The sequence below is a fragment of the Drosophila sulfurigaster genome, chromosome 3 (genome assembly GCF_023558435.1).
Source record: "Drosophila sulfurigaster albostrigata strain 15112-1811.04 chromosome 3, ASM2355843v2, whole genome shotgun sequence".
Classification (NCBI taxonomy): domain Eukaryota; kingdom Metazoa; phylum Arthropoda; class Insecta; order Diptera; family Drosophilidae; genus Drosophila; species Drosophila sulfurigaster.
Window position 1 is genome coordinate 32,172,288 of NC_084883.1, and position 102,654 is coordinate 32,274,941.

The 102,654-nt window shown below is 41.4% G+C and overlaps 2 protein-coding genes across 5 annotated transcripts; one reads left to right on the forward strand and one right to left on the reverse strand.

The window, feature by feature from the left end:
- Positions 1 to 6,224: 6,224 nt before the first annotated feature.
- On the reverse strand, positions 6,225 to 102,374 carry LOC133840869 (putative uncharacterized protein DDB_G0277255). Of its 4 annotated transcripts, none has more exons than XR_009894219.1 (8): positions 102,125 to 102,374; positions 100,143 to 100,253; positions 69,596 to 69,650; positions 58,416 to 58,462; positions 10,466 to 11,684; positions 8,552 to 9,925; positions 7,772 to 8,475; positions 6,225 to 7,523 (listed from the first exon to the last, which is right to left on the reverse strand). XR_009894219.1 is itself a non-coding variant. In XM_062272997.1 (7 exons), the coding sequence occupies exons 5-7, from the start codon at positions 11,080 to 11,082 to the stop codon at positions 7,980 to 7,982; spliced, it is 2,487 nt and encodes an 828-aa protein (XP_062128981.1). In that variant the 5' UTR covers positions 11,083 to 11,684; positions 58,416 to 58,462; positions 69,596 to 69,650; positions 100,143 to 100,497; positions 102,125 to 102,374; the 3' UTR covers positions 7,718 to 7,979. The 4 variants fall into 4 exon arrangements, 1 of the variants encoding a protein (XP_062128981.1); XR_009894218.1 differs by having other exon boundaries at positions 100,143 to 100,497; XM_062272997.1 differs by lacking the exon at positions 6,225 to 7,523 and having other exon boundaries at positions 7,718 to 8,475; positions 100,143 to 100,497.
- LOC133842856 (V-type proton ATPase 116 kDa subunit a 4) lies at positions 60,233 to 62,989 on the forward strand. Its single transcript, XM_062276132.1, has one exon. It carries the CDS (start codon positions 60,307 to 60,309, stop codon positions 62,917 to 62,919), a length of 2,613 nt encoding a protein of 870 aa, XP_062132116.1. The 5' UTR covers positions 60,233 to 60,306; the 3' UTR covers positions 62,920 to 62,989.
- Positions 102,375 to 102,654: the final 280 nt, after the last annotated feature.

The following is a 102,654-nucleotide window of genomic DNA, read 5'->3' on the forward strand; positions in this document are numbered from 1 at the left end:
CCACTTGACTGTTGACAGTGCAACACGCCGAGTGTGCATGGCTGTGTGTGTGTGTGTGTATGTATCTGTGTGTTTGCCTGTGTATTGGGCTATTGATTTTATACGCATTTTGCCCTGCAGTTGTCGTCATCGAAGCTGCCTCTTTAACTCATTTCGCCCTTGCACCAAATGAAATTTCCATTTAAACAGTTTAATCATTCGCAGAAATACACTGAAGCGAGGATGGAACGGAGTGGAGAGAAAGAGTGGAGAGGGAACAAAAAATAATAAAAAAAAATATTATGCCTGCAAATAGCGCTGACTCATGCGCCGACAACAAGTTCAACTTACAACTTTACAACGTAGCATCCATTAAGAAAACCCATATCACAATTTGTGCATGTAAATAAATATTTACATTGAGTGCGAAGGTCATAAATTATATAACCAAAAGCACAAGCACAAGCACAAGCAAAAGCAAAAGGGCAGGCGTTTCGTGTTTGTTTAAACAATTACTTAAATCAGTTCAACAAATTGCTGACATTCTGTTCACATGTTTAACTCATATTTTGTTTATGCATTTCATATTCACAAGTCAAGTTCATTGATTGAGTTAAATGTTTTATTACGTTTAATGAATGAATGAAAGTAAAGTAATTTAACAAAGGTTTTTATTTTACCATGTGTAAATTCTTGTTTAAAATTGTCATTAATTGATTATTATTGTATAATATTCTAAGATACAATATAATATTATTGATGGAGTTAAATGTTTTATTACGTTTAATGAATGAATGAAAGTAAAGTAATTTAACAAAGGTTTTCATTTTATCATGTGTAAATTCTTGTTTAAAATTCTCGTTAATTGATTATTATTGTATAATATTGTAAGATACAATATAATATTATATTTTATTTTATAACTTTTTTTTGTATTTTAGATAAAGATAAATTTTATAGCCCTTGATTAGCACTTTAATTAGAGTAAAGAACGATTGCGGAAATTTGTTTATTGTTTTAATTTTAAATTGAAAAGTACACAAATTTATATATTTCATCGTAAAACAGAAAAAGTTATAATCTATAACTTTAAGAATAAACCTTGATTATTTTAAAAATTGTTTCAGTCTATTTTTTTTTCATTGCAAACAGTTTCGCTCGGGTCAATTTTCGGAAAATTATCTAAATATAAGATTTTATATCAATTTGTGTCCATTAAAAATGACTTTGATTTTAAAATTTCAAGCAACATTTACTATACATAAATTTCATAAACCTTCTTTAAGGATATTTCATATTAATTTTGAATAATTTAAATGATATTAAAACTATAATTTTAAAGTAATCGTTACGATGCTAAAATTGAAATTCTCTATAGTTTTGCTTTTAAATAAGAACAATCAATCCAATTGACTTGAAGTTTAAAATGAATTTAGTAAATTGAAACTAATTATAACGATTATTATTATTAATTATTATTAACTTATGTTAAAGTTCCTCTTTAGATTTGCTTAGAAAGAGTCAATCAATACAATATGGACATTAATTAATCAAATGAATTGTAAATGAAAAGTATTTATTACGATTATAAGGTATAGAAAAGCGTATCTTACCGTTTCACTTTTGCTTTGCTTTTAATGAGCTACAATCAATTTATTTTCAATTCCATGTGCAGATATTGATATGTAGTTATTTCTCTCGTTCCACTCTCCCTATTATAGCCTTATCGGGGTTCTGGCGAACTGTTTAATAGGACAAGCCGCAGCGAATGGATTCGCGTCCCGCGGCCCAAATCTCATTGTCAGGGACTGAATATGATTGAAGTACTACACTGCTGTACACAACGAGCGAGCAGTTGTTGCAGGCAGAGTCGTAACGAGCTGGCATCTATCATGGCCATATCAACCTGGCATCAAACAATTTCAAATGGATCGAATGAAAAATCAACTGGCGTTCAAAATGGCCAGGCCAATTGCGAGTAACAAACAGAGTCAGCAACAGCAGCAGCAGCAGCAGCAACAGGAACAACAGCAGCAGCAACTGCTTTGTATGCAAGCGGCGAACGTGATCGGTTACCTAACAGCAATTTAAGCTGCAAGAGATATCGCTCCAGAACAAAGTGGCCAACGCGCAGTGACTATGTTGCAGCAGATAGCAACGCACAGCAGCAGCAACAGTTGCTAGTTGCTAGTTGCCAGTTGCAGTTGCCAGCCAACTAAACAAATCAACAAACAGCAGCTGCCATGGATTCTGCATTCGAATGAGTGGAAGAATCATTGGCGCATTTCACTTGGCCAAAGTCAATGATTGAAATTCTATGACCAACTTGTTGCTGCCGCTGCCGCTGTCGCTGCTGCTGCTGCTGCTGTTGTTGACCTTTTCGCATGAGAATCGCATGCTGATGATTGATACACTGTGCTGCAGTTGTGTAGTGATCTGGGCACACTGTCAGCCAAGCAGTTGCTCAGCTGTCAGCTGTGCACAGCTCGTCATGGGCAATTTAAGTGGAAGTGGAAGAAAGGTTTCGGCTGCATTCGCATTCGCATTCGCATTCACATCGACAAGCACATCAAGAACATCGATGGCAGAATGCCAAAGTCACAGTCGCAGTCACAGTCAAAGTCAAAGCAAATACGCGATGGATAATTGCGCTCAGAGCCCAAAAACACCCATAGAACAAGCCATAGACATAGCAAACAAATCAAATAGCAAGGCAACAAACCAACAAGCGACCATGGAACAGCTTTTCGTCGTCGTCGTCGTCGTCTTCGTCGTCGTCGCATCGTGGAATTTCACAGCAGCATGGAAATTTGTTCGATGCCTTGTCGCTTTCTTGTTTGGCTGGAGAGAGACTGTTGGCGACTGTTCTTCGTGTGTCTCCTCAGCTAGCAGTTTGTTTTGTTTGATTTGGATTTGATTTGATTTCACCAGCAGCACTCGCTCCCTTCTGCTGCTCCCCTTTCTCTGCTCCTCTTGCTCAATCCAACTTATTCAAATGACGCTCACAGTTTCTTGACCTCTCCGCGTGCCGTGTGACGCAGTCGCAGTTGCAGTCGAAGTCGAAGTTGCAGCAGTTGCAGTTGCAGTTGCACTCGTAACTGCACATGCGCGCATCAGACGCCCTCACCCACCGCTTCAGTTGCCATCCTTTGCTGCTGCAAAAGGTTGCCAACAACATTGCCGGGAAATGCGATTGACGGTAATTGTTTGACGTTTGTCTTATTTAAATTTGTTTTCTTTGGGTTTTCGCCTGCTGCACCCGCTAACCGCCACCCCTCACTTGCCACTCGCTTGTTGCACGCTCTCATGCCACCCGTGTCTTCCTCATGAGCTAACCTAAAGCTGGATACAGGCCCATGCCTATGCACTTTGCTACACTTTACTCAACTAATTTAATAAGTGATAATTATGCACAGCATAAAAATTGTATTATATATTAGTTTTAGTTTCAAGTCAGAAGATTTCCTTTCCAAAGATTATGCTTGTTCTATAGACTATATCACCCTTCTTTGGCACCTGTTTTGCAGGGTATTTGCCTGCCTCTCTATGTCTGACTACGATCATTTCTTGTTTCTTTTTCTCAGGAGTCGAAGTTGTAGTCGAAGAGTCGAAGACGGCGTGCAACTTTAATTGAAATGAAATGAGTTTCGTCGATTTGTGTTCTAGGAATTTGTTTTTGATTGTTTTCTTGTAAATTTGAATGATTATCGAGGCAACAGTTGCAACAGTTGCGCAATTGGCAGCGTAGAAGTCGTCGACCCGCCGCGTAATTGCAGATCAGTCTGTGACCAAGACCCAAACCCTAACCAAGCCAAGCAAAAAGGGGAAGTGGCTGGCACTCTCAGCTTCAGCTTCAACTTCAGTGTAATTGAACTGTGCATCGCACTTTTAATTGTGTGCATGTGACGCGGAAGCGACTTAGAACTGGGCCAGGATCTGCATCGAGTCCAGTGGAGTGGAGTGGAGTCTGCGTAGCAAGAGGAAGCCAATAAAGGCGGCCCGGCCAATTTGTTACCGCTACAAAACGCATATCGGGTACGAGAGTATATCGCGATAAAGTTGCACGAAACCACTTCCTCAACTGACTGCAGAGCGCAGCGTTTAAATAAACATATTGAGGGACGCATGACTACATCTAAGAAGAAGAGGCATAGAGGGAGAGGAAGAGAGCAAGTTCAAGATTGAAACCGAAACTGATGCGTAGTTTAGGGCGATTTACACAGTTTAAACAGACGGCGATACAAATCGCCGGCACATGAGCCGTTCAACCGATCTCAGCGGATGGGGCAGCTGCTCAGAGCCAGTTCTTTTCTTTTCTTTGCAGTCTTTGCAGTCTCTTCCTGTGTGCCATAACTGTAGCAAATGGCTAAGCAACATGCAGACGGCGACCGAAACAGAGACTGAGACTGCGACTGCGACTGATACGCAGCTCTCTACACTCAGGCAAATAAGGAAGTGCTTGTAAACCGAAGACTATATATATTTATATAATGCTCTTAAGTCGCATGACTTTATATCTTAATTGAGACTAATTGTTTCTTGCGCAAAATTCTACGCTGAAATTTATTGAGCAGCAAATTTCGCTTTTCTCAAAGTTTTCTCCTTTTGCCTTGCCAATTTCTTAAAGTGCAGACTTCGAGGATCTCTGGTGCCTGAGATTTTGGCGTAGGCGTCTGCTGTTGGCTCTTTGGTTCCGCGGTTTGCCGCGCATAGGAAAATGTTATAAATTGCACATTTGATGAGCAGAGAAACGTTTATGGTTCTTGGTACAAAGTGAAGTCAAGTCAGGCCAGCTGTGCGTCTTTTTGAGCTAGAACCAGAACCAAAGCTAGATTTAGACTTGCAGTTCGAGTTGTAGTTGTAGTTGTAGTTGGAGTGGAGTCTGCCTTTTAGCGCTTGCATGTCGGCTGATTAATTGTGCCAGCGTCATAAACGTGATGATATCGCAATGTAAGCGCATTTTTCATGTTATTCAATTCGTTGCCGCCAGCTCGAACGATAGCTCCACCACCATCGCAACGGCGACGGCAACGGCAACAGCAACAATAACAGTCAATCTATTTGCATAGCATTTTTGCTATACGCTCGCGCCACAAAACAAAAGACTTAGGCAACAAACTTGATCGCCTCGCACCGTTTTGGGTTCGCTCGCGTTCGCCAGTTCAAATTAAATCTTTCGATATTACCAACTAATTACCAGCATTAACGCAATTGTGCCTCCTCTCTACATACATACAATACAAATGCTTTCCGCATTCGCCTGTTGCTCTATGGAAATCTATTGCAATTCAGATTTAATTCTTTGCCCAAATGGGATCAATCACAGTCGCTGTGTTCCTGCCAGGTGTCGGGCAGGCGCTTTTGGCAGGTGTTTCGCCTCATTGTTTTTTGTAGTTGTAGTTTCAGCTTGGCAGGAAGCATTTGCCATGTTTCCATAAATAATCGAATTGTTGTTGCTTTATTGAAATTTTGCGCTATTGCGTTGCGTTCAACTAAATGCCAGGCAATTGCGCAGTTTTCACCTGATGTTGAACCCCAATTTGGTAAAAGCTGGTTTAATCAGTTGTCAGAGCAATTCAATGATCTAGCTAACGCTGATTTTGAATACTTATTATTTTGTATTTTCACACGAGTTCTACATAAAATCACTTACTTTATCCGCTGTGATTGCTGCCTATTTCCATATTTATATTAATATTCATATTCTCTCATTCTTACTTGCTTATTTACGATTTCAGTTAATTTCTATTCCCATGCTAACTAACAGCTGGAATCGATTGCAATGCAGTCGACAATATTATTTTGTAATTAACTATGATTGACTAATGACTAATTAACCTCAGTGTTAAGTAGTTGTAATTTATGCCTCATAAACTGATCGACCAGAATAATACATACCTTAGAGAATGGAAATTATTTTGAAATAAATTGCTGTTCATAAATTGTTTTATCTTCAAGAATTACAACATTTAATTGTAGTATATTATGAGAACTTTCAGTCTCAAACAACTGTTACTCATAAAGTGCAGGGTATCTCTGCATTGTTTACATAATAATAGCGCAGTTAAAGCATTTATAGTCCGATCAACTTGGTGACTATATTTCCAGATGAGATGATGCCAAGTTGCCAATAGAAATTGTTCCCGTTTTGCTTTCATTTGATTGCGCATATGCACGCGCCCACACTTCATTCTACTCGTTGCCATAATGGGGGAGAAAAAAAAAGTGTAATAAGAACAACCAGATTTTTGCATATACAATTTATATTTTCTGAGACATTTATTAGACACAAATAGAATGTAGTTATAGTAGGTAATAATGTACTCTAGATACTCGTATGCTATGTAAGCGATATATAATTGTAATAACTAAAATGTACATACTAAACGACTAAGACAATGCATTTGCCAGAGCGGGGAGAGTAAAAAGAGCAGAGAGTGAGAGAAAGAGTGCATCATTCTCTTGCTCTTTCACTTACGATCTCCTCTGAGCTCTGAGCAAACTAAAGACTAATAAGAGTAATAGTTAAGTGTACTATAATTGTAATTAAATTGCATAATTCGAAACAATTGCGCGAATACAATTACGCGAATACACATTCACAACATGCACAACGAACAACATTTAAATTATGAGGAGAAATTAATAAATTCATTTCAACTATTTGTTATATAACATTAAATATGCTTGTTAATCGGCTTGTTGTTGTTGCTGTTGCAGCTGCTGTTGCATAACTTCTTCTAGGTAAATAATGTTCGATATTTTGTGTGATATTGCTTATCTATAGTATATAGTATACACACACATGTGTGTATATATCTCATTTATATATGCTTGTGTGTGTGTGTAAGTGTCTTTTGATATCTTGCTGCTGGAGGCGCCAATCGCCTTTTGCAGCTTTTGCAACTCGAGCTTTAGGTCCAAGCTTAATTAATACACCGTTTCGTTAATTTGCCGTTTCTTGTTGTTGTTTTTTTGTTGTTTTTTTTGCTTTTATAAATTTGTAATGTGACTGAAAACTGAAAGCGACAGCTAAATGAAAAATGGCTTTTTATTTATTCACTTTTTTCTTGTTTATGATTATTTTGTAGTTTTTTTGTTTTTTTTTTTGCTTTGCCTTGTCGCCTATTCGTATTAAATATTAACTAAAAGTGTCGCAATATTAAATTAAATTAAACATAAAATTAAAATCACAATTTTATAGACTTGACGTGTGAGTGTGTTTGTGTGTGTATTTTGTGTGTTTATTGTATTGTCTGTGTCTGTTTCTGTTTCTGTGTGTGTGTCATCAGCGCTTCATGTGATTGGTTTTCTTGTTTTGTTATGTTTTGTTTGGTTCTTCTGCTCTCTTCTTCTTCTTCTTCTTCTTCATTTTCATCTTCATCTTCTTCTGTTCTCCCTCTCTTTCACATTCATCCTTGTCCATCCAGGCAAAATATTCTTCAAAAATATTTCATTGGAATTTTAAAGCATAGTTCTAGGCGCAGGGGAAGGCACAATTCAATGTTAATTAAAATTGCTGCTGCAAGCTAAACTGGTGAAAGCTGCAAGGGAGAGAGAGAGAGAGAGAGAGAGGAAGACAGCAAGAGAGAGAGAAGGGTAGGGAAGAGAGATAGAGAGGGAAACAGATAAAGAGGAAATTATTTTAGTTTTAGCTGCACGAATTTAATAAGCAAAACAATCAGAGGGCAGCACGATTTGCATTGCCACACCTCCCGCTCTGCGCTAGACGCTTGTCCCCCCCATCTACTGTCTGCGCCCCCTAATTCTCATCCGCCCGTCGTCTGCTCACCTGCAGGAACACACACAGCGTTAAATGTTGGTGTTGCTTCTTATGGTTGTCTGTTGTCTGTTGTCGTGGTTGTTGTTGTTGTTTGTGGTTGTTGATGGCAGCGAAACGATTTGGCAACGAATCTCTACTCCGAACCCGAGCATCGCATCCTCTTCCTCCACTTCCTCTGCCTGCTCCTCCTTCCCATTCTCATCCTCTTCTACATCGTCTACAGATAGAGCGTCGCCTGCTGACGCTGATCGAAATGGTGTATATAGAGTTTCTTCTTGGACTTCTCCTTCGATGGTCGCAGATCCCACACCAGATTGGAGAGGCTGCGTGGCCGCGACAAGCGTCGCGTCTTCTTCTCCGGCAGCTTCTGTGAATCGCCCGAAGTGCGTCCCCCGCTGCGCGACGAGTCCAGCGTGCCCTCCCTTGGGTTGTTGTTGCTGCTGTGGTGATTGTTGCTGCTCGAGCTGCGGCTGTGACTGTGCGCCAAATAGCCATGCGAATTGAGTATGCTGCCGCACTTGAGCACCACATCGGGCGGCGACTGTGAGCCAGTTGATGCTGCTGCTCCCGCTGCCGCCGCTGCTGCTGAGGCTGCTTGGGCCGCTGCCGCTGCTGCTGCTGTTGACTTGGCATGCGCTGAGATCATCGGCGGCGTCATTGCGCCCGTGTTGTTGCTGTCCGGTGTCAGCTGCAGACTGCTGTGACTCTTGTATCTGCCAAAGATTTACAACATTCAGTATTTCCCCCTCGAAGTTTATTGTTCCCCCCCCTCGGTTATCGGTTACTCACCTGATATGAAAGAGCGGCGACTGCGGCTCAAGGGATTCCTTGACTGGCAAATGATTGTTGGGCGTCAGCACCTTGCTATGGTGATGTGGATGCGGATGCGGATGGGGATGTGGATGTGGGTGTTGATGCTGATGCGATGCATGTGCATGTCCATGGGGATGATGGGCATGGGCGTGCGCGTGGGCGTGGTGCGCTGCTGCCGCTGCACTGGCAACAATTGCTGCCGTGTTGCTGCTGCTGCTGTTGTTGTTATTATTATTATTGTTGCTGTTACTGTTGTTGCTGCCCGGCGTTGGCGGCAACTGTTGCTGCTGCTGCTGCTGCTGCGAATGGCTATGACTGTGGCTGTGACTATGGCTGTGACTGTGACTGGTGCCGCCGGTTGAGTTGCCATTGCTGCTGCTGCCGGCGCTGTGCGCATTCGCATTCTTGATGTAAAGCTTTGGTAGTGTGGGACGCTGTCGCTTCTCCGCCGGCTTCTTGCCCGGAATCGTCTCAATTGGCGGCGGCACCGGCTTAATGTCCTCCTGTATATGGCTGTGATGATAGTGATTGACCAGCAATGCCGACGAGTGATGAACCAGCGACTGCTGTTGCGACTGTGACGAGTATTGCTGATGATGATGATGATGGCCACCGTTGCTGCTGCTGTGTTTGTTCGACTCCAAACTGCTGTAGTTGTTGTTGTTGCTCGTCTGTTGCTGCTGCTGCTGCTGCTGGTGTGGTGTTGCTGCTGCTGTTGTCGGTCCCCTGATTAGGCTGCAATAGTTGCCATTGCCGCTGCTGTCCGTGTGATGTGACTTGAGTGTTGGCGACTCGCAGATCGGCTCGAAGCGAGCCAATCCCTTGGAGAGCGGCGTCAGACCGCGCACATAATCATAGATGTGATCAATCTCCTTGTATTCCTCAGCAAACTCGCTGCTGCTCAGCGCCTGCTGCTGCTGCTTGGACCACGAATCACAGCTGGCGCTCTTGCGCAGCACATAGCCGCTCTCGGCCAGACCGCTGGCCACGCCCGCCGCCGAGGGCAGCATGACGATGGGCAGCTTGTTGCCACTATTGCGACTGCTGAACTTGGAGTCCTTCTTCTCCTTTTCGCTCAGCTTGAGATCGACAATCTGCAGGCGATCGCGCGCATCCGCGAGCAGACGCTGCGCCTTGTCCAAAAAGCGCGTGTACTCAATGAAATGCTCCAGCTGCTCCATGTTCTTGGCCCGCTGCAGCTTGATTTTCACGTTCAACGGCACCGGCACCAGATCCGTGTCCTTCTGCAGCGGCAACGCAAAGATCCGATCGATTTCCACGCAACCCAGCAGTCGCAGCTCTGGCACAAAAGGCTGCTTCAGTCCCTTGGGTCCGCTGCCATGCACAAGTCTACAGAAGAAAGCGAGGAGATAATGCAAATATTTATATATTAACGCCAAATAAAGACATTCGATCTACATTAAAAATAGCAAATTTAAATTGTTGTAAATATATGTAAAATCTAAACTAAACTTTTATAAAAAAAATCGTAGAAATAATTAGTCATAAAATCAATAAAGTTTCGTGATAAATTAAATTGAATTGAGAGTTCAAATTGAGAATAGTCTGTTCGATATTATCAATATTAATATACCAAACATATATACCTACAAAATACTTAAAATTGTATATTTGGTTTTTTCATATATCTATTGTGAAAGTATAAAACCAGTTATAAATAATGGGTAAGTATAAATTATTAGTAAATTCTTTAGTTATCGTTTGTGGAAAAAACAGAAAAACAATCGGATGAATGATTCCTCATGATTCCTACTCAGTAATTCCAATACTCTTGATAAGAATTGTTTTCATTTAACTACTAAAATTATGAAGGCTTGGAAAAGAGTAAGAAAAGGGCTTGCATAAAGCATAGATTACTGCGAAACTCACCTCACGATGACGGGCATCCGCTTGAGCAGCAGATTCTTGACGGTGTGCACTCCGCTGATGCTGTCCTCGCGTGCAATCGGCGAGAACTTGGCTTTGGTATCGAGTGGCAGATTGATGATCTCGTCCTTGATGTTGCGGCACTGCAGGTACTTGCCATTGTCGTTCATCGTGGTGAGCAGCTCTCCAGCGTGAATGGTGCGATTGAGCTGCTGGCAACGGAAAGTCTCGCGGACCAGGACACGAGCATTGCGCCGACGTGCCAGCTCCAGGACAGAGTCAATGCAACGCGTGGAGCGGCCATCCTCGCTGAGGAGCTCAAAGTAGCCGCCATAGGTCTCCGGTATGAGCACCTTGGCACCCACATTCGTGGGCTTGCGTCCCTCCTTGATCTTAATGGGTTGCGCCAGAATCTGATACTTTTTGCCGGCACTCAAAAAGAGCGCTGTGCTCTGCAGCGATGGCGCCGATAGCGTTGGGACGCCGAGGGCCTGATGCTGACCCTTCAGGATCTTGGCCACCGCCGGCAGCGGTTGCTTGGAGAAGTCGCGCAAATAGACGGGCGTCGCATCCCCGAAACGGGAGGCGGCCAATATGATTTGGCCATCGGTGGCGGCCATGTCGCGGTTGAAAAACGATAACAGCTTGCTACGCGCCAGTTGCACATTAAATGAGAGTAAATTTCATTGGACTGGCTGCGGCGCCGACTCGCTGGATTTCTGGATGTGCCGCCTCTCTGCTGCTCCCGACTCCGCCTCCAGATGTCCCCCAACTGCGCCTTCCTCTGTCGCGCTGGATGCCTCGCTATCCTCGTCGTCGTCGTTGTCGTTATCCTGGGCACAGTTGATGGCGTTGGCGTTCAGCTGATCCTCTAGCTCAAGGGCACGTCGCTTGGCTAGCTCCTGGTGGCGCAATCTCAGCAATTGTGCGCCTCGACTGCAACAGGCGTGTGCTATTTGCTCCTCTTCAATTTCTTTCTGTTGTTGTTGTTGCTGTTGTTGTCTACCCACCGCCGCCGCCTTGGCTGCCGTCTGGCTCTGACTGTGGTTATTGCTATGGCTATTGCTATTGCTCTGGCTGGTCAGCAGTCGCGTGGATGTCTGCAGTGCGTAGTTGAGATACTGCATTCGGTTTGCTGCTCGTCTCCCGCTGGCCACAGTGTGCGAATTGTGATGGCGACTTCTGTTCCTCCTAGTCCTCTGCTTCAACTTGGCTTTGATTCCTGCAAGATTGTTGTAGGAGGGGAAATTAGTCGAATGGCATTTAATGTCGCATCGAAAATGCAGTTAATATTATTACACACACACATTAAGGGCTGGCTTATTTATGGCACCCATAAAGTTGAAATGCAGCCAGCAAAATAAATGCATGTAAATATGGCCAATGCCAAACATGCCATTAAGACCATTAGGGGGAGGCACGAACACGAATACGAACAGCGAAAAGTAAAGAAGAGAAGTGTGGAATGCAACTCGGGACTTCTCTGTGTGGCAGTAAGCCAGGCCAACAAATGGCAAGACATTAAAAGTACTTACAGGATATTTGCATATTTATGAGCCCACATAAATGTGGCTGATTACCACAGACAGACAGACAGACAGAGAAAGAGAGAGAGAGAGAGCTTGGGAAGGAAAGACACCATTCCGCAGAGATGTTCAGTTCTACTAAATTAGTTGACAATTAGAATAAGTGAAAGAAGGTGAATGTTGAAGGTGTATCGCCCACTTTTCAGCCAATGGGCGTGACCAAGAGGCCATTTCAATTGGAGTTGAGTGCTCATCGAGAAAAGCGGCCCATAAAGAATTTTACGAGCCTTTTGGCTAAAATGCGCTGCCTCCAAGCCAAGCCAAGCCAAACTGGCCAAGTGCAGTTCGGCAAAGTTATAAACATTTCGAGCTGCACACATAAAAAGCCAAGATTTAATTGAAATTTTTATGAGCTCGCCCCAGTGTTGGAAAAGTCATTGTAAGTAGTTTGTAAAATAAAACCGAGCTCATCAATTTCTGAACTATTTTGCAGCATAGTTTTGTTTCGTTATTTTTCGATTTTTTTTCTCTCGATTTATTTGTTTTATTTGCAGTTGTTTTGCTATTTCGCTGTGCTTTCCAATTAATTGTTTGGCCTGATGTTGTGTGTTGAGACGACGATAACACGGCTTGCAATTAATTTTCACCATGGAAAGTACCTTTTCCTGCGACTGCCAGAGAGCAAAAAAAAAAAAAAAAAAAAATACAGAAAACGAACAACAAACTGGCGCGCAATTCTCACGCTTGGTAACTTATGTGGAAACGTGACATTTTCTCGGCTACTGGACAAAAATTGATGCCACTAACAGGCGGAGGATTGGCTAACCGACTTGTGTGGATCTGTTGTGGCTACCAATGTGGATCTGTGGCTTTGGATCAGATGCTCTGCTCTGCTCTGACTCGGCTTCCTGGCGCGTACGTGTCTGGAGTTTAAGTTGCTGTTTTTATTATTTCGCTCGGTGCATGGCCTGACACAGTTTCAGCATTTGCCTTGCATTTAACTTGATTTCATTGAGAATGTCTTAATTAATTAGTGGCGCCCCTGGACTGACTGGATGCTTGGCTGCCTGGAAAGTGGCACAGGCATTTGCGAGTCTCGCTCAGGGCTGAGGCACTTGAGAGAGTCAGCTGCTAGCTGCCTCTTCACGCCCCCCTTCCGTGTCAGTGTCTTCAACGCTTAACAACTTCCTGTGCAGAAAGGCACAAAAAATAAAGAGAAGAAACTCATTTAACTTGTAGCTGACACGTTGCACACAGCAGCATCGAAGAAGCCTCACAAAAAGTTTTTCGTTTTCATTTCTTTTTTACTTTTTTTTTTTTTTTTTTTGTTTATTTGCTGGTTTTATTTTTTAATAAGCAAAAAACTTGCAATAAACATGAAATCCTTTTCAAGCTCCTGCCACAGGCGCGTTGCCAATGATGACGATGGCGATGACTATGGCTATAATACTGAGGCGATGGCGATGACGATGACGTTGGCATATGTCGAGCTCAACCCCTTTTGGCCACGGCCAGTTGCTGATGCTTCCTGTCCCCGAGGGGAACACACAAAAGCCGCAGGCAAAACACTTGAACAAATGAGGTATCATCCGAGTCGAGTCCCAATACGAGTTGACTGCGAGCCACAGGAAAAGTGACAACGTTTCTTTACCCCCTTCATCCCTCCATCGCTCCTTCATCACTGTAACCGCCTGCGGTTATGACTACGAAATATGAAATATGTAACCCAAGACGTAGACAACAAGTACCAAAAAAAGAAAAAGACAAAAAAAAAAAAAAAAAATAACACAGAGAAGAAGAAGCCTGACGCATAATGAGATACACAAAAACAACAACTTGTGAAAAAGAAACGAAACGGAAAGCAACAAAAACACAACATAAAAAGCAAAAGTTAATAATGATGCAACGAAGCTTAAATACTCTTGCTAATGATGATATCATAGGCGATTATTGCTGCCGTAAGAAGGTAAAGGATGTTCTTGCCTTTTTACAGGCAAACCAAGTTATCGAAAAAGCTCATTAAAGTTTTTATGAACTGCAGTCAAATTTTATTAAAAAAAGAACTCACTCCTTACTAAAGTTAGTTTTGAGAAAAGGTTGCGAAATTAAAAATAGTATCTATCATTCTTAGTTTTATACTTTCTTTTCGATCATATAAATACTTTTTATTTTAATAAATATTCAAAAAATTATATTTTTTTTTAAAATAATTTATTATCTTCTTAATGTAAATTAAGGCGTACATTTTTAGTTAAATTTTCTATAGAAAGAACTTCTTTTAAAAGTGGTGCTATATTTAATTTAGTGTTGTTAAAAAAATCAATTGCAATTTTAATTTGTGTTGAAAAGTGTCACATGTAAAGCTGTTAAAATTGTGTTATCGATAAAAAGAATTTTAGTCCAGACAAAGCGCTGCGTAGTATATAAAACATTCTGGTAATAATATTCAAATGAGTCACTATTAAGTCCGCTATAAGTCTGGCTAAAATGCGAATTAATATGTATAGAAATAGAAATTTACATACACAATATCATATAAGCAGACATCCAAGATATGTAGATAGATAGCAGCGCATTCACACTCGATGTCATTATGCAAGCGCAAAGAAGTTGCAGCTATAACTTGCTGGATTTACTTTGGGGTGTTTGTGAGCACATATGTATTTGCCCCAAATATGCCCCAACAAAAGAGAGGAACGACGCTGTTGTTGTTGTTTGCCAGGGTAAATACAGCATAGAGGGTGTCTGCTTAATGACCAAGTTATTACAACCCGGGGTAAGTGTATAAGTAGAAGTAAGTGCGATAAAAGCAGCGTTCAAAAGGATTAGGGCAGCTATAGCTCCACATACGTAGAGCGCTCCTCCTTCTCTCTCCACAGCGAGCAAACAGAATCTGTGCAAAGGTGTGTGCACACACACAAACACACACATACGAAGGTGGGTGGCTTTTGTTGTGCTAACAAAAGCAACAGACGAGCCAAAAAGGAAAAAGGAAAAGTGTAAGGAGCACGTCCAGGTCGCAGGTCAGGCACAACACACATCGCACAGCACAGCTCATAAAAGGAAGCAAACACATACGCACACACAAACATACACTCTCATATGTGTTTGCATAGTTTGAAGTGTGTGCGTGTGTGTGTTGTGTCGTGTGGTGTATATGTCTGGGCACATTAATCACACTAAAGAGTTTTACAAAATGCAACTCAACTCTGCTGTTGCCAGAGCCAAAGCGCGAACCAAAGCCACAGTCATAGTTGTAGTTGTTGTTCTTGTTGCTTCGTTGCTGTGATTGTTGTTGTAGTTGACGCCGTTGCTGTTGTTGTCACCACTTTAAGCTGCGGCTTAAAAATCGCGGCCCCGTCTTTGCGGCAAGCAGCTTACCCGGCTAAGAATTTCGCATTGCCGCGTTGCCAAGTTGCCTCTTTGCTCTGCCTCAACGCCAACGCCAACGCAGCAGCAACAGCAGCAGCCACAGTCGCGGCAGCAGCAGCAACACTTGATGCAATACTGAAGTCGACGCCAACGTCGACGCTAGGGCATATAATGCAATATAATACGAGACTCAGAAACTCCTTCATGCTTTTCTTTATTTAATTTCATTTCCGTTTTGTCAAGCTGCTGCTTCGGCTGCTTCTGCTTCTGCTTCTGCTGTTGCTGTTGCTGGGAACACCTTCAACTCGAGCTGCTGCCTCATCTAGAGTCTCATCTCCTGTTGCCCATTCTCTTGGCATCTCGGCATCTCATCTTCGACTTGGACTAGTCCTGCGCTCAGTTGCCTTATTATGTCGTTCTTAGCGCTTTTGATTACTTTTTATCCGCTTTTGCACGCGGATCTGCCTGGCAAACAACTTATTGTTGTTGCTCTCTTCATGCTGCTGTTGTTGTTGTTGTTCTTGTTGTTGTCTTTCATATCTACCCCTTGGTGTGACTAATGACGTGCCGGCCAAACGGACAACGCTCGCCACTTGCCACTTTCCGCCCGCCGCTGCTGCTCGTTTGCTTAGCCCCCCCCTCGACTGTCTCGGATGTAAATAATGAAATAATATGGTTTTTCTCTTGTCTACCATGAAAAATTAACGTTTTGCCCATTCTTGACTTCTTTTTCGCTTTTTTTTGTTTTGTTTGCAAGATTTTTATATGGTGGACAGTTGGTTTTTGCTTTCATTTGTCAAGTCGAGTTAAGCGTTTTTTTTTTGCGCTTTTCGCTTTGCTTTTGCTTTGCACTGGATGTTCGCTTTAGAGTTTTGTTTTGGGTTTCGTTTTTGGCCTTTGGGGTTGCGAAGGTTGTTGAGTTGACCATTGTGGGTGTCTTCTATAGTATAGTGTGTATTTGTGAGGTTATTGCACCGAAAACAAAAGTGTTATGAATTCCCTGGCTCACTCACTCTCTTGCCACCTCATTCTCTGATTATCTCCGAGGGGGAATAAAAACTCTTCTTGACTTTTGAGTAATGAGACAGTAGCAGCTTTTGATAGGCTGCAAACCCTTTGAGCTTTGTTTATTTTTCCGATATATTTATGGCCTAAACAGTTGCCCTCTAACTGAACTTGTTTTGTAAGCCTCCAAAAATGAGAAGAGCATTCAGTCTGAGCTGACAAATGTGTATGCGACAAAAATGTGTGTGTAGCTAGAACCTTGGCGATGTCAATGCCATTAAATGAATCCATACATCTGGTATGTAAATATAGATATGATGGCTCATCGTGCTCTATATGTGTATAGGCAGACAGACAGACAGACAGACAGAATGTAACGTATTTTTCCCCTGTCTCGCATTCGTATTCATATGCTAAATTTAACAGTCGGAACGCGCCCAATTCCAATTCCAATTCCGATTCATAAATGGCGGGGGCAGCAAATCAAAAGCAATTAAAATGCAAAGCCACAGAACGGCAAAGGGTAACATTATTATAGTTGTTGTTTGTGTTGTGTTGTGACGTTGATGAGATTGCCCGCGCCAATGATTTCTGTATTTCTGTGTGCTTTTTTTTATTTCTTATTGAAATGTTGACGTGCTTACTAATCAACGAAGCGGTCAGAGTGGGAAACACATTGCTGGTATTTTATTAATCATGCGCTGCATGCACAAACACACACACCACACAAGAACTAGGAGAGGTAGAGCCACAAGCAGAAGCAGTTATAGGAACAGGGACAGATATGTATTGGAGTTGGGGTTTCACAAGAACCACAGGAAATCGAAACCGAAATGCAACGACATTTGCTGTATCATATTTGGAACTCTTTAGTGATGCCCTCTTGTTTACTCCTCCTCCTCCTCCACCTCCAACTCCTTTGCTGACACTAAAGAGAAAGAACCGTTGACTGCCTTTTGAAGTCCAATCGAATGTCGTATAAAGTGCTTGTTGTTGATTTTTATTCTTTTTTAGGGTCTGCAGTTCATTGAGCATTCCATGCTTAAATTTATGCTCGACGAGTGCTTGATTGTTGTAGGGTTCTGCCGTCACCTTGGGTTAGCTGACACTTTGTAACCGTTCTGTATTCTGTTTACCTTAAGCAGACCAAACGAAAGTATCTTTTCTTCACATTGATTGACTGCGCAGTAAATGTGTGTGTGTGTGTAAAAGGGAAATCCCTTTTTGGGGCTGCCTCATTGCCATTTATAAACAAATGCAGCAACTTAGAGAGACAAATAGACAAGGGGCTGGGCCCAGGCACACTGCAAGACTGGGGACTTGGGACTACGATTGGGGACTGCGGACTGGAGCTGGGGCTAGGCCCAAGCCTGGGTCTGGGCTTGGCAATGCCGAGGATGGGCTTTTGTTGCTTTGCTTTTGACCCAGAAAATGAAAATACAATAAGAAAATGTTGCGCCCGTCTTTTGTAAGTGAAATTTTCAGCTATCTGCTGCATGTCTTTGTTGTTCTTCCATATTAAAAACTACAGAAAAGAAAAAAAAACCCAATACAAAATGGTAATGGAGAGTGTTGAGCATTGGCAGATGCCTTACGGAGTTACGGTGAGAAGTGCGTTGGTGTCAACTCAGAGAAAGAGAGAGAGAAAGAGCGACAGTCCATTAACTTGTCAGCCCCCATCGAAGATGAGTGGGCAGCGATGGGCATATAATCGAGCTGATAATGAATAAGCGAACAAATTTCTTTAGCATCTTATATTCCTATTCATTTGCAAGTAGTGAAAGGCAGTTGAAAAGTGATAGAACTTTTTATACGAAAACACTTTCCAACTAAAAGATTTTGGTATAATAATTCCTCTCATAGAGTCTTATTTCTCATCATTATTATATTTGCATTTATGTTCATTTATTTTATTATATTTAATAGATAATTATTTAACCTTTACTTTACGATTGATGACTAATACTTGAATGAATTTGTATTGCTTACTTAGCGGATACAAATTTTTAGCCTTGTCATCTCATAATTATTATTAATTTATGTTATTTTAAGTCTTTATTTAATTGATTTATTTTAATTGATTGGCTTCCGAAAGAAATTATCGAATTATACCCATTTTGTTTTACCAATTTTGTTATATAACTTTTGAATTATTTATATGATTTTAATCAATGTTTTTTTCTATCTTATTTTTTTATGGTTATAAATGTATTTATATTTAAATCATTTGTCGTTAAAATTCGCTATATTTGCTGTCTTTGTCACCGTTAGCTTTTTATAATTCTTCGAGTTCTTTTCATTTATAATGTCGAGAATCACACTCGAGTGATTTCGGAAGTCTCGCACATAAATTCATAAACCAATTTTGACACTTAATAGGGCCGGCAATTAGCAGTCGAAAATTTCACAGAGGCCACACAATAATAATATCCACACTTAACCCAATTTATAGAGCATGACGCTAATTACCCATTAAATGTTACTATATGCATTAATAATAATATTATCGTATTCATATTAATATTTAACGTGTTGTGTGTTTTACGTTATTATTTATGGATTGCTCACCTAGTATGTGTGTTATGTATGTGGACAATGCAAATAACGGTAGAATTTGCTCCAAAAAAGTTGCCGTTAAATGTGCACAATAAACATTTACATTTACACCTTTTTTTTGGCAATCAATTAACAGCACACAGACACATGCACAGAGAGCGAGACACAGACACTGAATAAACTCTCATTACTCATTTCTTGACTTGGATTTTGTTTTCTATTTGCTTATGTTGTTGTTGTTGTTATTGTTGTTGTCGGTGTGTTTTCTTGTGGATTTGCTGTTGGTTACGCGAGTTTTACGATCATTTCGTAATATTCGCAGTCAGAGCGAAAATCTCTTTTGTTGTCGATGCTGTTGCCACGAAACTATGAATAACTGTGAATTTCACAATACCAAATGAGGCACAAAGAATTTTTACTTTCACGCCAGTGACGAAATGTGACTTAAGTTTGTTACTTCTTCGTCTTCGACTTCTCGTTCGTCGTTGTCATCTCCTTTGCATCGTTTCACCGTTCTACACTTTTTGTTGTTGTTGTTGTTGTTGTATTCACTCATCCGCGATTTGCATAAAAAACGAAACGAAACGCGTTGAATTTTGCCGGAGTATTCCCCAAATCGCAATCGCAATAGCAATCGTATATGTGTTCGGTTATTCTCTTCCTCTAACTCGTTGAGGTGTCTCGCGTGGGTTGCTCTTGTTGTTGTTGTTTTTGAAGCCGCGCACGCGCACACAGATCTCGCTGGGAGCGACGACGATTGTGGAATGAACCGGTCGCTGGATGCGAAGCTAATGAAATGCGAGCTACGGTTCTGAGAGCCGTCGAGTTGAGTGCCCAGAACATGCGCAGTCTCTGCCGACGTCGCTGTCGCTGTCTGCGTCGCCGTCCCCATCGGAGCTGGCGTCGTTACGTTACCCTGTTCGTTAACAGTCGCTTAGCAGAGCGCTGTTAAACCGGTCTAAGGTCTAGCTTACGCTTGACTCCACAGAGGAAGGCGAGGTGGGGAATTTCTTTGCTCAACTTTCGGGCATTTGTTTTGGGCTCTAATTTCTAAGCAAACGTTGTGCGCGAAAGACCGCGAGAAAGACAGAAAGAGTCAGAGAGAGAGAGAGAGAGCGAAAGAGATTCTCCGCGATAAGCGACGGACAGTTGTTTAATAGTTTTCTTTCGAATTTTGAGGATCTTTTTTCTACGTTTAGTTATTTATTTTTTTTTTTTGTTGTCTTCTTCTGTCGTTGATTCTTTCTTTTTATGTATTTTGGATGTTTTTTGCCTCTGTCTCAAATGTTTGCTGAGAAAAACGCGACTCCCAGCAAAGAGTCAACTGTTGATTTGCTTTGTTAGCATCTCTTTAAGTTTCATTAACATTTCCATTGGGCCGCGGCCGTCTCGCTGAATGTGGATTGTGTGGTGTCCCTTGTCCCTCTGTGTCAACCACTGTGTCTGCAGAGCAGAGAAGAGTCGTAATATTTTTGTTTGGCTGTGCGTGTGAATTTTTATGGTTCATTAAAATTAAAAGCAAGCGCTGCCTTCTCGTTGTATTTTTAATGTTTTGTTTGGCTTTATTTATAGCCGACCGATTGGCATTTAGAATGTGAGTTTGTTTGGATAGTTTTGAGTCTAGATTTCGGGTTGATTGAACCAAAAACGATGCGACTGTTAGTTAAGTAGCTTTTGCCATTCTCAATCTGATTTGTATCACAAGAGGCGGAAGAGATGACAGCTCCACAAAGTGAAATTCCAATGGTGATGTAACAACAACAACAACAACGGGAACACATATACATATGCATATCATCGTGCAGTGTTTCGGTTTTGCCAAAAAGGGTTAAGAACAGGAACAACATGAACATGAGCTCAACAGAGAACTGCGAGCTGTCCGGGCCGATGATTTACGACAAAGTTACTTTAGAATATTCAATCAGAAAACCTTTCAAAATGCCGCAAGGCCAAAGTTCTACTCGTAAAAGCTGGACCATAAAAGCCAAAGCCAAAGCGAAAAACCAAAATAAAAATAAAACGAATATAACGAAGGCAAAGGCCGCTTGCATAGCACATGAAATATGAGCGCAAATTATAAACAGACGTCACGTCAAAGGATTAACAAGCAGTACCTTAGTCCCCCCCTTCGCTTGTCCAAACCAGCTATCAACAACAGCCCCAAAGCGAGTCCGAAATAAAAATCAAATGAATCAAACGTCGAGCCGAGGCGACTTTGATTTCAAGGAAGTCTTCATCGTTGTCGTCGTCGTCGTCGTCCGATCCGCTGATTTGATTTTTATGACTGCCAACCTGAACCTTTTCTCTTTATTTTTGTTATTTTTCAAGCGAAAACGCAGCAGAGCGATTAAAATCTAACAAATTTTTCTCAGCCTCGCAACGCGACAAGGGCCGCCATTTATTCCAGGCGGGGGAGCGCAGAGGAGGAGGCGGAGGGACAAGTGAACAAGACGCGTTAAATGGTCAACACCCAACACGGACAGCGCCTGAAGCTTCAGTTTCAGGTTAAGCTGAAACTCATACTCATACTCGAGACTCAAACTCAAACTCAAACTCAATTTTAAAATGCAGATTATGTGCGTTGATTAAATATTGTTTTTTAATTTCTTTCTGCGTCTCAATGGGAAATTAAAAATGCAAAGCCAAATGCAGCCAAGGGAAATGCAGTCAACTTGTTGTTCTTGCTGTTGTTGTATTCAGTTTGTTTTGGTTTTTGTTGTTGTTGTTGTTGCTGTTGTTTTTTTTTGCGTTTTGTGCATGCTACGCACGTCGCGCTTAATAATAAAAAAACATTTATAAAATTGAAAAAGAACAGCGCGGCGTTGGGTTGGGTTAGTGTTGTTGTGGTTGTTGTTGCGGTTGTTATTGCTGTTGCTGTTGCTGTTGTTGTTGCTGGTGTCGGTGTCGGTCAAGGCGTAGCCAAAGCAGCGCCGCCTATCGAAAGGTTTATGGCTCGAACATTCGCCTTTCGACTTGACCGGCAACAGACGCGAGTACATCAAACAAACGTCAAACTGATACCCTGCACTCTACAGTGTTCTATGGGGTAGATTCGTGTCTGTGCTATAAACTGATTTAGTTAATGTAGAGTCGTAAGGTATTTTCTTGGCAGGTCAAGCGTAATTGGCTTAAGTTAAAGTTCTTTTACTGCTCTGGCTGCTATCTTATCAAGCTCAAGTTTGTTGCCTAAGTCTTTTGTTTTTGACTGCGTTTGCCGCATCGCTCTTTATCAACTTTGTGGAAATCGCACTTATAACGGTCTGCATGTGAGCGTGTATATGAGTGTGTGTGTGTGTGTGTGCATTTATCAGGAAATTGTTTGTCGGCTTAAAGATTTGCATAAGACACAGCGACGAATCAAGACTCAAGAGTCTGAGCAGAGTCTTTGTGCGTGTGCCAATTTTAGCTACAGCCCACGCCAAAATCTCATCCATAACTCAAACGATGTTGTATGTAAATGAGCTGCAATTGGAACTGAGACTGCATATGGTTCTCCAAAAAAGAAAATAAAAAATTAGCTGCAACTTTTGTTAGCTTGCACTTTTTTGTTTTTTGTTTTTTGTTTTTGGGGCGGCCTTTCTTTGGAAAGCAGCGCGCGCGTTGCACGTTGATTGATTGCCTTGGCCATTGTATGGAGGCAGTGTGTGGCAAGTACTGGTTGGTAGATAACTGCGTACTTACTATATAGTATATACATATATGCGGGCTCTGCTTCCCTGGTGCGGGCCTAACCTTTTGCACTGCACTCGCTTCACTGTGAGTTGTGCGTTGTGAGCTGTGTCTTGACTTTGACGCTTCGTTTCCTGCGCAGCATTTTACGCTTAATTTGGCTGTGATTGATGTTTTAGGCTGGCTTTCGGCTTCGGGTTTATTTTGCGCGCTCACTCGCTCGCTCGCTTCACTCGAACTCTCTTACGAAAATTAGTTAATTTTACTGCCTGCTTTGGTTCACTGAACTCCACTCGCACTCACAATACACAGCTGCAATGGCCGATAGTTTGCTGGGTTGGAGCTGCCCTCAGTAAAGTGATAATTTTCATATTGGAGCCTGACAAACATTTAACATTTATTTGTTGCAGCCTCGCATTCTGATGTCTTGTCTCTTGTGTCTCTCTCAACAGCTTTGACCCAGTTAACTGTGCGGGCTGCCGCATTGTAGTTTTTGTTGGACACTTTCCAGCTAGCTGACACACAGGTTGGAAAGCAATTAATTACATTGCCAACTTGTACGTGGCCACAATGAAATTGTTAACAGCAAACAGCTCAAAGAGCGCGCGCGTCAATCAATCAGTCCGTCACTCTCTCAGTGAGTCAATCCAAGAAATACAGTCAATGGCCTCAACAGCAGCCGGTTGCTATATATATTTTGCTTTTTTTTACTTTTGGGTAGTTCCCAGTTCCCTGTTCTCAAACTGTTTTTCTAGCTGTCATGTTGGCGCTCCAGGTGCCATTATTTATTTGGCAAACGCGACAAACAGAAAATAAAATCTAACAAAACAAAAGATATGAAATGAATAGAAAACAAAACAAAACGCTGGCCACACCAATTAGGACACACAAACGCGAGCACATTTTTCATTCGATCTCCTCTGCGGAAAGTTGCCAATTTGGCTTTCATTTTCAGGGGGACCCTTTCGGTGGAAAGTTCTCATGTTACGCTACGATTCGGGATATATACCCTTAATAGGTCTCAGGTCCCCAGCTAACAATGCTGCACTCGAATAACAAGGACAGTTCAGCATAGAGCAGCATTCTAATAGGAGCAAAGTCACTGCCATTGCCATTGCCACAGACATAGACGTAGACGTAGCCATAGACGAAGACGAAGGCATTGCCACTGACACTGGCTGCGTTCGCATCCTAAAGAAACAAAAAAACAATAAGCAAGGGCAGCGCAGGCGAAATCGAGGAAAGAAATTCAGGCAAATAAACCAAACAAAAAAAACCGAACAAACAAACATAAAACGACTTGCAGCATCACGTTTCACGAATTCGCGGCAGAACACGTCCCTGTTCCTGGGCGCATTAAATGCAAACAGGCAAACCGACGACACCAACAACAGCAGCCACAACAACAACAACAACAGCAACAACAACAACACCCATGCCTTAACCCCAAACCGAAACTCAAACCAAAATTGAAATAAACAACTGCGCGGACAATAAGTAAAAGTTGCTACAGTTGCAACGACTCCAGTTGCAGCCGACGAGGCGACTCCTCACTAATCTTTGCAGCGTATGCGCAGAGATGCGGCTTATTCTCATTGTTTGCCCCACCTCCCCCTTCCCCTCTCCGCCTTCATCTAGTACAATTGGCAGTCAGTGCCCCACAGTGCACCGCAACGTACCGCACCACCCGCTGCACGCTTTGGGGGCGCACGTTCGCATCCAGCCAAAGAAATATGGAGAGAAAATTGCCATGAACTCGCACATTGCACATCGATTTTGCTTCTATTGGCTTGGGAGCAGCAGCAGCAGCAATATTCTATCTACTATTGTACGATGTGACGGGTATTATAAGTTGAGCCAGTTGTTTGTCAATACAAAGCACAGCCAATTTGCTGTAAGTAGCCCCCAAATTCCACAGCTTACATGTGGAATGTTGCATAAGCAGCAAGTAAATGATGGAGAAAGTTTTGTCAGTACTTTCTGGGCAAACTCCATTTTAAATGACTAGAGAATAAAAGTGGCATTTTAATTAAATTCAAGTCAAATATTGTAATTGTTTTCGCGATACATTTAAGCATTATTCTTTTAGAGGTATACCTAGAATATTTTGTTATTAAATGTTTTTAAATTTTGTTGTTGTTAATAGAACTAAAAGTTGAAAAAAATGATGTGATGTATTTATACATATCACATTAAATCCTGCGCCTGAACAAATTGCATATCTTTTTTTATATTGTTTAAGAATTATAACATAGAAAACAAAAAGTGAAAAAGGAAATAAAGTTACATATTCACAAATCAGATATCTTTCTTATCGATTTGTGCTGGCTGAAATAAGCTGTGATCTATTGTATATAAAACATGCAAGTGAAATATCTTTATATTTCTTAGTAATACATATTGAATGTATCATTAACAATCTATGCAAATGTAATTTCTCAGTCAAAAAAATGCATTTGAAAAATAAAATTATATTCTTAATAATGCCTTAAAGAAATGTTCATATTCTTCATCAAAAAATACATTTAAAATGCATATTTATATTCTCAATAATTTATTTAATGCCAGCTCATTCAACTCTCTTGCGATTTGAATACTTAAATTGCTAAGGGTATGCCATGTTCATCCTTTGTCTGGCTTTCTAATCTTGTTCCTGGATAAAGTGAAAATGGTGCGCAGCTTTCCTTCTGTTCTGCAATTTACTTTTGTTTTTTTTTTCTTTTCAATCAGCTTTGCTTTTTTTCTTGTGGTTGTTGTTACCCTTTATTTTTTGGGTTTTTTCTTTGTAGTGATTCAGCTTTCAGCTTTTGCTCTGCGCTAATTTATCACTTGCCCACGTGATGCATGTGGGTTGTGTGCTGCTTTTGGCTTTATTGCTACTGTGGATGCTGCAGTTGTTGGTGTTGTTGATGTTGTTTGTTGTTGTTGTTGCTGCTGGGGCTGTGTTGCAGTTGCACAGTTGCATTGAACTTATCGAAACCGCACAATCAGCACTGGCAAAAAGAGGCACAAAGCCCAATCACTGAAAGGCAGCTGGCAACCGCTGATGATGATGATGCTGCTTCTGCTGCTGCTGCTGCTGCTCCTGATGCAACTGCAACAGCAACTCGAATGCGACTCCAGTTGGCTGCTGCTCCTGCGGATGCGGATGACTGCAGAGTTACAATTTCAAAACAAATAAATTCATGCTGCAGGCTAAAAAGGGCAGCCCAATGGACGAGCCACAGACACTGAGAACTGCAAACTGAAAACTGAGAACGCTCAACGGAAAATCGAGAACCGAGAACCGAGAACCGAGAACTGAAAACTGAGCTAAGCCCAAAGCAAACAAATCAAGGAGCAGCCAGTCAGCCAGCCATAGACATGGATCTGAACCTCTGGATTTGCCTGCAGTTAAAGGAACGCAACGAGGAAAAAAAGAAAACATTGAGGCTTGACTGCAATTGTTCTGCTTGCTGTTTGTCTTGCCCCCGCCGACTGCTGTCTGCTGTGTTGCCATTTAAAAAAAACAGCAGCAATTATTGCTAGATACACACACACACACACACACACTCACAATGAGACACACACTCGACACTGCCAGCGGTGCTAGTTTTTGTGCTCATTTCAGCAAACGGCGGCTACAATAATAATTCCCCCCTCTAAACGCCCACAGAGCACTTCTTTTTTTTTGGGATGGGACTTGGTCTGGGTGAAATGGTGGCTGCCAAAGGGGGTTGCAGCTCATTTGCATGCCGCTTGGCCATGGCAATGTCGTGTTCAATGCGCTGCTGCAGCTGCTCCCAGTTCACAGCTCTCAGCTCTGAGCTCTTGATTTCATTTCATTGCATGCTTAAATCCCAAAGTCAATGTGGGATTCGTTTTGCGAACTGTTGCTGACCCGAACGACGACACAGGACACATCCATATGCATGCTTTGATTTCGTTTTCGATTTCAATTTCATTTGTTGGATTTTTGCATGGTTGTTGCTGTTGGTTGCAGGTTGCAGGTTGCAAGTTTGCATTGTTGCCGCTCTCATGAAAGTTAAGAGCAGCTTTTGCATGTTGCCCTCGAGCTGCAGCTTTTGTTGGCTGCTGTTGATGTTACGACGGTTGTCGTTGTTTTGGTTGCTGTTGTTGAGTATCTTTTGTTCTGGCATTGCCATTGTCAACATTTTTGTTGTTTTCTTTTTTGGCGTGCTTAGACCATGACCATGCCCACATGACAGCCTCTTCTAGTCGCAGTACCTTTGGCTTTGTTTATCTATGCAAAACTTTCGTTCTTTCGCATAAGTTTTGCTTCTTTGCGTTTTGTTTACCTTTTGCTTCCTCCCCACCCACACTTGTTGTCTTGTCTTTTGCCAACTTGTTTAACTTGTCAAAATGCTTGTTTGTCTGTCGTTGTCGTTGTCACTGATGTTGTTGTTACAGCTGTGCGCTAGTGGCAATTACATTTAAAGCTTGTTGCAACTTAAGCACATACCAATAGTAAGTTGCACCAATTTCAATCTCATAAATATCACCTTGAACCTCACAGCAATAGTCTCCGCAAAATCTACAGCTGGGCAAGGTCATGGCTTAAAGACACACACACACACATACACATAAACACAAATAAACAAACGACCATTTGGCCAACAATGATGCAACAAATTCGATTGGCTGCTGCCCCTTTGAACAAAGCATCGACTAACGTAATTTAATAAAACGTTTAGACGATTAGATTCGTTTGTATGCACTAAAATGTAACCATTAGATACGCTATCTACACACACACACACACACACAATAACACACATACAAGCACACTCACACAGACACAAGTGCAGGCGAAGCAAGTGCAAGCAAAGCTAAGACTTGAGCTTCCATTTGGCAGCAGCTGCTGCACTTGCTGAGGCCAAAACGCTAACGAGCCTTTGGCCACGCTCTGCAGACCTGCCTCGTCTCCCTCTCCTCCTCTTAACCGCCCTCTCCTTCCAATCTTTCGCTCAATAAGAGCATGCAGCTGTTGTCCGTGTCGAGACAGCGACGCTCCCTTTTACTTGATGCTGGTTTTACTTTTCTGCTGCTGCTGCTGCTGGAGGACTTCGTCTGTCTGCCTTGGTTGCTTCGCTTCTTGCCTGCCTCAACTGCCCTCTGGTTGCTGCCCCTGCGGCATGGTAAATCTGCGCTGCCAATCGCTGAAATTATTGCGCTCAATCTTTGTTATTAGATTAACTTCTATTTTGTTTTCCTATTTGACTTTGCCATAAAAACGAATCGAGCCTGAGCCTCCTTAATGCCCTTACCCAAATGGGGCATGACTGCCGAATGCAACTGTCAAGCTTAAGTTTAAGTGAAATGCTTTGCAATTGCATTTAAAGTCAAATGGGTAACAAAAGCAAATGTCTAGCTAAAGTAAACACATGCAGCTTACTACATTCGTTGTTATATTTTTGATGAATAAATATAAAACGGTGATTGTATTGAGCATTGAAATGAAAATATATCTTAGACTTGTTATCAAGTAAAATTTGAATGAATTTAAAGAAAGAACAGCAGAGAAAGACTGAGAATTATTATGAAACCATTATAGAAATGTTTGTTGATGTTTAATATGTAATTTATTGCTATGAATTTAAAAAAAAATTATAAATATAGAGACAGAAAAAGGCAGTCATAATTGCAAAATATGGTTGTAAATATAAGAAATGTTCGTTTGATGTTCAATTCTTCTTATCACTGAATTCAAAAAGAGCGAATAGCATTGTGAGAAATCGATTTGTAGAGCATTTGCTATTCGTTTTGCTGGCAGTGTATCAAATTTTGCTTGTTATCTTTTTGCTGCTGCCGCTTCTGCTGTTACAGTTGTTGTTTGAAAACTGAAAGTGCGCCTGGTCAGTCGCTGTTGCCATTGCTGTGGCTGTGGTTGTGGTTGTTGCTGTGGCTGTGGCTGGTGTCTGTGGTGTTGCCTCCTTTCCTTAGTCTGGTGGCATTAGGCAATGTTGCATTAGCTATGCTCGCCTGGCATTCGGTTTTGGCTTCATTTGTTTTTACGGCCTGCATTTTGTATCCATTGCCATTACGAGACAGCAGTGCATCTGCACTGCCTGCAACTGCAACATTGCAACTGCTGCAACAACTTCTTCCCTTTGTCGTCGTCTTCTAGTTTTATCTGCGGCTTTGGCTGTGGTTTATCTGGCCAAAATGCAATGCGAGTACGCGATGAGTTTGTGCCTGTTTTGGGTCTCCTAAATTGGTTTTGTGTTGCCTGCCATGTTGCTGGCGCATCAATTGAACGGCAAACAGGCAATCGGCAACAGCAACAGCAACAGCAACAACAATAAGTTGCGCGTTGCTTGCAGCAACGTGGCATGCTGTAACTTGGCCATTGTCGGGGGGCCATCGACTGCAAGCGTCTATTCTACATAGCAAAGTTTTAGAAAGGCAACAACTTTCCTTGCAGCAAGCCATGATGCGGTCATAGACTTGCAACTTGCCACTTGCCACTTGCCACTTTGCAACCTGCAACTTTCGCCCCGCCAAAAACTCGATAATAATGATGTTGCAGCAGCCTGTCGCACGTTTTTTTATTTGTCTTTCGCTCTCTCTGTCTATATGCATGTGCTTGTTGCATAATTAGAGAACTGTCATGCGAATATGATTCCAATTAAGAAAGAGACAGAAATTGAGAAAAGAGAGAGAGAGAGAACTCTCGAACTCTGTTTAAAACTCATTAAATTTTGGTTACCAAAAATTGTTTAATGAATGCTGCTCAAGAGAACCGACTCAATTGCTCATTAGATGCGGGGTATTTATGCTTTGCTTTATTAATGAGGGAATTTCTCAGACCCTCTTGCGCTACCCTATACCCTTTTTAATACCCATCTTCTTTCCCCCTGCTTTTGTTCTTTCGGTAGCATTTGCCATTTCGTGAAGCCCTGTGACAAGTGCGGCGTAATTGAAAGAAATTAAAAAGGAAAAACACAAAGCTGCAACAGTTTAACGACAGCAACAGCAACTCGAACGGCAGCAGCAACAACAATAGTAATAGCAACGAGCAGCAACAGCAACAGCAACAGCACATATTAAATGATGATGATAATGTGCCACGGAAGTGGGTTAAGCTGCTTAAATGTTCTCTGCTCCGTTCTGACGTGGCTCGGTCTGACTTGTCTTCGGTCGAGTTTGAGGCTGGGTTTGGTCTGGTTGGTTGTTGGTTGTTGGTTAGCAAGCAGGCCGGCGGCTCTTAACAAAATCATTTTCGTACGTGAGTTTGCTCGGAAGATTTTGCTAGCCACAGAAATTGTCGTGGCTGTAGTTGCTGCTATCGTTGACGTCTTTTGCTCTTTTAAATGCATTAAAATGAGCACGCATCAAAGTAAAGCTGGCCGCAATTAAAACAGAGAAAGTGAATAATACCCTGCCCCAAAAGATACATCTTAGCATACACACACACATACACATACACACATGAGCTGCAGATACATTAACTGTAAGTGCCTGACATTTGGTAGCTTTTACTCACGTGCCGCAATTCTATTTGGGGTTTATGGGGTCGATGTTGCCCTTCGCGCGCTTACCTGCAATAACAAGAAGAAACAAAAATGAAAAAATAGAAAATTTTGAGATAAAAAACATCAACAACATTTACGTGTAAATGCTTAACAACAGCAACGGCAATTAAATTAATAATAATAATTATAATTTTAATGTTGATTTCTTTATGTGGCAATTGGATAACTTGTTTTGCCAGCATGGTTTAATTTTTTGTTAACGGATGTGTTGCAAGAGTGATGCGCTGATTTAAGATTAAGCAACATAGAGAAAAAGATCACAATACTTGTATGTATCAATTTGTAGGGTATATAAAAGTCAAGCACTCTATCTAGACACACTTGATTGTAATTACTGTTCGTTTTAAAGAGAATTATTGACTGAGAACAGCGGGTCACACAAAGCACAAGAAGAAGCCATAGAGAAAAGAAGAAGAGGAGAATAAAGTAAATCAAGTTATTGCTGCCACTTTAATTAGTGTCAACAGCGGCCAACAGGTGGCGCATAGCAATTATCAATTTGCAATTTCTATGCAAGAGCACTCGATAAAAAAATAATTGAAACAAGTTTCGCGGCATTTAATTTGTATGAAAATAGACTTGGCCACGCTGTGCGGACATCTTTTGAGGCCTAGACAACGACGTTGCAACGAACGATGCTGCTGCTGTTGCTGTGGCTGTGGCTGTTGCCTATGGCTTAATGAAAACTTGGCGCCTGCTGCTCTCCGCATTCTTCACTCCACACTTCACTCTCCATCATCATTGTCGTCGTCGTCGTCATCATCTTTGGGAGCGGGAGAGCGTCAAGTGTTTTAAATTGAAAATTTAATTAAAGAACTTTGCCATAGCCTAAGCCTTGTCTGCTGTTCCCTACCCCTCGCCTTCCCCTCTTGGCTCAGCTGTTGCCCGGCATAAATTAGCCAAACAAAAGCTTATTGAACTCAAGGCGCCGTCGCAGCAACAAGCTGTCGACTGGCTTCATGGTCAAAATCACCGCAAATCGCTGTCAATAATAGCCAAAAAAGAAGAAGAAAAAAAAACCGGACCGCAAAGGCAAAGGCTTAATTTGTAGCGGACTTAAGTTATATATTCACACGCTTTTGATGCCAATTTTAAACAATTGCCCTACGTCAACGCGCTTGGCCAAGTCACGCTTATGGCCAGTCCCCAAAAATGGCAAAAGGCGACAAACACTTCGAGCTCTTATGAGGCTGATAGTAATGAGTCCGAGACTGTGGGTAATCAACTTGGTAATGAAGGTGTAACATGGAGCTTGAGAGTTGAGTGCAGTTCAGACATGGCTTTATTAGGCTCATTTTAGCTCAGTTTTAGCATAGGTTCTAAGCGTTAATTAAAGCTCAGCTCAGAGTTAATACCCTGGCAGTTTATGTTTGCCCAACCGAAAATGATCAATAAACTATCAACAGCTGTCAGTCAGTCAGTCTTTCGGCAATGTTTAGTTGTTGCCTAGACTTCAGGCGGACCATTATGTCTGCGGACTTTTGGGCCGGGCTAACAGAGACAGAGACTCAAGCTGTCTCTCAGTTTGTCTGCTGACTTGTTGCCATTAACTTAAATGACATAAGCATAAAGATTTACGCCACGAAAATGGCAAGAAATCAAATGCTGTCAGCCAGAGTGTCAAATTTGTAATGAGGCAAACACTGAGACCTCTCAAAACACACACACAGAACTTGAACTGAAATGTCGCCACGCCCGATTGTTGAAATGCCTTTTGATTAAAGAAGTTGTCACTGCGAAAGACTCGCATGATTCCCCCTCCTCCCCTTCGATCCCCTCGCAGTGCTCAAGTGGTAACAAAAGCAGCTTGATAATTGCGCGTGGGCGCCCCCGGTTTTAGTATTATCATTATTATTATTGTTCAGCTACATCTCGATCACATTTATTGTTAGCCACAGCGATTTGCATAGAGCCAGAGCCAGAGACCTGATCTGAAGCATTATAGCCTTGAAGTGTGTTTCATGCTTGCGTATTATTGTAAACTCTTTAAAGCCTTAAACAAACACCACACACAAACACCGAACGAAGACTGGGAACAAAAGGCAACGGCCTTGCCAGGGCATCATAGCAATAAGCAATTTGAACAACAGCAAATTGCAGCAGCATCCACAATTAATAATTTCTCTTTCAATTCGTTACAATCAAAACAAATAAGTATATAGTTTAGTGCGGGGGTGGGCGTGGCTACCTCTACCGCCCACATGGAATGCTTGTTATGAACCGGGAAACAATTATCTTGATGTCGTCAAAAGCCATCGCCATCAAGCAATCATCATCGACATCTCCATCTCCATCCACTATAAATTCACAGCCACAACATGAATGCACTTCCATTTAATGAGACACACTCAACACACACACACACACACACACACAACGACTCACACACAGACGCACATCGATACCATCATAATAAGAGTAAAACAAAAAAAACTTTCATTTGTTTCGCTTACTCAACATAATGAAAAACGGCGACAGGGAAAAAACCAGCAGCAGCAACTTATAGGAAAAACAAGTAAAAAATCTACTATCGAGTGTGCCCGACTATGAGATACCGCTACCCATTTTTAATTAAAGCAAAATAGTGTGGTATTAATTTTAAAATAATACTAAAAATATATCATTCGACTATTGATAGAGTACTACTTTCAAAATATACCATATACTGAAAAATATACCAGATTATCAGACAAAGCAACTGCAATTTATGTGTGATTGCTATTAAATTTTAAGAAATCATAAAAACTATAGTTATTGTATGTACCAAACATCACTTACATAGCAGCGTATGAAAAGCAGCAGCAACCAACTTATAGGAAAAACATCAACAAAGTTTAACGAAGTGTGAATTATACTATGCAGCATTAAGTGCTTTGGATGCTGTCAACTCTTTATTAAATAAATTATAGAGGTAAATGAATTTGCCTTTTAATATATAATATATTTCTAATGAGTTTTTGATTAGCCAACTAGCTGTCAGTTGCAAGCAACTCTTTTGGGTTGACAGCTCACAGTTAGGGTATTTGCAAACGTTTAATATGCAAACATAAATTGAGGCTGGTTGCTTGCTAGTTTGTGTGTGGGCTGAGCGGTAACTTTTGATGCCTAGACCTCGCCCTTATCCCGCCATAGCTTTTGCCACCTCATGCTGTCAACGCAGGGCTGCGTAGGTGGCAAGTTTTGAGAGCTGAGCTGCATTTGTGATTAGAGCATTTGATAAGCTTTGACGGCAAGCCTAACCCATAAGCTCGGTTCCAGGCTCTGTGCGAGTGTACGAGTATATCATATGCAAGTGGGTTGACTTTAATGTTCGTCTCAGATTTCCGCTTAGGCATTAGACGATTGACAGCTGCAACAGCAGCAACTGATGCAACTGAAGCAACATTTGGGGCCAATGATGAAGACAAATGTTAAGTGCGCGACATTTTCACTGTCAATTAGCGCCTAGGCTGAGAGACTAAATTGCAGCTGTATGTTGTTGTTGTTGTTGATATTGTTGCTGTTGCTGTCGCTGTTGCTACTGTTGCTGATGTTGCTGACAGTTAAATAACGCAAACGTGCCGAGTTGCAATTGCTTGTTGCTGTTGCTGCTGCTGATGTTATTGTTGTTGCACCGCCAAGCACGTAACTCAATAACGCGCACATTCTAACAGCAGCAGCAACAACAACAGAAGTCAGAACAACAACGATAACAACAACAACAACAATTAAGCTAACAATGTACCACACACAAGTAAAAGTTGTTGTTACTGTCGACTCGACTCGACTCGACATAATGAAAATCTGCTGCAGCCACACCCCCCGCCTCTAGTTCCTGCCTGCTGCTTGCTGCTGCAACAAAGTGGAAATTTGCCCAGTGTGCTCTGCTCTCTGCCAATGCCTCTTACCGCCCCCCTCTCTCACTCGCCACTCTCTTGGGAAATTGTCTAATGAAAAGCTGCTGTCGACACAAACGAAGCGTGGCCAGAGCAGAAGTGTAAAAAAAAGCATTGCACGTTGTTGGCAAGCGGGAATTGAGTTAGAGCCGAGGGTTTGGGCACGGATTGCAAGCAGCAGCTGCAAAGCGGGCTGCAGGGAAGGCAATAAAGCGCCATCGATTAAGCCTTAAATACTTTGATGATGCTGCTGCTGACGATGAAAGCCTTTCCATCCTGTGAAGACAAAAAGACCCAATGAATGCACTGAGAGCAAATAGAATTTGAAAAGGTTTTGCTAGCAACATTTTTTTTTTGCGCTTCCACACACATATCAAGTATCATGGCAAAGAGTGGCTGACTTTTAATAGTGTATTTGAGAAAGCATTTGGAGTTCTCAACCGCTCTCTCTGCGGCAGCTGATGGCTTCATTATGACAGCTTAAATTATTGGTGTTGCTGCCAATGATGATGATGATAATGATAATGATGATGATGGGGCAACGCGGCAGAAGGCCGCGGCTGCCACAAGAAATGGCTTAAAAGCGCTTGATGGCCTAATGGTTGGCAGCTGCCAAGCGTTAATTATATGGTCAGCACTTCAATTGCACTCCCAATTGGTATTGGTATTGGGTTTGGGCTTTTGCTTGGGCTTGGGTTTGGTTTCAGCTGCGCCCACATTTGCCGCTCTTTATTATTTGCATACCCTACTCCATCCCCTTTTGCACTTCTCTTGTTTCTCCTCTCGCATTGTTGGCTTCATTGTCATGGCTTTTGCAAATTGCTTGGCTTGGCGCAATCACGACGAATTCTTGGCGTGAAATTATTTTGGCAACAGCTTCTTTTGGCCGTGAACATGAGTGGCTAACAAATGAAATTATTTTCATATTTAAGCAAGCGAGAGCTGCTAACTTATGGCCCCAGCCGAAGTCTGTCTTGGCTTGGCCTGGCCGAGAAACGTATTGCTTTTGCCAACGCTGCCAAGTGGTATGCCGTTGTCTATTGTCAATGAGTTATGGAGCATTACGGCGCAAGTTTTAGCTAACTGCTAAGCAAATTGCATTTCGACTGGCAACGCGAACAACTTGCAACTCGCAACTCACAACTCACAAGTTGCAACAGCCAACTGCCAACTTTGCAATAAGGAACTAAGGAACTGAGTCAGGTTTGCTCTTTTTTTTTTAGTGGGAGGAGCACGGAATCAGGAACTGAAAACTAGCTAAAAATTGCGAAGGTGAAGTTCGTTGCACCCGCTGGCAAAGATTACAAGCTGCCAGTTTGCAAGTTTTGCCATTTGCAGTTGCAACTTGGCAGTTGGCAGTGGTAAGTCGTCATCGTTGTCTGGCCAGACGCGGGCAAATAAGTTGATTGATTTATGCCATGAGCCCTGCAGACAGTCGCGAGATCTTCAGCTGCTCATGGGTTCTGTTTTTTTTTTGTTTTTGTGTTTTGTTTGCTGCGCTGTTTGCTGCTTTTAATTATGGGCGTGCAGCTCTTAAAGTCAAAGCCAAAGCCACAGCCCCAACTCCCAAACTCCCCACTCCACAAAGCGCAGACACAGCTCGAGCCATTAGCAATTTTAATTTATTTATGTATGCGCCGCAGCTTCGAGTGGAGTTGAAGTTCTCTACCCGAGGCGGGCAGCAGCATCTCCCCATGACTCTCTAGACTGTGTTGCCTGTTTGCTGTTTGTTGTGTGTTGTCTTGAAGCGTACGAATGTTTGCATAAATTAATTTCAAATGCACAAACATGGACTAGAACACCACTCGGATTGCATGTTATAACAAACAGTCGCAACAAGCGGCCAGACGAATCAGACTCAACCCCAAGATACTCCAACTGCAACTCTCGACTCCCCATCTTCGGCTTCAGCTTCAGCTTCATCGTTTGAGTTAACTTTTCTCAATTTATTTCATGTGACATTTGGGCTAATTAAGTGCGCCAAATTGCAATTTACATGCACTTGACCATCAAATAAATTGTGAACAAAGTGATTTGTGTTCATATCATCGCCCCATAAGTCAAAGTCAAAAGCGCAAATTGCACATTGTGAATTGTGAATTGCGCATACGACGCGTTGCCAAATTATATGGCTAAAACATAAACGTTTTCTGTCTCTTTCACCGTTTGTCTTTTGCTTTTGCTTTTGTTGCGGCTTCTTCACTTTTAACACCTTCGGCGTTTGCTGTTATGTTGCCGTGTGCTGTGCTTATATTGATAATTAAAATAGAAATTAAGCAAGACGAATTTGTAAACAAAGCGTGTCTTTGTTGTAGTTGTTGTTGCATAACTGAGTTTCGGGTTAACCTTGAGCTCGCTTTTTTATTTTGTATATTGTAGTCAAAGCCACTAAATGAGTGATCATCTAAGTAAGTAAAAATATGTTTATGATGTGGCCATAGTTCTGGCCATATTTTAATTGCCTTTTCGAGCGGACACTTGCGGTATGAGCTATTTTATTGGCCAATTTGCATGCTGATTGCATTTACAAATTTAACATTTTTTTTAATTGTTGGATTGCTCGAATGCTGCGATGCTGTCACGATTCAATTAATTTCTAATTTATGCTGCACACACGTGTTATGTGCGGACCACGAGTGTGTGTGTGTGTGTGTGGCAACTAATTATTGTTGGTAATTATTTTTACATTCATTATTCACAATTGAAGTGCTCAATGCAATTGCTCAATTAATGCGTCGTGTGTCAGTCAGTCAGAGAGTCAGACAGATTGTTTCGAATAAGTATTTCCTGTGGTCAAACAACTTTCCAATACCGAAAATCCCTCTGTCAATGCGATAGAGACTTTTCTTTTCTTCTTTCTCGCCGGGCTAATTGCGACACCTTGGCACAATCAATTATGGGTTGGGTTCAGTTTCTGTTTCTGTTTCAGTTTGAGCTCTGAGTACTCAATCTTTATTGCATTTGTGCGCCTGTCACATACCAATGCCACGCCCCGCTCGAGTTCGAGTTCGAGTTCCAGTTTCAGTTTCGGTACGAGTGCATTGACAACTCTCTTAACTGATTGCCAAGCAGGCAGGCGGCTTTGTCCAATTGCGGACTTGTCAGCTGTCTGCATAGAATGGGAACGCGATAAGCATCTCGACAGCAATTTGAATACTTATTATTAGCTGGCTGGCATTATACATAGTAGTTAGATGGAGTCTTTAGCATTAGCACCGATGAGTCTGCGATACGGCGCGATCACATTGATGACTTCATTGACCTTGCCACCAACTATTTACTAGCCAGTTGCCACTTACCTTGGCAATGGTCACTAAAAAAAATATAAATAACTTCAACTCAGCTGACTTTTTATATGTGTACTTACAAGATTACTTTAAAAACTTTTATAAAAACATAAATGCTAGTTTGTAAGAGCACAGACTACAACATACTCTGTGCAGTGCTTTGTTCACTTTTTATTCTCTCTCCCATTTTGCAGGGTATTAGCAACATTAGCTTCAACTAGTTTTGGAGTTTGGCTTTAATGACTGTTTGGAAAATTATATAGCGCCAGTTTGTAATAGTTACAACAACTCAACTGTTTGGTGTGTGTGTGTGTGTGTGTGTGTCTGTGGTAATTAAGTGCCAAGTGCTCGATTAGATGATTGCCTTCTGCCTGGAAGTACTCACAGTACTCAACTCAACTCAACTCGACGGCGATCCCAGCAATCTTGGCATTCATTCAACTGTTCAGCTGTTGTTCATTTAAAATCTTGGTATGTGCTTATGCTTGTGCTTCTGCTTGTACTCTTCTTAAACATGTTTCCCCATCAAAAGTACAAGTATTATTTATCTATGTATGTTTTTTCAGTTTTTTGGTTTTTGTAGGCGCACACACATTAATCTAAGCTTAGAATGAGCCCGTTTATTTATAGCCATGCGCCAATCGCCATCAACGGGCAACAGATGAGTGGATGAGCAGCAACATCTATATATCTATCTATCCAACTCTATATAGTATACGCTCAGCCAAGTCAGTTAGTCAGTCAGTCAGCCAAGTCTTTTGCCAGCAATGATTAACTGTTGTACAAAAGGCGAATAACAGCTAGCAAACATTTTCAAATCATTTTCTATGATGCCCTCACTCGCAGCTAAGTCGAATTGTTCACAAGTTTTGCGCAAAACTTGTTCGATGTCATTCCCTGAGAAAGTTGAAAACTAACTCTCTGCTTGTGCATTCGCAATCTTGTCAAGTTGTTGCCTGAAGTTGGAATTTGCTGTAAAGCGGGAGAGAGAATACTTAAGTCTCTAATCTGCTATAATTAAAGAAAATCGTTAAATAAAATAAATAAAATTGCATAAGAATTGTAGATGTTATTTAAGAAATACTTCTGGTATATTCTCAGCTTTATGGTATATTTCAAATGTAGTACTTTAACGATATTTCAAATATGGGATTCGGTATATTAGTATTTTGGCGCTATAGTATTTAGTATACATTAAGAAAACTACCGCAAAGTTATGATTTTATTCACTCGAATGTGGCTTTCTTACTTGTTAAATATTTCCATAGTGTATTTCACTATTCGTTTATTTAACCCAATGGCTTTTTTCTTATTGAGGTTCTCGGTATTTTATTTTTGAGCGATTTGTTTGCTGCTTAAAAGTCAATTAATGGCTCTAAGTATGGGCTTTTCTTTCCGGCTCGCCGTCTCTTTGGGCAAGGTCATTGCACAATTATTGAAAAATTATTAATCATGGTTAAATCATAGGTAAATTGCTCTAGCTGGGTCACATGAAGCATGCACGTGTCGTTTGGGCCATAGAGACCGCACTCACTATGTGCTCTCTTAACTGGGTCAGTTGACGTTGGCTTAGCTGCTAGGGGTGGCGTTGAGGCACGCCCACAAATTACGTGGCATCATCAATTTCATATTTAGCTTGTGTCGCATATGGCGCTGCATAGAGGAAAAGCCAAAGAGCTGAAGGCATGGCTCATGAGTAGAGTCGAAGAGTCGTTGAATCGTCGTCGAATGCCGTTAGCTATAATTGACCATAATAACAAAAGTTAAGCGCAATGGCATTCGCCAGTCGCCTTTGAATATATGTATGTTGTGTGTTTGTTATTGTTGTTATCGTATATGAGGTTGCACAGTTATCGTTGTTGTTGTTGCTGTGACATTAACCCAAAGCGGCCTCACATCTCGCATACCTCGCACGAAAAGTGCCGCAAATAAAACGTACGAAAAATTTAATTCAATTTAATAAGCGAATATGTTGCGTGCCACGTTTGCTGCACTCAGTTGTATCTCCCTCTCTCTATCTCTCGTACTCTCTCTTTTTTTTATTATTTTATTTTTTTCTTTTGCTCTATGTGTCTGTGTAATGTGGCGCACTCGTGCATGCTTCAGAGCTTGAGCTCCACCAGATGCCTGAGATGACGATGTACGTTGGGAGGATGAAGCCTGTTCCCGGTGTACTCAGTGTGTGTGAGTGTGCTTGGTGTGTGTAGTCATGCGTACACCTAAGTGTGTGCCAGCAGCAACTCCATCTCCATCTCGGTCTAGGTTTTGGGCTCTACTGAAGTCTGGGGACTTCAACTGTCGGCCGCGGCGGGCGTTGCTCGCTCGTCCAAATGTGAAAATAATCGTAAAAGGCAATTAGCGCAAAATAGCTTTGACACTCATTCAAGTCAGCTGGCCATGTAGGTTACTGGTAGCTAGCTCCCCCATTACTCCACAGATATACACACACATACTACACCAAAATGTCCCCCAGAGGGGGTCTCACTTTGTCTTTTGTTGGTCTAGGCAATTTTCGTTCACATTCGGTTTTGTTTCGGCGACTCTTTACATTAGCCAAATTAATTGTATGTAGGTCAGTGGAAACGTAATTTGGTCAGAATGCTTCGCTGACTCGCGTAATAAATCTAAAGGAACGTTAACTTTACGCCGCATAAATATATATGAATGTTGCACAGTAGACTTTATTCGACGTGGAAGATAAAAGAGGGGAAATGTAAATGTCAAGTTAAAATATCTATCTATATTTATGAGTGACCTTAATCTGTTTGATTTCCAGCTATCTACATACATTCATATGTATTTTATGTTCGAAATTCTCTATTAGTTTCATATTCATAATTTTTAGATTTATATTGCTTTCAGATATATTACAAATTATTTCCCCATTTCTCTTTTTATTGTTCTAACATTCTATCAATCAATTTATTATCTGACAGCAAAGAAATGTAGAGTTTGCCAATTTTCGACACATTAATCCATGTGCAAATCCAGTTGTTTATTTATTAATCCGTCTTGTTACTTATATCTCAACTCTAACAATTTATACACTATTTTTAGCTTTTAACTTTTTAGCACAACATTGTTCTCTGTCCCATATATATGTAGTTTTATTTTATATTTATATTCTTTACTATCGAATTGAATACCTGAATATTCTGGCCTATTTATTATTTTATTCGTTTTGGAAGCTCTTGGAGTCTGCGTCGCGTTTGGCTTTGGCTTTGGCTCAAGTTGAATGGCTTTTGGCCCCTTTTGTGTGACCTTTAAGCCATTGTTTATGCAACCCTTTTGTCGTGCTTGAAATCTGAAATCTGGCAGCGTATCGCAGCCCCTTTATCTGCACTCGCTGCTCCCCTTCGAAGCAGCCCTTGCTTTCAGCCGGAGCATCCTGTCTGTTGCATTTTTAATAAAAGTGCCGCAAATACTCGAACTCGTATGTGTTTTACTGGTGCTCTCGTATTACTCGAATTTTTATAAGCGCCTGCCATTTGATTTTATTTTTGTGTGTCAGCGCGGCGCTGAAAGTCATGCGGCCAACTTGAACCTGAGTCATGCAACAACGGCTGCCTTGCTAGCTGGCTGCCTGGGCCAGGTAGGGGCGCCACCAACAGCAACAGCAACAGCACACACTGGGCCACCTTCAGCAGTGTCATAGTCATGCCACAGAATGGGGTCTGTCTCTCCATATGACCAACATATTGTGTCGCAGTGGCGGACTGCTGACTGCTGCTTGCCACCGCTGCTGCTGCGTCAGCGTTGCACACCTGGGCACACTCGATGGCAATGGATTGGTGCGATATGCCGCCAGCCGCCTGCCGTCTGTTTGTATTGCTCGATTGGCTGGCGATGGCGATGGCGATTACTCAACCCCCGTGGCTATGATACAATATGAGTGGAAGTAGTCAAAAATGTATTCGCAGCCTGAACGAACGTTGCGCCAATTTGTAGGCAATTGACAATGTCCCCCGTCCCCGTCCCTTTCTCCTTCCCCTTCCTTTGAACGCAAGCGACCCCTTCAACTGCCCTAACAAAAATAACACATTCAACGCAGCGAGACAAAGGCGCATTAAAGTTGATAGCGTCCGGCGCTGCATACCCCGTCGTATACGTAATATGGGGTATATAGTTTTAGCTTCATTGCTGCATCATCTGAGTGTTATGCAGGGTATTTGCTGCTCGTTGTTCTCATCTCAATTGTTTGCCGAAAAAAAACATTTGCTATTGATTTTGATTTTTATTGAAATGTTTTGGGCTGTTGTTATTGCTGCAGTTGTTGTGTCGTTTTTGTTGTCTGCCTGTTTATATTGACATATTTATGGCTGCGGCCATTGACTACCCATCGCTCCCCGCTACCCGCTTCCCACTGCCGACCCCTTCTACCCAGTTGCTGTTGTTGTTGTTGTTGTTGCGCATATTGCATGGATTACATAAATCTCGGGGTGCGCCATGCGCAATTGACACACCTTTTTGGCACATTTGAAATCGAGTGGCAGCAAGAGGGTAAGCTGATCGTTGCCACCAATTAAAATTGAAGGACTTATGTCCTGCGTGCTTGAATTCTAATTGCCGTGGCAGCAGGGGGCGCACAGGCTCTCTCTCTCACTCACTGCTCGCCACATGTGGCAGCATCTGCTTGTCGTGGCACTTGCAGCAACAACAGCAACACATCCTGCAGCCAAGACACAAATCATGTTCTTTATGGGCCGCAGGACGCGTCTTAGAAACTAGGCGCTGACATGCAATCAAAGACGCAGCCAAAATGCTATAAGCTCAAATGCCTTTTGCGGTTCGTATTTATGTGGCTGCCACAAGTTATAAGCCATCAGGCGGCGGCGCCGCAGCGGCTCGATTAATTACAAATTTCTTGTTTATAGCACTTGACGGCAATTGTGATAAATCAATGGCAATGTCAGGCCCCCGTCTAGCATGCTATAAAAAAATATTGTAAAAATGAAAATGAAATAATGGACAAACGGCAAAACTGAAAACGAAAATATTGTTCGACTAGTCGGAAAGACTTTCCGTGTTGACAATTTCGCGAAGCAGAAATATGCTTTTCCAGCGGCAGCGAATTTATGTTGCAAGCTATAAATTTGTGGCCCATGTACAACACACACACACATACACATAGACTTACATAGAAGAACACCCACCTGGGCAGGCAAGTGGCAAGACAAGGGGCCAGGGCAAGGCCGGGGCATGCAACATGTTTATGGCCGAAGTAGCAACAGCAGCAGCGGCGGCAAAATAATGAAAATGTTTTCCATTTCGATTGGCAATTTCCGCAATTTCTTGCCGCTGCTGCCACTGCTGCCACTGCTGCTGCTGCCCCACCTTGTTTGTGGCTGCCACAAATTATTGAAAACGAGTGCTCAAATATGTCGCACTGACAGTTGCCAGTTACAGCTGCCCGAACTTTGCGGTTGCTGCTAAATGGGTTAAATAGAGGGGGAGGTGTAGAGAAGGGGGGGGAAGGGGAAATTGTAAACAAACAGCAAAACAACAATCTGTGCCAAATTGTTAGCCTTTTCAGCAGTGTGGTCAGTGCGTCAAGGGTAGATTTAATAGCCAATACATGGCGACTTGTCTTGAGCTCGTTTTATGCGGCAAGCCTTGGTGTTGCACCAATCACAGCGCTGAGGCAGCAGAGCTGTTGTTGTGGTAGTTGTGGTCTGATAAGACTGCAGTTAATCGGTGGCATCAATAGACAAACTAAACCTATAACCGCACACAGCACAAAGCCATTGTGGAAAAATGGCCAAAAGGCTTGTGAAATTTCTCGCTGCCGTTGTTGTTTCTGCTATTTGCTGTTGCTGTTGCCGTTGCTGTGGCGCTGGATCGTCGGGGCTGACTGGCTGGCTGGCTGGTTGTAAAATTGAACAATGCCACTCAAAAAGTTAAAGTTCTGTGGGTCAGTAGAATTTTCTCAGGCCTGGCCAACAACGAACTAACTGGCCAGGCATCGACATCAAAACATCGACAACAACCCGCAAACGACAAACAACATGGCATTTGTAGTTGGAAGAGAATAAGCAAGTTGGCTACGCATGCGCGTCACAGTCGAAAGCGAGATGGCACGATGGCCAACGATATATAGCAAAAGCTATAGACCATGTACCATGCATGTGGAGTACTAATGAAACCATAAAAATCAACCGCAGACGCAAAAGCAGACACAAACGCAAACGCAGACGCTGCCAAGGCAGATGAGAACTGAGAATCGAGAGCTGAGAACTGAGAGATCCGCTTGGGTTACAACAACTTGGCCAAGTTGAAGTATTTTATGCTGTGCTGTTGTTGACGTTGTTGTTGTTATTAACGTGTTGCGTCTTCTTCAGGCTGGTCGCTGGTCGTGGTCGCTTTTTCGGCCAGGCCAGAATATTATGCTATGTCTGTCGTGTAGTTTTGTTGTTGTCGAGTAATTTTAGCTTTTGGAGCAGGGGCAGGGGCAGGGGCTAGGCCTTAATGTTGACCACAAAATGACTTACATGAGTCCCAGACGAATGTTGCATGCAAATAATTACCAGAGGAAACCTTAAGAGCACCTACAAATACGTCTGCCAGTCAGTCAGTCAGTCACAACAATGGAAATGAAGCATGCGTTGTTGGAGATTTAACATTTCCTGCACATATTTGAGTGAAATCTGTCAAAATAATCCAACTGCAACTCCAACTCCAGCTCTAACTTCCATTTATGCCTCAGACTCAGCTGCGACTTTGCTGTTGACACAGGTAATTAGGCATAATTACACTATGAGAACGTCAACGTTGACAGCAAAAAAACCAAAAAATATGCGACTCCAACGCCTGCCACACACAAACAATTTTTATATATACACTTATATATATATATATATATCTAACTATAGCTGTGACCCAAAATGAGGCTAATATGTGTATTTATGGTCTGGCTTTCACACGTTGCCCGAAATGTGTCATAATTTTCACTTTTTTACCGTACACATTTATTTTTTTCGGGCTCTGTTGTCGCAGTTCTCGTTTAACTTTTGCTTTCTGTCTGACATAATTTTTGTTTTTGTTTCGCTTGTCTTTATTTTGCTTTTTTTTCTGGCTGGCGCAGCACGCAACAACAACAGCAACAGCAACAAGAACAACAACAAGAGAGCGCAAAAAATATTTATTGCATACAGCAGATTTGCATGCCACATTTGTATCACGCTGCATCTGTGGGCGTGGCATTTGCGACATTCGCTTTTTTTTTGTCTGGGCAATTATCGTTAGCGAACTGCAAGAAATCGTCGCCGATTGAAGACTGACTGCCACAGCAACATCCTGTTCTGCAACGTATTCTCTTCTCTCTCTCCCACTCCTCACTTGCTGTCTCTATCCTTCTTTTCGTTTTGGTCCTTGCCCCTTTTGCCACATCAATGGATAATTTACAAGTCACGTGTGTATGAAATTGAAACAAAATGCGCATAAATTTTTTCAGCACATGCATGTGAGAATTTGTTGAGCGTGTGTGTGAGTGTGTGTGTGAGTGTGTGTGACTAAGGGGCTTGTCTTGCCTGCAGCATTTAATATTAATGAGTTATAGCACATAGCCTATATGTTTGACGATGCGTCTGTTGCAGTTGTTGCCTTTATTGTTGCTGTTGCTATTGTCGCTGATGTTGCTGTTGTGCAGTTGTTGTTGCTGTCGTGTCTTGTGGCCTGTCTAGGCAGTGTGCTCACTTCTCGGTCTTTGCATCGGTCCTTGCCAAGTCGCCGTGTTGAGCGCTGCATTTAGTTGGAGGCTCTTAAAATGCGCGACGATGACTGCACTACATGTTCAAGTGGGCAACAACAGCAACAGCAACATCGCAAGAGCAACAATTGTTGTTGCTGGCCTCGCTTCGTTGACTGACTGACGCAGTAGACGCGACAGGCGGGCGGCGGACGACGGACAGAACATGCTGACGGACGAACGCGGACTGCCATTAAAGGATGTGCCTTGACTCTTGATGTTGTTGCTTTTGCTGTTGCTGTTGCAGTTGCTGTTGTTCTTCTCTCTCCTGTTTTGTAGCTGGTGTCTTGGCAATGCCCATGTGAGGCCAAGATGCTGCAGGGCCTCGTTTCGATTTCTATTTTGCTGTTTATTAATGCAGATACATATATCCAACCTTACACTCGGCACCACAGCATGCCACACCACAGCATAGCACACCTTGCCACACCTCAGTCTCCTCCCCCCTTTGCCAGCAGCTGCACGCATTTTAACTAAGTCATTTCCGTGACATACTTCGGGCCGTATAACTTTTACTTGTCTCTTTTGCCACACTGTGTGTGCCCCGTGGCCACGGATGACATTAACCCAGGGTCCACTCGCAGTCGCAGTTGTGGTCCAAGTGGCCATTAATAAAGCAATTGGCAAAGCGTTCGAGCGAGGGAAATCGAGCAGACAAATCTATAAACCAATTAGAACAGATCGCAGCTAGCCGCAGGGCGGATAATGTCTGACATTAAAATGAAAAACCTGCGTTCATAAACATTGATCTATATGTTGGAGTATATAGGCAAGTAAGTGAGCAACATGCGAGGGTTGTTAATACACTTCTGCGGACTTTAGAGTTGGCATCTTGAGAAAAGTAATTAAAATATTGTTGTATTTAATTTCCAGTTATTTTTAAATTTTGTTAAAAAATTATTTATATACATTTATTAACAAGAACTCGAAAGATAGATGATTGATTTGGTTTTTATAACTGACCTAACAACACTGTCTTTAAGAATTTACTGAGAAATATAATTCAGAAAAAAGTAAATCATATTTTGCTTTTATTTATTTACATTCATTTGTCGAATATAAATTAAATTTGATAATGTTTTATACTGTAGTATAATTTGAATAATATGTAGTAATCAATATACTAAATGTAGCGTATGGCATACTTCAGTATTTTTGGTATATTTAAGTATTTTATAGTATATTTAAATAATATATTTAAACGAATTTTGATTACATTATAATTTTTATAAATAAATATATTAAATTACCTCAAGTTGTATTTCAACTTCATTTATTGTCAAGTGACAGACTAATAAACGTCCAACACTTAAGAAGATTACTTTAATTAGCAAACATTAGATAAGAATATTCTTAATAATTGATGATACAACTCTCGTCTATCGAGGAAAAGTCAACGTTAACTAAAGTGGAAATCTATTTCCTTTACTGACACGACGACAACTTCAACTTGCAGACATGTCAGGCAAAATGGCAAAGTCGAAATGGAAACCAATGGCGTTTTGGTTTAGGCTTTGCAGTTGCCGTTTGCCTGCTGACTGTTGCCTGTTGCCTGCTGCCATTGCAGTTGTCGTTGCCGGTGCAGCTTTGTCAAGCTGAACAGCTCCAAGTGCAACTGCAACTGCAACAGAAACAGCCACAGCGACAGCGACTTCAACTGCTGCAACTATTGCCGGGCAGTTTGTCAGTGGCTGTCGTCGATAAGCAGCCGCAGCGATGTAATTGACACAATTTGAATTTATATCTGTGAATGCTGCAAATGTGAATACGAATACGAGTACGAATACGAATACGAATACAAATGTGAATACGATACCGCTGTCGCTGTCGTCGTCATTGTCGTCGCTGTCGATGTCGCTGAGGTGACTAAGCTGCCTCAAGCTGAAATCCTGCCGCCAAGGCTTGTCCTTGGCTGTCGCGGCACATTAATCATCCATCCCAAGCCCCAATTGTGTAGGGTGTGGCTTCGGCACAACAGCAACAGCAACAGCGACGACGACAACAAAGACTTGGCTTTGTTTTTGGGGCCAATTGCCGCATACATTTGCATGCAGCAGTGCCACACGCCACACTCGACTGCGACTCCGAATTCGACATTCGGCTACGGCTGCGGCTGATTAGCTACGTAATTTGTATATTAATTAGCAGCGTGGGAGAACAAACATTTTGGCATGTACGACTTAAATAAAACATAAATTGAAATTTACTGGCGGTAGTCCGATTGCCAGGCCAACATTCAGACCATCTTGCAAGTGAGTGAGTCTTTTTCTTGGCCACCTTTCACTCGATGGCCAAGCTATAAATTTCATGGATGAGATGCCAAACAATGCGGATGTAAATGAGGGCGAGGGGCAGCCAGAAGAGGGGTGGCAACGAAGGCAGACGCCATAAACGGGGCGTACGGCAATGTCGATGGTGGCAAAGGGCAGTGTGTCAGTGGTTTCTGCGGCTGCCACAACGTCTGCCCGGCACCCACGAGTGGCAGCCAAAAAGAAAACAAAAAAGATGCAGATAGCGCACAACAACACAATCAATATGAAACGCAAAGCTCAAACATAAACCTCAACATCAGCCTCAACCTCAGCCTACTTGAAGTTATGGCTAAGCAAGCGTGAAACATTAGTGCGGCCAGTTAATTTGTAACAATTGAATTGTAACGGCCAAGAGGCAGATGTTGGCTTATTGACTCGCAGCGACTCAGTTCGACTCTTCGACTTCACTTGGGCCATATGCGAGCGCGGTAAAAGGCAGCGCAGAGTCAGACGCAGAATAGAAAGGTGTTAAATTGGCAAAAAAAAAAACCAAAAAAAACAACATAAAAGCGCAAAGCGAACGCGTCGAGTGGGCGTGCAACAGAGCTAGGGGCGTGCCACACCGCAACAACAACAATAACCACAAGTGATGGAAAACGTTACAAAAAGGTCATTAACTTGGTTCTCTTGGCAAACGGCACAAAACGAAATCAACTTGAAATCAACTTCAACTCAAACTCATACTCCAAACTCCAAGTCGAAGTCAAATCGAATCAAATCAAATCAAACGAAAGAGCAGCTGGGGCCACCGGGTAGGTAGGCACTGTATCGCTGTCTGCGCTTATATCGATGTCCATCAATTTTTGGCCAGTGAAAGTGTCAAATTTCTGACAGCCAACTGTCACATGAGCAAACAATTGCGGGCCACAATGGGTTAAGTGCTGCCCCCAAGTGTTCACCGTTTACTTTCCATCAAAATTCGAGTGCGCTCGAATGCTATTGATTTGCCATAAATATTTTGATGTATATCGAATTCAGCTAAAGAAAGCTATATCAATTTGATTATTGTTATGCTTTTTTGTGGGTGAGGGAGATAAATCAAAGATTTTATATAACAAAGTTGTATAGTTATTTATATATTTCGCATAGAATAAAATGAAATTGACTTAGCTTTTAAAATATTTATAGCATAATGCTGAGTGCCAAAATCAAGCTGGGATTCCTCGCTCCTCATTTATGGCATACTTAATCCACTTTTCAAGCATTTTATGAGTCGCAGTTGTTTGATAAATTGCAATAAATAATTTGGAAACCTTTTTGGCATTATTTTAAGCCAATTGATTTGCTGATTGGTTGCGCATATTCCATTAGGCAAATTGCCAAATTCCTTTCAACTAAATCGCATCATACGCCACGCCCTGCTGCACTGCATTCATGTGTATGTGTTTGTGTGTGTGCGCGTGTGTGTGTGATTTAAATTTGATTTTCTTCTTTTTATTTTGGCTTATTTATGCGCATTTTTAAGCTTGTTATTTTTTAATCTCGCGCCCTTTTTTCGTATGTGTGTACAAAGTATGTTGCCCCATGTTGCACACCCCCCGCAATGGTTCGCAATTATTTTGGGGCTGGGGCCACAACACATGAGTGTGTGTATGTGTGTGTCCCTTGTATTTGTATTGTTATGTATTTTTAATGAATACCTTTTCAACACATTGCAGGCTTCAAATTGATTTCCAGATACAAATTAATCAACTCTCGTTTCGAGCTCTTCGACCCAGTTTACAATTAAAATTATGACAGGCTTTTTTTCGACTTTGTTTCCGCTTTTGTGTTGTGTGTTGCGACTGCCGCTGTTGCTGTTTCTGTTGCTGCCGCTGCTGCTGTTGCGATGTTGTGGGTATTTTTGCCCGCAGTGGAAACTTAATTAAAAATTAATATTTAATATGCCGCACGCTGTGTTGAGGCATTTGGCCGCGCTAGCCCATTAGTTAGCCAGGCCTAAACCGAGAGAATTGGCAAGTTAATTTGCCATTGATTAATGACAAACACTTGAGTACTTATTTGGGTCACTAACCCGCCCGCCTCCCGCTTTCCTTTGGCTGCTGCTGTCAATTCAATTCTTGCCTACCAAGTGACACAACATTGCCAGCGGCTGATGCATGCCCCAAACTCCATGCTCCATGCTCCACGTCGAACGCTGCTCTTTAGCATATAAATCAAGGCATTGTAAATGCCTGTTGTTGGCTTGCGGCAACAGGCTTATAATAAAGACATGCCAGTCAACCAACCAACCAAGCAACCAGCCAGCCAACTCACATGGCAACTGAGCAACGCCCGCGCCATGTCAGCGACTTGGATGTGGATGTGGATGTGGATGCGATGTCTGCGAAACCAATCAGCTTCAAACTAAATCAAAAATCATAAAAGAGCAAAAACCATACAGCATCAGATGCCAGTCAAAACAGAATTGCACACATGAGCTGCCACAAGGCACAAGACGTAGGATTTGGGCATATTGGATGAACTGCTGCTGCCGCTGCAGTTGGGAATGATATTTTGGGGGCATCATCATAGATGCCAGAGTCTGGCTTGTCGTTTATAAATAAAATTTGCATAAATTTAATAAACCCTCTCGTTGTCAGTTTGCCCACAAAAGGCAGGCACAACTTTGCGCACTTGTTAGTTGCCAATGCTGTGGCTGCATGCAACCAGCAACCAGCAACAGTCAGCCGGCAGCCAGCCGCTAGCCACAGTGGCAGGCAGATTTGTGATTTACCGATTTACCGGTAAAGCGGTTTGTCACAAAACGCCGTTGTCTCACCCAAAGACCCATAAATAACCCAATGCCGCTGTCACAAATAATGATGACAATGCACCCAGTACTCAGTTGCCAGTTTTCAGTTTCCAGTTTTCAGTTAGCAGTGTCCTAGACAAGCAACCAAACATTCAAGCGGCTGCCCATCTCGATCCCTGACCATCGAGCACGTTCTCATCATTTCGCACGCATTGGCCATGACTTTGGCTTCTGTTCTCCTGGCTACTGCTTGTTAACAACATCCATACTGACTGACAATGGGCCAAAAACCATAACCAAAGAATTTCTTTTGTTTTGCGCCCCGAAATCTATAGACATTTCATTTACATTCCTGACAACTTTTGCTGCTTTGCTATCTCGCTATCTTTCCCATCTTTGGCAAACGTATTTGCTTATGCAACTGGAGCAGACATTCAGTGCCCACTGTAGCTAGCTTTTTTTTGGGATTGTACTTTGGTTTTTATTTAGCATTTTGTTGTTGTTGTTCCTGTTGTTGTTGTTCGTTGTGATTTAAGTACGAGTGCTTTGAGTACGAGTGCAATGCTCTTTAAATCATCTAATGTATAAATATTTGCGCAATGCCGACGCGGCGCGACTTCCTGGTTAAGGCAAAGTGCGGCCACAAATTAATGTCAAAGTCAAATGAAAATGGCATTTGGCAAGACGCCGCCAGGCCTAGCGACAGTCGCAGTCTAAGGCGCTGTCTCGGCCACAACTGCAACATCGAGTTGCCAATAGTCCGAGTTAGAGCCAAAGTCACGCCATAAATTTTGCGCTGCGAAAAAATGACAGAAATGCGTTTATTGACCAAATGCGCAGCAACTCATCGATTACGAGGCTGAGACGAACATGGCAACGAAACGGGGAGAGAGGAAGGTGATCAAGAGGTGCAGTTGACTGCAAGTGAGACTGCCTTGACCATTGGCTTTATTTTGCTGCTGTTGTTGTTGTTGTTTGCTGGCTGCGTTGCCTTTTGGGAAATGCCGTTGCAGCATGCATACACACATGTCGTATACGTAATAATGTTGACTATGTTTTCCATTTGTTGTGTCTGTTTGGTGTGCGAGGCAGTTGCAATGCGGCGCATAAATAAATTAAATGAAATATCAAATATATCGCTTGCAATTTATTTTTAAACATTTCCCTCCAAATGCAAAATGTTGTCTCCAGCTACACAAACAGCCACAGAGCTGTCAGTGCTGCGCGGACTTTAGCTATTTTACAGCGAATACAGCTAAATAAAACTATTATAATAATAACAAAGAAGCTAGAAATAATGGGAAATTGTTTAATAGAAATAATAATAATAACATAGAAATTAATAAAAATAAATAATATTTAATAAAATAATGTAAAAACAACTTAAGATTTTAATTCATTTACAGTTTGTGAGAATTTTAGCTAGACATCAATTTGGTATTTCTACTGCTAACTTGTGGCTCATTCATTTAGCTGTTTTTTAGCCTAATTGCCAGCACCGACTGCAGCATATGCAAAACGTTTGTGCTACAGCAATCCTGGCTGTCTTCTTGGCACAGGCTGCTTGGCTGCCTGGCTACCTGTCCGTTGTCCCTCTGCTCCGCATTCCCCTCTCCTAAAGTCGTTTTTGTGGCTGCCTAATCCCCCGTTGGCTGTCTGTCTAGCATACTAGCTGCTTGTCTAACTGGCTCTGCTCTTTAGCGAATATTTTTGGGCTGCTCGAGCGCTAAATGTGTGTTACTTCCGAGCGTTGGCAAAAGTCGTGAGATGCCCCTGTCTCCTCTCCCCGCCCCGCACCGCCGCTCACATCCTGCCACATTCTGCCCTGTCTCTGTCTCTTTTTCTCTCTCGCTCTGTGTGAGCGCTGTTGATGGCCTGGCAACATGTGACAGGTAACAAGGCAGGCAGCCAGCCCGCTGCCGACTCTAATGCATGATTTATAGTAAAATATTTATTTTACTGTTAAGTATATGCCGCGGCCAGACACGAGTTAGCTGAGGCATCTGCCATCTCTGCAATGGGTTTGGGGGGAGAATGACTTTGGTTGGGTGGGTGCCACATACGGAACGGGACAGGTTGCAAGTCCAACTTCTGCTGCTGCTGCTGCTGCTGCCGTTGCTGCTGTTGCTGTCACTGCTGCTTATTGTTGTGCGCCTTATCAGTGTGTATGCAAAAGGCTAACTGTTGTTTTTTTCTGTTAACGAACTGTTAGTAGTGGGCTGCTTGTTAGTTGACTTTGCATTGGCTTTGCTTCTCGGTTTTTCGGCTAATGTCACTCATACGACGCGTTGTGCAGTGCCAGATAAAATATTTATGTCAAATGCGGTTCGTATAAATCAAATGCTATCAGCTGATGACCCCGTTCCTTCGAAGTACTTCGAAGCTGGCAAGCAGCAGCAGCGGTTTTATGGCTTTTCAATAAGCGTGCCAAGCATAAATCATCCAACAGAACACAACTACAGCAGCAGCAGCAGCACAACTTATCTCAATCTAGTGTCGAGTTGCTGCCGCTGCTACACTACACAACGACACTACTACAGTGGGTAGCACAAGTCTTTCACTCGCACCAAATTAAGCCAAGCGCTCTTCACAAAAATTATGACAAGCTGCCAAGCATCGAGAGTGAGAGAGAGCCAAGCTACAAAGCTCCACGCCAAACAATTCTGATAAGCATCGCCATTGATTTTGCATGACTGAGTCTCTTTTACACTCCTCCTCCTCCTTCTGCTCCACGTCCTCCTCCTCCACTCTTTTGCGACGTTTAAAAGCTTTTCGTTGGCTTAAACAAAAGTGTCATAAATCTTGCAGGTCGACACAAAAGAACTTGACACAGTGAAATAAATACGCAGCACCCCACGATAGTAGGGCCAAGATACACAAAAGGCAGACAGAGAGCAAGCAAGCCAGCAAGCCAGTCAGGCAGCTAGTCAGCTCGAGCAAAAGGATACTAATGCACGTAATACGTTCCACTTGAATTGATAACAAAGGAGCTTGGCAATGTGGCCGCATAAAGCGCTCATGTGGGCCAGGGCACGCCCTGTCCCCAGGGGCCAAAGCCAAAGCCAGCGACTTAAACAGCCCACGCTGTAGTTGTGGCCATGATATCTCAGCCTCAGCCTCAGCCTGAGCCTAAGACTGAGACTGGCCCTGGGCCTGAACTGAACTGAACCGAATTGAACTCTACTTGCGTTGAATGCACAAGATTCAGAGCAAGTGCGTCGGTTTGGCTTTGCACTCTATTAGCCAGACAAAGCCAAAGAGCCAAAAGTCTTTTGTCACCACACAGCACACACACACACACACAGGACAGCGAGCGCACAGTGTGCATCGAGTATGATGAATCACTTGAATAAAATTGCACGAAAAGGCTTGTCGTTAATATCATTCGTAGACAAGTTAAACTGCAACTAATTAATCTTAATTTTCAGCACGAAAATAAGTTAGACAATTTCCAGGTTCGTCTCTTCTGATAAATTCGTTTGCACATTGACAACGACATGGGATTTCCTGCCGTAATAAAAGATACTGAAATTACGTGTTGAACGCATATACAAAAAGAAAATGCCAAAATTGTGGCGGCCTAAAATTTGTTTTTGGCCGCATACGCAAAAGGCGCGACTGGCCAAATGAAAATGAAAAGAAGATTAATGACAAACGACAAATTGCGTTCAATGTCGCATTAATTGAGGCAATGAGCGCATGAATAAATGCATGAATTTATACAACAACACCAACAATGCTAGCAACAATAAAAAAACAATGACAAGTCAAATGAATTCTACCAAAAGCTGAGCATTAAAGCCAAAAAAAAGAAAAAACCAAATGCGCTTCGAAGGTCGCTTACAAGATTTTTGTGATTCGTCGATGATCAACTGGAGGATGGCAGATGATAAAACTGATGACTGTTAAGCCCCAGATTCCTCAGAATAATATAATAAGAATATCTCACAAAAGTTGCGTAATATCTGCGATAAACAAAATGCAACGCAAACAAAAGAAATATTTATGACAACAACAGCAAAAAAGATTAAACTGTGAATTGCTCAATGCAAACAAACATTTAGCATAAATTGCAAATGATAAGTTGAAGATTAATCAAGGAAAAAACAAAAACAAAAATATAAAATAATGCTTTGCAGTTGCTGACAATTTATGACTGCAAATATTTGATAATGATCACAGATTTGTCTGAATGATTTTAATAATATTTTGCGGTCAACTCACGAGCAAAACCACTTCATGATAAAAATAAAAGAAACTTTGTTAAAAACAATTAACACAAAGAATGAACCGATGATGCAAGCGAGAATAATAGTGGAATTGAATTAAACGTAAAGAATTTAATGAGAGAAAAGTTAAAAATAAACAAGCAAGTAAGCTACAGTTGAGTGTGCTCGACTATGCGATTCCCGCTGTCCGTTCTCAGAAAACCAAATAATAATATATTAAAAAACTAAAATAATAGAAATTTATATTTGGGTATAATACTCAACTATCCTATGAGTAACTGATATAAACAGTAATAAAAATCGTGAATAGTGTAAAGCTGTTATAATTTCAAGCAAATCGTTGTGATAATGAATAAAACAATACGATATGGTTCTCAATGGGTTAAGGTCGCCTTTGGATATGGATTTGGTTCCAGGCAGATCTGTAAAGTTATAGCCGCGCCCCAGAATGTGGCGCGTGTTACGGTCAACGACTGCAGTCACTTGGCTAATTTGGCATTCGGTTAGCGGAGCATAGCACCACCCAAAAACCAAAGCGTAGCCACCGCACACCACACAACACACAACACACTCACAGATACATTGACTGTGTGTCTATTAGGCGCTTTTATGAGCAAATTACGGGAGCGGCGCTCCAAATGGCGATGCTGTAACGAACTGTCCGCCGCGGCAAGTTAGCTGCAAAATATGAGCAAACCACCAGCTAATTGCACCACAACATCAATGGTTCGCTCTGCAGACCACGTAGCCTGCGGCTGGCTGCGGTTTTTCTATTTTTTGTGGCCCGTTCGTTCGATTTTCTTTCCTTCTTATTTTATGTGTAATATGCAACAAATCAACGCTACAAATTGTAACATAAAATATTTACATTGCACTCGTTTACCACCACCAGCGTCGCCCAACCACCGCTGCACCACCCTGTATTTTGTTTATTGCATTTAATTTGCGCATTGTTTGCGCGCGGCTTTAGATAATTGCGAGCATCAATTGCAGCAGGCGGTGTGTGGGCGGGGCCCAGTCAGAGGCAAAACAGCAGATCGCCCACACACAGTGGCAATCAAATTGCCAGGCGCTGACATAGTGGGCGGTCAACCCAGGATGAGTGGGCGTGCCGGGTCACTGCACACACACACACATATACGAAGAGAAAAATCAAGTAAGTATAGAAAAAAAAAAGCAAATGAAAAGCCACAGACATTTGCCTGCTTTCATTAAGTTTTCAAATGCGAAGTGCTGTGTATAATCAACGTCCAGCTGTCCAGAAACTTAGCTGTCCAACTGTCTCTCTGTCTGTCTGACTGTTTGTTTGTTTGCATTTCACGCTTGAGCCTATGGCCCCGTGTGTGATTAATCTCCCACACGGCGGGCAAAGTCGCGGCTCCAATAGAGCTCAGATCAGTGTGCTGCTGTCAGACAGTCGAATGGATGGACAGACAGATGGACAGAAAACATAATGTACACATAGAACAAATGATTTCCCACTGTTATTGATGATGTGTTGATTAGGTTCTGAAACACAACAACAATAACAACAACGAATGGCAAGAACAAATTGCGGCCATGTGAATTTCAAGTCGATTGAGTCTCGAGAGTTTGAGGGCGCGCTGCGTTTCCATTATGAATTTCACTTTGAACTCGTGCCGCACACAAACACACGCACACACACGCACACCCATGCGACGCCCTGCTGGCTTTTGGGGTTCTCTGTTGCACATGTGTTATCGCTGTTGTTGTTATTGTTGCTGTTGCTGGTCAAATCCGCAACACAATAATAATAAAACAAAAATTGGGTCATGTTTGCTCAAAATATTTTGTTGCAAATTGCAAGAATCATGCAACCCAGCGTGTGCCTAATGAATTGCCAACTATGTGTGCGATTGTGTATTTCAGCGCTCTTTTGTTTCGAATTACGCAGCCAACAACTAATGGCCAGACAATGTTGCACGCGCTTTGTGCCACAAAGTGCCGCAGTTACGCAAAATGCAACGCAATTCATTAGAAGTTTTCTGCAGCTGCCACCGCCTGTCAATTCCAATTTATATGCCACATAAATTGATCAAAATAAATCTCCAGCCGGGGCTAGACAACCGCATGAGTATGCAACGAGGGTTGCCTAATAAGTATACTTATATTTATTTAACTAATTCGATATATTGTTTAAGTATAAATTTGCTAACAACATAACTACGCGTATAATTAATAACGTGTCTGCTTGAATGAGCTGCAATTTGCATGCAAATGTTTTCTGACATTTCCTTAAAATTAATCACATCATTTGTTGCATGCCTCGTTGCATGATTGTGTCAACCCCTCAATCAGTAAATTGTCTCTGAGGGCATTCACCGCTTATTAGCTTATTACATTAAAATATGATCGTCATTTCATGCCAGAATTCCTGCACAAATTATTATGTACGGGCCGAAAGCAAGAAGTTGGAATTGCGGTGGCCACGCCCACACTTACTGGTCAGCCTGTCTGTCATTCAGTCAGACAGATAGTTTGGCTAATGGTCTAACCAATTGTCGCAATTTAGTGAGCCCAACACACATACAGTTTTATATTGTGGTATCTCGCATTCACACACACACACACATGTGGAGCAGGTGGGGCAGACACACAGGTAAGTACATAAATGGCCAACACCTAAGGCCAATCACATGCACACCAAACTAACGGTACACCCGAACTGCCAATTGAGGAGGAGGCGAGCAAAAGGGAAGAGTAGATAAGTTAAAGAAGAAGTAAGCTAAAATAAAAAGTGGGGAAAAAACAGCTATAAAGTTTACTGCTACAATTGGCAAATTGAAAATTGTGCGCTGGTGGCAGCAACGTTGTCGACCACAAAAGAGCAACCATGATCGGGCTCAGACTGTGGCTAAGAGTCAGACAGACGCGCGCGGGCCTTGGCATCGCCCCAAAGCCAAGTGCGAGCGCTTGATGCGTTCGTCTGCCAGATAAGCTCAACAGTTGCCGCCGCCGGCGGTTGATGATGATGACGACAAAGATGACGGCAACGGGGACGAAGAGAGGAGAGACGATGACGTTGCAGCCGCAGCAGACGAAGATGCATTTGTGCAGAGACGTTGCAGCCGCATAGACGTTTCAATTTCAAAAACCATTTGGCTAAGGCAGACATTTTAATGAAGCGCTGCAAGTGACGGGTCTGAGACTTATAGCCTGAGACTTGTAACGGTGCCAGGCGCAAGCCAGGCCAAGATCAAGCTGGGGCTAGACGTCCACGCACAGACGCAACAAACTGCAACAACAACAACTGCAGCAGCGACAGCGACAGCGACTGCAACAGCGACTGCGACTCGTCACAGTCATAGAATGATAAGGTCGCAGAAACGAATGACTTAAGCAACGAACTTGCATTCAGCTGTAAGGCTGAAGTGTCCAATTCAATGCCAAAATCTTAACTGTTGCCAAGCACAGTTAGTTCTTAAGTGCTCGGCTCAGCGTCATGTGATCTCTACAAAACATGCTGGCTATGAATGTGCGTCACTCACCTGCAGACTCCCCTCCTCTTTCTCCTCTCTCTCTCTCTCTCTCCTGAGCTTTGCCTTTATAATTTGTTTAATTAAAGAGCCCACAATTTGTGGCAAAGTATGTACACGCAAGTAGCCACAATTGCTTATTCTTTTTCGGCATTGTTGTCACTTTCAACTTTCGCTTGGCTTTTGCTCTCGTTTCACCTAACAAAAATAAAATCATCATCTCTGTATGTTCTGCTTCGTGTGCTCCAAACTTGACCCCGATTTTTCGTAGAAGCAGCAGCAGCCGCTCAAAAAACTCTCAAATAACTTCAGACTTGTGCCTCATATACTACTATATTGTAATTAAAATGGTGCCCTCATCACTTGATTGCCATAATAATGCTGAAAGGCCTGAGTCTCAGTCTGAGTCTGAGTCTGAGTCTGCGTCTGAAGCTGTTTAGGCGTTAATTTTGGGTTCTACTTGTTGTGGGCCAGTGGCAAATTATACGTTGCGAGTTGTGTGAGTGCACTTTCTCCCCGTTTTGCCGTTTGATTGAAAAGTGAATTGTATTCATCGTGGGAGTGGGCGTTCATTTAATTGCTCTTTAATGCCGCAAATCTATTGGTGCTTACCTTTGATGGCGTCTACTTTGCGGCTATTCGATCCGACTCACATCACACTGAAAGCAGAGAGAGAAAAATAAATGCCAATTAGTTTATGAAAACAATTGAACTCGACAATTCTAAATAGAAATCATTTCGAAATTCTGCCTGATTCGTGCTCATTCCATTAGCCACAAAGTTGAATAAAGTAACAGCCATCTTTCCCCTACCCTCTCTCTCTCTCTTCATGCTCGAGTTGGTGCACGTGCTGGAACTCGCATTGTTTGCAGCTGCAGTTCTAAAAGCTCTTTTTCGGCCACGTTTCTGTTTCGGTTATTTATTGGTCAGCATGCAAATGGCCAAACGAATTGACTGCAATTGTTTCTGTTGGGCCTGGCAAAAGTGAAAACGCAGCCCACTTTTGCTTTCCTTCAACTTTCAATTGGTGACTTAATTTCTTTGGCAACAAAAGTGCTGCAATAAAAGCTAATGAAATCGAACAACAACAACATCAACAACAGCAACAATAGTAACGAGAGCAATACAACGGCGGCTTATTGTCCACCGGACAAAACTTTGGAGCGTTGTAGAGGCAACGACAACAAGCAGCTTGCCCAAGAAATTATCAAGTGCAGTGCGCTTTGGCACTTTTACTTTCATTGTTTGTAGCGATCTTAGCCATTGTTGCCAACGGGCTTATTGTATACCAAGTTTCTGTTGCTGCTGTTGTTGTTGGTGTTGCTAGACGCTAACGAACATTTTATGGGCCCGAAATTTTCACCAAGCACATTTTATGTCGATTTTCCTTTTAGCAGCAGCTAATGAGTAAAACGCTTTTGGCAACAACAGCAACAACAACAATTACAGAGGCCCAAAAATTACAAAACAATTTGTCTTAAACGCTTAAACTTCGATTTGTATGGGAAAATGTTGCTGCATCTTTGTGGCATTTGATGAGAAAATAGCGACAGCAACAAACACCATAAACAACAGTCAAAGCAACAGCAACTTGCATAAGCAGACAAGACAAGCAATGAATGCACTTTGATTAAATGCAAACACTGCATAAAAATAGTAATCAAAACAACACTCAAAAGTTGCACAGTCAATAGAATTTTATTGAGTGTTTTCTTTAGCAATTCTTTAGCAAAGTTTATTTCTTGTTATATCGTAATAAAATCTATGCCCAAAGTTACTTGTGCTCTACGTTTTATATAACAATTTTGGGTGCGATTATCTGGCACAATTTTAAGCCTATTTAAGTGTGAAAACATTGGGCATTGAGTCATAACTTCGGTGGTTGCCTTTCGCTCTCTTTATTACTCCATTAAATGTTGGCTGTAAAAACATTGAGTAATAAATAAATATTTGCATATATCAATCTAAAGCGTAATCAGCATTTGGAACAGGGTTGTATTCAGAGTGCACCACACTACATAAAGTTTCCCAGCGAGAACAAAGCATTAAATTGCAGGCTAGCGTTAATGTTTTTTATTGTGTTGCGCAGTGTAGCGTTGCAAAGGCTGAGAGATGTGGGCGGGTCTCAGACTGTGACTGCGACTGCGACTGCGACTCTGTGCAAGCATACCCAAGTCAGGCAGTCAGTCAGGGAACGGGGGCGAGGGCAAGGGGTCACAGCAGCAGCATGCAAACGCTAAATTATCGTTGTTGATCTTATGCACAGGCCGTCAGCTTGGACTTGCTCTGTGTTTGTGCAGCGAGGCAGCAGCTACTAGTATTAAGTGGAGTCCACAGCAAACACGCCACAGCAACAACAACAACAACAACGAGTTTGTTGCTAGACTGAGCAACGTATCAATTAGCTGGAGACACAATCAACCAAGCAGGCCTTTGCCAAAAGTCACAGCAAAACAACAAATACTTAAGTACTCGAGAAATTTTTGGTTAGAGACTTCAAAGCATGGCCAAGGCATTCTTTGTCAGCGAGGACATGGAGCTGGCCCAGCTCCTACTTCACGAGGATAACGCTTTCAATTGCCTCGTCGAGGTAGGCCACACGGGCGGACTGCAATTCAACAACGTGTACGATGAGGATCGCCTGATCAACGGTATGTACACATCGAAGGTGAATCTCTGCTATGAATTGCTGCGCTACATCGAGTATCTGGAGGCGCAAATGCCTGGTCTGGAAATTGTGCCCACCTACTATGCAGCAGTGGATACCGAGGATCGTCCAAGGGAGTCGCAAATACCCATCTACGATAGTCATTTGCGTCGCATGAACACCGAGATGCGTTCGGTGATGGAACACTACAATACACTCGAGCGACGTCACAACTATTTGGTCGAGAAACGTTATGCACTGCAGAGGGCGCAAAAGATTCTGCTGTCTGATGGACCGCAAAGCGCTGAGCTGCTGTTCACGGAGAGCACAATGATGGATCTTCTGAAAGATCAGTCTGAAGCAATGCCAATTAGTTCGCATCTCAACTATTTGCTGGGCAGCATTAATGTGGAGAAATTTCAGGCGTTTGAACTTATGTTGTATCGACTCTTTGGTCGCAATCTCCTCGTGCGCCGTGCCGAGATGCCAGAGCGTGTCTATGATCAGGTGGGAGCCAAGCGGGAGTTGGTCCATAAATTTGTGGTGCTGCTAATGACCATATCTGCAACGATTCGTCCCAAGCTGCTCAAGTGCTGTGTCGCCTTCCATGTGACCATCTTTGAGTGCCCCGAGACGTCCAGTCAGCGGCTGCGTATGATCGAGCAGCTGGAGCGCGAGGCAAACGATGTGGATTTGGTGCTCTCCGAGACGCGAGTTGTGCGCAAAAAAATGTTGCTTACGGCCTCCAAATTGACCTATTCCATGCGCATCAATCTCTATAAGGCCATGAAGGTCTATGATCTGCTGAATCGCATGAGTCCGGTTGGAGCGCAGGAGCATCAGAAGTATCTGCAGGCCGAGTGCTTTGTGCCCAGGTCACAGGTGGGCGAAGTGCGTGCCGCCTTGAATCGTGGCTCACTCATCGATGCCGGCGATGCCGGCGGCTTGAATCCTCCACCGTTGCTGCTGATGCGTTCTCGCAAAGCGCAGCATGTGCCGCCCACACACTTCAGACTTAACAAATTCACACAAGGCTTTCAGAACCTCATCAATTCGTATGGCATGGCGGACTACAAGGAACTCAACCCTGCTCCCTATACAATCATCACATTTCCCTTTCTGTTTGCCATTATGTTTGGAGATCTTGGACATGGCTTGATACTCATATTGTTTGCCAGTTTTCTCATTTTCCGCGAGAAACGCATCGAAGATTCGGCGCGCATAGCAGAAAGCGAGAATGAGATATTGAATATTCTCTTTGCTGGTCGCTATATCATTCTCCTGATGGGCATCTTTTCGGTCTACGTGGGCTTCATCTACAACGATGTGCTGGCCATGCCCATGAATATTTTTGGCTCCAGCTGGAGCTGTGTCTATAACACAAGTACCGTGCAAAAGATCACTGCTGAGCTGGGCTTGGATCCAAATGATCCGAAATTCTATTCAGGTCATCCGTATCCTATTGGCGTCGATCCCATTTGGAAGATCAGTGGCGAGGATGCGATCACCACTTTCAACTCGCTGAAAATGAAACTCGCCATCATTTTGGGCATTTCACAGATGATGTTCGGCTTGGCGCTGGCCGCCATCAATTGCGTGCGGCACAAGCAGAAAGCCGATCTGCTGCTGGTGGTGATACCGCAATTTGTATTCATGACTTGTTTGTTTTGTTACCTCGTCTTTCTCATCTTTCTGAAGTGGCTCACCTATGGCGGACTGAAGCAATCGCCGTACAACTCCGCCTGCGCTCCGTCTGTGCTGATCATCTTCATTGACATGATGCTGATGAAGACATCCGAAGTGAATTCTAAAGGTTGCAACGAAGGCATGTTTCCAAATGAGCGCCTGGTCGAATATGTCCTCGTGCTGATCGCCTTTGCTGCTGTTCCCGTTCTGCTGGCCGGCAAGCCCATCTATTTGATGCAACGCCAGAAGAAGCTGAAGAAGCTACGCGGCGAACGCGATCTCAAGGCACTCAATAAAAAGGGACGTCAAACTCTGATGGAGATGCGTTCGCCGCCTAAGTATGATGAGCCGCGCAAGAGCGACGAAGTCAAAGAAACGCCGCCAGCCGACGATGATGTCGAGTTCGATCTGACGGAAATCTGGATACACTCGGGCATCCATACCATCGAGAGTGTATTGGGTTCGATCTCCCATACGGCATCTTACTTGCGTCTCTGGGCTCTATCGTTGGCCCACAGCCAGCTGGCGGATGTGCTCTTCGAGATGGTGCTGAACAAGGGCATACATAATAAATTGCCCATCTATGCCGCAGTGCCAGTGCTCGCTGTAGCCTTCTTCATCTGGGCAGTGCTCACAATTGCAATACTGGTCATGATGGAGGGTCTTTCAGCATTTCTGCACACGCTGCGTCTGCACTGGGTGGAGTTTCAGTCGAAATTCTTTAATGGCGCTGGTCACAGCTTTCAACCCTTCTATTTTCCACCCTCCACCATTCGCGGTTAGTTGGCAGTTTTCTTGGACTTTTCTCGCTTCATTTTGTATGTGTAAAATTAAAATGAAAGAAGAAAAAATACTAAGTGCCAAGTGGCAAGTGGCGACTTTTGCGGCTGCCCACGCAAATGACCAGCATCTGTACTCGTGGACATTCCAATGCAATTAGCATTGGCAGCGACAGCAACAGGAACAGCGACAGCGACAGCGTCTAAGGCCATAAACCAAAGCAAACTTTAAACAATTTCCATTTATTTGGTTTATGCCAAGTCTAGCAATACGTGCGGCAAACAACGCGTCGATGCGACGGCCATTGCCAGCTGCAGCACATTGGATGTTGAATGCTGAACGCTTGCCAATGGGTGCCAATGCGGGCGCAAAAGTCGTCGACCCTTTTGAAGCTGCCAGCACTGTTTTTTTTTCTTTTTTTCTTTTCTTTTTGTTGCACAGTTGTTAATGTGGCTGCTGCTGCGACTGCTGCTGCTGCTGTTCTTGTCGTAGTTGTTTAGCTTGTTTTCTATACCAAACACAGCTGAGTATTTGCTGGCGTGACTATTGCAGTAAGTAGTTGTTGCTGTTGCTCTTGCTGCGGCTGCGACTGTTGCCGCTCTGTTTGCGTCGCGCCGCCATTAACACCCACGCCATTGGCTGTTGTCGTAGCTCTTGCCGTTGCCTTTGCCTATGTCTTTGCCTTTGCCATTGCTGGGGCGAGTCTTGGCATAAATTATGAACAGCAACCGATGACGCATGCAGGCCTAAGTAGACTTGTTGCATGCATAAATAACTTTCGTTAGCAAGCACAGTACCTTATTATTAGATCTCTGGCCGCTAAACAAAAGACAACACCAGCAACAGTAACAGCAACAACAGCAACTCTGGCAGCAGCAACCGAGCAACAACAACGCTGAGAGCAAATGCATTTTCATGATCAGAGCAGGTTTGCAGCTACGCAATGGCTGGCCAAACAGGCTTTGAGTATGATTGCGACTATGGCTTTGGCTTTGGCTGTGCTTTTTTTTTGTGTTTTGTTTCAGCTATAGTCATCGCCATAGTCATAGCACGCGCCATTGTTTAGTTCTGCTGTGCGCAAGTTCGTTGCCTAAGTCTTTTGTTTATATTTGGTAAGTTGTGTTCTAATGCGCAACGCTGCATGCCCATACACGTGAGTGTGTGTGTGTGTGTGTGAATGTGCGTGTGCCCACAATGGGCAGCTGCTTAGCGCGTTTATGGCCAACAATTGTCAAGTCCCTCGGGTGTGCGAATGCTTTGCTTTTGCAGCAATGCAACCAAAGCAAGGTCAACGCCGTCGTCGTCGTTGTGGTTGTTGTCGCCGCATGGGGAAAATCAATTTCAAACTAAAACGTCGCATTGCTGTTGCTACTGCTGCTGCTGCTGCTTCCTTCTCCCACTTCACGTCACGTCACGTTTCGCGTTGGGTCATCAATTTTTTGAGTGCATTGTGCCGGCCTTAAAGGACGCTGCTGTTGTTGCAACTGCTACTATGTTGCTGCTACTTCTATGTTGCTGTTGTCATTGTTGCCACGGTTTTTTTTTTCGTATTTGCGCTATTGTTGGCCAACAACTGTCTGGGCTGCCTGGCTGCTGGCTGGTGGCTCTGCTTTTGGGCTTTACATGCCGGCCGTCACAAAAAAGGTGTTAAATTCAACTCAGCAGCAGCAGCAGCAAGAGCAGCAGTCGCTCGAAAAGCCCAAGCCCAATGTCAATGCACGCTGAAGAATTTCTGCCACAGCAGAAGGACATTTGAGCTACGTGGAGCTACGACTGCGAACTACATCGAAGCAAAAGAGGGAATGGGAATGGGAATGGCAGCACCTGAAGCACCTCAAGTGCTTACCTCACTTCAACGGCTAACAAAAATATTGTTTGGACTTGGCTGGCAGCTGCTACGTCGCAAACGAAGTCAAGAGTTCGACAACAACAAAAAAAACGGGCAAAAAAATCAACATGAACAAAACAATGGCAGGCCGAGTTTGGCTACCTGATGAAAACATCAACAGCGAGCGCAACGCAAATGAGCAGAGAAACAAAAACATAACTGTAAACAGCGAGCGTTATTAAATTAATTAATTAACTTGCCACACATTTTGCACATTTTAACTCACTCCCCCCTCGGAACTCCTTTACTTCGGTAGGCAAGTGAAAAAGCGCCACTAAAATTGCCACAAATTGTGCATTGTTTTTGCTTTCTGGCAACTCCCGCTGCCTGGTGCTTTTTGTTAGCTCATTTTAATTAAATTTAATAGCATTATTGCTTTGCACTTATTTGTTAGCTGATTCTTAACGCAACGGAAGCCGACAATTGGCCTCCATTAAGCAAAAAGTTGACCAAATTCTGGACAGACAGACTTTCACTCCACAACGCACAACACACAAAATGCTTTAATTAAAACTGCAAAAAGGAAAATTAATTTTAACTATGTCGGAATTTGTTTGGCAATTTAACCGGTTTTCGGCTTCTGTTTTATTTGTATTTGTTTTTATTTATAAGCAGTATCCACAGCATCAACCAGACAAAGACCGAAAAAGTGAAATTTTTTTTCACAAAATGAGAACCCATTTTTGGCATTTAGCAGTTTATTGCCAGTCAACAGAATTAAATTAAACGCTTGACCAAATACAATCAGGGGAGGTGAAAGAGACGCATTTGATTTGTGAAATGCAAATTGACCAGGAATATCTAGGCAGTAAATCAAGCTGGGAAACTTTGTCTAGTTTGGCGGCACAACATATTTTCTCTAAATGCAAACAAATTAGCAAATTAATAATACATAAATATCGGAAGAAATCTTTTGTTTTAACCGAATATTGTTTTGGTTTTTGAAACCTCATTTGGAATGTTGCAGTGACGCTTCTCTAACGCCGCTTACGTAAAAGGCTGTTTACTAATTTAATGCAGAGCAATCTGGTTTCTCATTTCTAGTAATGCATAATTTCGCTAAATTTAAATTGTACGTCAAATACTTAAATTATTCCCAAATCTTGTAGCAATAACATTATTATTATTATTCCGAGAAAACTATAAAATCGCAATTGATTCGAACAATGAAGTCAGTGATAGCTTTATTGTATTGCCCGGTGAAGCGAGTGTCTCTGAAATGTGTTGAACATGATCTTGGCAAGTTCGCTACCTCAGTCTTTTGTTTGTCTTTCTTCCCCACCTCATACCCTTCTACCAGCCTGCATGCATAATGAGAATGTGAGCCAGAAGAGAGCGAAACATGTTAACTGTATAATGCGTCCATATATATGTCAATTACAGCACGATTTTTGGCAAATTTGCTTGTCGCAGTGCTGACACATTTCCAGTTGGCATCAAATTGTGGGTCAGGCCTGATACCGATTTATGTCGGCAGCGACAATAAATTTGTCAGCTCTTTGTGAGCAACCGTTAAGTAAACGCAATGCATGATTTGTGTTTTATAATGAGGGCGAACGAAAGACAGACACAACAACGTATGATAAAGACATCGACAATGTCAGAAACTTATAAGATATGCACAGCAGGCAACATGTGTACAGCGACATAATATGCTTGATATTATCGGCAAGCTATATAGTTTAGTACTCGCTAATTATCCAATAGAATTTGCATTTCATTTGCTATAATTTGCAAAGAAAAAAGATATAGATAAAGCCATGAACAATATCAAAAACTTAAACGATATGCAAGACAAATAGCATGAGCACTGTGACATAATAAATTGATAATAGATTATCGGTTCTCTATAATATATATAATATCTAATCGATTGTACTCAATGTTATTATAATAAAATGAATTATTGTAACAGAATTTGAATTTCATTTTGTACAATTCCCAGAGAAAAAACATAAAGATAAAGCTATGAATAATATCACACAAACTCATAGGGAATGCAAGACAAATAGCATGGAAATTACGATATAATATATAACTGATAGATAATGAATTATAGTATATCTATATAGCTTAGTACAGGAGTAATAATATAATCAAAATAATTATTGTAATAGAATGTGCATTTCATTTACTATAATTTGCTAAGCGCCAACAAATTGTAATCAGCTGCAAATTCAACAACTTAACAATGAGCATGAATCGAAATTATCTCACTCTGTTTATGCAGTTGTATCTCAATCTGTAGTCAAAGCAAAGCAAAGTAAGTAACTTGTATGCTATTTACATTACATTTATATCACATGATGCTGTGTGTGTGTGCTCCAGTTGCCAGCACGAATCAAAACATCACGAAATCTCGTTAAAAACCACAGCACAAAGCAAATACGTAGCACAAATATGTACCGTTAGCTTTGTTTTAACGCTTTTTGCTGCTGTTTACGCGCAAACGCGAAATAGAAGAAACCCCAAAAACAACAAAACACAAACACAAACAGCAATAGCAGCAACAGCGGCAGCAACAGCAATAGCAATAGAAACAAATAAGTTGAAAAGCAAACAAAGCCAACAAAATGGCATTGACCAGCCAAGTGAGCAGCCACTTGGCCAAAAGCACCAGCTGCCCTGGTCAGTTGCCATTTGGCCAGTTTGTCAGTTTGTCCAGCTCGCCAGTTTGTCAGTTTTGCTTTGAATAGCTCACAACACTTATTTTGTATAATAACCTTTCATAATTTGCCACAATTAATTTGTGTGGGCCACCTCCGTAAATACACTGCGCGCAAATACGTCGAGCAATTTAAGTAAATAAACTAAATTAAGCAATTTATAGCAGCGCAAATTTGAATGGAAATAAAATTAAACTCATTTTGGCTGCAATATAAAATTCAGAATAATATAAAATTGTCAAATTACTCAAATTATTATTTGAATAGTCACTGCAAGTATTTGTGCTCAGTGTAGAGACCAGATTTAATCACTTGACAAACTGCAGCGCAGGTGGAAGAACAACAACAAGAGCATTTTGACCTTCGCCTGACAGCCAAGAAAATGCAACTCAAGAGTCACAAAAACGAACACTAAAAAAGACAGACAAAAACTTCAGAGCAAAGCTTAGAGAGCTAACAGCATAGATCTCAACTGGCAAACACTTGAACACGAAGTTCGTTGGCTGTCTGCCATTTGAATGACGTGCAACAGCGGCAGCAGCAACGGAGGCACCAACGGAGGCACCAACGGAGGGCTAACAACAATGGCATGCAATCACAACAGCAACAACAATTGGTGTCAAATGCTACCGTAACACGCCACAGCAGCAGCGAAAAATGTTGCTGCCACTGCCACAATTTATTGGCGCAACTCAAGAAATTAGCCGTAATATGGTAAAAGAAAAAAATGGCAAACATAACTCGTAAATAATTATAATTATTATGGCAACTAATTTCACTGTGGCCCAAATGCGTTGCGTCGTTGTCGCCTCCACATGAGCGCGCTACTTTCCAAAAGGGCAGCAAAGAATTTCGCCAGCGGCAGCGACGAAAGAAATGAACGAAGTGGAAGATATGTAAAGTCTCTATGGATTCGGCCAAGTGACAGCTTCCAAATGCTGCGCAATTTGCAACCGTTTGCTGCCGAAACACAAAAAAAAATCAGCAGCTACAGTTCCAGAAACAGCAACAACGCCGCTTGCCTCGCGCTGCCCACGCAGCCCATAAATAAGTCAGCAACAGCCACAGCCAGAGCAACAACAACCACAGCAACGGCAACTGAGTCGCTTAGCGTAGCAGCTCGCAATAAATCTGAGCGCGTGGGACGGACCAGAGCAGCGTCGTGCGACAAATGTCAGCGGCAAATGAGGCTACGCCCCAAACGGCGTCATCAACTAAAGTTCCATGAAAAGAGGGGGGAGCGATCAAGAGCAACAGTGTCAGCAGTGTAGTATTTCTGGCCACCAAGTGCGTATTAAGCATCTTTCAATCTTTATGACTCAACTAAAGTGGCCAAAAGCAAAGCAAAACTTCTGCTTCAACGCGAAAGCCATTAAAGAAAAGTGAGCGCACATTTTGATAATCTGTTTATGGTCACAGAACTAGGCCTCATTACCATATGCGTTAGCAAAAAAAACACACTCACATATCTATGTCGAGAGCCAGATTGAGATGGTGGCAGATAGAGCGAGAGAGAGCTAAGCCAACGCATTTAGCACTCGGCCGAAGAAGTGGCAGACATCGACATCGTCTTTGCCAATGAATTGACACATTTGGCACAAGCTCAGCGAAATTTTGTGAGCTTATTTTTAGCTCTGCTCAAAAGCTGTCCAGCTGCTCCTCTTCAGACGAAAGGAAGCTGCTAAGTGCGGCTCATCAAAAAAATTCCTACAACGCACGAAATCCGCGAAGAACATCCCAATAAATCCAAGTCTGTTTCGCTCTCCAGCTTGTCCCAAGACAACTACAATTAATATTAATCCATACTGCGCAGTTTTTTTTTTGTTTTGCTTAAATTGTATTTACTTAGAACTATTCCATCTGCAAGTTCTTTCTACTTAATCTTATGGCATGCGAAACTTTAAATTATGCTCATATATTTATTTTTTTTTTTGGGATTCAAAGATGTTACCTGTACCTTTGAGAGCTTTGAAAGCGCCGACAGTCCGTGAACTTGAGACTCTCTAACTCATATTCCCAGAATAGATTAAACACACGACTATGCTTCCTTATTGCCACACACGAATAGTAATTATTACTATGCTAGGGGTTCTACTATGCGTATACGTAATATTAAGTAACTCACCCGTAGGAAAAGTTAGACGATGTCGGCGATTGCTGCACTTGCAAATCAGTTTGCGCTGAAATGATAAAGATTTCAAAAACATTAATTTTGCGCTCGAAACTTAAGTAGACATACTTGTTGGCATATTAGTTGGGGCATAAATCAACCTCGAATGGACACAAAAGTTGTGCTGCGGACAGTGGCTAAATTATAGACTATTTGTCACGTCAGACGTTGACTTAAATTATCACTCGAAACTGATCTATGAGCAGTTTTTAACAAACACTTTCTATGACAAATTTGCCAAGCGTTCAACGCAAATTAGACTCAAAATCATGTATGTACATAGTAGACTCGAAGAGGCAAGCAGCAGAAGTCAGCAAGCAGCAGGCAGCTGCAACAACAACACGTACTACGATTCGCTTGTTAACTCATCCAAAAAGTAAACCACATTCTTTAGAGCATTTGAAAAAAATAGATATACAAAACAGCATGCGAGGCATGAAAAACAACAAGCAACAAACAGCAGCAGCAGAGGCAGCAAGGGCAGCAACACCAACAGCAACAACAATAATGTTCAAGCAAAAAACACGTTCAGCGCGTGTAGCAGCATGAGGCAAACATGACAGGCAGAGCTGACTCTGAGGAGAGTGCGAAGAGCGCGGGCGTGGCATGGCTGCAAATGCAAATGCAAAACAACATTGAAAGACGAGAAATCTGGCTACTGTAATTTGTCTGCCCCACCAAAGAGACACACACAGAAACACACACACTCTGACACACTCAGAGGCAGAGACACGCGCTCGCTCGGCCGATTTCAATTCAGTGTCCAAGTGCGAGTCCAAGTTGCACTGCAGTAGCATGTACTCGAGGTGCAGGGGCAGGGGCAGGGGCACCGACCAGGGGCAATTGCTGCTCCACTTTTGTGTGCTCTGTGCTGTGTCTCGTTGTGCGCCTCTCTGTCTCCAACTATTTGGCTGCTAACATCGTCTAACGTCGACATCGCCTTTGTCGCTGAGGTCAATTTTTATGTTGCAGCCATTTTTCAGCACACACAAACACATACACACACACACACACATTCACAGAGTCAAATAGTAAAAAAGGTTCGTTTTGTAAGTTTCATTTTAGTTGCCTTTTTTTGGGCAGCAACATTTTTTTATATTGTCTGGTGCACTTAAAGCTACGTATGTGAGTTGCTGTCGGAGTGCAGCAGCAACCAAAAACTTTTCAGCTTGCCACTTGGCCGGCAAACACTTCAACTTCAACTACAAGCCGAGCACAAGTTTTGAGTGCGACTATAACTATAAACTGCCTCAATTGCTTGACACTTCAGTTGTAATTAGTTTTGTGGCCATGCATGAAAATTGCATTTAGATTTTAATAGCTTTATGAACAATAGCCACGTGCTCAACGATTATTTGGCTGTTCTTTCATATGGATATTAACTTCAAGCATCCTCGGCATAATCTAATTAAATCATTTTATTAACATTACATAATGAATGCTGATAATGCTTGAAAATGAATACAAAGTATTACAAGTAAGGAAGCTACAGTCGATTGTGTTCGACTCTGACACACCCGCTAACCATTTTTAGTAAAAGCAAAATAATGCAATATTCATTTTAAAATATACCATATTAAAATACTGCATACATATGAAAAATATAATATAATATATCAAAGGCTATATTTGAGATATTGATGTAGTTTTACATTTAACAAATTTGAAACAAACTTGATTTGTGTGCAAACATAAAAAGTGCTGTTGAAAATAAATTACCTCTATATTTCTTATTATCTCTGAGATCTAGGTATTCATACGGACGGACAGACAGACGGATGGACATGCATATATGAATGAAAATGAATGAAAAGCACTTTAAAAGCGCATTTAAGTTGTTGTCGAAAATAAATGCAATAGACATTGAAAGTTTGACAATCAATGAACTTTAAAATCCAACGCGAAAACTTCTTCACAATACTTGTTATATGCGCTAACTTTAATGGGAAACCGCAATAACTTTAATATAGGCCAGAATCAAGTTTAACATTTTATTTTTCGGTGGCACATCAAACTAACGATATTATTTACTTGCAACCTTGAACTATTGTGCAAAAGTAAGTTTCGACAGGCGGCGGCGGTGGCATGCATAGCTAATAAACAAGCCTTGGAGGAGACACAGGCACAGATAGTAAATAAATTGAACAAATTGTTGAAAATAAAGAGCGAAGACCAGGGATCGGGTTCTCCCCTGGCACTTTCAAGTGTCTGCCAATCAAGGGGAATCAAGTTGAAATTATTGACAATAACAATAATGGCAAATAATAATCAGCTGAGGTTGTGTTTTGCATGTGGCATGCAACGTTTCGTTCACTGTCTGCCAGAAGCACAAAGTACTCAGCACTCAGCACTCTGCCACGACAACAACAACAACAACAGCAACAACAATGCGCATGAAAAGTGAAAATTCTGGTTGCAAGTGAAAACTGCAAAGCAGGTGAAATACATTTGTATCTGATACTCGGTACTTTTACTTGCTATTTAGGCAGGGCTTTCATATGTGCCACAAACATCAGATCACATATGAAGAGCTGGTTGCACACACACACACACATTTCCCCATTTTGCCGGCATGAGTTTTCATAAATTTTGTTGCTAGCTGCTGTTTGTGTTGCATTTCATTTGATTACAAACTGTGCAGCCGACATGTGCCACTTTTTGTGTTGCAACTTGCAAGTTGAAAGTAAAACGAAACAGCCACAAAAACAACTGCAACTGAGCTTGCCATGAGTAGCATAAACCTTTGAGAAAATCATATATATAAATGCGGCACAACTACAACTAGAACACAACAGCAACATCAACATCATCAACGACAGCAACAACATCTGTTGCTGTTGCTGTTGCTGTAGCATGCTATAAACTTTCAAAGGCATCGAAAATGCAGTAAATACAGAGAAATATGAAAAGTTTATACACAGGTAATTATCTGGGCACAGCTTGTTACCAGTTTACAGTCGCTGCTATTGCTTATATCATTCGGTAGAAAAACAGGCAAGCAACATCTAAGCTGCAAAAGGCCAAACTTTACTTGTTATTAGACAAATGCAAAAACGCTGCCCTAATTAAATTCCTCAGACAAAATATTATGGCACTTACAACAAGAGGGTCGAAAAGGGACACAAGAAGAGAGTGCGGTAGGAGAAAGGACAGAGATAGTGAGAAGTGAACAGTCCATAGTCCAGGGGCAGTTGCAAGTCTTTGGCAAACACTCTTCAAATGTTGTTGCCGCTTCACTTTTTGTGCATTTGCGTGAAAAGTTTCAACGCACACAAAGTATGAAAAGAAAGTAAACTTTCGAGTGGGAAATAGGCGACTTGCTGAATGCACTGCATCTGTGAATTTTGAATAAATTTAAATATTTAAAATCACTTTATAAATAAATTTATTATTTAATTTGAGAGCTGTGAGAATAAAATTGATTTTTAGATTTGAATGCAGTATTCTAATCGACAGCTGTGAAATTGAAATTGTTTCGCAAAATTAATTTCAGTTTATAAATAAATTGAATATATTATTTCATACGTCATATCAGTATGCTAACTACAAATTCTGTGAATTTTAACTAAAATAAAAATCATTTAGTAAATTAGCACTTTGTATAATTGCTTACGATACTTTGATGATTTAAAAATTCTAATTAAATTATCTCTCACTTAAGACGAATTCACATATATATACAAAATAAGTTTATTAAAACGTGTAATTGAAATCACTTTGCAATTTAAGATACTCCTAATGCATTGCTTATCTAATAAGCGCAACTTTCTACAAAAAAAACTATGCGAAATCCCACACACACACACACACACACTCAGCATTAAAGCGAACACACACAACTGATCTATCAAGCTGATAATCGACACGCTGTCCAACTAGTTTATATTAAACTGAAAAGAGAGAAAAAACATTTGCTTGGCAAACTAATATGCTCAGCTTTCTATCTGTTGTTACTTGCAGTTTATTAAAAGATGCGAATGCGAAGGAAAAAAGAATCTTTTGCTAGCGCAAAGTTCATCAAAACGCCATAACTGCAGTTGGCAGCGAGTAACAAATGAAGCCACTGCTGCAACATCCTCAGCACCACCCGCACCACTCAAGCCACCCACACAATGCCACACAGAGAACGGTAAATGTAAAGACTTGGTAGCTTTTGCTACAGATTGGGATAGAGATTTGCAGTTGGATGGGGCCACTTGTGCAGCAAGCAGTTTTGTGGCAAACAATGCATATGACAAACTTTTGTCAATTTATTAAAAAGTTTTGCGCGTTCTCAATGTTAACCTGATTCCCATGAGAAGCCAGCTACTTCGAAGTAGTTTCATCGCTGCAAACTGGTCAGTCTCTGGAACAGCAGCAGCAGCAACTGCAACTGCAACAACTCCCAGTGGTGCATTGGGCTCATCAACAACATCAAACAACTTTCGATGTTGTCGTTTATGAAACGAGCGCATAAATTTATGATAACAACACACAAAGGCAAACGGGCAATTGGCCAAGTGATTGCACATCCAACTGGAGCTATATGTTGTTATTGTTCTCTGTTCTCAGTTCTCTGTTCTCTCGTTGCAGCTGGAACAGATGCATCCGCGTTGCTGCAGAATTTCCAGTGGCAGTTACCCAACTGGTCCAAAAGCCGTTGCAGTTATGAATTATGTCAAATGGCATAATTGCCAACTCTTGGCTCTTGGTACGAGTACTCTCGATACTCGACTCTCGTTGCTCGATTCTTGGGCCATGGTTGTAACCACACTTGGATGCAGTGTCATCATCATCATCGCCATATCATTATCATCAACTCTTCTTGTTGGTGGTTTTTCGCGGGGAGTTTTTGTTGTAGTGGTGGTGCGACGCGTAAAGCAGGAAGCAATAAATTCTATACATTGCACCCGATACAATTTGTAACTGATAGATACGCAGATAGATGGATACTAGATATAGACAGATGCATGCTATAGATGGCTAACTTCCCCCCGTTCTACTCTCACTCTGCGGTTGAACGGAAATGCTCAGAGCTGTATAGGCTACATCCCTCTCCACTCTTCACTCTTGCGCTCCTTCGATGTGGTGCAGCTAATGAACGTTTGCCGGTCTCGCTTGCAGTTTAATTAAATTTAGTTCTATTTTCCTCAATTTTCAGTTTTTTTTTTTTTTTTTTTTGTAGCGCATTTCAGCGGTTAGCTGCTTAACGGTATACTCGACTAAATTGTTGGCAATTTGTTGTGCACGTCGAGACCATAAATTTGCATTTATCTGTTACAGTTAGAAGCACGCACAGCATCAAACCCAAAGCCAGTTAAAACCAAAGCGAAACCCAGCCCAACACAAGTAGCTACAACTAGCCGAAAAGCAGCGTCGTTAACTGTTCATCTTGGCCATGTTTGCTGTTTGCTGTTTGCTTATGGCTGTTTGTGTTACTTTCGCCGGCACTGAAGCGATGCCAAACCCAGCAACGACGCCGACGCAACAAATTTGTACTCTAATTATCAGTCGCAGTCGCCGAGTTTGGCTAACATTTCACACTCACTTTTCCTGACGAGGGTCTTGTTGTGTTTTGTTGTTGTTGTTGTTGTTGTTGTTTTGTGTGTTTTTATTTTTATTTTGTTGTCATAATGCTTCACCTGCTCTAATGCTTCCATCCATCTCTATCGCCAGCTGTCTCGCTCTGGTCATGCATCTGAATCTGAATCTGCGAGCTGCGAGCTGAGAACCCGCGAGTGAAAAGTGAAAAGTCATTAAAAAGGCAAAGAAAAGCGAAAACTGGCAAACAGCAGGCGAAATATGAGCAGCAAGACTTTTCCCTCTAGCCAAACAATGCGGCTGCAAAAAAAAACTTTGACATTGATATGACGAGGGGCGCTCCAAGAGTCTGCCGCATTTTTCCAAGTGTTAAAGTGAAAATGATACTGTGAGGGCAAATGGAAGCGGAACTTTTGCAAATAAATAACAATAAATTATCAAAACTTATCAGATTCCAACTCAATCTTTTTCGGCTTGATAAAGTGGAGCCTTAAGGAGCTTAAGTTCAACACATTCTCGTGTCTAATTAAACCAAAATCTGTGGGCGTAGAATCCCTGAAACTTCCCCGCGTGCTCTCTTGTGCCTAATGGAGGCTAGCATATTGCTTCAAGGGAGGGGAGAGAGGCGCAACAGCAGCTGGCAAGCGCTGTGAGAGTTGCCATATTGTTTTCAAACTTGCAACCAAACTCATGTGTGTGTGTGTGTGTGCGCACACTTTGAATTGAGGTTATTAGTAACAAGGCCGAAGTTGCATTACATGGCTGAGGGTTATGATTGCGGACGTGGAGGTGGAGGTGAATGGGAAAGGAGCACGGGGGCAGAGGGCACAGCACAGAGAGCACACAGAGAGCAAACAAAAGTTTGCGGAAAGCGAAAACTTTTTGCGCACATTTTCAATGATAATTTATGTCTAATATTTGAATACAATTGCAACGGCAATGGCAACCGCAGCAACATAGCAACAGAGCCCCAACGGCAGCTGCCCAGTTTTGTAGCGAGTGTTTTTCAATTTTCCCTAGGCTTCCCCCTCCCTCCCTCATCTCTTCGCCCTTCTTTGAACAGAGCAAAAACAATGGCAATGTGTGTAAATGATGTCGAATTCATGAATAAAAGTCGGAAACTCATAACTCTGGCAGCTAGAGCTCATTGTTGCCACTTTGCTGCATGCATGCTGTTACACTCTCCTCGCTCCTCTGTGTTATATCTACACTCTTATCTACCGTAATATATCTGTGTATCTTTCAATGTGCGTGCATTTAGCAAAAAGCCCATAAAATATTTACGAGCCAGCGCCTGAAACTTTTATATGACAATTATTTAATGTGCTCTGCAAATGTTTATTATTATAATGGGTTATCTGCTGCTGCCGCTGCTATTACTTGCACCTGAGGCGCCTCTAATTGTCATAAATGTAGCAGCAATTGCTTGATTTGCAAATGGGCAGTTACCCAAGGAATGACCATAATACGAATGCTTAGCAACAAGCACACAATTTGCTGTCAACAGCTTATCGACTATTGAATGCCCTTTAGGAAGATTCTTGGACTTTTCTAATTTAACAAATCAACAAATTAATTGCAACTGCTTAAGGCTTAACATTTATTTCAAAGTGAGCTATTTTAATTTATAATGTAGGCATTAAAAACTAAATAATATAGCTACTTACGAATTCGATTGACTGCCTTATATCATACATATGTAGTATAAAGGCATACTACTGCATTCAAAATATACCACGCAGAGAATTTAAAATAATATACCCAAAATACTTATTTAATTCCTAGTTTAGCGTTTATTACAAAACAAAAAGCCAGAAACAACTTGCAACTGTATTACATTTATGACTGTTTGATAAAAACAATTTAGTTTGCAGTTTGCTAGTTTTTATCGTTTCGCAAGGCTTTACGACAAGATTATTAGATGTTCGGCTTGCCAAGGGCAATCAGAACCATAAACTTTATGAGCTCACATAATGACATCACAAACTCGATTTTTGATTTATACGCTTGCGATTTGGGCTTCCAAAAAAACAAAAAGAAAAAAGATGTGGAAAAAAGAATTTGGTCTATGACATTCGAATGGGGTATAATTAAGCTAATTTAGCGGCCTTTAAAGCTCCAAAGAATTCCGAAATTTATACATCAGAAATCGCTGACAAAGCAAATTCGTCAAATTCGCATTCGCATTTGAATGTAAACAATAAAAACAACACACATTTATACAAATTAAATTTGCATGATTCCAGGCCGTTTCGTCAGAATCAAATACCCAAAAGACCAGCAAAAAATACAAAAAAAAAAAAAAAAAACATCTGAAAGAATAAAAATGAAAAATACCAAATAAATTATGTGAGCATTTCAAAAGAACATTTTGCAACATTTGAGGCACGCCCCTAGCATGCCCCAAAAAGCAAGGCCAATTGCCTGAGAATGTTGTGTTCGAAATTGATGCGGCTTGCTGCGCATTTGCTGCTGCCGCTCTCCGCTTGTTGCTTGTTGCATTTGATATAGCTTTGGACTCAGCTTCAGCTTCTGCTTTAGCTTGAGGTTCTCTTGAAATTTATCGAATTAAATGCTGCTATCAACTGATGAATAATAAGCACTCACCGAACACTGACCAAACATTTAATTACAAAAACGTCGCCGCGGCCAGCAATAAATTTATGTTTGCCTTTGTGTTGCGCCCCAAGCCAATGAATACGAGTACAACCAACAAAAAAAAATAAAGCAAAAACAACAACAACAAAAAGTACAATTTGCCACTTTGTTGAACCGCCTTTGTTTATTAAAAGTGCGCTCCAAAAAGTTGCACGCTCATCCTTATCCTTGTGGCAGCAGCCATTCTCATTCTCTCAGTCTTAGCCCTGCATAAATATGTTTTTATTTATAAGTTGCAAGCACCCTCTTCCACTGTCCACTACCAATCCCTTCCGCCTCTCGGCTATAACCTTTTCAAAGCCAAAAATTTTGTAGCCCAGGTCCAGCGAACTGCATTGCCTCTACTTTGACTACTGCTTACTCTTTTGGCCCAAAGAGAGCACTGCTCACAAAATTATATATATATATAAACGTAAAAAAAGAAGCGAAACAACTTTTTTGTTGCCGCTTGGCTGCTGATGCTGATGCTGTGGCAAAGTGTTGGCCAGAGTTGCCATTGCTCGCTTGACTGCGACTTGGCTGCCTTATTTACTTTTTTACTGCTTTTATTTTTCAAATGGAATATACTTGTAAGCCCTGTGCTGAGCGTATTAAAAACTTTCCCCCAACCATCCTTTCGCGCACTCTCAACTCAACTGCTCATCAACTGTTTATTTTGCAAACAGTTTCTAAGCTACTGTCGCTCAGCAGCTGCAGCATTATCATTTATGCATCTTTAAATATTTTCATTCTTTTCCCGATCACAAGAATTTATCATCTCTTTTTGATTGATTGTCAAACGAACATTTCGTGTGCACATTTTCCACTATAACATTAATATATGCCATTCATATATTTTCAACCATTTTCATCCCATGCAAGTTATGTTATTGTGGTTGCAACAGCAGCGACAGCACCAGCAGCCTCACCTTGCCACAAGGCTTGAAATGATTACCTTGCAACGCACATAGCTTATTAAAATTTATATTAAAAGTGCAGTCATTGCATTAAAAGCGAAAATGCAGCCACAAACGGTCGACCACGACTTAATTTCATTTTAATTAAAACTGCGAACTGCACAAACTGCACAAACTACCAACGAACTACACAGAATGGCAATGCCCACGGCAGCAGCAATTCGAGTTTTGTACACATAAATATGTCGATGCTTTGCCCGAGGGATCGTCATACAGACGATGCCACTTATGTTATCCATCCATCTACCTATCTATCTATCTGCTGCTGAGTCTCCATCTAACCATCTGTCTATGCAAGGTTCTATCGCAGCTGCAGGCGCTGGCAAACGCTGCGTATGCGTAACGTCTGCCTAATGACCTCACGGCAGCTGCCGCAAATTGTCGAATTTAGTGTGTGTGCCACGCCCAGGACACGTGCCGCCCGAAGGTTGTTCAGTCGAACTATTCGAATGAGTGTATGTGAGTGTATTCACACACACTCACTCACACACACAGAAACACATCTATTCAGATATACTTTAATCAAGTGCGCGCGCCTAGCACGAAGAGTGCTCCAAACTCAATGCCTGGAACGAGCTCCAATAAATTTGAGACGAGTCGCTTTATCAGCTACGTCACCATGTTGTGTGCATGTTTATGGCCAGAACGAAACGAAAAGCCAACACAAAAGGCAAACGCGGTAAAAATACTTTGCATGCTTTGCTAGTCGAGTCGAGTTGAGTTGAGTTGAGTTGAAGCGAAGCTAAAGCTGCCTTTGGCTTCAGCGTTCTTCTTTCTGCCTTTGCCTTTGCCTGATGTCAGCCAAAGTTTCATATGTCATAATTTTATCAGGCAACAAAAAAGGCAAGTGATGTCTATCTGCGCGTGTGTGTGTGAGTGTGTGTTGTGCATGTGTATGTGTTGTGTGTATGCTTGGCAGCCCTAAAGTGGAAACGCGGCGCTGCCATTCATGACACGCAGGTATTAAGAGCTGCGACAGGAATGAGAGAGCCCTTAACTCCCCACACTCTCCCCCACTCATGCTCTCTCCCTCTCGGTTCCCCCTTCTCCTTTGGCAGGTGCAACAGCCGAGACGTCGACGCGGTCTCTCAATCGCCATGCAGCATGCTAACAGGTACGTTTGGCCATTTGCCGCGTTGACTTTGATTACAAGTTCAGGCCAAAAGCAGCAGCAAGTGCAGAATTTAGTGTTACGTTTCGCTTAGAGAGCGAAGAAGGGAGAGCGCGGAGTGCGGTGGCAGCACTTAAAGCCCAAGCATTTTATTAACTATTAGCTGCAGCAGCAGCTACAGCAGCAGGGGCGCCATTTTCTCACTCTCTTAAGCGCTTGCAACATATTTCTTCAATTTGCAGGCACCAGCAGCAGCAACTACAACTACAACAACTGCAACTACTATAAAAAATATGATGTTATTTTTAACACACTGAAAGCGTGTGGAAAAGCTATTTTTAGAAGGCAAAAAAAAGTGCCAGCATGATCGAGGAAAAAACGTTGGAAAAACACACACACATACTCACACAGTTGCATAGAAAAACTTGTGGTTAAAAGGGAACCAGAAGCAGCGCACTTGCTGCTTGCTGCTTGCCACTTGCTACTTGCCACTTGCCGCTTGCCACTTGCCAACGCAAACGACTTTGGTTTTCTGTCGCGGCACTCGGACTTGGACACGACTCGAACTACATGTTTTATAATAAATATGGCCAATAAATTGCGCAGTTTAAGTGTCGCTTCTGCCTCTAACCAAATGCAATTGCCACAAAAGGTTGCACAAATTTAATGAAAACTATTTTATGCATTTTTTTTCTTTTTAGCATCAAGCAAAAAAAACGGATATTCATAGAGCGCGCGGGTTATGAATATATATATATTTTTTTTAATACATTTCAATGTGTGTGAGAGTGTGTGTTAGCTAAAGCAAACAGTTGAAATTGGAAACAGACACACGCACACAGACACACACATAACGTACACCTACACAGTTTCGAAGCGAGGCAGAAACCAACACAGATAAAGCTGAGCAAACAGAGCCGCAAACACGTTGCACAAATATTCAGATGCGGGGGCAGGAGAACAAGCTACGCTGGACACTTGGACATTGGGACGTTGTGGAACATGGCAATAACTGCACATGCCACATGGCGCAACAAATACCGAAAAACGCACAGCAAAAGAAATGAGAAACAAAACACAAAAAAATATAAAAATAAACTGCAACCAAAAAAAAACTAGTGACAAATGCAGCCAACGACAACGACGACGACAACAGCACTTGCAACAAACCGCAAAATGCATTTGCAAAAGTTTTTGCCATGAAATTTAAAACACAGGAAGAGAGGAGGGAGGCGGGAGTTCAGGTGGTGGGGTGTAATGCATTGGCATGTTGAATGCAACGATAAAACGCTAAACGCATATTAAAACAGCAGAACACACACACACACACACAGAGCAAGGTACATTTTGATGGCTGCTGCACGTGGTGGCAGTTGCACGGAAATGGCATGCAACGGGGTGCTGATTTGTTTGCTGTGCGGCGTGGCAAAAACAACTCCTGCGTCGCACGTAATGCGCTCCTAAAAAAGAAATCCGAAAGATTGAAACAGAAACAAACATTAAAAGCGCAAAAAACAAACGAAAAATACGAAAACAACAACACAAAAGTTGAATCCTGAAAAAGGGATTTACGAGTGTGTGCATATTAAATCTATGAAAACGAAAACACTATAGATATACTACTCTGCTTTGCTCTACTCAGCTCTGCTCTGCTCTGTATGCATGCCACACACATGCTGAGTGTGGCAGGTATGAGAGAAGCTCGCCGCACGGGGCCCCAAAATGCACATCAAATATGCAGCAATTTGTGTAGACAAACTGCAAAATACTTTTAGCTCGCAAAAATCACAATAAAAAATTGCCAACTTGAAAAGCTCGGATTAAATTTATTTACTGGCACACAACTTGCCACATAACCGCATAACGGGAATTAATGCTGAATCTGGCCAAACTCATTTAAAAATATTTATTATCCTGTCAGCTCGCAATTTCCGCAGACGCCTGCCCATATTTTCCAGAGCGTAACTCAAAGCTCAACTGCTTATTATACACCTACAGAGGGGAGTTTTTAAAATGCAGATTGTGCATTGTAGATTAAAAACAAATTATAAATAGTTATTTATCAGCATAATTATCTCAGTATGTAATATGCAATACTTATTTCTTCTTCGTTCGTTATTTAAAAATACTAAATCTTGAATAAGAGCAGTGTAGAGTTTTTCTTAAAATATAATACTATATTCTACAAAAATATAATTGCCGTATTAAAATAGTACTACATTCAAAATACCATAGAGTCCGAAATATATCAGATTGTCAGCCATAGCTCCTGAGACCCGTAGTAAGTAGGCGTTTTTCCCATACAAAAGAATTTCGTAAATAACTTCTACAAGTTTGGTCAGATCGCAACCAAATTGTTAGGAATAATAAAGACTATAGTTATTATTCTCTACATCTTCTCCGGACAGACGGACTTGACTATATCGTCTCGGCTATTAACGCTGACTAAGACTACATAATTAATTAAAACTATTTCCAAGTAAAATTCGCATTGACTCAAATTAACACTCTGACACTCTCTTTCTATGTCTTTATTTAACTTATAACAAAAATTGTAGTAATAAATACTCTTACTCTGTTCGAAAACTTTCTTTACTCTACCTCTGTTTCTGTAAAACTAATTTGCAAGTAAAATTCACATTTACTCAAATTAATAAATAACTTCAACACTGTCTTTATCTGTCTTTATTTAACTCATACTACAAATTTTAGAAGTACTCTTACTCTGCTAAAAGTTTCCATACTCTTCCTCTACTTCAGTGAATTCTATGCAATTTCCAAGTAAAATTCGCTCTGACTCAAATTAATAAATTACTTCGACACTCTCTTTCTCTGACCACCTCATTGTCTTTCTCCTGTTACCCTAAAGCAAATCACAAGGGCATTTAATGCTCTCCAACTTAGTTTCGTTCGCTTCGCTTGCTTTCTGTTCTTATTGTGGTGTTAACAAGGCCGCCTCGCAAAATGAATTGTAATAAGCAAAAGTCGAACAGGCGAAAAGTGAGATACAAAACACTGTTTCACACTTAATTGCTAACTCGAAATATATAAAATTAGCCAAGTGCGGGGCAACACAGTGATAAATTAATGAATCTGAACTGCAACCGTTAAGCAGAGTGATTTTATTTCTTATTTTCGTTCGTGGATGCCGATGCCGAGGCAAGTCAAATTGCCCAACTGCCCAAACGAGTTACCATCACCATCACCACCACCATCAAAATACAAATTCATAGTCATACTCGCATTCACATTCGGATTCGTATTCGTATCTGTATCTTGTAGATACATATTCAGCTGGGCGCTAAACGAAACACACAAAACATGTTTCGCGTAATTTATAAACCAAATATTTAAGGCATGTGGCGTTTCAGCTACAACTCCAATTTTTATTTTTATTTTTTTTTTGCCATGCTTTTCGTCGTATTTTTTCAATCTTATTTTTTATCTCTATTATTTTCAATATTTCATGTGGTTTTTTCCTTGCGATTTATTACAGTGAGCGCAGCAAGTTTGCGGTAGGTCAGGCGAGTGCTGAAAAGCGAACTGAACTGAACTGAATTGAGTATGCAAATTTGAAGTCTCATTTTTAAAATATTTATGCTAATTCCCATTTAAGTGCAGGCGCAACAAAGTTGTTGGCGGCCTCTTAATCAATGTTAAATAACTAATAATGTCCAAAACTTGAAAGCATAACAGCTGCGCTAATCTGTTTAAAGTGCTGCTCTCGAAATTGATTTAATGTCCGATACCGATACGAATGTCATTGCACTTTGGCTACTTGCCTGTTGGTCAATGCACCTTAAGTCTCCTCGCTTCTTTAAGCTGTGTACTAAAGTAACATTTTTAAGACTTCATTCCGCTGTTACTTAAGTCTATGGCTTCTTCACTCTGTGTAACTGCTTGCATAGCATATCCATTAGACAATTAACATAATGTGTTGTATACAATCAAAGGTCAGCACATGTCGGACATGACAGCATCCTTTGCTTGTTGCATAATGCGATTTGAGTTGCAGACACATAAATGTCACAAATGCTACAAATTGCAATACCAAATGAACATCAATAAAAGCACTTTATGTCGCAAGTCACTTAAAGCACAAACACACACTCACAGACACAGACAGCTAGAGTTAAGTAGCCGCCCAGCTGCCCAGCGGCGGACCAGTAAACAAACATGGCAACATGTCTATTCCTGCAAAACGCCAAACGTTGTCGTAGTCATCGTCATCGTCATCGTCGTCGTTGTCGTTATCCCTTTTGCAGTGGGGAATAAAAACAACAAGCGGACGGAGATTGCGGCAGACAGAGACGGTGATGGAGACGCACAGACAGCATGAAAGGCAAATGGAAACACAGGCTCAGGCAGAAAAAAAAACCTAACGAATCGAAATTCAATCAACGATCAATGAATCCACTCACATTGAAAGCGAAAGAGGGAAGCGAAAAGGAAGCGAGGCTTAGGGCAACATCGGCGGCGGTGGCATTTAACATTTCCGTTGCCATTGTCGCATCTCCAGTTCCAGTTGCAGTCCCTTTTGGCTACCTGGCTCTCGGTCTGACTGGCATCCTGCCACTTCCACTTCCACTGCCACCGCCGCTGCCGCCTGCGGAAGCTGCGCTTAGTGCCCTGCCACAACGGATGTCGAGTGTTGCAGCCACCGCCGCACCCACAACCCACGCGCTTGATGCTTAATTCAGTTTTCTGTTTGGTTCTCATGCGTTTTGTTTGCGCATCTTCCTCGTTTTTTTTTATAGTCTCCTCCACAATTTTTTTTTTTGTGTGTCGTGCATAAATGTCGCTTAAATATTTTCATTGCCGCCCCGAGGACTGAGAGCTATAGAATTCCAGCAGAGCTTTGGCTCTGTCGTCATCATCATCATCAACACGAGCTAATCGCTTTTGCTGATGCGAATTTGCATTTTAAATACCAACAATGAGTGCAGCTCACAGATGCAGTTACGGATGCAGATACAGATTCATTCACTGATATAGATACAGCTACAGATGCGAATGAAAATGGAATTGCAGGAACGATGCAGATGCTAATCTGTTTGGCTGAGTTTAATTTGTTTTTGCTGGCTTTTATAAATGGATAGCATGGCTGATTAGCCAGCTAGCTATCCACATTAAGTTAGCTGATTATGACCAGGCTGGGACCAAACAACTGAGTCACAGTCACAGTATCCTGCCACTGGGAGCCATCTACATAAGTAATTAATTGCATTTCTCAACCGGCAACAGCTTCTCCCCAATGTGAGTGAGTTTCATGGTATCATCATTATGGGCATCGTTTGTCGATTGCCAACTTCCTGCATTGAGCTGCCACACAAATTGCCAAAGTCGAGAACTGAGAACTCAAAAGCTGAAGTTGAAGCTGATATCTGGCTAAACTAAAAGCGGTAGCTGGTCGTTGGGAATCAAGTAGCTGGCCAACAAACAACTGCTGACTGCAGAGAACTGGCAACTGGCAACTGGCAACTGGTAGCCGGTAGCTGGTAGCTTGGCTTGGTTCACTGGCAAATTATGAAAACCAACAAACAGATGCTTCTCTCTCTGGGGAACGCTTTGACAAACAATGTAGCTGACAAATGACGAATGCAATTTGTTTGGCTAAAATTGTGAGTACACTCGTACACTCGTTGAATGCATCTAACTGGCTGCATTTGAGTAGTGGCAAAATATTTGCAAATTAACTCACTGGGGAGTCGCGCGCACAAAGCAATCTATCAAACAAGCTTGATATGCTGCCAGATACGCTGCAAATGAGTTTGGTTTAATGTATTGAAAGCTTTACTTTAATAGCAATAAACTGGATGAAGAATGCTAAATAAAATATTAGTTAGAATAGGATAATTTCTCGAGCAAGTCATCTATCAATTACATAACAAATGAGATTGATTACTTTTACCGAAAGAAACCTTCAACAAAAATGTTTAACTATTGCATATAATTGCTTAGATGAGTTTGGTTTAATGCATTAAATGCTTTAGTTTAACAGCAATAAACTTGATAAAGAATGCTGAATAAAATATAAGTTAGAATAGGATAAATTCTAGAGCAAGTTATCTGTCAATACATAACAAATGAGATTGATTAGTTTTACTGAAAGTAACCTTCCCCATAAATGTTTGACTATTACATTTAATTGCATAGCAAACATCAATATTTCAAACACTTAGTGTAGGGTATCTGAATGAGAAATTTCATCAACTAAAAGATTTATTGAAGGCTCCTTTCCAACATATTACACAGTTCATGTGTATCAATAAATTTGGTATTAAAAGCGGACGAGGGCGGCTCAAGCAATTCCGTTTTGCTTTCTTCACTTTTATTGCGAAATAAAAACTTTTTCATAAGTCTCTCTCTGTGTGCCATGCATAGGCAGCTGCCACACAGCGTGTGCTATGGCAATTTCTGATGCCTTTGCCTGTCCATTCAATTGAACACTCGCATTACACATACGACACGTGGGTCTAAGGTGAAATCCTTTTTTTTCTTCTTCATTTTAGTATCCTGTCAGCAAAGTAAAATTTTTGGCAGCTGTTGCTAGTTGAGAAGGTGTTCGGATGCGATCGAAAGGACCCAAAAAAGCGTTAGACGAAGGGGAAGCAAAAGGGTAAAAGGTAAAAGGGAACGAAAAGCTGATTTGGCAGCTAGCAAGACTGACAGCTGCTGCAGCTTTTGTCGTTGTTGCACAGTTTCTAGAAGAGAAATAAAAGGAAGAAGAAGAAAAAAGCAAGCAAAACCCAAAAGCGAATTTAGCTCTTTTCTGCTTTGCTGCCATTAACAGGTTGCACTTGAACTTGAGGCGCCATAAAATGTTGCCGCATACATATTTAATGTTGACAGTTGACTGGATACGCGCCGCATTCACTCGCTTCGTGTGTGTGCATACACTCATGACCTTAAACTTCAACTTGTTTTGTGGCAAACCGCCGTGCCGTGCCGCCTTTGCGAGTTCCCAGTTGCCAGTTGCCAGCTTCGAGTTGCGAGTTGAGTCGACTTGAATCGCAGCTGCCGATGAAGACACGCAAAAAGCGAAGCGGCCAAAAACAAACAGCCGCCAGGCCTCAAGGCAGGTTGTTAATGTCGTTACACTCAGCGAAATGCAGACGTTACTCGCAAAATTAAATAAAAAGGCAAAGCAAAGCAAATCACATTTAATTTGCTAATTTCATTAGCATTGCTTTTGCACAGTGTAGCTGACGAACACGTTGATCGGACGCGCAAACGACATGAGCAATTAAAAATTTGTTAAATTAATTTTGCAAATTTTTTGTGTTTGTTGCTTGCTGCTCTGAAAGCCAAAGAAGCAGAACCCCAGACCCCAGAATCAACCAAATTGCGCACAACCCGTGCCCAGAGCCAGAGCCAGAGCCAGAGCGAGTGACGGGGCTGACAACGGTCGGTCCCGCATTCATTAGGAACGCTTGCCGGTTTCAATTCAGCAAACGTTGCCCCGTGTCCCGTGCCACATGGCAGTCAGTCGGACTATTTCATTCTTCTCCCCGCCCTCTATCCGGCGTCCCTTTTCCAGCACTTGCGTTTTATTGCTACACTTGACATTTTGTCAGCAGTTGCGTATTTTAATTTAATTCATTTTTATTAAATGCGGGCTCAGCGCTAAAAGAGATGAGAGTCCCGCCAAATGCCCGACGTCCTCGCCTCTTCTCGCCAATGTCATCTAAGTTGACATTTATTTGTGCATTGCGCATACGCCGCATGTGCCAGTGCCTGGCTGCCTGCCTGCCTGCCTGTGTGCTGTGGCGGTTAGCCAAGTTTGTCAGAACTTCGGTCCAGCAACGTCAGAGCTTCAGTCAGCACATCGTCTGGTCATGTGTGTGACGACTGTTGTATGTTTATCTTCATTTCGAATTTGGTTGCGCGTTTTAAAGTTTCATCGTCATTGCAAAATGGTTTTAGCCACGGCAACAGATTTGGCTCAGATTGGATTTGCGACTTTTGAGCCCTCTCCTTTTCTCTCTGTGCCCCAAGGCAGCAGCAACACATTGGCAATTCAATTAAAAGACATTCCAAGTCCGAGTTCACTAAGAAGCTAAAACTTAACAGGCACTACAACTACAAGTATTCACATACACTCGAATCTCTGTCTTTCTCTGTGTGTGTAATTAAATTAAAAGTTTTTGCTACTAAATAGAAACAGCTTGCCGAAATGTTAATGACTTTGGTCACACAGGAAATGGAAATAGCTAAAACGTTAGCAAAAGTTCGAAACGAAAACCCACCTTCAATTTAATCAACGACAAATTGCTCAAGGAGCTTCAAGCAGTTGACGAACCTTTATCTGGCAAAATGGGCACGACCCAACCACGATCTGGCAGCAGAGAACTGGCAGGCAAATCAATTGACCGATTGAAAAGGGCCACGACAAACTTGGCCCAAAAAAATAATACTTGAAGTTATAAACAATAATGCAGCTGCAACTGTTGTTGACAGTTGTGCAAATCAGTTAGCCAAGCCAAGGGATTTTCGCTTGATTTTGGACAATTTCTAGCCTGCGGCCAGCCATAGAAAAAAAATGCCAAGACATGATCGCATTCCAAGGGAAGAGGCAAACGCTCAAAACGCTTTAAACAATAAGCGGCATTAAGTTTGGTTTTTTCTATTTTTTTCTTTTTTTTGGTGGCCGCATCGATCACGATTGCCAGACTAACTGACTGAGTGACGACTGACATCAGCTGGCGGCCCTGGAGCATTGGGGCAGCAGCTCTCTATCATAAATACATAATGGCAAATCGAAATCGCCCACAACAACAGCAGCAACAACTACAGCGACGACTGCAACTAAAAGTGATCTTTTGTCTGGCCAGATGTCATAGGTTGGCCCAAAAAAGTTTGTGGAGCTCTGGAGGTCACGCTGGCCAAGTGTTGGCTGCATGCTTGCATAAGTCATAAGACCAGTTAGCGAGTGAGCTGTTAAAAGCCAACTTGAACTTCGGGCGCACAACTACCAAAAATAAAAATAATAGTAAATGTTGAAGCGAGACAATTGCACAATTAAAACTTCGAGAAAAACAAACAAACAAACAAAAAACGGGAATAAACAAACAGCAAACAAACTAAAAAACACAGTTGGAAATTAATTCGGCTTATGCGGCAGCCAGCCACATGGCCAGCAACAACAATTGACAATAATTTTCGGCAGCTACAACCATTAAAATGCAACCAAAAAGTTGAGTCACTTTTAAACCGATTATCGGCCACAGCAGTGGCAACAACAACAATATGAAACCAGCGATTGCATTTCAACAAATGCAACTGCGAACAATTAAACAATCGCAACTAGCAGCTAAATTTATGAGCACTTTTTTGTTCAACTCACAGATAAGCCAAGTTTTCAAGCGGCATGCAACACACACACAACATACAACACACATGCCAGCTCAGTCTAACCACAATGGGCGAGCGAATTAGGCGCAACAGCAGCAACAACCACAAACAACTTCAGTATTTCCTATCATACAATTAAGTTTATTGTGAACCCAAAATAAAAATCCGCATAACATGTCAAATGTCATTTGTCGTACAATCACGATCTGACGACGCTGTTAGATAAGTTTCGTACAGCAAAACGGAGAAAGATGCCGACAGAGTGAAGCGGGGTGGAAGTCAGAGATCAGACTCTGGTTTGCCCCACAATATCTGACGTGGTTGCTGTTTAACTGTCTGTCTTTCTGTTTGTCTGTCTGCCTGGCGTCGCTTGTCGCATTTAAGTCCAATTCAATCAGTCGACTGACGAAAATCAATTAAAGATACAATGTATAAAAGCTGCGTTTATGCTTCGCCTCGTATCGCCAGAGCCAATCAGTGCGTGTATGAAATAAGCTGCAGGCCAGACACAGAGAGAGGGCCTTAAAACAGGGCCACTTATGCGGAAATAGGGCGCCAGTGTGTGGAGGTGAATTATGGACTAAAGATAAGGACTGGAAGGTGGAATGCCTGAATGCCTAAAGAGCTGTCGCTGCCTCTCTTTTGTCTACAACTCAATCAGTTCACTTTTTACATAAATGTATTTTGAAATTCTCGGAAATTTTGAGCAGCAATTAACTTTTGATTTTATATTAATACGAGTATTGATATATGTATCTACTTATATTTGTACCGCATACAATGAACCGTTTCCTTGACCTAAAATGTAACCATTGTAAGCTCAAATCTCTATATCTACAATGCTTGTAATAGGTATTTTACGTACACTATTCAAGCATGCATATCATATCATCATATCTCATTTAATAACACGCCTATTTTCTTTGTATGCATATCTCTTACCCCAAACTGCAAATCAATGAATTCGTATCACAGACACAATTATTATTATTGACTATACTCTTGGAATTAAGCACACGTGTGCTGAGGATTGATATCCTTGCCACAAAATACCATTTGCATACGAAATGAGTAAACACTCAATTTCTATAATAGACTATATCAAATCTAGTCTAGTTATTCGGTTTGGATTTCTTCTATACATGTGAAATTTTGTCTTCTATTTCTGTTCAATCTTCTCTCGTATTTCGTTGCTCTCAAAAATAGCTGGCTAACCAGATTTCGAAGAGAGAGTGAGAAAGAGCCAAAGCCTGTCATTAGCAGAATATCGAATATATATGTGCGTTGATTAGCTGCCTCATCTGGTTACCTTTTGCCTTTACCTCCCATCTCTCAACAACCATACGACTAAGCTCAGCCATCTCATCTGTCACATGTCACAAGGTGTTGCCGCATTTTCCCTTTTGCGAACAATGCAATCGAATCGATATGCAAAGCATGGTCTGCACTGCAATTGCCTTCAACTACACACAGACAGAGTCACCTTATTGTCAGCTCCCCTTCCCCCTCTTTACCACTTGTGCTCTCTATGCTGTCATTGTCACCCCATCAACAATTGCTGACAAATCATTTGCCATTTGGCTGAACTCGCTTTTGGCATTTTTCTGCTGCGGTTGCCATTGACATGTGCCAAAATTCTGAGCTCAATATGTCTGCAGCTAGTCGTATCTTTCTCTCCCGTCTCCCATATGTAGCTAACTGTCTATCCATCCATCCATCTAACTGTCTACCATATCTATCCATATCTGTCTGTCTGACTGTCTGTCTATCCGTCCGTCCGTTTGTCGTCTATCAGCTAGTCTGTCTGTAGGTTTTTCGATTGCGACGATTTCGCAACCTCAACAAAGAATGTACCTGTCACATTGTGTATCGAGGTATTTGTCACTTTTGGCCGAATTGCTGCTGCCAATGCAGTTAGCCATTTTTCACACTACATCTCAGCTCACTCACTCACTCACTCACTTACGTCCCTCTTACACTCCCCTTACCCTTCTGCCACATTTATAACGTATGTGGCTTGTAGCTGTAGGCGCGTGGCCCAAATTGCAGCTTGTGTCCGGTGCAATAAACACTAACAAAAAACCCCAAAAACCGGCTTTAGCCAAAAAAATATTTGTGAGACTGCAGCAAAAAGCAAATGCATAACCAGGAAATTAAGATCACAACGAACTGCAGATGCACTTTAAGAACAAAGAACTAGAATATGAGCAAGTAGTGATTTACAAAGATGCATTTCATCTTTTCTCTTGTATGTATGAAACATACTTTTTAGGTTATTAAACGTTATATAATCATATAATAACACAACATTAAAAATTCGTCTAGAAAAAGCTAAGAAACGATGTATTTCAATCTATTTTTTTTACATTAAGAAATAACTAATATATATAAATATGTACAATACTTATACCGGAAACTATATTTGGTAGATTGATATAATGACAAAATATACCAGACTGTGAACCAAAAAGCTAAAACCCGATTTCGGCAAGTGTTTCTGCCATACAAATGCATTTCTTAAATAACTTCTATATTTTTTATCACATCGCAACTAAATTCAGAAATCACAAATAGTGTGGATATTATTTGATGTGAAGTTGCAAAAATTTGAAACAAACTATCTTTAATTTAATTCTCACTGTTACACATGCACTAACAAGTCGAAACACCCTGTGAGCATAGTGTACAGGGTGCACATGAATAAATGAATTAAAATTTTTGTGACTGCAGCGACAGCAGCTAATTAAATTATTTACTTTAGGCTGTAAATGCATTTTGCAGCAGGTCGTCGGACGTTAATTGTTGTAATTGTTGTTCTCGTTGTTGTTGTTGTTGTCGTTGTCGTTGTTGTCGAGTTTGTTGTGGCTGGCGAAACACCTACCTAGTGTTTGCCGTTGTTGTTGTTGTTGGTGTTGTGGGGGCTTTCAGTTGGTGGAAAATATGAAAATATGCTTGTCTGTTGCTGTGGGCAGTCAACTGACCGGTCAACATTGTGCGCTTTTTTTTTTGTTTGTGTGCCTGTGGCGCAGTGTAAATAATATGCATTTATTTATTTTAATTTTATTTGTTTTTTTTTTGTTTGCAGAAATTGCGCATACGCCGCATAGACAGGCAGAGGCATGCTGTAGGCCAAGCAATCAAACAACGATGAGCAGCAAATAAGACAATTGCAAACAATAACACATCAACATTGTCGACAACAATAAAACAGCAAGAGCAACCACAACAGTAAAATTTGTGCAGTGCAGTGCGGTGCTGTAAAGCCTTAAAGCAATTACAATATTTGCCAAAACGAATATGTCAGCAGCAAATGGCAAACAAAAGCAAACTCAAACTTTCCGGGCCACGTTTTAACAAATTGCAAATATTACGAAATAATTTCAATAGATTTTTCCTTCCTTTTTTTTTGTGTTGCTACGACTCTTTCAACATTTTCTTTTGCAGCTGCCGTTGGAAGTTGTCGTTGCAGCTTCGATCTTTGCATAAGCTAAAGAAATTAAATTGAGTTGTTTTGTTTGAATTGTTTTTTTTTCTTTTGGTTACTTGGTATGTTAGTATTCGACATGGCAGCAATAAAAACAGATGAGTCCAAGTCTCTCATTCAAATTGGGCAAATGCTTTCAGTAAACTAAAGAAAATTATGTAAAATTGTTGTTGTTTGTGGAAAACCACCGACTAAAAGCTGCAACAGCAACAAAAGCTCACAGTTTAAAGGTATTTTTGAGTGCTGTTTTGTCTGAAACGTGCCGAAGTAATCTTTTTCTTATACCCTACAATCAAGGGATTTACAATAGAGGAATATTATATAATATGTGAAGTAAATACATTAAATAACTCTATGAAAAGATGTGAAAATTGTGAAAAGTAACTTAAGCGAAAAATATGCAACTTTTTATGAAAAGTACATAAGATTCTTCTTATTACATTCTTATAAAATGATGAGTATATTTTCCACATATTTGTGCATTAAAATATTTCTATCAAATATTTATTAAATATTTCACATATTTTCTACATATTTTTGCCTTTAAATTGCTTTGAAATTACGAAAGTTAAAGTTAAAATCTAACACCTAATTAAGCAATAAAACATTAGAGAACACAAAAGTTATTTTCTATAGAGCATCTAAAATTCTTTCATTCACATTTCACAGCATTTTCTTCATTATTGTTGTCAATTGAATTGGTATTTCTTTTGTTTTCATGTCTCTGGTATACTATATTGATTATTATATAATTATGAAAATGATGCTTGATCTCGGGACAGCTTTCATGCAGAGAGGTGACTGCTTTCAATTTGCTAGAATTGTGAAACTGTATTGTCCCTTGAATGCCCTCCCCTCCCTCCGCCACCACCTCTCTAGTTTGGGTCGAGAGGTAATTGAGCTGCTGAAATCTTGATAAAGCAGCTCTGTAATTGAATATAATTTGTACAGAAGTTAACAACGTTCTATGCTGACCTGAATTCGTGATTCGGGTTGCCATTTCTCAATTTCTCAGCGCTTTGAATATGCTATGCCACTTGGGACAGCACCTCTCTCGCTCTCTCACACACGCAGAGAGCACCAGAAGATGCATTAGTTGCGAGTTAAGCTACGGGTTAAGGGAGGAGTGTGGAGAGTGGAGTGTGTAGCGGGGGGACTAGGCAAATATGATTGCTTTGCACAGGCAACAAAGACACATTACTTGGCATGCCACATGCAACATGTTATTTAAGCGTAAATCATTTCGTTGCCAGTTCTCAGACGCAACAACCAACAGTAATAACAACAACCACAGCAACAGCAACAACTAGACAAGAAGAAGGAACAACGAATTGGAATTTCGATTTTTCACAAGTTCACATGTTGCATGGCGGCAAGTGCGTTGCGCCCTGCCACAAGTCGTGTCTAGAGCTTAAGCTGAAGCTGAAGCTGAAGTTAAAGTTGGACTCGCAAGTCGCGCTCAGCAGAGCGCAACGCTTGCTGCCGCCAACGCCGCCACCGCCGCCGACGACGACGACGACGACGATGACGACGAAGTCGACTTTGTGGCATTTCCATTTTCATTTTCACACGCGGTCATTAGAGTTGAACCCCACTTAAGAAGAGAGTGAGACTTGGACTTGGACTTGCCGACTCCTTTGGCCATTTTTCACACACATACACACACACACAGACACAAACACAGCGAAAGAAAAGGAGAGAGAGGGAGGAGTGCGGGAGTTAGACAAGCACAGCAATCGCAGAAGAAATAAATTAAATTTAACTTGCATTTTTGCCAGGCCATGGGCCATGGGCAAGTCCAAGTTGCTAGCTGAGTTGTTGTTGTTTGTTCTCTTGTTGTTGTTGTTGTTGTTGTTTTGTTGATGTTATTGTTGTTGCCCTGTGCCGTGCTGTTTTTCCACAAGTTGGCACTTGAAATTGCAAGGGCCGCCGCGCTCTCTAAGTACTTGCTGCGATGCATGTATCTAGCAGATACTTACTTAATACTTTGTATCTGCTGGCTCGTTCGTTGCGCTGCTCGAGCGCGTTCTGCCATATGCAAATTAAAATTAAAAGCCTTTTTGTACTGCTTAACTTTGGCTGCAGCCAGTCAGCCACTCGAAGACCAGCTACAGCTCCATGTTGGACTTGGACTTGGTTTCTGTTTCTGTTTCTGTGGCTGTTGCTGTTGCTGTTGCTGTGTTTCTGTTTGCCATTTCTGCGCTTCGTCTTCATCGTGGTTGCCTTTGCCTTTGGGTTGCCTATGACTTTACAATTTGTTTGGCTTTTTGCGGCCGCCGATAGGCTCTGAAGTGTGAAACATGCCTTCAACTTGAGCCACACACACACACACAAACACATAGATAGCCACAACTCAGCATAAAACGACTGTCTTCGTTTCTTGACTGTCATTCCTCTGCTCGTTGTTTGTCTCTCTTTCCCTCTCTCTCTCTCTCTCTTTGTGTATTTGAACTTCTTTAAGCGGAAGTTCAAGGCGTTCACTCAATTGTATCGTGTAATGAAATGTTTTATAAGTCAGACAAGAAACCAACAAAGACGCAGATCGAGTTGAGTTCGCATTAATAATTGCTCGTTTATTTAACAGTTGCGCGTTTGGGTCATTGGCTCCAACTCGAACTTGGTTCTGTCTCCCGGCGGTAACTTGTCATATCAAATGATCAGCTTGATGGGCCCCACACTCATTAGCATCAAATAGTCTTAGATTATTGTAATATTTATGCTAAGTTTTACACGCATCTTAGTCAAATACACGACGCAGTGCACACATATTAGAATCTGCGGCTCTCTTTCACATCATTTGTCAAACGTGAAAAGCAATTCGTTTACAGCATCGACTTAATTAATGGCAATAATCAAAGCAAAGCAAAACTCCACATCAAACGTCAAAGTTTTGGGAGTCAAAGCAAAAGCAAAATCCGAAACCAAAGCCAAAGCCAAAGTTGCCACTTGGCCAACTCCAAGGTTGTAGACCTTTTTCGAAAATGTATCCCAAAAAGCCAAACAGACACACAGAAAAATTGACGTAACTTATTCGCGTTTATATCACTCTCGGCTGTAAGTCCGGGCCGCAGCTATAGATACCATCATCAGCCACAACACACGCAACAGCAACAGCAACAACAACAACAACAACATCAGCAACATCTCGAACACTGGCGCGTCAAAATTAATACGTTTTTAAATGCCAAGCGACGCAGCTTCCTGTTGAGAGCCCAAGCAGCAAACTCGATGCTCGAAGCTTGAAGCCAAGTGCCCAAGTTAACAGAGTCTTACGCACATGCGCGTAATTGTTGGCAAGCAAAGTCGCAAGAAGACTACGAGTATAAACCATAAGTTCTTCTTACGCGCTTTTGGCCCAATCAAACTGCGCAAGAGAATTAAAACCGAGGGTTCCCTAAGCAGTTGGTCATAAAGAATAAACTTGATCTTTTATCATCAAGTCAATTAAAGTTTAGTAAAAGTGCATTTATATTTAGATTCTCAAACTGTGCAAGAGATTCAAAAGCGTTGGTCATAATAAAGGAACTCGATCTGTTATCATTATTTAATGAAATTTTAGTATAAGTGCATTCGTATATAGATTCTGAAAGAACTCATTGACTAAATTAAATTTTAGTGCATAGGTATTTAAATTCTTATAAAGTCAGTCAACACATTTCATTAGCTAGTTTGTTGTTAGTTAGTTAGTTGATCGATCTTTATCGATACTCAAAAGATATTTCAAGAATGGTTTGAATTGCTTTGAACTTTTCTTTCATTCTTTTAATGCGCTTTCGGTCACTTTATTCGACTTTTAACGCGCATTAAAGCTCTCTGAAGTTATTTAACTCACTCTTAAAGAACGTGATACAATCGAAAATAATTTTACGTTAACTCCAAAAGTTCATGCTTTACATTCTGTTAAAGTTTTTTCTAAAAGCTCATTAAACTCATTCAAAGCTCTTGATACTTATTCAACTTGCACTTAAGGGACTTGATACAATCGAATAAACTTTAATGTTAATGTTCTTTTAAAATTCTTTCGAACAAATATAAAAGCTCATTAAAGTTCTTTGAACATATTAAATTTGCTCTTTAAACACTTTACACCATCGATAATGTTAATGTTAACTCTAAACCTTCTTGCTTCCCTTGACTCCGTAACATTTTACACCCACCTCGCAGCACAAAATTAATGATGACTTGGCCAAGAGTGGAACCGAAATGTAAATTGAATTTTAAAAGGCAATTTAACGTGTGCGTTCTGTGGCCATAATTAAAAATTAACTTCAATTTAACACTCGGCACACAAAACTTCAATTTGTACTCCTCGGTAACATAATACGCAATTTCAGCTGCGTTTTTTTCTCTTTCTCTTTTTTTTTAATTAACCCCAACAATAAGTCCAATGATTTATGAACAATTTTTGAGTTGAGTTGCAATTGGAATAATAAAACAGAACATGCGAACATAAATCGAATCGAATTGAATTGAATCGACGGATGCAAATGTTTGTTGATTTATCTGTATTGCAATTGAATTTCAATTAATGCAAAATTAATTAGCGCAATGGAAAAAAAAAACTTTAACATAACTGCAACAACGTGGAAAGAAGAAACTTCAGCTGCTGCCATAATTTAATAATGTAAATACAACGCCCACGAACGCCTTTATTAGCGCAGTTTTAATTCAATTATGCGGCATTCAATTGGAACATTTTTGGAATCGCGCCCAATTGTTAAATGGATTTCCATATAATTATTACCCCAAAATTTCTCAAGTGGATTTTAATGAGTTGTTTAATGAAGTAATCAGACAATGAAGGCGGAACATGTGGGCGTGGCATTCGGATGATTTTATAAATGTAAATGCAAGTATTTGAAAGCGAGTAGGAAATGCGAACGAAAGGCATGCAATTAATTGATGTATGTATAAATGTTACAAAACGACGTAAAACATATTAGCTACAGCTAATAATTGGAAATACTATGAATAACTAAATTTAGCATTGTATTACAAATATTCAATAATTTAAGCTCAAATCTATTTTTATATATTCTTTGCTTAAATCAAACCTATAAATTCTTTTTAATGTCATGTAATAATGTCATAATTTCTATTCTACACATATAAAATATCTCAGTATGATAAATTATAAAAGAAATGCGAAAGAATTCCATGAAATGAAGTGCTGTATAAATCTGCATTAAACATATTTAATAGTTATAGCTAAAAGTTGGGATAATTATATATAAAATTGAGCATTCAACTATAAATATTAAATATAAATATAGCTTAAATCGATCCAGCTTTTAGTCAAAATTTTAAATGAGAAATTACTTGAAATATTTTGAAACAGCGCAAAATATTTTTTGCTAACATATATTACGTATTTTAATCGGAGAATTTATAAAGAAAATGCGAAAGGATTCAGTAATTAAATGACATTTTAAATGTTACAAATAACATATTACACAAAACATATTTTTGAAATACAGCTAAATATTTTAATTAACACATTTTTAAGCAATGTAATACATTGTGAATAAATACAATTAACACTCAATAATAAAGATTCAATAAATCTGTCTAAAAACTCTGGCAAAAATTTTTAAGTGAAATTACTTGAAATATTTTAGGAACTGCGCAAAATATTGTTGTCAAATCCATGCCTATAAACTCTTTCAAATGTCAGCAAACAATGTCGTGCAATAAAGTAACAAACTCAACACATATTAAATATTTTAGTCAGCAGAAATTCCACGAACTCATTTCATAGCCTACAAAATATTTTGAATATTTATAAACAATAAATTCGAGCCATTATTATGCAAAATTACACAAAACTCAGCTGCAATTTGTATGTATTGGCGATAAGTTTGAACAATTCGCAATTATCATAAATCAGGCGTAAACATGCGTTTTGCATATTTTTCATAAATATTTTTCGCGTCTATTAAAAATGCCTATCGACAGTAGAGTTGAAAATTTTTGGAACGTTTCATACATAGTATGATTAATTCGTTGGCCGTTTAATTGCCAACACACAAACACACACATGTGTGTGTGGACAGCAATTTCATTGCGTAGCAAAAGCAAAACAAAACAAAACAGAAAAACGGAAAAATTTGAAATGCAAAAATTGAGTCGTTTTGCGTTTTTGAATTTGAATTTGAATATCCAAGCCGAAAAATGAGACGCGCACATTTTATGCAAATTTCGCATGCTTGTTAACATTTATAGCCGACGGCTGACTGTGTGGCTGTGTGTGTGTGTTGCCCCCTTTCAGAGCGGGGGCGTGGCACAGAGGGACAGAGAGAGAGAGAGTGGGGGCTTGTCGCACACGTGCAACAGCGAAGCAAAGCTAAACGGCAAATCCGAAACGAACCCCGAAAACGCAGCGCAGCAAACGATTTTTAATTAAAATGTTGTTGCCTCTGAAATGGCAGCATTTAAGCAGCTTTCAGGCCATTGTTATGCAGATTGCAAAAGGTGTAGAGCGCGGGTTGACAGTCAGAAAGAGAAAGAGAACCGAGTAGCATAAATATAAACATACTCGTAAGCAATAACAATAATCAGAAGCAATGCAGATAGAAATGGAAATAGAAACAGAAACAACATTCAGATTTTAATTGATTTGTTTTTCACACATCTTTTGACTGTGCGGCATTTTAATAATGCAAACCACGTCGTATTGTTTGCCTCCCCCTGTTTTAGAGCAGCAATTAGCCCACGTGGCGTGTGAGCGATATGGAAATTAAACACCTGCAAAATGCTCGCATTACGTATACGCATAATTGAAAGTCTTTCGATTAGACAGTTGCAAACAGTTGAAATGAATTTGAAATGAACTGAATTGAATTGAATTGATTAAAGCGCCCGCAAGCAACAATTCAATTTCATTTAATTTAACATTTTTAACACCCTCCCCGAGGCGTCCCCGAGGTGCCACAGAACAACAATATACGACGTAATGAAAGTCATTTGAGTAATTAATGTGTGCATCAAATGAGGCATTAAAGGCGCTGATTAAAGACGGGCCCCAAAGCGTTGATGATAAATCAGCAAACAACCTACTATATTATATTATATGTATGTACGTATACAACATGAGATTGCCAAGAAATTATCCATTAAGAACTGAGCAAATAGCAGACAGACAATTGAATGGAATTTTGCAATTTGTCTGCAAACAAAATTATCAAATATTTAATATAAATAGCAGTTAAGTAGTCAAACAAACGTTCGACAGCAAAGCGATTGGCAGCCAACTAAAGAACCATTTGCAATTGCAATTTGTCTAATGCTTTCAGCCAAAATGCAATTAGCCACACTTGGGAATTTCTTGTCCAAGACACAATTCTCCGTCTCTTCGGAATTCCCTTTGCACATTATGCAAAGCATCGATTAGTTAGTTTGTGGTGCAAGTTAACAACTCACCTGTGATTAATGAAAATCCGTTTGCCTAATCAGACACCTCTCTCCAGCAGTAGCTTTGTCTATTGGGGCAGCTCCTCTCCTTTGGCCTGTTGCGAATTTGTTGCGCGTTGCCTTTTTGGGGCACATAAATTACAATCAAAAAGCGTTAGAAACAAAAGCCACAATTCAGAAATGCACAATAAACTTATTATTTATATTATTTTGAACTTTTGTCGGCATCACACAATCACACAGAGTTACACACATACACAGACAAACACTCGCACACAAAAAAACTGAACTGATAAAGTAAATTATGAAATTCTTTTAAACAATTTTCATTTCTTTTGACCTCCAGTTGTGTGTGAAAATCATGCTGCAAAATAGACAAAAAAAAGATGCAAAAAACGTGAAAAAGAAACCAAAAAAAAAGGCAAATGAATAACAGGCAAACAATGGGAATGGAAAGAGAGTGCAAAAAAAAGAAGCTAAACTATAGTTAAGCAAATAATCATTTGGAATATATATGGCATAACTGGTAGCAAAAGCTAAAGCTACAAAAGAGATGCTGGACTCCGACTCTGACTCCGACTCGACTCCGAGTGGAGTTTATGCCCTGCAGATTTATGTTGCAAATATGTAAAAAAGAAATATATATGGCAAAAAACTGCCGGCCACTGCAGCTATTGTGTATAAACTGTGTGTGTGTGTGAGTTTGCATTGTGTGTGGATTTGGGGGCTGGCTACTAAAACTGTCTCAAGTTAATCGCTTTTATTTATTTTCGCCCAGCGCGAAAAAAACGCCAAGCGCAAAAAACTTAACTGCAACCGGTTTTTCCACACACACACACATACACACATACAATACGCATACACTCGCACACACACTTGCATTTAGTAGAAATTTTGCGCGCCTTTTAACTATTTTTCTTAGGCTTTTAGCTGAAAATTTGTAGCGCATCGGTTTGCATGGGGGCAACTGTTGCAGAATTTATGGAAAGAACTCATCAAAACAAAAGCGAATTTTCTTTTATTTTCATTTTTCATCTATTTGTTGTTCTTCAACTCTCTCTCACTCGCTCTCTCTCTCTCTCTCACACACTCTTTCTCTTAACTCTCAAGCGCTTTTCAAGCTGCAAGCATGTGTGTGTGTGTGTGTGTGTGCTGTGTGCGTATGTGTTGCAGTTGCAAGCTGGCAAAGCAGGCAGCAACAGATAGACACAACACCAGGTTTCATGTCTAGCCAGGTAGCTGCTGCTGCCTGCTGCTGCTGCTCTTGGCCAGGTTAACACGCCAAACTGGCGACGTCATAAAGTCAGCTGCGCGTCTTCCTAGCATCGCTTGGCTTTGGCTTTGCCTCTGCCTCTATCTTCTTTCTGCCTCTTCTTGATGTGGCTCTTTTGCCTGTTTAAGCAACGACGTTGCTGCCGCTTTTGTTGTGACTTGTGGAACGCTTTGTTGTTTCGTGTTGTTGCTGCTGCTGTTGCTGCTGCTGCTGCTGCTGCTGTTGCTCGGTTGACAGTGCAGCAGAGGCTGCCTGATGCGAGCCAGCTTTCAAGGCTGTTTAGAAGGCAGTCATCACAAATACACACACACACGCAGACACACACAGACACACACATAACACTATCGTACACTTGCAGTTTTTGTTTTTGTCAAGCACGAGCTGCCCTTTTGTTTAAGTTTAATGCAATCTACTAAAGCTGCTGCTGCTGCTGTTACTTAAAAGTTATACATAGCATATATATATAGTATATATATTCTTTTCTCTGTTGTTGTTATTTTATTTTAATTATTGCTCTGTGCCTCAAACTGGTTTCGGAGAGGGGACGGAGGAGGGAAGAGTGAAGAGGGAACAGGAGCGGGCGGTTGGCGAAATGGCCTCCCGGAGTTGTTGGCTTTTTTTTTTGTTGTTTTTTGGTTTTGTTACTGCTCTTTCTCTCTGATTAATTAGCAAGTTTTGTTTTGTATTTGTTTACGTTTTGTGCAACTGCAAAATTTACCGTTTCGTATTTGTATTTTGTTGTTTCTTGTTGTGTTTGCTTGTCTAGAACTTGTTTGTTTGTTGGTTGATTGGTTGGTAGTAGGTTGTTGTTGTTGTTTTGATGTTGATTTGTTGTTTAGTGTTTAGTTTGATTGTTGAATTGAACGCGACGCGAACTCGTCAATGAGTCTGAGAGCTTAACTCGAGATGCACCCAACGCAGCGTCGTCGTCGTTGTTGTCGTTTTGGCTGGCAAAGCTCAACTGAAACTCATGCGCCAAGTTGGCCAAGAGTTTGGAGCTGCTGCTGTTGCTGTTACTGCCTATGCTGCTGTTGCTGCTGCTGCTGCTGCTGTTGCTGTTGCTGTTGCTGTTGCTGTTGCTTTGCTACAATTGCTGCTGCCAACGCCAACGCCACTGCCAAAGCAGCTAACTGGTTTTTCGCATAGTCGTCGTCGGCCCGAAGCCAAAGTCGACCGAGTCGTTTCAAGTCGTTGTCATTTCGGCCTCTCTTTGGTGGTGCTTCCGCTTGTCCAAAAACAACAACAAGA

Coding starts and splice junctions, on each gene's coding strand:
- LOC133842856 (XM_062276132.1), top strand. CDS start 60,307: ATGGCCAAGGCATTCTTTGTCAGCGAGGACATGGAGCTGGCCCAGCTC.
- LOC133840869 (XM_062272997.1), bottom strand. CDS start 11,082: ATGGCCGCCACCGATGGCCAAATCATATTGGCCGCCTCCCGTTTCGGG. Junction 9,926..10,465: donor CGGATGCCCGTCATCGTGAG/GTGAGTTTCGCA, acceptor TTTCTTCTGTAG/ACTTGTGCATGGCAGCGGAC. Junction 8,476..8,551: donor TCGCCGCTCTTTCATATCAG/GTGAGTAACCGA, acceptor AATCTTTGGCAG/ATACAAGAGTCACAGCAGTC.